Source organism: Oncorhynchus keta, chromosome 13 (genome assembly GCF_023373465.1).
Source record: "Oncorhynchus keta strain PuntledgeMale-10-30-2019 chromosome 13, Oket_V2, whole genome shotgun sequence".
NCBI classification, from domain to species: Eukaryota; Metazoa; Chordata; class Actinopteri; order Salmoniformes; family Salmonidae; genus Oncorhynchus; species Oncorhynchus keta.
Genome location: NC_068433.1, coordinates 47,681,821 through 47,810,318, shown reverse-complemented (window position 1 = coordinate 47,810,318; position 128,498 = coordinate 47,681,821). Strand labels below are relative to the sequence as shown.

Sequence of the window (128,498 nt, the reverse complement as noted above, 5' to 3'; positions counted from 1 at the left end):
GGCACAGGTGCAAATAATAATGGGGATCAAGGGAAAAGAAAAGGTCAAAAGGCACAATGGGGGCATCTAGTGACCAAAAACCGGAACAACCCTGGCCAAATCCTGACAGCGCCAACCAAATGGAGGTATTTTGGATATAAAAATAATCTTTATGGAACAAAAGGAACATTTATTGTGTAACTGGGAGTCTCATGAGTGCAAACATCCGAAGATCATCAAAGGTGAGCGATTCATTTTATTGTGTTCCTGACTTTAGTGACCAATCTACTTTGCTGCTTGCTGTTTGTAATGTTTTGTCTGCTGAGAGAGATGTCCTTACATAAACGCTTGGTATGCTTTCGCCGAAAAGCTTTTTTGAAATCTGACATGCCAGGTCGCTTAACAACAATCTAAGCTGTGTTTTGCTATATTGCACTTGTGATTTCATGAAAATTAAATATTTTTAGTAATTTAATTTGAATTTGGCACTCTGCAATTCAGCGGATGTTGACGAAAATGATCCCGCTAACGGGATGGGTGCGTCAATAAGTTTTAAGCTGCAGCTGGCCCAGTACAGAGCGGCATGTTTTGCTCTTAATTGTAATCAGAGGGCTAATATTGATACTATACCTGCCAGTCTCTCTTGGCTAAGAGTTGAGGAGAGACTGACTGCATCACTTCTTCTTTGTATAAGGTTTCTTATACAAAGAAGAAGTGATGCAGTCAGTCTCTCCTCAACTCTTAATGTTGAAAATCCCAAATTGTTTGCACAGTCAAGGTACACACAGTTCTGAGACACACACTTACCCCACCACACATGCCACCAGGGGTCTTTTCATAGTCCCCAAATACAGAACAAATTCAAGAAAACATACAGTTTATATAGAGCCCTCATTGCATGGAACTTCCTTCCATCTCATATTGCTCAAATAAACAGCAAACCTGGTTTCAAAAAACAGATAAAGCAACACCTCACGGCACAACGCCTCTCCCCTATTTGACCCAGATAGTTTGTATGTATACATTGATATGTAGGCTACGTGTGCCTTTTTAAAAATGTATGTATTTCTGTCCTTGAGCTGTTCTTGTCTAATGATGTTCTGTATTATGTCATTCTGTATTATATTTCATGTTCTGTGTGGACCCCAGGAAGAATAGCTGCTGCTTTTGCAACAGCTAATGGGGATCCTCATCAAATACCAAAATACCAAATACCTGTTGTATTAAAATAGTTATTCGGTACTATCAGTCCCTATTGTATTATACTAGTACAGTACTTCAGTGCTATCAGTCCCTATTGTATTGTACTAGTGCTTCAGAATTATCAGTCCCTGTATTATACTAGTACTTCAGTACAATCATGGTAATATGGTGTATTGTCTTTGGCATCTTTATCAAATAACTCTCTGTAATTATTATTATGCAATTAAACTGATTAATCATGTAACTGTAATTAACTAGGAAGTCGGGGCACCAAGGAAAATATTCAGATTACAAAGTTATAATTTTCCTAATATAACTTTTCAGATATTTTCATATCTGATCAATAGTCTTCTGAATTAATTAATTAATTATGTTACCTCACGTTAGTCTCATTGCAAACGTCATAAATGGTTGGTTATCTTCACTATGAGTCATCCATACATAAATTGTCTTAAATCATTTATTTATTAACTAACTAAACAATCACAATAGTGCACACTCAAACCAACAAAGTAAATATGGTTACAAGAAATGATAGGAGAATGTGCCCTAGTGGGCTAAACCGGCTTGGCGGCTTGTTAGACAAAAGGGGAGTGGGGGTCAGATGAGAAGTCACTACAGAGTTAATAATTATAACAATTGAAATGCTAATCCTTTGCACATGAACGCTCACTCATTCGGGAACAATTGCAATCAATATATATATTTACGCTCAGTTTATCGTCTTGATCGCTGTTGAAAAGTTTGTTTATTTTGTAGAACTGTTCGTCTCTCTCTCTCTGCAGGGGTCAGAATGGATACTTCAGAGTAACATTCAGCAATGTTGTTATAGGATAGATGTTTTGGTGGTTGTCGGTCTTCCCGTTCAATGATACCGAATTCCTAGCTGCAGACTAGTAATTAATATCAAAGACTTGTTCTTACTCTGTCGGTATCGATAGTCTAAGAGTTTAACCACGTGGGATGGTTAAAAGATTCAGCAGTCTGGTCTCAAACCTTGGCCCTCTCGTTATCGAGGTAAGCTGGTCTGCAACCTTTGTCCTCTCGTAATGGAGAGAAACATGATCTGTTGAGAAATTCTCAAGGTGGGGTTTTATTCGGAATTGCAGAAAAGGGCCTGTCCCAGGATGCCCGACCCTAACTGGGCTCATGGGCGGTCCTCTGATTTAGTTAAACTCTAAAGGGAATTGGAGTTTCCTTCATTAAAAAGTCCAAAATCACATTACACAATTTTACAAACAGTATCATCCTAATTCATCTTATACAACAATTAGATGTAAAACCTCATATCTGAGGCTATTATATAAACAGCGTTATGGTAATGTGGCCACACCATCTCCCATGAGCCCCACAAAATTGCACCAAACGGAACAGTTTGTAGCTGGATTCTTCACTGATCTTTTATGATCTTTTATACCTTCTCCGGAACATAAATGTTGTTCTGTGAGGTGGAATGTTTTCGATCTGCTTGATTTATAGATTTATAAAGACAGTAATATAATGTTATTGAACATTTGATGCACATAATAATACAAGTATCACAGCTTCAACATGGTCATTGAGTCTTCTCTACCTCCAACCCCTTGAGGACAGAGTGAACATCTGGTGACTGTGCTGCTCTATTCTGGGACAAGCAGAACCACTCAGCCCTGTCCATGCCAGTTGAGCAGTTTCATTGCCTGAAATACCTTGAACTGAGTGAGATGTGAGGTAATGGACTTGTTTTAACCTCGATGGAGGATTAATAACAGATCAAATTGATATGAATGTAGATATGTCTAATGCCTGAACCCAGCATCATGTATCATTCACAGATCTAACAGTCAGTAACCTGCTCATCAAAATAGTTAATATAATGCTAGATGATCACATCAATATTTGGTTGTGAAGTGTATATAGGGATTTGATGTAATGGGGCTGATGCTGATGTAACATCACCTCACTTGAATATGGACTGGTATTGTATATAATTCATAGCATCAAAAAAAAGTTTATAGGTGCACTTTCAGGCGGTGACAAATATAATGAGTCACAACCATGACATTACGATGATGCTGATGATGGTGATGATGATGACGATGATGGAGAACATGTGTTTTGAATGATGCTTTCTAACCATATTCAAAGTTGACCTCCTCTACTGATCAATCTTCCATGTCACTGTCTCTTCCCCCTCAGCACCTGCAGTAGGTCCCAGCTGTATCAGTACAGTCACTGTACAGTCTGACTGAGGGAGGTTTTTGAATGGCTCTGTATCACTGTGTGAACACCCAGACACTGTTGGGGTAGTGGAAACTCTGACAGTAGTAATCTCCTGCATCTTCAGCCTGGACTCCACTGATGGTCAGAGTGAAGTCACTCCCAGATCCACTGCCACTGAATCTAGATGGAGTCCCAGACTGAAGGGTTTTAGCATAGTAAATGGGGAGTTTAGGAGCTCCTCCGGGTTTCTGGTGGTACCAGGCTAGGATGGGATTGGAGCCTCCTGCACCATTCATATTACTGCTGGTTTTGCAGTTCAGAGAGACTGCCTGTCCTGGGAGAACAGCTTCCACTGCAGGAGTCTGAGTCACAGTGACCCGTCCTCTGGATTCTGAAAAATAGAATAGAAACATTTATATGAATGAAATATTACATATATTAATGAACAGTTCTTAATAGAAATAGTATTAATGATCACATTTCTGTTGTGTAGATGTAATAATTTTTCAACAACAAAATTCAGAAAACGTTAAGCAAGTGTCCAGATGAAGATGGTGATACAAGTCATTGTTGATGTGGGTTCTGTTGTCATGAAGGACAGCTCTCAGTCATAAAGTGTTCAACTCACAGGGCTATAAACACTCCCAGAGCGCTGAGCATGTGCTTGCAAATGCAAAGTGTCCACTCTGTGCAAATATGCCTCCTGGAGTATGCCTCATTTGGTAATATATGGGATATACATTGAGTGTACAAGACATTAGGAATGCCTTCCTAATATTGAGTTCCACCCCCTTGGATTTAACAAGTGACATCAATACGGGATCATAGCATTCACCTGGATTCACCTGGTCAGTCTGTCATGGAAGTTTCCTAGTGTTTTGTCCACTCAGTGTATATCATTCATTGAGTGACTGTTTTCAGTTTAAGATGTTGGTTTGTCAAATAATAAAGGGAACAAACCTATGATACTCTCTAGACTGTAGTCCTCAACACTATCACTGGTCTAGTCCTCAACACTATCACTGGTGTAGTCCTAAACACTATTACTGGTATAGTCCTCAACACTATTACTGGTCTAGTCCTCAACACCATCACTGGTCTAGTCCTCAACACTATCCCTGGTGTAGTCCTCAACACTATCACTGGTGTAGTCCTAAACACTATTACTGGTATAGTCCTCAACACTATCACTGGTCTAGTCCCCAACATTATCACTGGTCTAGTCCTCAACACCATCACTGGTCTAGTCCTCAACACCATCACTGGTCTAGTCCTCAACACCATCACTGGTATAGTCCTCAACACTATCACTGGTCTAGTCCTCTACACCATCACTGGTGTAGTCCTCAACACCATCACTGGTCTAGTCCTCAACACTGTCACTGGTCGAGTCCTCAACACTATCACTGGTCTAGTCCTCAACACTATCACTGGTCTAGTCCTCAACACCATCACTGGTCTAGTCCTCAACACCATCACTGGTCTAGTCCTCAACACCATCACTGGTCTAGTCCTCAACACTATCACTGGTCTAGTCCTCAACACTATCACTGGTGTAGTCCTAAACACTATTACTGGTATAGTCCTCAACACTATTACTGGTCTAGTCCCCAACATTATCACTGGTCTAGTCCTCAACACCATCACTGGTCTAGTCCTCAACACCATCACTGGTCTAGTCCTCAACACCATCACTGGTATAGTCCTCAACACTATCACTGGTCTAGTCCTCTACACCATCACTGGTGTAGTCCTCAACACCATCACTGGTCTAGTCCTCAACACTGTCACTGGTCGAGTCCTCAACACTATCACTGGTCTAGTCCTCAACACCATCACTGTGTCTAGTCCTCAACACTATCACTGTGTCTAGTCCGCAACATTATTACTGGTCGAGTCCTCAACATTATCACTGGTCGAGTCCTCAACACTATCACTGGTCTAGTCCTCAACACCATCACTGTGTCTAGTCCTCAACACTATCACTGGTCTAGTCCTCAACACCATCACTGTGTCTAGTCCTGAACACTATCACTGTGTCTAGTCCTGAACACTATCCCTGTGTCTAGTCCTCAACACTATCACTGGTCTAGTCCTCAACATTATCACTGGTGTAGTCCTCAACGCTATCACTGGTCTAGTCCACAACACCATCACTGTGTCTAGTCCTCAACACTATCACTGGTCTAGTCCTCAACACCATCACTGTGTCTAGTCCTCAACACTATCACTGGTCTAGTCCTGAACACTATCACTGTGTCTAGTCCTGAACACTATCCCTGTGTCTAGTCCTCAACATTATCACTGGTGTAGTCCTCAACGCTATCACTGGTCTAGTCCACAACACTATCACTGTGTCTAGTCCTAAACCCGATCACTGTGTCTAGTCCTCAACATTATCACTGGTCTAGTCCTCAACGCTATCACTGGTACAGTCCCTAACACTATCACTGGTCTAGTCCCTAACACTATCACTGGTCTAGTCCTAAACCCGATCACTGTGTCTAGTCCTCAACATTATCACTGGTCTAGTCCTCAACACCATCACTGGTACAGTCCCTAACACTATCACTGGTCTAGTCCCTAACACTATCACTGGTCTAGTCCTCAACACTATCACTGGTCAAGTCCTCCCCCTGAGCACCTGCAGCTAAGACTGTCTGAGAGTTGTCTGAGTGGGGGGGGCGAAAGCTGAAAACTATCTGCTATTGGCAGAGAGATTTGGAACTCTCTTTGTTACTGGTCTATTAACCCATTTGCCACATGGTAACGTCCCCATGGAAAGCCGAAACTCCCTCCAATGAAAACCTGCTAATTAGAAGTACTGTATTTACAGTACATCACATTTTCAACCAGGAACTATCAGGAAATAACACTGATCCATTTTTTTCACACTTTTACAATGTTAGTTTAATCAGCTGTTGTTCAATATGATATAAAACACAGGAAAAAACAGAATTTTGACTGCACAGGGCCTTAAATGGATTACGGCTGGTTTTACAGAAGTGGAGAATAACTACAGTATGCGACCTGAAAGGACAGCTTTCCCTGCAGGAGTCTGAGTCACAGTGATCTGCCCTCTGGATACTGAGAAAAGAATAACACATCGTCAAGATCAGATTCCATTTCAGTTCAGTTTTCTGAAATATCAGATGCTTTAGAATTCAACAGCAACTTTACCTTGAAATCAAACGGCAAGTATCAAGATGAAGGAATCTACTCAATCTGTATCGCGGGAGTTCAGCATTACAGCGTGATTGACATTTATAAAGCACTGTTCTTGCATTAGCGGAGACTGCTTTCACCGTAAAAGCTGCATGTGGGGCTGCAGGTAGCCTAGTGGTTAATAGGTTGCTGGTTCAAGTCCCTGACTTGACTTGGTGAAAAATCTGTCACCAAGGCACTTCACTCTAATTCCTCCTGTAAGACCCTCTGGATGGGAGCCTCTGCTAAGTGAAGTAAATGTAATATGTTGGATCAATTGAAAATGATCTTCACATTTCTATCGTGCAATCTGTAATGCTTCAGCGATACAAATTGAACAGAGCCCGAAAATGATGATAAAAGTCATGGTTGTTGTGGGTTCTGTTGTCATGACGGACAGCTCTCAGTCATGACGTGTTAAACCCAAATGTTTATACACTCTAGCGGGCATATGCATATTCATGTTTTAAATCTATTTCAGTTTCCAAGTAGACTCCTAACATTAAAACTGTATTTTATCCTGCACATGTTAGCTTTTATAAGAACAAACATCATGCGTTTTACTCTAATATATTGTATATGACAACTTTTCTATTCCATCCATATCGTTGAAGTTCACAGCTAAAACCCGATTAAAATGTAAAGGCTTCAGCGATACAGATTGAATACAGCCCTAACTGTCAGTTCACTCATGCTTGGACTCTTACATAAGTTCCTCAAATCAGTTTGTGAACCTTTCTCAATTCCTCTGGTAGTGGTGTCTGTTCTCTCTGACTTTACAACCGTAGATATATCTGAGATAAACAGGGAATATACACAACATGAATCAATATTACTGCTGTTACTTTTTCTCCTGGACAAAATGGAGGAACACAAATGCTGGATTTAATGTTGAACACTGACTGTTCTGTTCCTAAGAGGAAATCTGATACACAGAAGAAATACTAATGACAAATATCTAAATATGAGATACAACTTATATTTTTTATTAATTGTATAAACAGCCCATATGAAGTGTTTATTTTACCTCGAAAGATGTTAAATGGTATTTGTGTTTAGTGTGATTCTGTATGAGGGATTTTCACTGTTACAGCTGAAGCATCACAGCACAGAGAGGTTTTTGTACCAGCAGTAATAGGGATTGTATCACTGTGGTGGACTTTTGGTAGCGGCACCAGACTAGATGTTGGAAGTAAGTAAAACAACACAATTAACCACTTTTTTCACTTTTTGATATCACTGTAATTTCTCTGTCAACTGTATGACTTTAAGTTGAGCAATGTTTTTGTTTGTTTTACACCTTTATATTTTATAATAATACTGTAGTGTTTTTCACTTAATCAAAAAACTTTTTCAAATTAAGAATATAACATTATATTTGACCAGTATTCATATGAGTTCATGAATTAAACCACAGTCTGAAATATGTAAGTATTCAGCTTTCCCAATGAGTGTTAGGTTTCTGTATGAGCAGTAATAGGGGTTGTATCACTGTGGCACACTTTTGGTAGCGGTACCAGACTTGATGTTGGAAGTAAGTTTCTTGATGTTTGTCTGATTCCATTTTTTTCCTTAAACTCTTTATTTTCTATTAAAACATTTCCATTTGAGATATTTTACTCTCCAAAAATATTGTTATATATTGATTTTGACTGAGTCTTCTTTCAACAGCTGATTTAATCAAAATGTTAAATTGTAGGCATTTATTATTTTATTTGTATGATTGCAGACTATATAACTTTTATTCTGTTTCGATAACTATAATATTTGTTTTTGTAGTCATCAGTACATTGTGTTCATGATAGTCACATTGGTAATGTGAACATAAAAGGTCTCTGTTATGTTCATATCCAACCTCTTTGATTCTGCAAAATACTACAAATATGAGTATTCTGATCAGATACGTTCCTAAAAATATATCTGTATGACAAAGTAATACTAAAGTTAAACACGTCATACTTGTATACTTTATACTTGTAATCTACTTTATATCTTTTGACTGTTTGTGTTTTCTTCACGTCATTTAGCAATCTAACTTCCATATTAAGTCATTTCCAAAGTACTGTGTTTTGATATAGATGATGTGTTGTGTTTCTTTCAGGTAACAGTTCCCCCACCCTCACCGTCCTGCCCCCCTCTAGTGAGGAGCTGTCCAGTACAACAACAGCCACACTGACGTGTCTGGCCAACAAGGGCTTCCCCTCAGACTGGACCATAAGATGGAAAGTGGACGGGACCAGCCAGAAGCAGGAGGCCAGTCCCAGGGTCCAGGAGAAGGACGGTCTGTATAGCTGGAGCAGCACCCTGACCCTCACTTACCAGGAGTGGACCAAGGCAGGAGAGGTGACCTGTGAAGCCCAGCAGAATTCCCAGACTCCAGTCACCAAGACCCTGAAGAGGGCTGACTGTTCTGGGTAGAACCCCTCAGTCACACACCCATGTGGAGAGAGGACGCTGGTTCCTCGGCTTTGACTTGCTTTGTTCTAAGATCAGTTGTTCTCTGATTTAGTGATCACTCTCGTGTAGACTAACAGGGAGCTTGGCTTGAGTGTATGTGTCAATCTATTCTGTAGAATGAGATTTTGTTCGTTTTAGATTTGATGTGATCTGCTTTTATTCACTATCATGTTCGCTTTGATTCTTCAATTATGTAATAATGGATTAAAATAAAGTTTTCTTTTTGGAATGCATATTTGTGTTGTTTCTATGAATGAACTTGATAATATATATATTTGTAATATTGTGGAAAATAAATGTAATCAGCTAGGCTGGTTAATGGTGTATTTGAAAACTGTCAGGCCTAAACCTTATCTTCGCGTAACATCATCATTGACCAGTAATTAATATCATCACAATATAATATGTTATGGTCTGTGCTTTGAAGCTAAAAACACTACTTCAAAATATAAAATAGAGAGATAGTCTTCTCTACCTCCAACACCCTGGGAACAGAGTGAAAATCTGGTGACAGTGCTGCTCTATTCTGGGACAAGCAGAACCACTGAGCCCTGTCTATGTAAATCTGTTTCACTCCCACTGCTACCAGTCTAGTTTCAGTTTCACTGCCTGAACTGGGTCAGATGTGAGTGGGTGGACTAGTTTTACTGCAACTTCTATGGTGGATTCAAGGAGGGGGACATTCTTACAATGAATAAACCCCCATGTAATAGATTACATATTAAATGGGTATTACTAAAGACAGACATTGACAGTTAGTGACATCAAATTCTTATTCATAATTGGTTACGGACGTCTGTGTATTGTCTGAGCTCAACATCTTTTTCCTGAAAGCAGAGGGAAAGTGTTAAACTCACAGGGTTATAAACCCTCCCAGAGCACTGAAGCATGTGCTGGCAATGCAAAGGGTTCTCTCTATGCAACCAGACTTTCAAATCAAATCAAATCAAATGTTATTTGTCACATACACATGGTTAGCAGATGTTAATGCGAGTGTAGCGAAATGCTTGTGCTTCTAGTTCCGACAATGCAGTAATAACCAACAAGTAATCTAGCTAACAATTCCAAAACTACTACCTTATAGACACAAGTATAAGGGGGATAAAGAATATGTACATAAAGATATATGAGTGAGTGATGGTACAGAGCGGCTTAGGCAAGATACAGTAGATGGTATTGAGTGCAGTATATACATATGAGATGAGTATGTAAACAAAGTGGCATAGTTAAAGTGGCTAGTGATACATGTATTACATAAAGATGCAGTAGATGATATAGAGTACAGTATATACAGTGCCGTGCGAAAGTATTCGGCCCCCTTGAACTTTGCAACCTTTTGCCACATTTCAGGCTTCAAACATAAAGATATAAAACTCTATTTTTTTGTGAAGAATCAACAACAAGTGGGACACAATCATGAAGTGGAACGACATTTATTGGATATTTCAAACTTTTTTAACAAATCAAAAACTGAAAAATTGGGCGTGCAAAATTATTCAGCCCCCTTAAGTTAATACCTTGTAGCGTCACCTTTTGCTGCGATTACAGCTGTAAGTCGCTTGGGGTATGTCTCTATCAGTTTTGCACATCGAGAGACTGACATTTTTTCCCATTCCTCCTTGCAAAACAGCTTGAGCTCAGTGAGGTTGGATGGAGAGCATTTGTGAACAGCAGTTTTCAGTTCTTTCCACAGATTCTCGATTGGATTCAGGTCTGGACTTTGACTTGGCCATTCTAACACCTGGATATGCTTATTTTTTAACCATTCCATTGTAGATTTTGCTTTATGTTTTGGATCATTGTCTTGTTGGAAGACAAATCTCCGTCCCAGTGTCAGGTCTTTTGCAGACTCCATCAGGTTTTCTTCCAGAATGGTCCTGTATTTGGCTCCATCCATCTTCCCATCAATTTTAACCATCTTCCCTGTCCCTGCTGAAGAAAAGCAGGCCAAAACCATGATGCTGCCACCACCATGTTTGACAGTGGGGATGGTGTGTTCAGGGTGATGAGCTGTGTTGCTTTTACGCCAAACATAATGTTTTGCATTGTTGCCAAAAAGTTCAATTTTGGTTTCATCTGACCAGAGCACCTTCTTCCACATGTTTGGTGTATCTCCCAGGTGGCTTGTGGCAAACTTTAAACAACACTTGTTATGGATATCTTTAAGAAATGGCTTTCTTCTTGCCACTCTTCCATAAAGGCCAGATTTGTGCAATATACGACTGATTGTTGTCCTATGGACAGAGTCTCCCACCTCAGCTGTAGATCTCTGCAGTTCATCCAGAGTGATCATGGGCCTCTTGGCTGCATCTCTGATCAGTCTTCTCCTTGTATGAGCTGAAAGTTTAGAGGGACGGCCAGGTCTTGGTAGATTTGCAGTGGTCTGATACTCCTTCCATGTCAATATTATCGCTTGCACAGTGCTCCTTGGGATGTTTAAAGCTTGGGAAATCTTTTTGTATCCAAATCCGGCTTTAAACTTCTTCACAACAGTATCTCGGACCTGCCTGGTGTGTTCCTTGTTCTTCATGATGCTCTCTGCGCTTTTAACGGACCTCTGAGACTATCACAGTGCAGGTGCATTTATACGGAGAATTGATTACACACAGGTGGATTGTATTTATCATCATTAGTCATTTAGGTCAACATTGGATCATTCAGAGATCCTCACTGAACTTCTGGAGAGAGTTTGCTGCACTGAAAGTAAAGGGGCTGAATAATTTTGCACGCCCAATTTTTCAGTTTTTGATTTGTTAAAAAAGTTTGAAATATCCAATAAATGTTGTTCCACTTCATGATTGTGTCCCACTTGTTGTTGATTCTTCACAAAATATACAGTGCCTTGCGAAAGTATTCGGCCCCCTTGAACTTTGCGACCTTTTGCCACATTTCAGGCAAAAATAGAGTTTTATATCTTTATGTTTGAAGCCTGAAATGTGGCAAAAGGTCGCAAAGTTCAAGGGGGCCGAATACTTTCGCAAGGCACTGTATTTAGTTTCTGTCACACCCTGATCCGTTTCACCTGTCTTCATTATTGTCTCCACCCCCTCCAGGTGTCGATGGTTTTCCCCAGTGTATTCATTGTAACGGGGCGCATACTGGCAGCAGAGAAGTCAGGCGCAGGAGAGCAAAAACTGATTTACAACGGTGTTGTTTAATAAACATAACAAACCACAGCAAACAGAACAATCAAATCAATGGGTCAAACAAAACCCGGTATCCACCAGCATAACGTACACAAGCACTACAAGAAACAATTCCGGACAAGGACATGGGGGAAACACAGGGTTAAATACACAACATGTAATTGATGGAATTGAAACCAGTTGTGAGGGAAGACAAGACAAAACCAATGGAAAATGAAAGGTTGATCAGCGATGGCTAAAAGGCTGGTGATGTTGACCGCCGAACGCCGCCTGAACCAGGAGAGGGACGACTTCGGCGGAAATCGTGACATTATTCTTGTGTTTCCTGTCTCTCTGTGCCAGTTCGTCTTGTATCTTTCCAAGTCAACCAGCGTTTTTCCCATTCTCCTGCTTTTTGCATTCTCCTTTTTCTAGTCCTCCCGGTTTTGACCCTTGTCTGCTTCTGGACCCGCCTCTTTGACCATTCTACCTGCCTTGACCACGAGCCTGTCTGCCACTCTGTACCTTCTGGACTGATCTGGTTTTGACCTTTTCGCCTGTCCACAACCATTCTCTTGCCTACCCCTTTGGATTAATAAACATTGTAAGACTCCAACCATCTGCCTCCTGTGTCTGCATTTGGGTCTCGCCTTGTGCCGTGATAGTTTCTTGACACAAAAACAAGCCAGTTGATCAGAATATATCATGGGTTATCAGAAATTGATGTCTGTCTGCCATGGCCTGAGAGATCTCAGTGAAAATGTGTCTGTTTTTGGTGCAGCCCTTCAGATCCTCCTGGACCTCGTCACTCCCCCAGATACTGAGGAGGACCTGGGTCTCACTGTCGCTCCAGGAGAACTTGGAGCCATCAGTTAAAGGACGGCTAGCTGAAGACAAAGACACCCAATGAACACATTGTTTACAATGGGAAGGGGGTTAGATTAGTTGAAATAAGACAACTCATAGAACATTTGGTCAACCTCTAGTGTAGGCTCCCAGATAGCAGCTTCCTCATTGTCTAACGAATCTTCAGCCAAACTGTTGACGTTGAGCTCCCTTGAGAAATTCTCTTCCATCTGGTCATAGAACTTATTCCCTTCTGAGGAAATACTGTTAGACATACTGTTCAGAGGGAATTTCAGTTGGACAGTTGGACAACAGCGATGTCACGCCCTGGCCATAGAGAGGCTTTTTATTCTCTATTTTGGTTAGGCCAGGGTGTGACTAGGATGGGCATTCTATGTTCTTTTTTCTATGTTTTTGTATTTCTTTGTTTTTGGCCCGGTATGGTTCTCAATCAGGGACAGCTGTCTGTCGTTGTCTCTGATTGAGAACCATACTTAGGTAGCTCTTGCCCACATGGGTTTTGTGGGTAGTTGTTTTCTGTTTTGTGTCTGCATCAGACAGAACTGTTTCGGTTTCATTTCGTTCTCTTGTTGTTTGATGCGGGTGTTGCACTGCTCAGCCGTCCTTATGAACCCCTGGGCCCTCATAACTCCATGACATGTACTCAAACACATGTCTGTTTTTCAAGCAGCCGCGGAGGGAGAGTATATTAGGTGGCTACTAAGTACATTTTTAGGAGATTTATTATGACTAGGGTGCTGATTTGACCTGACAAGGACAAACAACTGTTGGAACTGACACAGGAAAAATACAGGGCCCTAATTACATTAGACTTCGAGGGTAAAGATTATGAGGCACCATACATGTTTCCTGATCTGCTTCCTCAGTGGGATCTGGATTAAAGTCACACATTAAACTTCTTATGGCTGCAATCCTGTTAATGGGATCGATATGACAACAGCTAGTGAAAGTGCAGGGCGCCAAATTCAAAACAGAAATCTCATAATTAAAATTCCTCAAACATACATGTATTTTATACCATTTTAAAGGCAATCTGGTTGATAATCCCACCACAGTGTTCAGATTTCAAACAGGCTTTACAGCGAAAGCACCAGAAACGATTGTTAGGTCACCACCAACTCACAGAAAAACAGCCATTTTTCCAGCCAAAGAGAGGAGTCACAAAAAGCAGAAATAGAGATAAAATAACCATGCAATAATCTGAGACGGTGCTCAGAAAACAAATAAATGTAACGGCTTTCTTCCGTCGAAAGAGAGTCGGACCAAAATGCAGCGTGGTGGTTACTCATGTTCTTTAATGAAAAGGAAGGATACATGAAATAACTATAAATATATACGAAACAACAAACGGAACGTGAAAACCTATACAGCCTGCCTGGTGAACAACTAACACAGAGACAGGAACAATCACCCACAAAATACACAGTGAAACCCAGGCTACCTAAATATGGTTCCCAATCAGAGACAACGAGAATCACCTGACTCTGATTGAGAACCGCCTCAGGCAGCCAAGCCTATGCTAGACACCCCTACTCAGCCGCAATCCCAATACCTACTAAACCCCAATACAAAAACACACCACAAAATAAACCCATGTCACACCCTGGCCTGACCAAATAAATAACGAAACCCAAAATATTAAGACCAAGGCGTGACAATAAAATTATCTGCCATGGAGTCAACAGAAATCAGAAATAACATTATAAATATTCCCTTACCTTTGATGATCTTCATCAGAATGCACTCCCAGGAATCCTAGTTCCACAATAAATGCTTGATTTGTTCGATAATGTCCAATATTTATGTCCAAGTAGCTACTTTTGTTAGGGCTTATTGAATTCACAGTGGGATATGGATGAAGTTACACTTTCTAGGGCTTCCACTAGATGTCAACCATCTTTTGAAACTTGAATGAGGCTTCTACTGTTTTGAAAATAACAATGTGAAATACCGAAACAAACGAAACAGTCCTGTGTGGCATTAACACAGAAAATAATCACCCACGAAACACAATAGAAAACAGGCTACCTAAATATGGTTCTCAATCAGGGATAACAATTGACAGCTGCCTCTGATTGAGAACCATACCAGGCCAAACACAGAAATAGCTAATCATAGAAAAACTAACATAGACAACCCACCCAACTCACGCCCTGACCATACTAAAACAAAGACATAACAAAAGAACTAAGGTCAGAACGTGACATTGATTTGCAACACCTGTCAGGTGGATGGATTATCTTGGCAGAGGAAAAATCCTCACCAACAGGGATAAAAACAAATCTGTGCACAAAATTTGAGAGAAATAAGCCTTTTGTGCATGTTACTGTAATTTAATTATACCAATGTGTTTTCATTAATTGAATTCCCTTAATCTATTTTATGAGAATTTGTAAGATTCTTGTTTGCATAAAATAGACGGAGACCAGTCTTATCAAACATAGGTAACAGAATTTATTCTCGGAGCGCGCTGCCACGTTACCACGAGCAACAGTTTATATACAATAACATAACGTCATTTCATTGCTTCTAGAATGAATCCCCTCCTCCCGACCTAGAATCAAGTGAGGTTAAAAGTTAATTCTAACTCACTAACACACTCACAGGTCACACAACATAACTTAATAAACTTTTGACCCCTCAACATTATCGATCACCACTTAACTGACAGTACTAATTTACAGAAAAGGAGGAATGCACTCACTGTCTTATCTAAAACACCCCAGAGCTAGGTTTCGTCGGTTCAACTATAGGTTAACTACCTTATCTGTTTACTTAATCCACAACCCATTTCTTTCTTCCTAGTTGGAATGGTGTTCATTAACTGTAATTACTCCTTGTCTGTGTCACACAATCCCTTCTTATGAACTCATATTGTTAATCAGATATAATAAAACAGAGTATAAGTTTACTTAGTCACAGTTCTATTTAAAATGAAGATATTGTTTATTCATTTATTCATAATATTTCTAACAGTGCATGTGGAAAATTGCTGTTATGTCAGCTCATGAAACATGGGACCAACATTTAAAATGTTGCGTTTATATTTTTGTTCAGTGTATATACTGTATTCTAGTCAAGACCCATAGTATTCAACTGTTGATGTACATACAGTACAGTGTATTCGTAAAGTATGAACTTTTTCCACATTTTAACAGCCTCATTCTAAAATGATTCAATATTTTTTTCCCCTCATCAATCTGCACACAATACCTCATAATGACAAAGCGAAAACACATTTATATAAATGTTTGCACATTTATAAAAAACGAAAAGAGAAATACCGTATTTAGATAGGTATTCAGACCCCTCTAAATTGAGCTCAGGTGCATCCTGTTTCCATTGATCACACTTGAGATCTTTCTACAACTTGATCGGAGTCCACCTGTGATATAGTCAATTGATTGGACATGATTTGGAAAGGCACATACCTGTCTATATAAGGTCCCACAGTTGACAGTGCATGTCAGAGCAAAAAACAAGCCATGAGGTCAAATGAATTGTCTGTAGAATTCTGAGACAGAATTGTGTCTAGACACAGATCTGGGTAAAGGTACCAAAACATTTCTGCAGCATTGAAAGTCCCCAAGAACACAGTAGCCTCCATCATTCTTAAATGGAAGAAGTTTGGAACCACCGAGACTCTTCCTACAGCTGGCTGCTCGGCCAAACTGAGCAATTGTGGGAGAAGGGCCTTGGTCAAGGAAGTGACCAAGAACCCAATTGTCACTGACAGAGTTCCTCTGTGGAGATGGGAGAACCTTCCAGAAGGACAAGCATCTCTGCAGCACTTCACCAATCAGGCCTTTATGGTAGAGTGGTCAGATGGAAGCCACTCTTCCGTAAAAGCCGCAAGGCAGCTCGCTTGGAATTTGCCAAAAGGCACCTAAAAGACTTTAAGACTATGAGAAACAAGATTCTCTGATCTGATGAAACCAAGATTGAACTCCTTGGCCTGAATGCCAAGCGTCACGTCTGGAGGAAACCTGGCACCATCCCTACGGTAAAACATGGTGGTGGCAGCATCATGCTGTGGGGATATGTTTCAAAGGCAGGGACTGGGAGACTAGTCAGGAAAGATAAACGGACCAAAGTACAGAGATATCCTTGATGAAAACCTGCTCCAGAGCTCCCAGGACCTCATACTGGAGCAAAGGTTAACCTTCCAACAGGACAATGACCCTAAGCACACAGCAAAGACAATGCAGGAGTGGCTTCGGAAGAAAGTTTCTGAATGTCTTGGAGTAGCCCCGGCCAGAGCCCAGACTTGAAACCAAAAATCTCTGGAGAGACCTGAAAATAGCTGTGCAGCAACGCTCGCTATCCAACTTGACAGAGCTTGAGAGTATCTTCAGAAAAGAAAGGGAGAAACTTCCCAAATACAGGTGTGCCAAGCTTGTAGCATCATACCCAAGAAGACTCGATTTTGTAATCACTGCCAAAGGTGCTTCAACAAATTACTGAGTAAAGGGTCTGAATACTTACAGCACAAGTCAAAGGTTTGAATACAACTACTCATTCAAAGGATTTTCTTAATTTTTACTATTTTATGCATTTTAGAATAATAGTGAAGACATCAAAGCTATGAAATAACACATATGGAATCATGTAGTAACCAAAAAGGTGTTAAGAAAATCTAACTATTTTATATTTGAGATTCTTCAAAATAGCCACCATTTGCCTACATGACAGCTTTACACACTCTTAGCATTCTCTCAACCAGCTACATTGACTGGAATGCGGTTCAATTAACAAGTCCAATACAGCAAATGAAAGATACACATCTTGTTAATCTACCCATCGTGTCCGATTAAAAAAAATGCTTTACAGCGAAAGCACTACATATGATTATGTTAGGTCATAGCCAAGTCGAAAAAACACAGCCATTTTTCCAGCCAAAGATAGGTGTCACAAAATGCAGATATATAGATAAAATGAATCACTAACCTTTGATGATCTTCATCATATGACACTCATAGGACATCATGTTACACAATACATGTATGTTTTGGTCGATAATGTGCATATTTATATCCAAAACTCTGTTTACATTGGCGCCTTACGCGCAGTAATGTTTTGATTCCAAAACATCCAGTGATTTTGCAGAAACACTCATAATAAACATTGATAAAAGATACAAGTGTTATTCCCAGAATTAAAGAGACTTCTCCTTAATGCAACCGATGTCTGATTTTAAAAAAACTTTACTGAAAAAGCATAATTTGAGAACGGTGCTCAGAACGCAAAACAGCCAGAGGAATATCCGCCATTTTGGAGTCAACAAAGTTAGAAACAAGACCATAAATATTCACTTACCTTTGATGATCTTCATCAGAAGGCACTCCCAGGAATCCCAGTTCAACAATAAATGACTGATTTGTTCCATAAAGTCCGTCATTTATGTCCAAATAGCCACTTGTTAGCGTGTTCAGCCCAGTAATCCATTTTCATGGGGCGCAGGCATTTCATCCAGACAAAAACTCAAAAAGTTCCGTTACAGTCCTTTAGAAACATGTCAAACGATGTATTGAATCAATCATTAGGATGTTTTTAACATAAAACATCAATAATGTTCCAACCGGAGAATCCCTTTGTCTTCAGAAAAGCACTGGAACGAGAGGTAACTATGTCGGGAGCGTGCGTCATGAGACCGAGGCTCTCTGCCAGACCACTGACTCAAAGAGGTGTCATGTGCCCCTCCTTTATAGTAGAATCCTCAAACCAGTTTATAAGACAATTGACATCTAGTGGAAGCCCTTAGGAAGTGCAACCTCATCAATATCTCAATGTGTATTCGGTAGGCCAAGCTTTGAAAAACTACAAACCTCAGATGTCCCACTTCCTGGTTTGATTTTTCTCAGGTTTTCGCCTGCCATTTGAGTTATGTTATACTCACAGACATCATTCAAACAGTTTTAGAAACTTCAGAGTGTTTTCTATCCAATACTAATAATAATATGCATATATTGGCATCTGGGACAGAGTAGGAGGCAGTTCACTCTGGGCACGCTATTCATCCAAAAGTGAAAATGCTGCCCCCTATCCCAAAAAGGTTAAATATTATTTTGAGGTAATTTTGTCTTGTCTCAGAGTAGATTTGACAAAATTGATATTGAGATTTACACTGTGAATAGTAAATCTGATTATTAATGTCTTTGTAGTTTCGGGGGTAGTTTGCAAAACACATTAAGCCTAGTCCTGGACTAAAAAGCAAGCTCAATGAATAATCTTCATTGAAAGTTATTTTAGGACTAGTCTTCAACCCCATCCTAGTGTTTGGTTGTTGGTGGTGTGTTAAACTTTAGAGCATGAATGTAACATACTGATGTATTGTTTTGACAAAAAATATTTTCATAGTTTATTTTTGCCTTTATCTTTATAGATTGTGTTTTGTTGTCGGTTGTTCTCAGTACTGTAGCTAGTTGTTTATCCTTTGTGTATTGCCTCTCCTCTCCTCTATTAAATTGTAGAGTATATTATATAGGATTATACAGTAGTGCTGTGTGCTAAATTAACCATTTTGAGAGTAAGTTGTGCATGTCTTCTTGACTCAGAGTTTAAATAATTTGTTTTGATTGGGGAAAAAATACAGAAAGAGTTAATTTAATCATGATTCCAGTCTTCACTATCTCATGAATATGCAGCACATTTCATACTAATTTACATCAATCAGCTTCATTATTTCATTATTGTAGCATATAGCTACTCTCATCATTTCAAACAGAATTTAAAGTGCATCAGATCCAACAAATACTATGCAATCATTTCTACAACGGAATGATCCTGTTATACTATAGCACCAATACCAGTAAGAAAAATTTGATATTTGGTAATAAACCTCTAAAATCCACTCTCAGAACTCACACTGCTAAAGAGTTACTTTCCAAAACATATATATTTCAAATGTTTAATTGCTAATATGGTGACAGTGCTGCTCTATTCTGGGACAAGCAGAACCACCCAGCCCTGTCAGTTTCACTCTGTGTCACGCCCTGATCTGTTTCACCTGTCCTTGTGATTGTCTTCACCCCCTACTACAGGTGTCGCTTATTTTCCCCGGTGTATTTATCCCTGTGTTTCCTGTCTCTCTGTGCCAGTTCGTCTTGTATGTTAAAGTCAACCAGAGTGGTTCCCTGTGCTCATTCTTTTTCTATTCTCTTTTTGCTAGTCCTCCCGGTTTTGACCCGTGCCGGTTTCTGGACTCCGTACCTGCCTGCCTGACCATTCTGTCTGCCTGGACCTCGAACCTGCCTGCCACTCTGTACCTCCTGGACTCTGAACTGGTTTTGACCTTTTGCCTGTCCACGACCATTCTCTTGCCTACCCTTTTGGATTAGAATAAAAAATGACTCAAACCATCTGCCTCCCGTGTCTGCATCTGGGTCTCATCTTGTGCCCTTATAGTCTGACAGCTATCAGTCTAGCAGTTGAACAGTTTCACTGCCTGAAATACCATAGACTGGGCCAGATGTGAGGGAGTGGACAGGTTTAACCTCTATGGTTGATTCAGGGAGGTAGACATAACAGATATGCCACCATATAATTAATGACAATGCTAAAATGTAAATTATACTTTATGTAGATAGTGTCTCATGTTTGAATCCAGCATCATGTCTCATTCACAGATCTAACAGTCAGGAACCTGCATATTGAAAATAGTTCATAATAATCCTGTAAAATCAAATCCATTTAAATCAGACATTTGGGGACTTGTTTTGGGGGCTTAAGTGATTGTAACGTTGAAGCAATGTTGAGGTCATGACACCTTTTCTTTTACTTCTTATTTTGTATTTGGCAGGTATTGTGTTTTCAAAACCTCATAACTTTTAGATGATCTTTCAGGTCATAACAAATATAATGAGTCGCAACCATGATGATGATGATGATGATGTGGGAGAACATGTGATTTGAATTACGCTTTCTACCCTTATTCAATGTTTCCTCGCTGCTCAGTCTTCCATGTCACTGTCCCTTCCCCCTCAGCACCTGCAGTAAGACCCAGCTGTATCAGTACAGTCACTGTGCAGTCTGACTGAAGGAGGTTTTTGTACGACTCTGTATCACTGTGTGAACACATTACCACTGTGGTAACTCTGACAGTAGTAATCTCCTGCATCTTCAGTCTGGACTCCACTGATGGTCAGAGTGAAGTCACTCCCAGATCCACTGCCACTGAATCTAGATGGAATCCCAGACTGAAGGGTTTTAGCATAGTAAATAAGGAGTTTAGGAGCTCCTCCAGGTTTCTGTTGATACCAGTGCAAATAGTGTCCATTGCTGTTAATGTGTACAGCACTGCTGGTCTTACAGCTGAGACTGACTGAGTGACCCACTGAAACAGCTTTCACTGCAGGAGTCTGGGTCACTGTGACCTGGCCTCTGGACTCTGAAACAGATGGCATGTATAATTATCATTACATTATTTGTTCATATAGCATATTCACTAAAACAGTAATAAGGTTATATAGCCTAATAATGCAATGGTCCGGAAAATGTTGTGTGAAATATATTACCTTGGAGACAGAGGGCAAGTATCCAGATGAAGATGGTGATAAAAGTCATTGTTGATGTGGGTTCTGTTGTCATGAAGGACAGCTCTCAGTCATGAAGTGTTAAACTCACAGGGTTATAAATACTCCCAGAGCACTGAAGCATGTGCTGCCAATGCAAAGTGTCATCTATGCAAATCACCCTCCTGGAGCAAGGCACTAGACAGGACAAGAAATTATATGGTGTAACTTCTGGATCACAACATTCCAATTGAATGCTTTTAGCCCTTACCATTCAATATTACACAAAACACACACACTCATAATATTAATTCATATGGAACTTGTTTCAGATAACGTATGCCTCATTTGGTAACTTATGGGATGTACAATGAGTATACAAAACATTAGGAGCACCTTCCTAATATTGAGTTGCACCCACCCTTTTGCCCTCAGAACAGCCAACGTTTTTTTTCGGGGCATGGACTCTACAAGTTGTCGAAAGCGTTCCACAGGGTTGCTTGCCCATGTTGTCTCCAATGCTTCCCACAGTTGTGTCAAATTGGCTGGTAGTGGATCTCTACTCTGAATAGCTTGTTCCGTCTCATCCCACAGATGGTCATTTGGATTGAGATCTTGTGACTGGGCAGGACACAGCAGTCAGCTGAATTCACTGTCATGTTCGTACAGTTGAACCATTCCTGGACAATCCTAGCCTTGTGGCATGGGGCATTATCCTGCTGAAAAAAAAAACATTTGCAGATGGATGCACTGCTGCCATGAAGGCATGCATCTGATTGGTAATGATGTTCAGATATCCTGTGGCATCATGGAGGGACCCAATATGTGTTTTGAAAAACACCCCACACCATCACCAACAGCCTGTAATGTTGACACACGGTATGATGGATCCATGTGCTTGTGGTTTTCTCCATACCCTAGTCCTCCCATCAGCGTGAAACAGCAGGAACCAGGATTCATGAGACCAGGCAATGTTTTTCCAATTCTCCAGTGTCCAGTGTATTTGTTCCTTAGGCCACTGCAACCACAGTTTCTTGTTTTTGCTGAAAGAAGTGGAACTCTGTAAGGTTGTCGGCTGCCATATCCCATTCATGTCAAGGTAAGACGAGTTACATAATTTTTTTATGGGTCTTTGGGCACCAATGTTGTACTAGTCTGTCAGTTAACTAACTGTAGCCCGACTGTTGCTCTGCACAATTCGTGTCAGCCTCCTTGGTCGTCTTGCATCAATGACCCATTTTCAACCACTTGCCTGTCGTTGGCTGGATGTGCTTTGGGAGGTGGACCATTCTTGAAACACACAGGAAACTGTTGAGCATGAAAAACCCAGCAGCATTGCAGTTCTTGACACACTCAAACTGGTGTGCCTGGCCCCTAGCGCCATGCCCCATTCAAAGGCACTTTGAACGGGGCAATATTTGCTCTTACCCATTCTCCATCTGAATGGGACACATACACAATCCATGTTTCCATTGTCTCAAGGCTTAAACATCCTTTTATAACCTGTCTCCTCCCGTTCACTTACCCTAATTGATGTGGATTTAACAAGTGACATCAATAAGGGATCATTGCTTTCACCTGGATTGACCTGGTCAGTCTGTCATGGAAGGTTCCTAATGTTTAGTCCTCTCAGTGTATATCATTCATTGAGTGACTGTTTTCAGTTTAAGATGTTGGTTGGTCAAATAATAAAGGGAACAAACCTATGATACTCTCTAGACTGTAGTCCTCAACACTATCACTGGTCTAGTCCTCAACATTATCACTGGTCTAGTCCTCAACACCATCACTGGCCTAGTCCTCAACACCATCACTGGTCTAGTCCTCAACACCATCACTGGTCTAGTCCTCAACACTATCACTGGTCTAGTCCTCAACACTATCACTGGTCTAGTCCTCAACACTATCACTGGTCTAGTCCTCAACACTATCACTGTGTCTAGTCCTCAACACTATCACTGGTCTAGTCCTCAACACTATCACTGGTCTAGTCCTCAACACTATCACTGGTCTAGTCCTCAACACTATCACTGGTCTAGTCCTCAACACTATCACTGTGTCTAGTCCTCAACACTATCACAGGTCTAGTCCTCAACACTATCACAGGTCTAGTCCTCACACTATCACTGGTGTAGTCCTCAACACTATCACTGGTGTAGTCCTCAACACTATCACTGGTGTAGTCCTCAACACTATCACTGGTCTAGTCCTCAACACTACCACTGGTCTAGTCCTCAACAATATCACTGGTGTAGTCCTCAACACTATCACTGTGTCTAGTCCTCAACACTATCACTGGTCTAGTCCTCAACACTATCACAGGTCTAGTCCTCAACACTATCACTGGTCTAGTCCTCAACACTATCACTGGTCTATTCCTCACACTATCACTGGTCTAGTCCTCAACACTATCACTGGTGTAGTCCTCAACACCATCACTGGTCTAGTCCTCAACACCATCACTGGTCTAGTCCCTCAACACCATCACTGGTCTAGTCCTCAACACCATCACTGGTCTAGTCCTCAACACTATCACTGGTCTAGTCCTCAACACTATCACGGGTCTATTCCTGAACACTATCACTTTGTCTAGTCCTCAACAGTATCACTGGTCTAGTACTGAACACTATAACACTGTGTCTAGTCCTCAACACTATCACTGGTCTAGTCCCTAACACTATCACTGGCCTATTCCTAAACACTGTCACTGGTCTAGTCCTGAACACTTTCACTGTGTCTAGTCCTGAACAATATCACTGGTGTAGTCCTCAACACTATCACGGGCATAGTACTGAACACTATCACTGGTCTAGTCCTCAACACTATCACTGGTCTAGTCCTCAACACTATCACTGGTCTAGTCCTCAACACTGTCACTGGTCTAGTCCTCAACACTGTCACTGGTCTAGTCCTCAACACCATCACTGGCCTAGTCCTCAACACCATCACTGGTCTAGTCCTCAACACCATCACTGGTCTAGTCCTCAACATTATCACTGGTCTAGTCCTCAACACCATCACTGGCCTAGTCCTCAACACCATCACTGGTCTAGTCCTCAACACCATCACTGGTCTAGTCCTCAACACCATCACTGGTCTAGTCCAGAACACTATCACTGGTCTAGTCCTCAACACTATCACTGGTCTAGTCCTCACACTATCACTGGTCTAGTCCTCAACACTATCACTGGTGCAGTCCTCAACACTATCACTGGTGTAGTCCTCAACAATATCACTGGTGTAGTCCTCAACACTATCACTGGTGTAGTCCTCAACACTATTTACATTTACATTTAAGTCATTTAGCAGACGCTCTTATCCAGAGCGACTTACAAATTGGTGCATTCACCTTATGACATCCAGTGGAACAGCCACTTTACAATAGTGCATCTAAATCTTTTAAGGGGGGTGAGAAGGATTACTTTATCCTATCCTAGGTATTCCTTAAAGAGGTGGGGTTTCAGGTGTCTCCGGAAGGTGGTGATTGACTCCGCTGTCCTGGCGTCGTGAGGGAGTTTGTTCCACCATTGGGGAGCCAAAGCAGCGAACAGTTTTGACTGGGCTGAGCGGGAACTGTACTTCCTCAGTGGTAGGGAGGCGAGCAGGCCAGAGGTGGATGAACGCAGTGCCCTTGTTTGGGTGTAGGGCCTGATCAGAGCCTGGAGGTACTGAGGTGCCGTTCCCCTCACAGCTCCGTAGGCAAGCACCATGGTCTTGTAGCGGATGCGAGCTTCAACTGGAAGCCAGTGGAGAGAGCGGAGGAGCGGGGTGACGTGAGAGAACTTGGGAAGGTTGAACACCAGACGGGCTGCGGCGTTCTGGATGAGTTGTAGGGGTTTAATGGCACAGGCAGGGAGCCCAGCCAACAGCGAGTTGCAGTAATCCAGACGGGAGATGACAAGTGCCTGGATTAGGACCTGCGCCGCTTCCTGTGTGAGGCAGGGTCGTACTCTGCGGATGTTGTAGAGCATGAACCTAGAGGAACGGGCCACCGCCTTGATGTTAGTTGAGAACGACAGGGTGTTGTCCAGGATCACGCCAAGGTTCTTAGCGCTCTGGGAGGAGGACACAATGGAGTTGTCAACCGTGATGGCGAGATCATGGAACGGGCAGTCCTTCCCCGGAAGTAAGAGCAGCTCCGTCTTGCCGAGGTTCAGCTTGAGGTTGACTATCACTGTGTCTAGTCCTCAACACTATCACTGGTCTAGTCCTCAACACTATCACAGGTCTAGTCCTCACACTATCACTGGTCTAGTCCTCAACACTATCACTGGTGTAGTCCTCAACACTATCACTGGTCTAGTCCTCAACACTATCACTGTGTCTAGTCCTCAACACTATCACTGGTCTCGTCCTCAACACTATCACAGGTCTAGTCCTCACACTATCACTGGTGTAGTCCTCAACACTATCACTGGTGTAGTCCTCAACACTATCACAGGTCTAGTCCTCAACACTATCACAGGTCTAGTCCTCACACTATCACTGGTGTAGTCCTCAACACTATCACTGGTGTAGTCCTCAACACTATCACAGGTCTAGTCCTCAACACTATCACTGGTCTAGTCCTCAACACTATCACTGGTCTAGTCCTCAACAATATCACTGGTGTAGTCCTCAACACTATCACTGTGTCTAGTCCTCAACACTATCACTGGTCTAGTCCTCAACACTATCACTGGTCTATTCCTCACTCTATCACTGGTCTAGTCCTCAACACCATCACTGGTCTAGTCCTCAACACTATCACTGGTCTAGTCCTCACACTATCACTGGTGCAGTCCTCAACACTATCACTGGTGCAGTCCTCAACACTATCACTGGTGTAGTCCTCAACAATATCACTGGTGTAGTCCTCAACACTATCACTGGTCTAGTCCTCAACACTATCACTGGTCTAGTCCTCAACACTATCACTGGTCTAGTCCTCAACACTATCACTGGTCTAGTCCCTAACACTATCACTGGCCTATTCCTAAACACTGTCACTGGTCTAGTCCTGAACACTTTCACTGTGTCTAGTCCTGAACAATATCACTGGTGTAGTCCTCAACACTATCACTGGTCTAGTCCTCAACACTATCACTGGTCTAGTCCTCAACACTATCACTGTGTCTAGTCCTCAACACTATCACTGGTGTAGTCCTCAACACTATCACTGGTCTAGTCCTCAACACTATCACTGGTCTATTCCTCACACTATCACTGGTCTAGTCCTCAACACTATCACTGGTGTAGTCCTCAACACTATCACAGGTCTAGTCCTCAACACTATCACTGGTCTAGTCCTCAACACTATCACTGGTCTAGTCCTCAACAATATCACTGGTGTAGTCCTCAACACTATCACTGTGTCTAGTCCTCAACACTATCACTGGTCTAGTCCTCAACACTATCACTGGTCTATTCCTCACTCTATCACTGGTCTAGTCCTCAACACCATCACTGGTCTAGTCCTCAACACTATCACTGGTCTAGTCCTCACACTATCACTGGTGCAGTCCTCAACACTATCACTGGTGCAGTCCTCAACACTATCACTGGTGTAGTCCTCAACAATATCACTGGTGTAGTCCTCAACACTATCACTGGTCTAGTCCTCAACACTATCACTGGTCTAGTCCTCAACACTATCACTGGTCTAGTCCTCAACACTATCACTGGTCTAGTCCCTAACACTATCACTGGCCTATTCCTAAACACTGTCACTGGTCTAGTCCTGAACACTTTCACTGTGTCTAGTCCTGAACAATATCACTGGTCTAGTCCTCAACACTATCACTGGTCTAGTCCTCAACACTGTCACTGTGTCTAGTCCTCAACACTATCACTGGTCTAGTCCTCAACACTATCACAGGTCTAGTCCTCACACTATCACTGGTGTAGTCCTCAACACTATCACTGGTGTAGTCCTCAACACTATCACTGGTGTAGTCCTCAACACTATCACTGGTCTAGTCCTCAACACTATCACTGGTCTATTCCTCACACTATCACTGGTCTAGTCCTCAACACTATCACTGGTGTAGTCCTCAACACCATCACTGGTCTAGTCCTCAACACCATCACTGGTCTAGTCCTCAACATTATCACTGGCCTAGTCCTCAACACCATCACTGGTCTAGTCCTCAACACCATCACTGGTCTAGTCCTCAACACCATCACTGGTCTAGTCCTCAACACTATCACTGGTCTAGTCCTCACACTATCACTGGTCTAGTCCTCAACACTATCACTGGTGCAGTCCTCAACACTATCACTGGTGTAGTCCTCAACAATATCACTGGTGTAGTCCTCAACACTATCACTGGTGTAGTCCTCAACACTATCACTGGTCTAGTCCTCAACACTATCACTGGTCTAGTCCTCAACACTATCACTGGTCTCGTCCTCAACACTATCACTGGTCTCGTCCTCAACACTATCACAGGTCTAGTCCTCAACACTATCACTGGTCTAGTCCTCAACACTATCACTGTGTCTAGTCCTCAACACTATCACTGGTCTCGTCCTCAACACTATCACAGGTCTAGTCCTCACACTATCACTGGTGTAGTCCTCAACACTATCACTGGTGTAGTCCTCAACACTATCACTGGTGTAGTCCTCAACACTATCACAGGTCTTGTCCTCAACACTATCACAGGTCTAGTCCTCACACTATCACTGGTGTAGTCCTCAACACTATCACTGGTGTAGTCCTCAACACTATCACTGGTCTAGTCCTCAACACTATCACTGGTCTAGTCCTCAACACTATCACTGGTCTAGTCCTCAACAATATCACTGGTGTAGTCCTCAACACTATCACTGTGTCTAGTCCTCAACACTATCACTGGTCTAGTCCTCAACACTATCACTGGTCTAGTCCTCACTCTATCACTGGTCTAGTCCTCAACACCATCACTGGTCTAGTCCTCAACACTATCACTGGTCTAGTCCTCACACTATCACTGGTGCAGTCCTCAACACTATCACTGGTGCAGTCCTCAACACTATCACTGGTGTAGTCCTCAACAATATCACTGGTGTAGTCCTCAACACTATCACTGGTCTAGTCCTCAACACTATCACTGGTCTAGTCCTCAACACTATCACTGGTCTAGTCCTCAACACTATCACTGGTCTAGTCCCTAACACTATCACTGGCCTATTCCTAAACACTGTCACTGGTCTAGTCCTGAACACTTTCACTGTGTCTAGTCCTGAAAAATATCACTGGTGTAGTCCTCAACACTATCACTGGTCTAGTCCTCAACACTATCACTGGTCTAGTCCTCAACACTATCACTGGTCTAGTCCTCAACACTATCACTGTGTCTAGTCCTCAACACTATCACTGGTCTAGTCCTCAACACTATCACAGGTCTAGTCCTCACACTATCACTGGTGTAGTCCTCAACACTATCACTGGTGTAGTCCTCAACACTATCACTGGTGTAGTCCTCAACACTATCACTGGTCTAGTCCTCAACACTATCACTGGTCTATTCCTCACACTATCACTGGTCTAGTCCTCAACACTATCACTGGTGTAGTCCTCAACACCATCACTGGTCTAGTCCTCAACACCATCACTGGTCTAGTCCTCAACATTATCACTGGCCTAGTCCTCAACACCATCACTGGTCTAGTCCTCAACACCATCACTGGTCTAGTCCTCAACACCATCACTGGTCTAGTCCTCAACACTATCACTGGTCTAGTCCTCACACTATCACTGGTCTAGTCCTCAACACTATCACTGGTGCAGTCCTCAACACTATCACTGGTGTAGTCCTCAACAATATCACTGGTGTAGTCCTCAACACTATCACTGGTGTAGTCCTCAACACTATCACTGGTCTAGTCCTCAACACTATCACTGGTCTAGTCCTCAACACTATCACTGGTGTAGTCCTCAACACTATCACAGGTCTTGTCCTCAACACTATCACAGGTCTAGTCCTCACACTATCACTGGTGTAGTCCTCAACACTATCACTGGTGTAGTCCTCAACACTATCACTGGTCTAGTCCTCAACACTATCACTGGTCTAGTCCTCAACAATATCACTGGTGTAGTCCTCAACACTATCACTGTGTCTAGTCCTCAACACTATCACTGGTCTAGTCCTCAACACTATCACTGGTCTAGTCCTCACTCTATCACTGGTCTAGTCCTCAACACCATCACTGGTCTAGTCCTCAACACTATCACTGGTCTAGTCCTCACACTATCACTGGTGCAGTCCTCAACACTATCACTGGTGCAGTCCTCAACACTATCACTGGTGTAGTCCTCAACAATATCACTGGTGTAGTCCTCAACACTATCACTGGTCTAGTCCTCAACACTATCACTGGTCTAGTCCTCAACACTATCACTGGTCTAGTCCTCAACACTATCACTGGTCTAGTCCCTAACACTATCACTGGCCTATTCCTAAACACTGTCACTGGTCTAGTCCTGAACACTTTCACTGTGTCTAGTCCTGAAAAATATCACTGGTGTAGTCCTCAACACTATCACTGGTCTAGTCCTCAACACTATCACTGGTCTAGTCCTCAACACTATCACTGGTCTAGTCCTCAACACTATCACTGTGTCTAGTCCTCAACACTATCACTGGTCTAGTCCTCAACACTATCACAGGTCTAGTCCTCACACTATCACTGGTGTAGTCCTCAACACTATCACTGGTGTAGTCCTCAACACTATCACTGGTGTAGTCCTCAACACTATCACTGGTCTAGTCCTCAACACTATCACTGGTCTATTCCTCACACTATCACTGGTCTAGTCCTCAACACTATCACTGGTGTAGTCCTCAACACCATCACTGGTCTAGTCCTCAACACCATCACTGGTCTAGTCCTCAACATTATCACTGGCCTAGTCCTCAACACCATCACTGGTCTAGTCCTCAACACCATCACTGGTCTAGTCCTCAACACCATCACTGGTCTAGTCCTCAACACTATCACTGGTCTAGTCCTCACACTATCACTGGTCTAGTCCTCAACACTATCACTGGTGCAGTCCTCAACACTATCACTGGTGTAGTCCTCAACAATATCACTGGTGTAGTCCTCAACACTATCACTGGTGTAGTCCTCAACACTATCACTGGTCTAGTCCTCAACACTATCACTGGTCTAGTCCTCAACACTATCACTGGTCTCGTCCTCAACACTATCACAGGTCTAGTCCTCACACTATCACTGGTGTAGTCCTCAACACTATCACTGGTGTAGTCCTCAACACTATCACTGGTCTAGTCCTCAACACTATCACTGGTCTATTCCTCACACTATCACTGGTCTAGTCCTCAACACTATCACTGGTGTAGTCCTCAACACCATCACTGGTCTAGTCCTCAACACCATCACTGGTCTAGTCCTCAACATTATCACTGGCCTAGTCCTCAACACCATCACTGGTCTAGTCCTCAACACCATCACTGGTCTAGTCCTCAACACCATCACTGGTCTAGTCCTCAACACTATCACTGGTCTAGTCCTCACACTATCACTGGTCTAGTCCTCAACACTATCACTGGTGCAGTCCTCAACAATATCACTGGTGTAGTCCTCAACACTATCACTGGTGTAGTCCTCAACACTATCACTGGTCTAGTCCTCAACACTATCACTGGTCTAGTCCTCAACACTATCACTGGTCTAGTCCTCAACACTATCACTGTGTCTAGTCCTCAACACTATCACTGGTCTCGTCCTCAACACTATCACAGGTCTAGTCCTCACACTATCACTGGTGTAGTCCTCAACACTATCACTGGTGTAGTCCTCAACACTATCACTGGTGTAGTCCTCAACACTATCACAGGTCTAGTCCTCAACACTGTCACTGGTCTAGTCCTCAACAATATCACTGGTGTAGTCCTCAACACTATCACTGTGTCTAGTCCTCAACACTATCACTGGTCTAGTCCTCAACACTATCACAGGTCTAGTCCTCACACTATCACTGGTCTAGTCCTCAACACTATCACTGTGTCTAGTCCTCAACACTATCACTGGTCTAGTCCTCAACACTATCACTGGTCTATTCTCACACTATCACTGGTCTAGTCCTCAACACCATCACTGGTCTAGTCCACAACACTATCACTGGTCTAGTCCTCAACACTATCACTGGTCTAGTCCTCACACTATCACTGGTCTAGTCCTCAACACTATCACTGGTGCAGTCCTCAACACTATCACTGGTGTAGTCCTCAACAATATCACTGGTGTAGTCCTCACCACTATCACTGGTGTAGTTCTCAACACTATCACTGGTCTAGTCCTCAACACTATCACTGGTCTAGTCCTCAACACTATCACTGGTCTAGTCCCTAACACTATCACTGGCCTATTCCTAAACACTGTCACTGGTCAAGTCCTGAACACTTTCACTGTGTCTAGTCCTGAACAATATCACTGGTGTAGTCCTCAACACTATCACTGGTCTAGTCCTCAACACTATCACTGGTCTAGTCCTCAACACTATCACTGGTCTAGTCCTCAACACTATCACTGTGTCTAGTCCTCAACACTATCACTGGTCTAGTCCTCAACACTATCACAGGTCTAGTCCTCACACTATCACTGGTGTAGTCCTCAACACTATCACTGGTGTAGTCCTCAACACTATCACATGTGTAGTCCTCAACACTATCACTGGTCTATTCCTCACACTATCACTGGTCTAGTCCTCAACACTATCACTGGTGTAGTCCTCAACACCATCACTGGTCTAGTCCTCAACACCATCACTGGTCTAGTCCTCAACACCATCACTGGTCTAGTCCTCAACACCATCACTGGTCTAGTCCTCAACACTATCACTGGTCTAGTCCTCAACACTATCACGGGTCTATTCCTGAACACTATCACTTTGTCTAGTCCTCAACAGTATCACTGGTCTAGTACTGAACACAATAATACTGTGTCTAGTCCTCAACACTATCACTGGTCTAGTCCCTAACACTATCACTGGCCTATTCCTAAACACTGTCACTGGTCTAGTCCTGAACACTTTCACTGTGTCTAGTCATGAACAATATCACTGGTGTAGTCCTCAACACTATCACGGGCATAGTACTGAACACTATCACTGGTCTAGTCCTCAACACTATCACTGGTCTAGTCCTCAACACTATCACGGGCATAGTACTGAACACTGTCACTGGTCTAGTCCTCAACACCATCACTGGCCTAGTCCTCAACACCATCACTGGTCTAGTCCTCAACACCATCACTGGTCTAGTCCTCAACACCATCACTGGTCTAGTCCACAACACTATCACTGGTCTAGTCCACAACACTATCACTGGTCTAGTCCTCAACACTATCACTGGTCTAGTCCTCAACACCATCACTGGCCTAGTCCTCAACACCATCACTGGTCTAGTCCTCAACACCATCACTGGTCTAGTCCTCAACACCATCACTGGTCTAGTCCACAACACCATCACTGGTCTAGTCCACAACACTATCACTGGTCTAGTCCACAACACTATCACTGGTCTAGTCCTCAACACTATCACTGGTCTAGTCCTCACACTATCACTGGTCTAGTCCTCAACACTATCACTGGTGCAGTCCTCAACACTATCACTGGTGTAGTCCTCAACACTATCACTGGTGTAGTCCTCAACACTATCACTGGTGTAGTCCTCAACACTATCACTGGTCTAGTCCTCAACACTATCACTTGTCTAGTCCTCAACACTATCACTGGTCTAGTCCTCAACACTATCACTGTGTCTAGTCCTCAACACTATCACTGTGTCTAGTCCTCAACACTATCACTGGTCTAGTCGGCAACACTATCACTGGTCTAGTCCTCAACACTATCACTGTGTCTAGTCCTCTACACTATCACTGTGTCTAGTCCTCAACACTATCACTGGTCTAGTCCTCAACACTATCACTGGTCTAGTCCGCAACACTATCACTGGTCTAGTCCGCAACACTATCACTGGTCTAGTCCGCAACACTATCACTGTGTCTAGTCCTCAACACTATCACAGGTCTAGTCCTCACACTATCACTGGTGTAGTCCTCAACACTATCACTGGTGTAGTCCTCAACACTATCACTGGTGTAGTCCCTAACACTATCACTGGCCTATTCCTAAACACTGTCACTGGTCTAGTCCTGAACACTTTCACTGTGTCTAGTCCTGAACAATATCACTGGTGTAGTCCTCAACACTATCACTGGTGTAGTCCTCAACACTATCACTGGTCTAGTCCTCAACACTATCACTGGTCTAGTCCTCAACACTATCACTGGTCTAGTCCTCAACACTATCACTGGTGTAGTCCTCAACACTATCACTGTGTCTAGTCCTCAACACTATCACTGGTCTAGTCCTCAACACTATCACTGGTCTAGTCCTCAACACTATCACTGGTCTAGTCCTCAACACTATCACGGGTCTATTCCTGAACACTATCACTTTGTCTAGTCCTCAACAGTATCACTGGTCTAGTACTGAACACTATAACACTGTGTCTAGTCCTCAACACTATCACTGGTCTAGTCCCTAACACTATCACTGGCCTATTCCTAAACACTGTCACTGGTCTAGTCCTGAACACTTTCACTGTTTCTAGTCCTGAACAATATCACTGGTGTAGTCCTCAACACTATCACGGGCATAGTACTGAACACTATCACATGTCTAGTCCTCAACACTATCACTGGTCTAGTCCTCAACACTATCACGGGCATAGTACTGAACACTGTCACTGGTCTAGTCCTCAACACTGTCACTGGTCTAGTCCTCAACACTGTCACTGGTCTAGTCCTCAACACCATCACTGGCCTAGTCCTCAACACCATCACTGGCCTAGTCCTCAACACCATCACTGGTCTAGTCCTCAACACCATCACTGGTCTAGTCCTCAACATTATCACTGGCCTAGTCCTCAACACCATCACTGGTCTAGTCCTCAACACCATCACTGGTCTAGTCCTCAACACCATCACTGGTCTAGTCCACAACACTATCACTGGTCTAGTCCTCAACACTATCACTGGTCTAGTCCTCACACTATCACTGGTCTAGTCCTCAACACTATCACTGGTGCAGTCCTCAACAATATCACTGGTGTAGTCCTCAACAGTATCACTGGTGTAGTCCTCAACACTATCACTGGTCTAGTCCTCAACACTATCACTGGTCTAGTCCTCAACACTATCACTGGTCTAGTCCTCAACACTATCACTGTGTCTAGTCCTCAACACTATCACTGGTCTCGTCCTCAACACTATCACAGGTCTAGTCCTCACACTATCACTGGTGTAGTCCTCAACACTATCACTGGTGTAGTCCTCAACACTATCACTGGTGTAGTCCTCAACACTATCACTGGTCTAGTCCTCAACACTATCACTGGTCTATTTCTCACACTATCACTGGTCTAGTCCTCAACACCATCACTGGTCTAGTCCACAACACTATCACTGGTCTAGTCCTCACACTATCACTGGTCAAGTCCTCAACACTATCACTGGTGCAGTCCTCAACACTATCACTGGTGTAGTCCTCAACAATATCACTGGTGTAGTCTTCAACACTATCACTGGTGTAGTCCTCAACACTATCACTGGTCTAGTCCTCACACTATCACTGGTCAAGTCCTCAACACTATCACTGGTGCAGTCCTCAACACTATCACTGGTGTAGTCCTCAACAATATCACTGGTGTAGTCCTCAACACTATCACTGGTCTAGTCCTCAACACTATCACTGGTCTAGTCCTCAACACTATCACTGTGTCTAGTCCTCAACACTATCACTGGTCTAGTCCTCAACACTATCACAGGTCTAGTCCTCACACTATCACTGGTGTAGTCCTCAACACTATAACTGGTGTAGTCCTCAACACTATCACTGGTGTAGTCCTCAACACTATCACTGGTCTAGTCCTCAACACTATCACTGGTCTATTCCTCACACTATCACTGGTCTAGTGAAACCACCGACAGTTTTATCACAGCTGTTGTAACGATTGTCGTCGGGAGAAGGAGAAGAGGACCAAAGTGCAGCGTGGTACGTGTCCATGATAACTTTAATAAACTGAACACTGAATATAAACGAACAAGAGAATAAAGGAAAACCGAAACAGTCCCGTATGGTGAAAACACTGAAACGGAAAATAACTACCCACAAATCATAGTGGGAAAACAGGCTGCCTAAGTATGGTTCTCAATCAAAGACAACGATCGACAGCTGCCTCTGATTGGGAACCATACCAGGCCAAACACAGAAATACAAAACCTTGACAACAAAATATAGAATGCCCACCCCAACTTACGCCCTGACCAAACTAAAACAGAGACATAAAAAAGGAACTAAGGTCAGGACGTGACAGCTGTTCACAAACTAACAGAACATTGTCAGTGTGGGGCGCTCAAGGAAGAGCTGATCCGAGATCGGATTGTAGTGGGAATAAGATATATATCACTTTCCCGAAAAGTTACAGTTGGATTCCCAGCTTACCTTGTCCAAAGCTGTAAACCAGGTTAGGCAGAGTGAGACAGTAAAATGACAGCAGACGATGCTGCACGACAGCAGCTCCTTGCAGAGCGAAGAGAGTGAGGAAATAAATGCATTTGCATACCGAGCTAAAGAAATGGAGGGGAACACAGAACAGAGACAGACGTGGAGAAAACAATCACAGACAGTACCCGTAGCTAGTTCAAATGTTTGTCTCAAATGTGGGAAATCCCCTTTCCACAGATGGAAAGATTGACCAGGAAACGATGCGGAATGCAGGAAATGTCACAGCAGAGGACACTTTCAGCTGTCTGTCGATTAAAGCAAATGCATGAGGTCATAGAGGAGGTACAGCAGGACAGCATCTTTCTGGGAGAAGTAAGGGAAAAGAAGGCTGGCATTCAGACATTAAACTCAATGGGGAGGTTGTGTCATTTAAACTAGACACTGGGGCAGCAGTGACAGCTATCCCAACTAGGCTGTATAGCTATAGCAGAGATGGCCCTTTGCTCTCTACAAACAAAAAACTGTACGGGTCCAGTAATAAGATTTTACCAGTTGTAGGGCAGTTGGAGATTAAACTGGAGAGTAAAGACAAAGTGCCATCCAGCCTGTCTTCGTCATTGACTCTCTAGCCAGACCGTTGCTGGGGCTACCAGCAATTGAAGCATTGCATCTCATTGAGAGAGTGAGCAAACTGGAGGACCCAGGTGAGGTTTTCAAAAATAAATTACCAAAAGTGTTGTCTGGTCTAGGAAGGATAGAAGGTGACTACAAAATCCGCCTGAAAGAGGATGTTGTCCCCTATGCCCTTACCACCCCCAGCCGGGTGCCTGTCCCTTTATTGGCCAGAGTAAAGGAAGAGTTGGGGAGGATGGAGGAAATTAGGCGTGTCTAAAATAGAGAGTCCCACGGACTGGTGTGCAGGGATTGTAGTGGTCCCAAAAGCCAATGGGGACATAAGGATCTGCGTGGACATGACTAACTTGAATGAGGCACTCTGCAGAGAGAGACACATCTTACCATCAGTGGAGCAGTCGCTGGCTCTGTTGGATGGCACACAAGTCTTCACAAAGCTGGATACCCACTCAGGTTTCTGGCAGATACCGCTGTCCTCAGAGAGTAGGGGACTCAGAACATTTACAACACCGTTTGGCCGTTACTATTTTAATGTTTTGTCATCGCTTCCTGTCACGTTCGTTGTAATGATGAGACCACGGCGCAGCGTGAGTAGAGTTCCACATAATTTGAATAAACTGAAACTCACTGAACAAAAACAACAAACAACCAAACGAACCGTGACGCTAATGTTGTGCACTCTGGCAACTAAATGTAGACAAGATCCCACAACACAAATGAGGAAAATGGCTACCTAAATATGATCCCCAATCAGAGACAACGATAAACAGCTGTCTCTGATTGGGAACCATATTAGGCCAACATATACATACAAAAACCCTAGACATACAAAAACTAGAGTACCCACCCTAGTCACACCCTGATCTAAGGTCAGGGCGTGACAGTACCCCCCAAAGGTGAACCTGAACCTATAGGGAGTGTCCGGGTGGGTATCTACCCTCAGTGGCGGCTCCGGTTCGGGCGTAGTCCCCGCTCCCTACGCTGATCCCTCCGCTTCTGTGGAACCAGACCGTGGATCATTGCCGGAGGCTCTGAACTGGGAACCACTGCTGGAGGCTCCGGACCGCAGCCCCCGCTGGAGACCCCGGACTGTGGATCATCGTTGGAGGTTCCGGACTGTGGACCGTCGTTGGAGGTTCTTATTTTCCACCATAATTCATTTGCAAATAAATTCATTAAAAATCCTACAATGTGATTTTCTGGATTTTTCTTTTTCTCATTTTGTCTGTCATAGTTGAAGTGTACCTATGATGAAAATTACAGGCCTCTCTCATCTTTTAAGTGGGAGAACTTGCACAATTGGTGGCTAACTAAATACTTTTTGCCCCACTGTACATACTGTACAAAATTGGGAACCATACCGAACCAAAATATATAGAAAAACATGGATATCTAAGGTCAGGGTGTGACACTTCCGGTCCTGAGCATTTCCAAAGACGCATGTCCCAGCTGTTGGATGGGCTGAGTGGCGTCATAGTCAACGTGGACAATGTGCTCGTATGCGGAAGGGACAGAGCAGAACATGATGTAAGGCTCACAGCAGTTCTGACCCGACTCCAGGAGACTGGCCTGACACTCAATGAAAAATGCACTTTCGCACAATCAGAGGTCTTGTTCTTGGGACACAAAATCAGTCCAGCTGGAATAGAGCCAGACCCGGAGAAGATCAGCGCCATCACATATATGTCCAGACCCCAGAATGTGGCTGAAGTCAGGACCTTCTTAGGCATGGCCACATATGTCAAATCAAATCAAATCAAGTGTATTTGTCACATACACATGGTTAGCAGATGTTAATGCGAGTGTAGCGAAATGCTTGTGCTTCTAGTTCCGACAATGCAGTAATAACCAACAAGTAATCTAACCTAACAATTCCAAAACTACTACGTACAAGTGTAAAGGTATAAAGAATATGTACATAAAGATATATGAATGAGTGATGGTACAGAACGGCATAGGCGAGATGCAGTAGATGGTATCTAGTACAGTATATACATATGAGATGAGTAATGTAGGGTATGTAAACAAAGTGGCATAGTTTAAAGTGGCTAGTGATACATGTATTACATAAAGATGCAGTAGATGATAGAGTACAGTATATACATATACATATGAGATTAATAATGTAGGGTATGTAAACATTATATTAAGTAGCATTGTTTAAAGTGGCAAGTGATATATTTTCCATCAATTTCCATCAATTCCCATTATTAAAGTGGCTGGAGTTGAGTCAGTGTATTGGCATGCAGCCACTCAATGTTAGTGGTGGCTGTTTAACAGTCTGATGGCCTTGAGATAGAAGCTGTTTTTCAGTCTCTCGGTCCCAGCTTTGATGCACCTGTACTGACCTCGCCTTCTGGATGATAGCAGGGTGAACAGGCAGTGGCTCGGGTGGTTGTTGTCCTTGATGATCTTTATGGCCTTCCTGTGACATCGGGTGATGTAGGTGTCCTGGAAGGCAGGTAGTTTGCCCCCGGTGATGCGTTGTGCAGACCTCACTACCCTCTGGAGAGCCTTACGGTTGTGGGCGGAGCAGTTGCCGTACCAGGCGGTGATACAGCCCGACAGGATGCTCTCGATTGTGCATCTGTAGAGGTTTGTGAGTGTTTTTGGTGACAAGCCGAATTTCTTCAGCCTCCTGATGTTGAAGAGGCGCTGCTGCGCCTTCTTCACGATGCTGTCTGTGTGGGTGGACCAATTCAGTTTGTCTGTGATGTGTACGCCGAGGAACTTAAAACTTACTACCCTCTCCACTACTGTCCCATCGATGTGGATAGGGGGTGCTCCCTCTGCTGTTTCCTAAAGTCCACAATCATCTCCTTAGTTTTGTTGACGTTGAGTGTGAGGTTATTTTCCTGACACCACACTCCGAGGGCCCTCACCTCCTCCCTGTAGGTCATCTCGTCATTGTTGGTAATCAAGCCTACCACTGTAGTGTCGTCCGCAAACTTGATGATTGAGTTGGAGGCGTGCGTGGCCACGCAGTCGTGGGTGAACAGAGAGTACAGGAGAGGGCTCAGAATGCACCCTTGTGGGGCCCCAGTGTTGAGGATCAGAGGGGTGGAGATGTTGTTACCTACCCTCACCACCTGGGGGCGGCCTGTCAGGAAGTCCAGTACCCAGTTGCACAGGGTGGGGTCGAGACCCAGGGTCTCGAGCTTGATGACGAGCTTGGTGGGTACTGTGGTGTTAAATGCTGAGCTGTAGTCGATGAACAGCATTCTCACGTAGGTATTCCTCTTGTCCAGATGGGTTAGGGCAGTGTGCAGTGTGGTTGAGATTGCATCGTATGTGGACCTATTTGGGCGGTAAGCAAATTGCAGTGGGTCTAGGGTGTCAGGTAGGGTGGAGGTGATATGGTCCTTGACTAGTCTCTCAAAGCACTTCATGATGACGGAAGTGAGTGCTACGGGCGGTAGTCGTTTAGCTCAGTTGCCTTCGCTTTCTTGGGAACAGGAACAATGGTGGCCCTCTTGAAGCATGTGGGAACAGCAGACTGGGATAAGGGTTGATTGAATATGTCCGTAAACACACGAGCCGCACCAGGGCACGGATATCTAAGGTCAGGGCGTGACACTTCCACACCAGGGCGCGGCTGGGGATGCCGTCTGGGCCTGCAGCCTTGCGAGGGTTCACATGTTTAAATGATTAAATGTTTTACTCACGTCGGCTGCAGTGAAGGAGAGTCCGCATGTTTTGGTTGCAGGCTGTGTCAGTGGCTCTGTATTGTCTTCAAAGCGGGCAAAAACGTTATTTAGTCTGCCTGGGAGCAACACATCCTGGTCCCCGACTGGGATGGTTTTCTTTTGTAATCTGTGATTGACTGTAGACCCTGCCACATACCTCTTGTGTCTGAGCCGTTGAATTGCGACTCTACTTTGTCTCTATACTGACGTTTATCTTGTTTGATTGCCTTGCGGAGGAATAGTGACACTGTTGGTATTCAGTCATGTTTTCGGTCACCTTGCCCTGATTAAAAGCAGTGGTTTGCGCTTTCAGTTTCATGCGAATGCTGCCATCAATCCACGGTTTCTGGTTTGGGAATGTTTTAATTTTTGCTATAGGAACGACATCTTCAATGCACGTTCTCATGAACTCGCATCAACGTATTCGAATCAGCGTATTCGTCAATGTTGTTGTTCGCCGCAATGCGGAACATATCCCAGTCCACGTGATGGAAGCAGTCTTGGAGCGTGGAATCAGATTGGTCGGACCAGCGTTGAACAGACCTCAGCGCGGGAGCTTCTTGTTTTCGCTTCTGTCTGTAGGCAGGTAGCAACAAAATGGAGTTGTGGTCAGCTTTTCCGAAAGGAGGGCGGGGGAGGGCTTTACATGCATCGCGGAAGTTAGAATAGCAATGATCCAAGGTTTTACCAGCCCTGGTTGCGCAATCGATATGCTGATACAATTTAGGGAGTCTTGTTTTCAGATTATCCTTGTTAAAATCCCCAGCTGCAATGAATGCAGCCTCAGGATATGTGGTTTCCAGTTTGCAAAGAGTCAAATAAATTTTGTTCAGAGCCATCGATGTGTCTGCTTGTGGGGGAATATATACGGCTGTGATTATAATCGAAGAGAATTCCCTTGGTAGATAATGCGGTCGACATTCGATTGTGAGGAATTCTAAATCAGGTGAACAGAAGGACTTGAGTTCCTGTATGTTGCTGTGACCACACCACGTCTCGTTAACCATAAGGCATACGCCCCCGCCTCTCTTCTTACCAGAAAGATGTTTGTTTCTGTCGGCGCGATGCGTGAAGAAACCAGCTGGCTGCACCGATTCCGTTAGCGTCTCTCGAGTGAGCCATGTTTCCGTGAAGCAAAGAACGTTACAGTCTCTGATGTCCCTCTGGAATGCTACCCTTGCTCGGATTTCATCAACCTTGTTGTCAAGAGACTGGACATTGGCGAGTAGTATGCTTTGGAGTCGTGCGCAATGTTCCTGTCTCCGGAGCCTGACCAGAAGACCGCTTCGTTTCCCTCTTTTACGACGTCGTTGTTTTGGGTCGCAGGCTGGGATCCATTCCGTTGTCCTGGGTGAAAGGCAGAACACAGGATCCGCTTCGGGAAAGTCATATTCCTGGTCGTACTGATGGTGAGTTGACGTTGCTCTTATATTCAGTAGTTCTTCCCAACTGTATGTAATGAAACCTAAGATGACCTGGGGTATCAATGTAAGAAATAACACGTAAAAAAACAAAAAGCTGCATAGTTTCCTAGGAACGCGAAGCGAGGCGGCCATCTCTGTCGGTGCTGGAAGATGAACCAAACCCCTGAGATACAACCAAACCACTGAGAGACTTACTAGCCAAAGAAAATGGCTGATCATGGGGTCACATGCAACAGGTGGCATTTGACAAAATCCAAAGGAGACCTGGCCTCACAGAGAGTGCTGGCCCAGTACTGTCCCCACGCTAAGACAACGGTAACAGCAGATGCATCATCCTTTGGGCTAGGGGCGATCCTCAGATAGATGCAGGACAACATGGAGTGGCGTCCAATAGCATACATCTCCCGAAGCTTATCCGACACAGAGCAAATGTATGCTCAAGTGGAGAAGGGGCGTTGGCTATCACATGGGCATGTGAAATGCTCAGGCAATACCTTATTGGCCTGCAGTTTACAGCAGAGACTGACCACAAACCACTGTTGGCTCTGTTAGGGACAAAAGCACTGGACGACTTACCTCCCAGGGTTCTGCGCTTCCGCCTCAGACTACTGAGGTTCACCTACAAGATGGTGTATGTGCCAGGAAGGTACTGATCACAGCAGATGCACTCTCCAGGGCCTCAATTAAACATCCATTATCAGAGGAGGAGCAATGTCTAGAGGGTGAGGTACAGGTGTCCATTAATGCAATAAGGGACAACCTACCTGCATCTCAGACCAAACTGCAGCAGAGGCTCAACAACGAGACCCCATCTGCCGACAGATAGTGCAGTACTGCAAAAAGGGATGGCCCAGGCAGGAGGAACTGCCTCAGCTGCTGAAGCCCTATTGGGTGCACCAAAGTGCGGAGACCTCATGAAAGGACAACATATAGTTATCCCAGAGACTCTACAACCAGAAATGCTAGACAGAGTGCATGAGGGACACATGGGGATAACCAAATGCAGACTGAGGGCTCAACAGTCGGTGTGGTGGCTTGGTCTGAGTACTCAGATTGCCAAGTTGGTGGCCCAGTGTGAGGTCTGTACAAAGTGTCAACCTTGACATCTCTGGCTGCTCCATGCAGACTGACAGCTCTGGCTGCTCCATGCAGACTGGCATCTCTGGCTGCTTCATGCAGACTGGCATCTCTGGCTGCTTCATGCAGACTGACAGCTCTGGCTGCTTCATGCAGACTGACATCTCTGGCTGCTCCATGCAGACTGACAGCTCTGGCTGCTCCATGCAGACTGGCATCTCTGGCTGCTTCATGCAGACTGGCATCTCTGGCTGCTTCATGCAGACTGACAGCTCTGGCTGCTCCATGCAGGCTGGCAGCTCTGGCTGCTTCATATAGGCTGGCAGCTCTGGCTGCGCTGAACAGGCAGGAGACTCCAGCAGCGCTGTAGAGGAGGAAGGCTCTGGCAGCGCTGAACAGGCGGGAGACTCCAGCAGCGCTGGAGAGGCGAAAGGCTCTGGCAGCGCTGGGCAGACTGGCGGCGCTGGGCAGACTGGCGACGCTGGGCAGACTGGCGGCACTTGTGGCACTGGGCAGACTGGCGGCGCTGGGCAGACTGGTGGCACTGGCGGCACTGGGCAGACTGGTGGCACTGGCGGCGCTGGGCAGACTGGCGGCACTGGCGGCGCTGGGCAGACTGGCGGCGCTGGGCAGACTGGCGGCACTGGCGGCGCTGGGCAGACTGAAAGCTCCGGCAACGCTGGAGAGGAAGGCTCTGGCAGCGCTGAACAGGCGGGACGCACTGTAGGCCTGATGCGTGGTGCTGGCACTGGTGGTACTGGGCAGAGGACACGCACAGGAAGCCTGGTGCGGGAGCTGGCACTAGTGGTACCGGGCCACGCACCTCCGGGTGAGTGCAAGGAACAGGACACACCGGGCTGTGAAGATGTACTGGAGACCTGGTGTGTAGAGCCGGCATCAAATCCCCGGAACTCCAACACATGTTTCAGGCTGAGTACGAGGAACTGACACGGGTGACATCGGACAGCTAACACGCTCCTCAGGGCAAATGCCGTACATACTATGCCAAACCAACAGCTTTCTTTCTACTCTGTCCAATACATCCTCAACGCTCTCAGACTCAGCACTCAGCTTCGCCAACAGCTCCAATTCCATCCATGGCTCCTTACAGTAAACAGGGGAGTTGGCTCAGGTCTGACTCCTGACTCTGCCACACTCTCCCTGTGCCCCCCACAATACATTTTTGGGGGTGCCTCTCGGGCTTCCAGCCGCTCTGCCGTGCTAGCTCCTCATAATGCCGCCTCTCTGCTTTCGCTGCCTCCAGCTCAGCTTTGGGGCGGCAATATTCCCTGGCTCTTGCCAGGGTCCTTTCCGTCAAGGATCTCCTCCCAAGTCCATTTATCCAAATAGTGCAGCCTCTCCCACTGCTGCTGCTGCTGCTGCCTCTGTTGCTTCTCCTGCTGCTGCCTTTGCTGCTGCTGCTGTTGCTCCTGCTGCACCTGTCGCTTCTCCTGCTGCTGCTGTTGCTGCTGCCTCTGTTTACCACGCCACTTGGTCCTTGGTTGGTGGGTGATTCTGTAACGGTTCTCAGCCATAGACTTAACTAGAACACAAGCTACAATCCCAATACATACACACCACATACAAAAAACCCATGCCACACCCTGGCCTGACCAAATAAATGAAGATAAACACAAAATACTTCGACCAGGGCGTGACAATGGGAGAGGGTAAGATGTAGTAGGATGTCCCTTGGGGGTATCCGTACCTATGTATGACATGCGAGGGTTAGGTTAGTAAACATACTGGAGCTAGAACCTTGTTGTTGTGTGTCCTTATTTTAGATAATACAGTCCAGTCGAACATATGTGTACAGGAGATCATATTTTCAACCAGGAACTATCAGGAAATGACACTGATCCATATTTTCACCCTTTTTACAAAGTAATGCTAACGTTAAACATGTCATACTGGTATGCTTTCTGCTTGTATACTTTATACTTGTAATCTGCTTCATACAAGTGCCACTTATTATATCATATTACTGTTTGTGTTTTCTTCAGGTCTTTTAGCAATCTAACTTCTATAGATTTTTTACATTTAATTTTAATTACATTTTTTATTTAACCTTTATTTAACAAGGCAAGTCAGTTAAGAACAAATTCTTATTTACAATAATATAATATTAATAATAATATTAATAATAATTAAATAAAGTTTTAGAAGTAATTTCCAAAGTACCTCGTTTTGATGTAGTTGTTTTGATGTAGTGCTGTGTTTCTGCCTGGTAACAGTTCCCTAACCTGACCGTCCTGCCCCCTCTAGTGAGGAGCTGTCCAGTATAACAACAGCCACACTGACCGTCCTGCCCCCTCTAGTGAGGAGCTGTCCAATATAACAACAGCCACACTGACCGTCCTGCCCCCTCTAGTGAGGAGCTGTCCAGTATAACAACAGCCACACTGACCGTCCTGCCCCCTCTAGTGAGGAGCTGTCCCGTATGACAATGGCCATGCTGACGTGTCTGGCCAACAAGGGCTTCCCCTCAGACTGGACCAGGAGCTGGAAGGTGGATGGCAACAGCAAGAAGCAGGGCGGCAAAGACGGCCTGTACAGCTGGAGCAGCACCCTGACTCTGTGAGGCCTACCAGAGTTCCCAGCCTCCGTTCACCCAGACCCTGGGGAGTGCTGACTGTTCTGGGTAGGACCCACCAGTCACACACCCCTGTGGAGAGAGGATGTTGGTTCCTCGGCTTTGACTTTCTTTGTTCTAAGATCAGTTGTTCTCTGATTTAGTGATCACTCTCGTGTAGACTAACATGGGGCTTAGATTGAGTTTATGTGTCAATCCATTCTGTAGACTGAAATTTTGTTTGATATAGATTTAATATGATCTGCGTTTATTCACTATCATGTTTGCTTTGATGCTTTGATCATGTAATAATGGATTAAAATAAAGATTTATTTTTGGAATGCAAATTTATGTTGTTTCTATTAATAAACTGGATCATATATACTAAACCTAATTTTCACTTAACATCATCGTTGACCAGTAATCACAATATAGCATGTTATAGTCTGTGATTTCAAGCTTAATACATGCAAAAAATAAAAAATATAAAAATTCTACAAGTGCCACTATTTCAAGAAATATAGAGCAGAGTGATAGTCTTCTCTACCTCCAACCCCTGTGCACAGGGTGAACATCTGGTGACAGTGCTGCTCTATTCTGGGACAAGCAGAACCACCCAGCTCTGTCTATGCAAATCTGTTTCACTCCCATAGTTTCAGTTTCACTGCCTGGATAGAGCCAGATGTGAGGGGTGGACTCATTTTACTGCAACCTCTATGGTGGATTCAAGGAGGGAGACATTCTTACAATGAATAAACCACCATTTAATAGATGACATATAAGATGGGTATGACTAAAGAAAGACATTGACAGTTACTGACATGTGTCTAATGTCTGAGTTCCACGTCGTTTTCCTGAAAGCAGAGGGCAAGCATCCAGATGAAGATGGTGGAAAAATGCATTGTTGATGTGGGTTCTGTTATCATGAAGGACAGCTCTCAGTCATGAAGTGTTAAACTCACAGGGTTATAAACACTCCCAGACCACTGAAGCATGTGCTGCCAATGCAAAGGGTTCTCTCTATGCAAACAGACTTTCATGGTCCCCCAGGGAAATTGTAGTTGAATAGAGCTGTGTGAGCAGCAGAACTTTGAAAGTGTTGAGAGCTGATTGTCCAGCCAATCATGGCCTTGATTGATAAACATGCCTCTGCTGGAATCAATTAAAGACTGGGAAGGTGCTGTAAGATTTAATCAGGTTGTAGCAGGAACAAGGTGTTGTTTTAAGGGTTTACAATCATCTTCTCAACATATATGGTTGAATTGTTAATCAAAACCTAGGAGAACCAAGGCACAATATAGTTAAAATGCCTTTATTATGATAGCATGTTCAATAAAACAAAATATTTTAAACTCTGATGTGTTTCGACATGGCCGTGAGGACATGGTGGTTGAATAGTCCTCAACACTATTCAACCACCCCCGAGACTGTTTTATTGATTTATTCTGAAATGATGTGAGACACTTATTCCACACAGATGGAGTCCATTCAAAATATTTTGTGACAATTTGAGGCAGTGTTTGCATATGAACTAATTAAGGTTTGCCATAACGAAGCGTAGGAAGACTTATGCAATCTAGAGACGCATGGTTGTTATCGCTTCAGGAACGCTTTAACGTGACGGTGCAGGAGTTGACATGTTATCATCATCACTGGTATACACTCAGTTTACTCTTTCCATGACAAAGACTGACCAGGTGAAAGCTACGATCCCTTATTAATATCACTTGTTAAATCCACTTCAATCAGTGGAGATGAAGGGGAAGAGACAGGTTAAAGAAGGATTTTTAAACCTTGAGACATGGATTGTGTGCTAACACTTCACTTGACACCTAGCATCATAATGCTATGACACGGTCATAACCATGTCATATGTCCTAACAGCTGACATATCTTGTTATAACCTGTCATAATGGGGTCATAACACATATATTTAGACCTATTGTGACATATATATTGCTTTATTTTATGGCTGGTTATGACACCTACATAAGAGTGACAAAACCCACACAACCTACCACACAAGGCAAAACATTCCATTACACCCTAGCCTACTTGTCAACAGTATGTGTATGTTATATAACATTTCCTGAAATGTACCTTATCAAGTACGGTAGTATGGGTTTTCGGACACGGCCACTGTCTCTTCCCACTCAGCACCTGGAGTCAAACCCAACTAGCGCAGTCACTGTGAAATCTGAGGGAGGTTTTTGTATGGCTCTGTATCACTGTGTGAACACCCAGACACTGTTGGGGTAGTGTAAACTCTGACAGTAGTAATCTCCTGCATCTTCAGCCTGGACTCCACTGATGGTCAGAGTGAAGTCACTCCCAGATCCACTGCCACTGAATCTAGATGGTATCCCAGAGTTAAGGGTACTAATGAAATATGTAAGGAGTTTAGGAGATTCTCCGAGTTTCTGTTGATACCAGGCCAACCTCTGTCCATGTGTATCACTGTATACTGCACTGCTGGTCTTACAGCTGAGACTGACTGTGTGACCCACTGAAACAGCTTTCACTGCAGGAGTCTGGATCACTGTGACCTGGCCTCTGGACTCTGAAAAATAAATGTAATTAACATTCAATCGTGCATTAATTTGCTCATTGCTTTACAAAAGAATGACTTTACAATAACATAATGGTATTTACTTTAATAAGGTAAAGTAACTACAGTCAGGGTAAATGTATGTAAAATATATTACCTTGAAAGCAGAGGGCAAATATCCAGATGAAGATGGTGATAAAAGTCATGGTTGTTGTGGGTTCTGTTGTCATGAAGGACAGCTCTCAGTCATGAAGTGTTAAACTCACAGGGTTATAAACACTCCCAGAGCACTGAAGCATGTGCTGCCAATGCAAACTGTCATATGTAAATAGTCTTACTGCTAGTACCTACATTCATAACTGTTAGCTATATAACTACATACAGATTATGCAGATACAGAATATTTTATCGTGTTATAAATAACTTATACTGTAAATCAGTGATCTAAAAGGAACATGTAATTATCTAAATGTGTCAGTGGATTATACTCATAACCCAGGATTATCAGTCCCTATTACGTTATTCCAGTACTTCAGTACTATCAGTCCCTATTGTATTATATTAGTAGTTCAGTAATGTCTGACTCTATTGTATTATACTCGTACTTCAGTACTATCAGTCCCTATTCTGCCCTGCAAAGGCAAAACTCAGTAACAACGAAACTGGTCAAAGATCTTTGATCTGTTGTAATGGCCAAGTATATTACCTGATTAACGTGGTATTTAGTTTCCTGACACAATAACAATAATAAAACAGTTGACAGTTGGTTATCAGAAATTGCTATCTGTCTATGCAGAAAAATACTTTTAAGTCAGATTTGGAAGATTTGCCATTGTTGGGTATTATACTAGCACTTCAGTATTCAGGGTGGGACTGAGAGTGCTCTGTGTGTTAAGGTGCCTGCCCACTCTTGTGTGATGGAGGTTTTTGTATGGCGACTTAACCATTATGAATCGTTGTGGTGGACTTTTGGAAGCGGAACAAAACTAGTGCTGAAAAGTAAGTACATTTTTGTCTTCTCTCATTAAAACAAAATGTAATCATACTATGAACAACATTATGAGATGTTATCATCTTCTCCAGAATAAATACTTCAAGGCTATAGAGATTTCTGGGGACAGATAGGTAGATTGGTAAATGGCAGAGTCACCAAAGTGAGAGAATTGTTCACGTACCACCAAGTTTATATTCTAACGTGATTTAAAAAGAGGACATTTTGATACACAGTATTGCACGTCAGCTCATTGTTCTGTCAATATCTAGCACCTACTTTTTCTATATTATAAGCAACACTTTGTATTGTATTCATCGTAGATGTTACCACTGGCATGGTTTAAAGGGGAACCTCCTCTATAGTTTGAAAAAGTACTTTGAGGTCATTTTGGCTTGTGTCTCAGGGTAGATTTGACAACATTTACATGTAGATTTACAATTTTAACAGTATATATGATTATTAAATCTGAATATGTAATATCTGTTTACTGCATGTCTTTGTAGACTATGGGATGGTTTGTCAGACACATTAAGCTTAGTCCTTAGTCCTAAATTTCTTCATTGAAAGTAGTTTTTAGTCTAGGACAAGGCTTCATCTGTGTCCAGGAAACCCCCTCCTAGTATTTTGTTGCTCTTGGTGGGCTATACTGTAGAGTATGAATGTAACATACATGTATGTATCTGATGGATTGCTTTGTCTAAAAATATTTTCAGAGTTTATTTTTGCCTTTATCTTTATAGATTAAGTGTTTTGTTATCCTTGGTACTGTAGCTAGTTGTTTATCCTGTGTGTATTGCCTCTCCTCTCCTCTCCTCTCCTCTCCTCTCCTCTCCTCTCCTCTCCTCTCCTCTCCTCTCCTCTCCTCTCCTCTCCTCTCCTCTCCTAATATATTCCATAATACAGTAGTAGCAGTAGTATCTGACCCTCCTCTCCCCTCTGTCCTCTCCTTCAGCTGGTCCCTCTACCAGACCCACAGTGTCTCTGCTCCCCCCATCCTCTGAGCAGCTCTTCGGGGGCTCGGCCACACTGGCCTGCCTGCTGAGTGGCTACTCCCCCCAGGGGGCGATGGTGAGCTGGGAGGTGGATGGGGAGGAGGTGAAGGATGGGGTCCTGACCTCCACAGAAGAAGAGAAGGGCGGCCACTACAGCCGCAGCAGCACCCTGACCCTGAGCAAGGCACGCTGGGAAGAGGGAGAGGTGTACACTTGCAGGGTCGCCCATGACGACACCAGTGATTCGGCCGCCTTCCGGAAAAGTCACTGTAGTGTCTAGAGACCGGAGAAGCCATTGTAGGGGGCTAGAGAGTCCCCACATATTTGTGTTTTAGAGCTGAATGTTACAGTATAGTAGTGAATCATTTCAGGTGTGATGTGTGCTAAATGAAGTATTTTGTGATTAAGTTGTAAAGGTCATCGTGCTTCTGAGATCAAATAAAGCTTGTTTTAATTTAAATATAACCACAAGAGTTACTTTAATGTTCATTCCAGTGATCACTATCTCATGAACAGGAAGCAGATTTGATACTAATTTATATAAAAGGGCATCTGATTCAACAAATACTCTGCAATCATTTCTACAAATGAATGATCCTGTTAAACTGCAGCACCAATAGCAGTGAGAATAATTAGTGATATTTGATAATAAACCTATAAGATCTGCTCTCAGAACTGTCACGAACCTGCTCAGAGCCCATAACAAAAAGGGAGACAACGTAGAAATAAGGAATAACAAAAATACATGTATTAACTAAAGTAAACTATTTACAATTAGCAATGGTGTGTGCAGTCAGTAATCAGTAGTGTAAGTGAGTGGTTGCATGCATAGATGGTGATAATGAGGGGTGTTGAAAGGTGCCAAAGCAAACAAACAAACAAAACGTCCACAAAAAGGCCACAACCAAATCCAACAGTGTGTCTGCATGGAGAGAGTCTCCTCAATGAATGGGGAAAAGGTGTATTTATCCCGGGACACACCCGGGCCCAGGTGTGTCCCATTTTGCTGACGACCCTCCCAGCTCCGCCCACCGACATCCTATTAAGGTAAACAAGAGCAAAGAATTCGACAGACAGAGTGGGAAGGTCGTCATAGAGCTCACACTGCTGAACAGTTACTTTCCATAACATATATACAGTGCATTCGGAAAGTATTCAGACTGCTTCCCTTTTTCCACATTTTGTTACATTAGAGACAGGATTGTGTCGAGGCACAGCTCTGGGGAAGGATACTAAAACATTTCTGCAGCATTGAAGGTCCACAAGAACACAGTGGCCTCCATCATTCTTAAATGGAAGAAGTTTGGAACCACCAAGACTCTTCCTAGAGCTCACTGCCCAGCCAAATTGAGCAATCTGGGGAGAAGGGCCTTGGTCAGGGAGGTGACCAAGAACCCGATGGTTACTCTGATAGAGCTCCAGAGTTCCTCTGTGGAGATGGGCGAACCTTACAGAAGGACAACCATCTCTGCAGCACTCCACCAATCAGGACTTTATCGTAGAGTGACCAGACGGAAGCCACTCCTCAGTAAAAGGCACAACAGCACACTTGGAGTTTGCCAAAAGGCACCATGAGCAACAAGATTCTCTGGTCTGATGATGCCAAGACTGAACTCTTTGGCCTGATTGCCATACGTCACGTCTGGAGGAAACCTGGCACCATCCTTACGGTGAAGCATGGTGGTGGCAGCATCATGATGTGGGGATGGTTTTCAGAGGCAGGGACTGGGAAAATAGTCAGGATCAAGGGAAAGATGAACGGAGCAAAGATCCAGAAATATCCTTGTTGAAAACCTTTGCCAGAGCATACAGGACCTCAGACTGAGTTTCACCTTTCAACAGGACAACGACCCTAAGCACACAGCTAAGACAATGCAGGAGTGGCTTCGGGACAAGTCTCTGAATGTCCTTGAGTGACCCAGCCAGAGCTTGAACCCAATCGAACATCTCTGGAGAGACCTGAAAATAGCTGTGCAGTGACGCTCCCCATCCAACCTGACAGAGCAGAGAACAATGGGAGAAATTCTCCAAATACAGGTGTGCCAAGCTTGTAGCGTCATACCTAAGAAGACTCGGAGCTGTAATCGCTGCCAAAGGTGCTTCAACAAAGTACAGAGTAAAGGGTTTGAATACTTACCGAATGCAATGTATCTATAATGTTTCATTCCTAATGTGATTTTATTATATTAGATGTTTTAGCAATTGTTTTCAATAATGTGTAGTCTACACTTTTCCATTATTTCCCCCCTGGTCTTCTCTACCTCCAACCCCCTGGGAACAGAGTGAACATCTGGTGACAGTGCTGCTCTATTCTGGGACAAGCAGAACCACCCAGCCCTGTCTATGCAAATCTGTTTCACTCTTACAGCTACCAGTCTAGCAGTTGACCTGTTTTACTGCCTAAAGGACCATGGACTGGGCCAGATGGGAGGGAGTGGACTGGTTTGAACCTTCATGGTGGATTCCGGGAGGGTACAGTAACAGATATTCCAACATGTAATCTATGACAGATAAAATGGATATTATACATTATGTAGATATATCTAATGCCTGAACCCAGCATCATGTCTTACCCACAGATCTAACCTTCAGTAACCTCCTCATCAAAATAGTTAATATAATGCTAGATGATCACATCAATATCTGGTTGTGAGGTCTGGTTGTGAGGTGAATATGGGGATTGTATCTAGGGGGTGATGCTGATGCCGATGTACCATCACCTTCTTTTTCTTTACTTCTGTGCACCACTCAGGCTCCCGAGTGGCGCAGTGGCCTAAGACACTGCATCTCAATGCAAGAGGTGTCATTGCAGTACATGGTTGAAATCCAGGCTGCATCTCATCTGGCCATGATTGGTAGTCCCATCAGGCGGTGCACAATTGGCCCAAATTGTCCAGGTTTAGCTGGGGTGATCTGAATGATGCTTTCTAAACATATTCAAAGTTGACTTTACTACACCAGTGGTCCATGTCACTGTCTCTTCTATGACAGAACCTCAGGTTGTTTTGATGGGTTATGATCATGTTATTTAATCTCAATAAATATGGTTGAATCTTTGCTAGAAACTCATTACCTGACTGGGGGACCTTACAGAGACTGGGATATTTATTCTGAAATAATGTGAGACATTCTTTCACATGGAGTCCATTCAACTTATTGCCTGAAACGTTAATTAAAGGTTTGTTTGCCATTGCAGAAGGGAAGGAATCTGTATGTAGTCTGGACCTATGGGTGTTTTCAGTTCAGAAATGCTTATAAGTTCTGTGTCTTTGTACTGGATCATCTCCTCCCCTCATCACCTGCAGTAGGTCCCAGCTGTATCAGTACTGTCACTGTGCAGTCTGACTGAGGGAGGGTTTTGTACGGCTCTATATTTTTTTTTAACCTTTATTTAACTAGGCAAGTCAGTTAAGAACACATTCTTATTTTCAATGACGGCCTGGGAACAGTGGGTTAACTGCCTGTTCAGGGGCAGAACGACAGATTTGTACCTTGTTAGCTCGGGGGTTTGAACTCGCAACCTTCCGGTTACTAGTCCAACACTCTAACCACTAGGCTACGCTGCCATATCACTGTGTGAACAATCCACTAATATGGTAATTCTGACAGTAGTAATCTCCTGCATCTTCAGCCTGGACTCCACTGATGGTCAGAGTGAAGTGACTCCCAGATCCACTGCCACTGAATCTAGATGTAGTCCCAGACGGAAGGGTTTTAGCAGAGTAAATAAGGAGTTTATGAGCTCCTCCAGATTTCTGTTGGTACCAGGCTACATAGTTCTACACATTACTGCTGGTTGTACAGTTCAGAGAGACTGTCTGTCCTGGGAGAACAGTTTCCACTGCAGGAATCTGGTGTCCCAGCGAGCTGTCCTCTGGATTCTGAAACAGAAATATTTAAGATCTCAGAGAACATTTGGGCATGTTGTCTAAATCTGTCCAAGTCTCATTTTCTCAATTTGAGACTAAATTAAGATGAAACAATTAAATAATATACTGATTTTAGACCAGCAAAATGTAAATCATACCTTGAATTAAAGACATCAATATCCACACAAAGCTCATAATAAAAGTCATTGTTGAAGTTCTGTTGTTATGTAGGGCAGCTCTCAGTTATGTGTTAAACTCATAGGGCTATGAACACTCCCAGAGCATTGAAGCATTTGCTGCCAATGCAAAGTTTCCTATGTAAATATTATTCCTGGTAAGGACCCACATCCAACTGTTAACTATGATTCAGATTACTTGATCATATTTTAAATAACTACTACTGGAAATTAGTCATTCAAAACGAACATTTAATTATCTGCATTCTTCAGTGGACTATATTCATAACCCAGAACTATTATTATAACCCAGAACTATTATTATAACCCAGAACTACTATCAGTCCCTATTGTATTATACTAGTACTTCAGTACTATCAGTCTGTTGTATTATGCTAGTACTTCAGTACTATCAGTCTCTGTTGTATTATGCTAGTACTTCAGTACTATCAGTCTCTGTTGTATTATGCTAGTACTTCAGGATTATCAGTCCCTATTGTACTATACTGGTACTTCAGGATTATCAGTCCCTATTGTACTATACTGGTACTTCAGGATTATCAGTCCCTATTGTACTATACTGGTACTTCAGGATTATCAGTCCCTATTGTACTATACTGGTACTTCAGGATTATCAGTCCCTATTGTACTATACTGGTACTTCAGGATTATCAGTCCCTATTGTACTATACTGGTACTTCAGGATTATCAGTCCCTATTGTACTATACTGGTACTTCAGGATTATCAGTCCCTATTGTATTATACTGATACCTCTGGATTATCAGTCCCTATTGTATCATACTGGTACCTCAGGATTATCAGTCCCTATTCTGCCCTACAAAGGCGAATTACATAAAACATCTTTGATCTGTTGTAGTGGCCAGGTATATTATCTGATTAATGTGATATTTAGTATCTTGACACAAAATCAAGCCAGTTGATCAGAATATATGATGGGTTATCAGAAATCTGTCTATACAGAATAATAATTTGAAGTCAGATTTTGCAGTAAAAAAAATGACATAGTTAATGTGTTTTGTTTTTATTTGGCAGTATTGTGTTATACTAGTAGTTCAGTACTATCAGTCCCTATTGTAGTGTACTAGTATTTCAGTACTATTAAGGTGGTACTGAGAGTGCTCTGTGTGTGAATGTGCTCACTCTCATCAAATCAAATGTATTTGTATAGCTCTTCGTACATCAGCTGATATCTCAAAGTGCTATACAGAAACCCAGCCTAAAACCCCAAACAGCAAGCAATGCAGGTGTAGAAGCAAGGTGGCTAGGAAAAAATCCCTAGAAAGGCCAAAACCTAGGAAGAAACTTAGAGAGGAACCAGGCTATGAGGGGTGGCCAGTCCTCTTCAGGCTGTGCCAGGTGGAGATTATAACAGAACAAGGCCAAGATGTTCAAATGTTCATAAATGACCAGCATGGTCAAATAATAATAATCACAGTAGTTGTCGAGGGTGCAGCAAGTCAGCACCTCAGGAGTAAATGTCAGATGGCTTTTCATAGCCGATCATTAAGAGTATCTATACCACTCCTGCTGTCTCTAGAGAGTTGAAAACAGCAGGTGTGGGACAGGTAGCATGTCCGGTGAACAGGTCAGGATTCCATAGCCACAGGCAGAACAGTTGAAACTGGAGCAGCAGCACGGCCAGGTGGACTGGGGACAGCAAGGAGTCATCATGCCAGGTAGTCCCGAGGCATGGTCCTAGGGCTCAGGTCCTCTGAGAAAGAAAGAGAGAATTAGAGAGAGCATACTTAAATTCACACAGGACACCGGATAAGACAGGAGAAGTACTCCAGATATAACAAACTGACCATAGCCCCCCGATACATAAACTACTTATGTGAAAGACTTCACCAGCGTGAATCACTGCGGTGGACTTTTGGAAGCGGCACAAAACTGGTGCTGTAAAGTAAGTCCATTGTTGTATTCTCTCTTTAAAATAAAATGTAACCATGCAATTGAACAACGTTATGAGATGTTATCTTCTCCACAGGAAAGACTTTCAGGCTGTTTCTTTTTAATAATGTCTGTGGACACATTGGTAGAGGGCAGAGTCACCGAAGTGAGAGAATTGTCCACATAACATCAACCTTATGTAGCAATAATAAAAAATAAACCTCTAAGATCTGCTCTCAGAACTCACACTGCTAAACAGTTGCTTTCCATAACATATACAGTTGAAATCGCAAGTTTACATACACTTATGTTGGAGTGATTAAAACTATTTTTTCAACCACTCCACACATTTCTTGTTAACAAACTATAGTTTTGGCAAGTCGGTTAGGACATCTATTCGGTGCATGACTATCACGTTCTGACCTTAGTTCTTTTGTTATGTCTTTGTTTTAGTATGGTCAGGGCGTGAGTTGGGTGGGTTGTCTATGTTAGTTTTTCTATGATTTGCTATTTCTGTGTTTGGCCTGGTATGGTTCTCAATCAGAGGCAGCTGTCAATCGTTGTCCCTGATTGAGAACCATATGTAGGTAGCCTGTTTTCTATTGTGTTTCATGGGTGATTATTTTCCGTGTTAGTGTTTGTAGCACACGGGACTGTTTCGTTTGTTTCATTTTGTATTTTGTAGTGTTCAGTTTGACTTATTAAAATGGACACTTACCACGCTGCAAATTGGTCCGATCTCTCTTACTCCTCATCAGAAGAAGAGGACGAGCGTTACAATGACATAAGTAATTTTTCCAACAATTGTTAACAGACAGATTATTTCACTTATAACTTACTATATCACAATTCCAGTGGATTAGAAGTGTACATACACTAAGTTGACTATGCCTTTAAACAGCTTGGAAAATTCCAGTAAATGATGTCATGGCTTTAGAAGCTTCTGGTAGGCTAATTGACATAATTTGTGTCAATAGGAGATGCACCTGTGGATGTATTTCAAGGGCTACCTTCAAACTCAGTGCCTCTTTGCTTGACATCATGGGAAAATCAAAATAAATCAGCCAACCATGCAGCCATCATACCGCTCAGGAAGGAGACGCGTTCTGTCTCTTAGAGATAACGATATCAACCTAACCTGAAAGGCCTCTCAGCAAGGAAGAAGCAACTGCTCCAAAACTGCCATAAAAAAGCCAGACGATGGTTTGCAACTGCACATGGGGACAAAAATCATACTTTTTGGAGAAATGTCCTCTTGTCTGATGAAACAAAAACAGAACTGTTTGGCCATAATGACCATTGTGGTGTTTGGAGGAAAAAGGGGAAGTCTTGCAAGCCGAAGAACATCATCCCAACCGTGAAGCACGGGGGTGGCAGCATCATATTCTGGGGGTGCTTTGCTGCAGGAGTGACTGGTGCACTTCACAAAATAGATGGCATCATGAGGGAGGAAAATTATGGGGATATATTGAAGCAACATCTCGACTTATCAGTCAAGGAAGTTAAATCTTGGTTGCAAAAGGGTCTTCCAAATGGACAATGTCCTCAAGCATACTTCCAAAGTGGTGTCAAAATGTCTTAAGGACAACAAAGTCAAGGTATTGAATTGGCCATCACAAAGCCCTGACCTCAATCCTATAGAAAATGTGTGGGCAGAACTGAAACAGCGTGTGCGAGCAAGGAAGCATACAAAATTGACTAAGTTACACCAGCTCTGTCAGGAGGAATGGGCCAAAATTCACCCAACTGATTGTGAGAAGCTTGTGGAAGACTACCCGAAACATTTGACGCAATGCTACTGTTGTGGTTTGTTTCCTTGTTCCTTGTCAATCATTGGCTCATTGGTGAAATTAGCATTATGACAATATCTTTAATTAAATAATTAAAAAACCTTTATTAATGCAATTACAGACAGAAGTTGACAACTGGAACATAAAGCATGTTTCCGGGTAAGTTCTGTATCAAATAAATGGTCCCAAGTTATTTTATTAAACCCAAAGTCCAGCCCGAGTGATGTCACTGCCTACATCATTATCTTTTACTGATGAGACCAAAACCATGCCTACTCAACACTAAAACTCTTGTTTATATAGCTATCTAAAAGCTTAACAGTAAATGTCCAAGTTGATGTATAGTGGAACGTCTAACTAATCTCTTCTCTTACACTCCCCTGCAGAGTTCTGTCTTCACAGTCACACATTTCTCAGAGAGGTCTCTTTATAAGAGGCAAAGAGACCAGAAAACAGTGGTGGAACAATTATAAACATCTATAATGAATATATATTGTTAATCTGTAGTCTAGAACCCTATAAATGTAAGGAGGGTGGGGTCTTATAACCCCTCCCCTTATATTAATACAACATAAGCATAATCAATTATTATAATACATCAAACATTTGGTAAGCCCCTATCATGACCCCTAGGTGAACCTCCTTCACTACCAAATACTAATGGGGTGTAAGTAAACTTCTGACCCACCGGGAATGTGATGAAAGAAATAAAAGCTGAAATAAATCATTCTCTCTACTTTTATTCTGACATTTGACATTCTTAAAATAGTGATGATCCTAACTGACCTAAGACAGTGAATTTTTACTAGGATTAAATGTCAGGAATTGTGAAAAATTGTGTTTAAATGTATTTGGCTAAGGTGTCTGTAAACTTCCGACGTCAACTGTATATTTGTAATGTTTAATTCCTAATATGATTTGATTAAATTAGATATTTTTTCAATGGTTTTCAACAATGTGTGGTCTACGCTTTTCCATTACATTTTCCCTGGTCTTCTCTACCTCCAACCCCTGGGGACAGAGTGAACATCTGGTGAGAGTTCTGCTCTATTCTGGGACAAGCAGAACCAACCAGCCATGTCTATGTAAATCTGTTTCACTCCCACAGCTACCAGTCTACCAGTTGACCTGTTTTACTGCCTGAAATACCTTGGACTGGGCCAGATGTGAGGGAGTGGACTGGTTTTAACCTCTATGGTGGATTCAGGGAGGTAGACATAACAGATATGCCACCATGTAATTAATGACAGATAAAATGGAATGATACTTTCTGATAATAGTGTGTAGTGTGTCTCTACATCAATGTGTCATGTTTGAGCCCAGCATCATGTCTCATTCACAGATCTATCAGCTCATGAAAAGAGTTAATACATGCTAGATGATCACATCAATAACTGATTGTGAAGTGCATGTAGGGAATTGGTTTGGGGGGCTGATACTTTTCCTCTTACTTCTGTACATCTTACTCTAATATGGACTGGTATTATCTTCCAAAACTACAAATAACTTTTACTGTATATACACTTTCAGTTCATGTCCAATATAACAAGTTACAACCATGATGATGACGTTGGGAGAACGTGTGATTTGCATGATACTTTCTAACCATTTTCAAAGTTGACCTCCTCTACTGATCAGTCTTCCATGTCACTGTCTCTTCCCCCTCAGCACCTGCAGTAGGTCCCAGCTGTATCAGTACAGTCACTGTGCAGTCTGACTGAGGGAGTTTTTGTACGGCTCTGTATCACTGTGTGAACACATTACCACTGTGGTAACTCTGACAGTAGTAATCTCCTGCATCTTCAGTCTGGACTCCACTGATGGTCAGAGTGAAGTCACTCCCAGATCCACTGCCACTGAATCTAGATGGTATCCCAGAGTTAAGGGTACTAATGAAATATGTAAGGAGTTTAGGAGATTCTCCGAGTTTCTGTTGATACCAGGCCAACCTCTGTCCATGTGTATCACTGTATACTGCACTGCTGGTCTTACAGCTGAGACTGACTGAGTGACCCACTGAAACAGCTTTCACTGCAGGAGTCTGGGTCACTGTGACCTGGCCTCTGGACTCTGAAAAATAAATGTAATTAACATTCAATCGTGCATTAATTTGCTCATTGCTTTACAAAAGAATGACTTTACAATAACATAATGGTATTTACTTTAATAAGGTTAAGTAACTACAGTCAGGGTAAATGTATGTAAAAATGTATTACCTTGAAAGCAGAGGGCAAATATCCAGATGAAGATGGTGATAAAAGTCATGGTTGTTTTGGGTTCTGTTGTCATGAAGGACAGCTCTCAGTCATGAAGTGTTAAACTCACAGGGTTATAAATACTCCCAGAGCACTGAAGCATGTGCTGCCAATGCAAACTGTCATATGTAAATAGTCTTACTGCTAGTACCTACATTCATAACTGTTAGCTATATAACTACATACAGATTATGCAGATACAGAATATTTTATCGTGTTATAAATAACTTATACTGTAAATTAGTGATCTAAGAGGAACATGTAATTATCTAAGTGTGTCAGTGGATTATACTCATAACCCAGGATTATCAGTCCCTATTACGTTATTCCAGTACTTCAGTACTATCAGTCCCTATTGTATTATATTAGTAGTTCAGTACTATCAGTCCCTATTGTATTATATTAGTAGTTCAGTACTCTCTGTCCCTATTGTATTATATTAGTAGTTCAGTACTCTCTGTCCCTATTGTGTTATATTTGTACTTCAGTACTATCAGTCCCTATTGTATTATATTAGTAGTTCAGTACTCTCTGTCCCTATTGTGTTATATTTGTACTTCAGTACTATCAGTCCCTATTGTATTATATTAGTAGTTCAGTACTATCAGTCCCTATTGTATTATATTAGTACTTCAGTACTATCAGTCCCTATTGTATTATATTAGTAGTTCAGTACTATCAGTCCCTATTGTACAGACAGAAGTTGACAACTGGAACATAAAGCATGTTTCCGGGTAAGTTCTGTATCAAAGAAATGGTCCCAAGTTATTTTATTAAACCCAAAGTCCAGCCCGAGTGATGTCACTAACCACATCATTATCTTCTACTGATGAGACCAAAACCATGCCAACTCAACACTAAAACTCTTGTTTATATAGCTATCTAAAAGCTTAGCAGTAAATGTCCAAGTTGATGTATAATGGAACGTCTGACTAATCTCTTCTCTTACACTCCCCTGCAGAGTTCTGTCTTCACAGTGACACATTTCTCAGAGAGGTCTCTTTATAAGAGGCAAAGAGACCAGAAAACAGTGGTGGAACAATTATAAACATCTATAATGAATATATATTGTTAATCTGTAGTCTAGAACCCTATAAATGTAAGGAGGGTGGGGTCTTATAACCCCTCCCCGTATATTAATACAACATAAGCATAATCAATTATTATAATACTTCAAACATTTGGTAAGCCCCTATCATGACCCCTAGGTGAACCTCCTTCACTACCAAATACTAATGGGGTGTAAGTAAACTTCTGACCCACCGGGAATGTGATGAAAGAAATAAAAGCTGAAATAAATCATTCTCTCTACTATTATTCTGACATTTGACATTCTTAAAATAGTGGTGATCCTAACTGACCTAAGACAGGGAATTATTACTAGGATTAAATGTCAGGAATTGTGAAAAACTGTATTTAAATATAGTTGGCTAAGGTGTCTGTATACTTCTGACGTCAACTGTATATTTGTAATGTTTAATTCCTAATATGATTTGATTAAATTAGATATTTTTCCAATGGTTTTCAACAATGTGTGGTCTACGCTTTTCCATTACATTTTCCCTGGTCTTCTCTACCTCCAACCCCCCTGGGCACAGGGTGAACATCTGGTGAGAGTTCTGCTCTATTCTGGGACAAGCAGAACCAACCAGCCATGTCTATGTAAATCTGTTTCACTCCCACAGCTACCAGTCTAACAGTTTTACTGCCTTAAATACCCTGGACTGGGCCAGATGTGAGGGAGTGACTGGTTTTAACCTCTATGGTGGATTCAGGGAGGGAGACATTACAAATATACCATCATGTAATTAATGACAGACACAACGGATATTATACTTTCTGATAATAGTGTGTAGTGTATGTCTCTACATCAATGTGTCATGTTTGAGCCCAGCTTCATGTCTCATTCACAGATCTATCAGCTCATGAAAAGGGTTAATACATGCCAGATGATCACATCATTAACTGGTCGTGAAGTGCATGTAGGGAAATGGTTTAGGGGGCTGATACTTTTCCTCTTACTTCTGTACATCTTACTCTACTATGGACTGCTATTATCTTCCAAAACTACAAATAACTTTTACTGTATATACACTTTCAGTTCATGTCCAATATAACAAGTTACAACCATGATGACGATGATGACGTTTGTGAGAACGTGTGATTTGTATGATACTTTCTAACCATTTTCAAAGTTGACCTCCTCTACTGATCAGTCTTCCATGTCACTGTCTCTTCCTCTTCAGCACCTGCAGTAGGTCCCAGCTGTATCAGTACAGTCACTGTGCAGTCTGACTGAGGGAGGTTTTTGTATGGCTCTGTATCACTGTGTGAACACCCAGACACTGTTGGGATTGTGGAAACTCTGACAGTAGTAATCTCCTGCATCTTCAGCCTGGACTCCACTGATGGTCAGAGTGAAGTCACTCCCAGATCCACTGCCACTGAATCTAGATGGAATCCCAGACTGAAGGGTTTTAGCATAGTAAATAAGGAGTTTAGGAGCTCCTCCAGGTTTCTGTTGATACCAGTGCAAATAGTGTCCATTGCTGTTAATGTGTACAGCACTGCTGGTCTTACAGCTGAGACTGACTGAGTGACCCACTGAAACAGCTTTCACTGCAGGAGTCTGGGTCACTGTGACCTGGCCTCTTGACTCTGAAACAGAAATGCAATGTATATTTATAATAATAATATATGCCATTTAGCAGACGCTTTTATCCAAAGCGACTTACAGTCATGTGTGCATACATTCTACGTATAATTTAATTGTCCATTCATTTGTCCAGTATAAAATAATTCCTTTATATTGTCAGGGTAATTTTCTGTAAATTATATTACCTTGGAGACAGAGGGCAAGTGTCCAGATGAAGATGGTGATAAAAGTCATGGTTGTTGTGGGTTCTGTTGTCATGAAGGACAGCTCTCGGTCATGAAGTGTTAAACTCACAAGGCTATAAACACTACCAGAGCACTGAAGCATGTGCTGGCTATGCAAAGTCTCCTCTCTATGCAAATGATGTTCCGAGGAACAGCTATCACCAACAATGAATGCTGAGAACAGGATTTGTTTTCGAAAGGCTATCTCACCGTGGTATCTAAAAATAACATGAGTAAGCAAAAAGTAGGTGCCTGTGCTTCTAGAATTCAAGTGGCTTCTTACTGTGAGGCTCTGCTACAGACAATCTGTTGAGGATAAAAAAAAGGATGTGGTCTCAATCTCTCCGCAGTGGTTAGAGCTGGTAACAACATAAACCTCAGTGTTTCAGTGAACCTAGATAGATGTTAAAACACACTGAGAGAAAAATATACCACAGAAACAGAAATGATATAGTAGCCAAACTCCACTCAAAGGAATTTAATCTAAATTGGTTCACTTGAAAAAAAGCCTTTTTTTAAAGAGTTTGCTAAAAACACAAATTTACATAAAATATATAAATATATAGCCTTTTGTTTGGCAAATAATAACAACAACAAAAAATCTAGAAGTTCAGAATGTCATGTGGTATTGACCAATTGTCGTTACAGGATTCCCTCAATCCAATCCCTTTAAAATATGTTGCTTCGTTAAGTTCAGGTCCTTATGTCACAACACATGTGCACCTACAGTGAAATACATGACAATAAACATCGATAGTCCTTTACACTTAGATTTAAGCACCGATACAAAGGTTAAATACGTGTCTGTTTTCCAAAAAAGAAAAGTGGGATGGATATTGAGTCTCTTCAGCAATATTCAACATAGCAACACTGCATCTTTTATAGAATACAGTACATCTCTGAAAACAACGCAGGAGACAGGAGACGCAGGTCATTGTAATTGTTTATACACCTCTTTTCCAGAAGTCATTGTTGAGTCATTGCATCTTTCCTGGGACGCTACAAAACTGTCTTCAGATGTTCACTAATGTTTCCTCGTCGTCAGATTGGAATAATACTCAGGTTCAGTTGCGTTGCCCTTGTCTGGCACTGCTCTGCTGTTTTCATGAAGCCCTGGTCAGCCATCATTTGAGAGATCTCTGTATAAATGTGTTCCATTTCAGTGTTTCCCCTCAGGTCCTCTTGGATTCTGACACTGCCCCATATGTCAAGGAGGGCTTCAGTCTCCTCAATGCTCCAGGGGAGATCTAGTTCCCACGGTGATGGACAGCTGCCTGATTCTGGAGAGACTGAAAAAAACGTTGAGGGTATAACGTAAAACAGCATCTATTGTACAGAGATTAGGAGATTGTTTCCCTTACCAGTTCCTTGGACGTGGCCACCTGGGACCTCTCCCATGTCTGTGGCGCCATTCGATTCCTCAGCCAGAGAGTCACAGGGTAGATACTTGTTCCCGAATATTTGCACAAACTGATCGTAGAATTTGCACTCAACTTTTTCCCCTCCAATCCTGGGAAAATAGAACATTTGTTGTTGACGCAATACTTATTCCTCATATCTGGTTGGTTAATGAGCTTTGCTTATCTAACATGAGCATGGCAAACCTCTGACCATGAATACACAACTATATGGAGTCTTCATAATCAATTCACAATTATAAATAGTGGTTATCAATTTCATATGCATATCTTTTCCCCCATGGCTTACTGTTTGCTCTCGCAGAACTGGCGGAAGTTGGCCTTTAGCCGCTTCACTCTAGACTGGCACTGTTCGGCTGTCCTCAGGTAGCCCTCGTTGGCCATGGCCTGAGAGATCTCAGTGAAAATGTGTCTGTTTTTGGTGCAGCCCTTCAGATCCTCCTGGACCTCGTCACTCCCCCAGATACTGAGGAGGACCTGGGTCTCACTGTCGCTCCAGGAGAACTTGGAGCCATCAGTTAAAGGACGGCTAGCTGAAGACAAAGACACCCAATGAACACATTGTTTACAATGTGAAGGGGGTTAGTTGAAATAAGACAACTCATAGAACATTTAAAGGTATGGTATGGCTTTGCTTTACCTTTCCTTTGGTCAACTTCAAGTGTAGGCTCCCAGACAGCAGCTTCCTCATTGTCTAACGAATCTTCGGCCAAACTGTCAACATTGAGCTCCCTCGAGAAAATCTCCTCCATCTGGTCGTAGAACTTGCATTCCATTCTGAGGAAAGGGAAGATTCGACTATTTAATTTCAGTTGAATCATCATATCCTCTGACCACATGTACTACGTAACAATAACAGTGATAAAAACAAGACTGCAATTACATTGTTTACTCATGTGGTGAAAATAAGTAAAGCATTGATTTGTTGACTTAAAGATATTGCGTCAATTTATATCCGATGATGTGGTGTGATTTTTAAAGTAAATAACTAGACATGTAATGGTAGTTATAAATCTTTTGCATTCACTTGTCATGGTGGAAGCTGGCCTTGAGTCGTTTGATGCGGGTGTGGCACTGCTCAGCTGTCCTGATGAACCCCTGGGCCGTCATCCTCCGTGAGATGTATTCAAACACATGTCTGTTCTTCAAGCAGCCGCGGAGGGAGAGCTGCACATGGTCCTCACCCCAGACCTCCAGCAGAGCCTGGGTCTCCCGATCGGACCAGGGCATCTTTCTGCTGGACTCCGCCACAGCGTAACTGACTGAGCCCTGGCCTTCAAAAAAATATGTTTTTGGGAGGCTTTAGGTGGCTACTAAGTACATTTTTGAAGATTGATTATGACTAAGGTCCTGATTTGACCTGACCAAGACAAACAACTGTTGGCACTGACACAGGAAAAACACAGGGCCCTAATTACATTAGACTTTGAGGGTAAGGATAATGAGGAGGCACCATACCCGTTTCCTGATCTGGTTCCTCAGTGGGATCTGGATTGAAGTCATCACACAAATCAACAATCTCTGCATCGAGGGAGAGCGTGTCGTTGCCTAGCACCGGCTCCAGGAACCTGTAGTATCTGAAGAGTAAGGGCTCCCCTCCGTTTCTGTAGGTACGACCAGAGGTAGAGGGAAGTGGAGGGTTCATTTGTAACAGGTACCAATTTAGGCACCATGACTCACCTTACTCACAAATAATCTGTGCTTTGCACTTACACCCTGCTGTGGAGACACCGTCGGTAGGTTTTCCTCAGCCGCTTAACCCTCGAGTGGCACTGCTCAGCTGTTTTGAAGTGCCCAATGGTGGCCAGCTTCTCCGCTATGTCGGCGAAAATGTGCCCGTTGCGGACGCAACCTCGTAGACTCGCCTGGACATCCTCGTTCCCCCACAGCTCAATTAGGGCCAGCGTCTCTGGCTCTGACCACGGGATGCATCTCATCCCATCAGCACCTGCTCCGGGAGACATATACATTGGAAACATCCAGTGTCTTCAGTGTAAACAGATAACTGTCTGTATTACCACCGTACCTGTGTCCTGGTCTACTGTTGGATCGTCTCTTTCATCATACTCATCAATGGACGCCGCTTCATGCCCAAGTATTCGCTCCAACTGATTGTAGAACTTGTATTCCACTCCCTTTCTTCCACATCTGAGAACAGCAGACAGAAAAGGAAGCCATTTAAAAAAATGAGATGCAGAATTGTGGCTACGGGTTAGATTAGAGTACACTTATTTGTATGCTTCTGCAAATGAAAATAAACATAAAGGGTCCAATTTAAACCTGTTTTGTACACATACTTTTTTCTGTCGTAGCACTGACGGAAGTTGTTCCTCATGGACTTGACTTTCCAACGACACTGCTCTGGGGTCTTGGAGTACCCTTGGTCATGCATCTTTTCTGATATGTCCATGTAGACAGGGCCGTTATAGACAAAGTCTCTCAGCACCCTCTGGACCTCGTCCTCCCCCCAGATGTCAATGAGGGCCAGGGTCTCAGGATCCAACCATGAGCCTGGTGTGATCCTCTCAGAAGTGGTGTAGTTGTCCACTTCTGTACACTCTAAATACAAAACAGCCCAATAACATGAAAGTGTCTCTGTTTAGACTTGGCAAAGGAACTTGTGTTGAGGGGACGGCACCTACAGTAGAACCAGTAGTTAAATACACTGCTCAAAAAAATAAAGGGAACACTAAAATAACACATCCTAGATCTGAACGAATGAAATATTCTTATTAAATACTGTTTTCTTTACATACTTGAATGTGCTGACAACAAAATCACACAAAAATTATCAATGGAAATCAAATTTATCAACCCATGGAGGTCTGGATTTGGAGTCACACTCAAAATTAAAGTGGGAAAACCACACAACAGGCTGATCCAACTTTGATGTAATGTTCTTAAAACAAGTCAAAATGAGGCTCAGTAATGTGTGTGGCCTCCACGTGCCTGTATGACCTCCCTAAATCAAATAAAATCTAAATCAAATCAAATTTATTTATATAGCCCTTCGTACATCAGCTGATATCTCAAAGTGCTGTACAGAAACCCAGCCTAAAACCCCAAACAGCAAGCAATGCAGGTGTAGAAGCACGGTGGCTAGGAAAAACTCCCTAGAAAGGCCAAAACCTAGGAAGAAACCTAGAGAGGAACCAGGCTATGTGGGGTGGCCAGTCCTCTTCTGGCTGTGCCGGGTGGAGATTATAACAGAACATAGCCAAGATGTTAAAATGTTCATAAATGACCAGCATGGTCGAATAATAATAAGGCAGAACAGTTGAAACTGGAGCAGCAGCATGGCCAGGTGGACTGGGGACAGCAAGGAGTCATCATGTCAGGTAGTCATCATGTCAGGTAGTCCTGGGGCATGGTCCTAGGGCTCAGGTCTTCCGAGAGAGAGAAAGAAAGAGAGAATTAGAGAGAGCATATGTGGGGTGGCCAGTCCTCTTCTGGCTGTGCCGGGTGGAGATTATAACAGAACATGGCCAAGATGTTCAAATGTTCATAAATGACCAGCATGGTCGAATAATAATAAGGCAGAACAGTTGAAACTGGAGCAGCAGCACGGCCAGGTGGACTGGGGACAGCAAGGAGTCATCATGTCAGGTAGTCCTGGGGCATGGTCCTATGGCTCAGGTCCTCCGAGAGAGAGAAAGAAAGAGAGAAGGAGAGAATTAGAGAACGCACACTTAGATTCACACAGGACACCGAATAGGACAGGAGAGGTACTCCAGATATAACAAACTGACCCTAGCCCCCCGACACATAAACTACTGCAGCATAAATACTGGAGGCTGAGACAGGAGGGGTCAGGAGACACTGTGGCCCCATCCGAGGACACCCCCGGACAGGGCCAAACAGGAAGGATATAACCCCACCCACAGCCCCCACACCACTAGAGGGATATTTTCAACCACCAACTTACCATCCTGAGACAAGGCTGAGTATAGCCCACAAAGATCTCCGCCATGGCACAACCCAAGGGGGGGGGGTGCCAACCCAGACAGGATGACCACATCAGTGAATCAACCCACTCAGGTGACGCACCCCTTCCAGGGACAGCATGAGAGAGCCCCAGTAAGCCAGTGACTCAGCCCCTGTAATAGGGTTAGAGGCAGAGAATCCCAGTGGAAAGAGGGGAACCGGCCAGGAAGAGACAGCAAGGGCGGTTCGTTGCTCCAGAGCCTTTCCGTTCACCTTCCCACTCCTGGGCCAGACTACACTCAAACATATGACCCACTGAAGAGATGAGTCTTCAGTAAAGACTTAAAGACTTCATTGTACATTTGGTTACCCGAGATGGCATAGCAGTTCAGACGTCTTTTGTCCTCGTCTTGTCGTGTCCTGTATATATATATATTTACAACTTTTTTTCACATACATTTTATTTTTATTTTCCATCAACTCATCTTCAAAACACTCTCCTGCAACCCGCCTCGCCAATTTATATTTATAAATAAGTATTATTTACCTCAAATCTGCAATCCTCCAAGAAGCTAGCCAGAAACTCCAAGAAGCTAGCCAGAAACTAACCAGAAGCAAGCCAGGAGCTAGCTAGAAGCTAATCAGAAGCTAGTTCCGAAGCTAGTTAGCTTCTTTACTGGCAAATCGTTAGTATTCAGCTAACCACGGTTTGTGGTCATCAGCTATCCTTTAGCTCGAAAATCTATCGCCAGTTTTTGTACGGCGCAGCTCGGAACGGAGCATACCGGACCAATTTTTCTCTCCATGTCCTTGGATTTCAACTGCTCTCTGGACATTCATTCCCGGATCTCACAGCTAGCTAGCTGCTATCCGTGTGTCTATCTGCTCTCGTCGATTCCGGAGCAAACATCAATTACTCCGGAGCTAGCCAGCTCCGTCAATCACTCCTGAGCTCCTGGAAGGATATTGATCTCATCCCGTCAGTAGAGGATGCCTGGATATTTTTTTTTAAATGCCTTCCTAACCATCTTAAATAAACATGCCCCATTCAAGAAATTTAGAACCAGGAACAGATATAGCCCTTGGTTCTCCCCAGACCTGACTGCCCTTAACCAACACAAAAACATCCTATGGCGTTCTGCATTAGCATCGAACAGCCCCCGTGATATGCAGCTGTTCAGGGAAGCTAGAAACCGTTATACACAGGCAGTTAGAAAAGCCAAGGCTAGCTTTTTCAAGCAGAAATTTGCTTCCTGCAACACTAACTCAAAAAAGTTCTGGGACACTGTAAAGTCCATGGAGAATAAGAACACCTCCTCCCAGCTGCCCACTGCACTGAAGATAGGAAACACTGTCACCACTGATAAATCCACCATAATTGAGAATTTCAATAATTCATTTTTCTACGGCTGGCCATGCTTTCCACCTGGCTACTCCTACCCCGGTCAACAGCACTGCACCCCCAACAGCAACTCGCCCAAGCCTTCCCCATTTCTCCTTCTCCCAAATCCATTTAGCTGATGTTCTGAAAGAGCTGAAAAATCTGGACCCCTACAAATCAGCCGGGCTAGACAATCTGGACCCTTTCTAAAATTATCTGCCGAAATTGTTGCCACCCCTATTACTAGCCTGTTCAACCTCTCTTTCGTGTCGTCTGAGATTCCCAAAGATTGGAAAGCAGCTGCGGTCATCCCCCTCTTCAAAGGGGGGGACACTCTTGACCCAAACTGCTACAGACCTATATCTATCCTACCATGCCTTTCTAAGGTCTTCGAAAGCCAAGTCAACAAACAGATTACTGACCATTTCGAATCTCACCATACCTTCTCTGCTATGCAATCTGGTTTCAGAGCTGGTCTTGGGTGCACCTCAGCCACGCTCAAGGTCCTAAACGATATCTTAACCGCCATCGATAAGAAACATTACTGTGCAGCCATATTCATTGATCTGGCCAAGGCTTTCGACTCTGTCAACCACCACATCCTCATCGGCAGACTCGACAGCCTTGGTTTCTCAAATGATTGCCTCGCCTGGTTCACCAACTACTTCTCTGATAGAGTTCAGTGTGTCAAATTGGAGGGTCTGCTGTCCGGAACTCTGGCAGTCTCTATGGGGGTGCCACAGGGTTCAATTCTTGGACCGACTCTCTTCTCTGTATACATCAATGAGGTTGCTCTTGCTGCTGGTGAGTCCCTGATCCACCTCTACGCAGACGACACCATTCTGTATACTTCCGGCCCTTCTTTGGACACTGTGTTAACAACCCTCCAGGCAAGCTTCAATGCCATACAACTCTCCTTCCGTGGCCTCCAATTGCTCTTAAATACAAGTAAAACTAAATGCATGCTCTTCAACCGATCGCTACCTGCACCTACCCGCCTGTCCAACATCACTACTCTGGACGGCTCTGACTTAGAATACGTGGAAAACTACAAATACTTAGGTGTCTGGTTAGACTGTAAACTCTCCTTCCAGACCCATATCAAACATCTCCAATCCAAAGTTAAATCTAGAATTGGCTTCCTATTTCGCAACAAAGCATCCTTCACTCATGCTGCCAAACATACCCTTGTAAAACTGACCATCCTACCAATCCTCGACTTTGGCGATGTCATTTACAAAATAGCCTTCAATACCCTACTCAACAAATTGGATGCAGTCTATCACAGAGCAATCTGTTTTGTCACCAAAGCCCCATATACTACCCACCATTGCGACTTGTACGCTCTCGTTGGCTGGCCCTCGCTTCATACTCGTCGCCAAACCCACTGGCTCCATGTCATCTACAAGACCCTGCTAGGTAAAGTCCCCCCTTATCTCAGCTCGCTGGTCACCATAGCATCTCCCACCTGTAGCACACGCTCCAGCAGGTATATCTCTCTAGTCACCCCCAAAACCAATTCTTTCTTTGGCCACCTCTCCTTCCAGTTCTCTGCTGCCAATGACTGGAACGAACTACAAAAATCTCTGAAACTGGAAACACTTATCTCCCTCACTAGCTTTAAGCACCAACTGTCAGAGCATCTTACAGATTACTGCACCTGTACATAGCCCACCTAAAATTTAGTGTATTTAAGTGTATTTAATTAATTAATTTATTTTGCTCCTTTGCACCCCATTATTTTTATTTCTACTTTGCACATTCTTCCATTGCAAAACTACCATTCCAGTGTTTTACTTGCTATATTGTATTTACTTTGCCACCATGGCCTTTTTTGCCTTTACCTCCCTTCTCACCTAATTTGCTCACATTGTATATAGACTTGTTTATACTGTATTATTGACTGTATGTTTGTTTTACTCCATGTGTAACTCTGTGTCGTTGTATCTGTCGAACTGCTTTGCTTTATCTTGGCCAGGTCGCAATTGTAAATGAGAACTTGTTCTCAACTTGCCTACCTGGTTAAATAAAGGTGAAATATATATATATATATTTTTTAAAAAAGGTTGAGACCGAGTTTGCTTCTCTGACATGGGTAGGCATAAAAATGGAGCTCTATAGGAGAAAGCCCTGCCTCCAGCTGTTTGCTTAGAAATTCTAGGGACAATTAGGAGGCCTGCGTCTTGTGACCGTAACGTACGTGTAGGTATGTACGGCAGGACAAAATCAGAGAGATAGGTAGGAGCAAGCCCATGTAATGCTTTGTAGGTTAGCAGTAAAACCTTGAAATCAGCCCTCGCTTTGACAGGAACCCAGTGTAGAGAGGCTAGCACTGGAGTAATATGATAATTATTTTTGGTTCTAGTCAGGATTCTAGCAGCCGTATTTAGCACCAACTGAAGTTTATTTAGTGTTTTATCCGGGTAGCCGGAAAGTAGAGCATTGCAGTAGTCTAACCTAGAAGTGACAAAAGCATGGACTAATTTTTGGACAGAAAGTTTCTGATTTTTGCAATGTTACGTAGAAAAATGCTGTCATTGAAATGGTCTTGATATGTTCTTCAAAAGAGAGATCAGGGTCCAGAGTAACGCCGAGGTCCTTCACAGTTTTATTTGAGACGACTGTACAACCATTAAGATATATTGTCAGATTCAACAGAAGATCTCTTTGTTTCTTGGGACCTAGAACAAGCATCTCTGTTTTGTCCGAGTTTAAAAGTAGAAAGTTTGCAGCCATCCACTTCCTTATGTCTGAAACACATGCTTCTAGCAAGGGCAATTTTGGGGCTTCACCATGTTTCATTGAAATGTACAGCTGTGTGTCATCCGCATAGCAGTGAAAGTTAACATTATGTTTTCGAATAACATCCCCAAGAGGTAAAATATATAGTGAAAACAATAGTGGTCCTAAAACGGAACCTTGAGGAACACCGAAATTTACAGTTGATTTGTCAGAGGACAAACCATTCACAGAGACAAACTGATATCTTTCCGACAGATAAGATCTAAACCAGGCCAGAACTTGTCCGTGTAGACCAATTTGGGTTTCCAATCTCTCCAAAAGAATGTGGTGATCGATGGTATCAACAGCAGCACTAAGGTCTAGGAGCACGAGGACAGATGCAGAGCCTCGGTCCGATGCCATTAAAATGTCATTTACCACCTTCACAAGTGCCGTCTCAGTGCTATGATGGGGTCTAAAACCAGACTGAAGCATTTCGTATACATTGTTTGTCTTCAGGAAGGCAGTAAGTTGTTGCGCAACAGCCTTTTCTCAAAATTTTGAGAGGAATGGAAGATTCAATATAGGCCGATAGTTTTTTATATTTTCTGGGTCAAGGTTTGACTTTTTCAAGAGAGGCTTTATTACTGCCACTTTGGATAGAGAGCCGTCTATTATGTTCAACATAGGAGGGCCAAGCACAGGAAGCAGCTCTTTCAGTAGTTTAGTTGGAATAGGGTCCAGTATGCAGCTTGAAGGTTTAGAGGCCATGATTATTTTCATCATTGTGTCAAGAGATATATTACTAAAACACTTGAGTGTCACTCTTGATCCTAGGTCCTGGGAGAGTTGTGCAGACTCAGGACAACTGAGCTTTGAAGGAAAACGCAGATTTAAAGAGGAGTCCGTAACTTGCTTTCTAATAATCATAATCTTTTCCTCAAAGAAGTTCATGAATTTTTCACTGCTAAAGTGAAAGTCATCCTCTCTTGGGGAATGCTGCTTTTTAGTTAGCTTTGCGACAGTATCAAAAAGGAATTTCGGATTGTTCTTATTTTCCTCAATTAAGTTAAAAAAAAATAGGATGATCGAGCAGCAGTAAGGGCTCTTCGGTACTGCACGGTACTGTCTTTCCAAGCTAGTCGGAAGACTTCCAGTTTGGTGTGGCGCCATTTCTGTTCCAATTTTCTGGAAGCTTGCTTCAGAGCTCGGGTATTTTCTGTGTACCAGGGAGCTAGTTTCTTATGAGAAATGTTTTAGTTTTTAGGGGTGCAACTGCATCTAGGGTATTGCGCAAGGTTAAATTGAGTTCCTCAGTTAGGTGGTTAACTGATTTTTGTCCTCTGGCGTCCTTGGGTAGACAGAGGGAATCTGGAAGGACATCAAGGAATCTTTGTGTTGTCTGTGAATTTATAGCACGGCTTTTGATGTTCCTTGGTTGGGGTCTGAGCAGATTATTTGTTGCAATTGCAAACGTAATAAAATAGTGGTCCGATAGTCCAGGATTATGAGGAAAAACATTAAGATCCAGACATTTATTCCATGGGGCAAAACTAGGTCCAGCGTATGACTGTGACAGTGAGTGGGTCCAGAGACATGTTGGACAAAACCCACTGAGTCGATGATGGCTCTGAAAGCCTTTTGGAGTGAGTCTTAACGTCATTTCCGGTTACAACTTGCAGACTTGTTTTCGAGTTGCTGTGCGTTTTGTTGCCAACCTATTTTGCTACCTGACAACTTTACTGTTTTTACTTTTTAATTACCGTTTATATATATATATATATATTTTTTTCCTCAACTTTTTCACTCCGGACGCTTTATCTGGACACGATTCGTCAGGACCTCTAACAGCCGAAGCTAAGTAGTAACATTAACATGATGCCTTCTAATTGCAGTCGCTGTACTCGCCTTACGGCGAGGATAGCTGTGCTACAAGCCCAGCTTCAGACGCAATCGTTAGGCAAGGGTAATTTCAGTGTAGGAAAGGATGAAACAGCGTCTGTGCCACCAGTAAGTATAGATAATAGTATAAATCCCCTGGCACAGTCCCCGCAGCCGGACAACTTTCTCACGGTTTCTGGAAGGAAATGCTGTAGGAACGCTCAACCGGTGTCGCTCATTCAGCCGATAGAAACTTTCAACCGGTTTTCCCCATTAAGCAGCGAGACGGAGCCAGAGGCCGAGTCTTCTCTGGTCTCTACTCCTCTCGTTACGGGGTCTGAGACGCCGAAGCTTCCCACCATTAGCTCTGACAAATTGAAAACTCTAGTCATTGGCGACTCCATTACCCGCAGTATTAGACTTAAAACGAATCATCCAGCGATCATACACTGTTTACCAGGGGGCAGGGCTACGACGTTAAGGCTAATCTGAAGATGGTGCTGGCTAAAGCTAAAACTGGCGAGTGTAGAGAGTATAGAGATATTGTTATCCACGTCGGCACCAACGATATTAGGATGAAACAGTCGGAGATCACCAAGCGCAACATAGCTTCTGCGTGTAAATCAGCTAGAAAGATGTGTCGGCATTGAGTAATTGTCTCTGGCCCCCTCCCAGTTAGGGGGAGTGATGAGCTCTACAGCAGAGTCTCATAACTCAATCGCTGGTTGAAAACTGTTTTCTGCCCCTCCCAAAAGATAGAATTTGTAGATAATTGGCCCTCTTTCTGGGACTGACCCACAAATAGGACCAAACCTGACCTGCAGAGGAGTGTCAGACTCCATCCTAGCTGGAGGGGTGCTCTCATCTTATCTACCAACATAGACAGGGCTCTAACTCCTCTAGCTCCACAATGAAATAGGGTGCAGGCCAGGCAGCAGGCTGTTAGCCAGCCTGCCAGCATAGTGGAGTCTGCCACTAGCAGTCAGTGTAGTCAGCTCAGCTATCACCATTGAGACCGTGTCTGTGCCTCGACCTAGGTTGGGCAAAACTAAACATGGCGGTGTTCGCCTTAGCAATCTCACTAGGATAAAGACCACCTCCATTCCTGTCATTATTGAAAGAGATCATGATACCTCACATCTCAAAATAGGGCTACTTAATGTTAGATCCCTTACTTCAAAGGCAATTATAGTCAATGAACTAATCACTGATCATAATCTTGATGTGATTGGCCTGACTGAAACATGGCTTAAGCCTGATGAATTTACTGTGTTAAATGAGGCCTCACCTCCTGGCTACACTAGTGACCATATCCCCCGTGCATCCCGCAAAGGCGGAGGTGTTGCCAACATTTACGATAGCAAATGTCAATTTACAACAACAAAAAAATGACGTTTTCGTCTTTTGAGCTTCTAGTCATGAAATCTATGCAGCCTACTCAATCACTTTTTCTAGCTACTGTTTACAGGCCTCCTGGCCTATATACAGCGTTCCTCACTGAGTTCCCTGAATTCCTATCGGACCTTGTATTCATAGCAGATAATATTCTAATCTTTGGTGACTTTAATATTTACATGGAAAAGTCCACCTCCCTACAACGCCTGGGCATGCTCCTGATGAGGTGGCGGATGGTCTCCTGAGGGATCTCCTCCCAGACCTGGACTAAAGCATCCGCCAACTCCTGGACAGTCTGTGGTGCAACGTGGCGTTGGTGGATGGAGCGAGACATGATGCCCCAGATGTGTTCAATTGGATTCAGGTCTGGGGAACGGGTGGGCCAGTCCATAGCATCAATGCCTTCCTCTTGCAGGAACTGCTGACACACTCCAGCCACATGAGGTCTATCATTGTCTTGCATTAGGAGGAACCCAGGGCCAACCGTACCAGCATATGGTCTCACAAGGGGTCTGAGGATCTCATCTCGGTACCTAATGGCAGTCAGGCTACCTCTGGCGAGAACATGGAGGGCTGTGCGGCCCCCCAAAGAAATGCCACCCCACACCACGACTGACTCACCGCCAAACCGGTCATGCTGGAGGATGTTGCAGGCAGCAGAACGTTCTCCACGGCGTCTCCAGACTCTGTCACATCTGTCACATGTGCTCAGTGTGAACCTGCTTTCATCTGTGAAGAGCACAGGGCGCCTGTGGCAAATTTGCCAATTTTGGTGTTCTCTGGCAAATGACAAACGTCCTGCAAGCCCAACTCCCACCTGTGGACGTCGGGCCCTCATACCACCCTCATGGAGTCTGTTTCTGACCGTTTGAGCAGACACATGCACATTTGTGGCCTGCTGGAGGTCATTTTGCAGGGCTCTGGCAGTGCTCCTCCTGCTCCTCCTTGCACAAAGGTGGAGGTAGCAGTCCTGCTGCTGGGTTGTTGCCCTCCTACGGCCTCCTCCACGTCTCCTGATGTACTGGCCTGTCTCCTGGTAGCACCTCCATGCTCTGGACACTACGCTGACAGACACAGCAAACCTTCTTGCCACAGCTCACATTGATGTGCCATCCCAGATGAGCTGCACTACCTGCGCCACTTGTGTGGGTTGTAGACTCCGTCTCATGCTACCACTAGAGTGAAAGCACCGCCAGCATTCAAAAGTGACCAAAACATCAGCCAGGAAGCATAGGAACTGAGAAGTGGTCTGTGGTCACCACCTGCAGAACCACTCCTTTATTGGGGGTGTCTTGCTAATTGCCTATAATTTCCACCTGTTGTCTATTCCATTTGCACAACAGCATGTGCAATTTATTGTCAATCGGTGTTGCTTCCTAAGTGGACAGTTTGATTTCACAGAAGTGTGATTGACTTGGAGTTACATTGTGATGTTTAAGTGTTCCCTTTATTTTTTTGAGCAGTGTATATAACAAACAGGGTTCAATCTGACATAGCCATGCTGGGTGTCAATAGAACGTTTGCATAGTTTGAAATGAGCTGAACTTTTTACCTTGAAGTGAGTCACTGTTTGATTCCTCTGATATGTCATTGGTCAAGTCTGTCACCACTGTGCTGGTAGAGGGAGGCTGCCTCTCAAGTATTTGATCTAAAATATTGTAGAACTTAAAATCAACCTGCTCAGATCCAGATGAACTAGGAAGAGCACAGGTAGAGAGAGATTGCAAAATTAGAATCAACTATGTAATCCAATTCACATTAGCAACATGACAAATGTATCAACAATAGAAGCTGAAATGCAATGGCCACCTGATGGTTTCCTGGCACTGCCGATAGCTGGCTTTCAAACGCTTTATCCTGGTGTGGCACTGCTCTGCAGTTCTGTGATAACCACGGATGTTGAGCTTTTCCGAAATCTCTGAGTATATGTGACCGTTGTGCGGGGAGCGCTTCAGGTTCTGCTGCACAGTGTCGTCTCCCCAGAGCTCCAGAAGGATCACCGTCTCGCCGTCCACCCAGGGGATCTTCTTCCTGTCCTCTGGCACACCCACCACAGCCTCTGGATGGATCAGAGTCAAAGGGAAAGAGTGTGTGAGAAGGATTGGCCCAATCCCAAACCATCCACTCACCCTTGTCCCTAAAACCTTGCTGAATTCGTCTCACAGATATCAAAGAATGAGTCAGATATGCTATGTTGAGTTTCTTCCCAGTCCTTCAAGTTGATCTTATTATAGTATACTAGTGAAAGAGGAACTGGTTAAGTAGAGAATGTGACCATACCCCTCTCCTGGGAAGAGTTAACAGAGCACTCGTTGTCTGCTGACCATGCTTCTCTAGACTCCATGTCAAGACAGTTTTCTGACACCTCCACGTATGAGGGAAGCTCATTCCCCAGTATTCTCTCCAGTAGGTCATAGAATTTGCATTCTACTTGTTCTCTGCCTTTCATGCTGTGTTTGGGGAAAGAAAACAAAGCACATTTTTAAAACAAATCATTTTTCTGGCTCAAATAGACCAAATGTAAGCCATCACAGGATATCAAACAAGAATGTAAAGGCAAGAGCATAGATCCCTGTGGGACTCCCAATGCACAAAGAAAATGATTGTTAAACTATAACTGACATACTTGTTCTCGTAGCACTGTCGGAAACTCCGTTTCAGTCTTTTAACCCTTGTCTGGCATTGCTCTGCAGTCCGGATAAAGCCCTGGGCAGACATCTTTTGGGATATCACAGCAAAAAGGTGCCCATTTCTATGCATACCCCTCAATTCCCTCTGCATTTTGTCATCTCCCCATATGTTGATTAGGGTGAGGGTCTCCAAGTCTGTCCAGGGAACACTTCTTGTTCCTTTAGTGGAAATAGAGACAAACACAAGAGCAGTGATCACTGATTATTAATCATTTGATTGATTTAGATGAATCACATTGCAAATTCCAAATGTAAAATCAGCTGTATTAACATTCAAGCAGTTTGACCTCTTTGTAAGGTGGTGGGCAACATGCTGCATGCAAACACACATTAGCCCCTTTCCCAAGAGACAATTTTATGTGATTTACCAAGAAAGGCACAATCGGACCATACCCATATCTTCTAGACCAGAGTGGCCAGGGAACTCCCAATCATCAGTGTCTTCTAGCTGGTCATCTGTCACCTCTTCAACATCATAGGTGACCTCAGGAACCGTTAAGGGGGACACATTCCCAAGTATTCGCTCTAGCTGGTCATAAAATTTACACTCCACTCTGTATATAGGGAATGGTTTCAGTGTGAGAATATAGACAAGCACATTCCAGTGATATTGTCCATAAGAAACAAAAATATATTATAATAATAAATTCTATATACATTGCAAATGTTCTTTAGTAGTGTACTCACTTCTGCTGGAGAGACTGACGAAAGCTGTTCTTCAATCGTTTGATCCTGGTCTGACACTGCTCTACAGTTCTCATGTAGCCTCTCTCAGACATGTTTTTGGAAATGAGAGTGAACACGTGGCGATTTTTGACACAGCCTTTCAGAACTCGCTGCACAGAGTCTTTTCCCCAAATGTCTATGAGGTTTAGAGTCTCATCATCCGACCAAGGGACTTTGATGTCAGTCGTCATGGGATAGGCAGCATCTTGGGGTTCTTGACACAAAAGGGTATGTAAAACTGTCATGCATTTTCTTTTACCATGTACTGTATTTCACATTTCATTCGGAACGAACAGAGATTCCACACCTGTGTATTCTCCCCATATCGAGATGAGAGGAGATTCACTAAAAGATTTGATATTCACTGGAGAATCCCTGTAAAAGAGGAAGACAGCAATGTATATAAAGCAGAATTAACCCCCCCCCCCCAAAGAAAAAAAAATGGAAGGACATCAAAGGCATGCTGGGAGACACACCAATATAAGCTACTTCAATATCAGTTCTTACTGAAACAGAGGTGAATCTGCTTGCCGTTTCCGGGGAACCTCCGAACTGTCGCTCATTTTCCTCTTCGAGGGCAGAGTCTGCCCTCGCCTACTCTCATTTGCTGAAAATGATGTTCCCTCCACAATTTCATCTGTTTCAATTCTGTCCCTCTGTTCATTTCGCTTCTGTCTCTTTCTCTCAGATATCCTCCTCTTGCCAGTCTCCAGATGTGATTGGTCAATGGGAATCTCAATAATCTCTTCTTTATTTGGATGGTTTGAATTTGGTGTGGCATCTTGCAGGTGTTTTTTAGTTTGTTTGTCAACAGTAGTCCCCAGTTTTGTGACTGGAGGGAGAGACAGAGAGGAGAGGATGAAGTCGTCCATAGGTAAAGAGCAAGTGTCTGAGAGAAATAGAGAATGAGAGGCTCAGTAAATCACTGCGAATTCTCACCCGTTTAGCTACAGTCAAATAATAAATGTATAATTCTAACAATCAAAGCAAAGTAATGCAGTAGCAAAGATCATGACTCATCAGTCATAATTATCTACTAAGCCAGCCTTACCTTTTACATCAACATGTCCAAGATTTCTGTGATGTTCAATTAAAGCCTTCATCTCCTCTGGCGGAGTCGCTGATTGCAAACACTCATCCAGAACTGAGGGGGCTCCATCAAGCCATGACACCATCTGAGAAAGAGCCCTTAGTCATTAGCAGTGGTAGGTTAAAGTTGAATATAATACATGCTGTATTTTGAAGGCAATAGTCAAGGTGCGTATGTGAAATATAATGTTGAGTTCAATGGTAGCACCTGTGCAAAGTCTGGTACAGGCAGCAGCTCCTCCAGTCTGGAGAGGAACTCCCAAAGGAGAATCTCCAGTGCTGTGTCATACTTCTGGCCGTACTGTACTGGGAACACCTCCTGGGGAGTTAGAAGACATAAAAATGGAACTGTGAGTGAGAGGGGGGAGGGAGAGAGAGGGGGGGAGAGAGAGAAAATTAGGGAGAGTGTCATCATCTCACCAGGAAGAAGTGCTCTTTCACACCTGGGTCTTGAAGAAGGGTTTGGACCAGCTCCAAGAAATTGGCCCCAGAATCTTCTACTTGTGCATCAGTCACCTTTAACATGCACACACACCGCGGTAGATGAATTACCCAAACTATGTGTGTATTTCTTCCTATTGATTAAATGTATTTTATGCACAGGAGGCTGCTGAGGGGAAAACGGATCATAATAATTGCTGGAATAGAGTGAATGGAATGATATAACACATGGAAACCATGTGTTTGATAACATTCAATTTATGCCATTGCAGACATTACTATGAGCCCGTTCTCCCGAAATGAAATATAAGGTGCCACCAGCCACCTGTGGGTTAATGTGCATAGTAAATCACCCACACAGTGGTCCCTGGGTGTAGTAATGGAAGCTTTGATTCTGTCCAGGTGGGGCTGGATGGTCTCAGGGTCGACTTGGTGATCACCACGACACAACTCCAGAACCGGCTATGGTCACAAAAAAAAGTATTTAAACGCTATCATCTGCGCTGTTGATATACTTTCACCAGTGCGCTACTGGTTTACTGGTTCAACTATCAACCACTGTACGACAGATTGGAGGGAACTAATACGGTTGTTAGCAATAGCTAAATGTACAAAAATAAAATACATTTCAGCCATTAAACAAATCCATCTGCAGACACACATGCACACACATGCTAACCCTGGCTCTCAGTCCCAGGATGAGTTGGGCCCTCTGCCGGTAACTCAGCAGCTCTGGAACCATCTCTGTCACCGAGGTGACAAACTCCTCCAGCATCCCATAATGCATGACAAGTCCTTTCTGCACAACTTGCCACATAGCAGCTGACAGAAGTTGCAGGGGTGGGGCCAAGAGCCGTAAATAAGAAATTGATAGAAGGGGATCTGTGAGAGAGAGAAATAATTATACTCGCACATTAAAAACACTACTAAGATCTACCAGCTCATTGGGTATTTGCTGTTTCAAAGACATTACGTCATAGGACTGACTGGCCAACATTAGTGTAAGGGAGCCCTCTACTGCCCCTTCAAGAAAAAAACAATGCCACATTATTTATTTAGCCACCCCATGCTTATACTGTAATTTGAGAATATTCATTAGCAGTGAGCCTCTGTGTTTATATGAGACACGTGATCTTAATTGTTGCCCTTAAAAATTGCACATAGCCTAAACTAAATATGAGCAGCAGGATAAACGTTCACGAGGATGGCACCAGCATGCAGATTCATTACAGACTTAACTATATAATGCTGCATTCAGGAAACTCGGAAAGTTCCACTATATACACGTTGTATGTAAAGCAATGATCGCAAACAGGTTTGTATAAGAAACGTAGGCCAAACACTGCCTAGGTGGTGAAAGAAAATCATTATTTCAATAGTCACGCACCTTTGTAATTTTCTGTACGGCTTCTTTCCATTGCTTGTTTCCAATTTTCAAAAAATATCCGACAGTGTCGCAAATATATCTAAATAACAATGTTATTTAGCGTGTGGTAGTAGTGTCAACGCAAACCAAAATGCTCTGACGCTATCTTGGTCAAATGTGGATGTATTTCTAATAAAAAACGTGCAGAATGATCATAATCATTCTGCAGGTCGAAGTAGATATCTTTGCGCGCATAAATCATTCAGAAATATTAGGAGAAACTGCTTCTCTCAGTTTGAACTTGGATGACCGAAAACCAAGATTCTGGTCTAATCCGCTTTGGTCCGGATCACATGAAGCCTGATTCCCCCATTGGTTGTGGAGAACTACAATAGCCGGGGCGGCAGGGTAGCCTAGTGGTTAGAGCATTGGACTAGTAACCGAAAGGTTGCAAGTTCAAATCCCCGAGCTGACAAGGTGCAAAATCTGTCGTTCTGCCCCTGAACAGTTACCCCACTGGCCGTCATTAAAAATAAGAATTTGTTCTTAACTGACTTGCCTCGTAAAATAAAAAAGCACGATTTTGCTAACGAAGTCCACTAGGCGGAGTCACCGCCACTTCCGGGTTGATTTTAAGGCCTATGGAGATAAAGGCCAAAACAGCCATATAATTATCCATATATCCATATAATGGATGTGTATATGACACGCATCCTGTAATACACATCCTTTAAACAATCAGTTGTGTGTGTGTGAATTACACCCATGACACGCGGGGGGGGTCTCCATTTACAAACTCTGTGGTACTGTATTTACTGTCTTTGCTTTGGCCTTTTCCATACATTTCGTTTTTCTTTCATCACAACTGAGGAGGAAGGGTGTAGCCACAGCAACATTGCCAGACTTCAGGGAACGCTTGCCAAACAGACCACGCCGAGGTTAGGGATTTAAGAAGTCAATGAGAGAAGTGAAAAATGATTCCTGAGTTGTTCATTTTCTCGAAATCTAAAGATACAACCTAGATCCGAACCAATGTCTTAAGTAGTTGAACATGTTATTAATCTAACCTCGTTAAATTGACAAACTGACACGTTTTAATTTTCGTCAAAAACGACTTTATATTAAAGAAATGCCTTTGATTTGACTGCCGCACCTGCGCAGTTTGGCACGAGTGGCCGTGACGTCATTCTACGCATGCGCTTTCCTAGCCACGTCGTCATGACATCGCCCAGTGCGATCAGGGAGTTCTATTGGAGAAGCAGTTTTGGCCTATCTTCATACTGTACTGTCTTTGTTGTAGCGGTAGCCTGTGGTCCACTGTCCTAAACCAGGAACAACAGTCGCGCAAGTTATTGCGAGATGGCTCAGCAATTGTTATTAAAATTAATTTGCGATCATCAGGGAACATTGGACTATGCACATCTGGCAGATGTTGGGGTTGGAGCAGATATTATCTGCGCTCTTGATAAACTTGTTGAAAACGATTTATTTTCTATAGCGCTGTGCAATGGAAACAAACGCATTATTGCGAAAACGAAAGTTAGACGCTGCAAAGCGCAGCAATGTGATGGCTGCAATGATTTACACTTATGTAAATTTTATCTATTTGGGGACTGCAAGAATAGTAGGGGAAGGTAAGCATAAAATGTGTTTTATATGACGTGCGCTAAATAGGATGCGTTTTATACAGGCATTCCAATTCGAAATTTATTTCCGATAATCTGATATTTTTTAGAGTTTCTGTGATTTTTTTCAGTGGACCAATTTTTTTATTTTTTATATCAGAATTGGACTGCCTTGTCGAAACGCAGCGATAGGCCTAGAGAAGTAAAGTAAGACAGATTGTTTTGCGTGGCCCGGTTAAAACTCTGCTCTTCCGGGGCACCAGGCCATGCAAAACGAACACGCCCATTTTTTGACTGTGTACATGTATCATTGCAACGGGTTATTATTATTACTATTTTTACATTTGAGGTATTTCAGCCCAAAACATGAAACTGCAACATTGTTGAAAAATTCTATGGGGTTTAGAAGTTTCATTAATTCAGCAAACTGCATTGTGCTTTGTATTTTTCTTGATACTTTTACTCCCAGACGGACATGCCGCTTTGGCCATGACCTTCACTCCGAACACAACTCCATAATTTTGAGAGAGCATAAACTTGAGACGCTGAGTAGACAGGAACTCCGGCAGCTATTATTACAGAATGACAACTCTCTCCTTCCACCGGTAAGAGCCAACCGTTTACCTCTAACTGCTTGTGTGTGTGTGTGTGTGTGTGTGTGTGTGTGTGTGTGTGTGTGTGTGTGTGTGTGTGTGTGTGTGTGTGTGTGTGTGTGTGTGTGTGTGTGTGTGTGCAGGGCCAGCTCCAGACATAAGCAAGGGGGTGGGGGAGTGGTGTCTCAACTTGTTGTTGAGCGTTAGAATAGTGTAATACACAACGGTGCAAGTTCGAAATGTGTTTGTGTGTCAGCAATTTATCTCTTATTAGGTCATTCACTGACAGTCACTCAATTAGTCATGTCAGCTAACCTTTTTTAGATTGGTCAATTAGTCTATCCAGCTATCTAAACTTATAGTAATCATGGCCAAATAACGACTAGGCATGCAGGGCACATGCCCAGGGCCACTGACCTCCAGAGGGCCCCTGTTGATTTTGTTAGTCACTCTCACTCAGACATCATTAACATGGCAAAATGTGTGAAGTGGGGGGGCTGCAATGTGTGTGTGTGTGTGTCTGTGAATGATGAAGAGGTACTGTCTGCACATATTAAAAGCCATTTGAATTCAATCACTTTTTGACAGCATCCCTTTTTATGTAAATAAAACTTTCCACATATTTGCCCATGGAAGAATTGGTCAGAAAGTGATCTTTTGGACTTGAAAAGTAGGCTACCTGTGCATGTTTGTCCACTCCAAAGTAATTCCAGCGTTAAAACTGCATGTATACTCGTGCCATTTGTTGCATCTTTACTATCATTCAATTGAAGACTTAGTTTTTATCAAAGATTCCTGTAATTAGTATTACGCGATTAAAATGAATAATCATGTAACTAATTAACTAGGAAGTCGGGGCATCAAGGAAAGTATTCAGATTACAAAGTTATAATTTCCCAATATAACCTTTCAGATATTTTCATATCTGATCAATAGTCTGATTCATGATTGATTTATTTTACCTCACGTTAGTCTCATTCCAAACGTCGTAAATTGTTGGTTATCTACACGAATCCAGTCTTCACTATGAGTCATCCATACATTTACATTTACATTTAAGTCATTTAGCAGACGCTCTTATCCAGAGCGACTTACAAATTGGTGCATTCACCTTATGACATCCAGTGGAACAGCCACTTTACAATAGTGCATCTAAATCTTTTAAGGGGGGGGTGAGAAGGATTACTTTATCCTATCCTAGGTATTCCTTAAAGAGGTGGGGTTTCAGGTGTCTCCGGAAGGTGGTTTTGACTGGGCTGAGCGGGAACTGTACTTCCTCAGTGGTAGGGAGGCGAGCAGGCCAGAGGTGGATGAACGCAGTGCCCTTGTTTGGGTGTAGGGCCTGATCAGAGCCTGGAGGTACTGAGGTGCCGTTCCCCTCACAGCTCCGTAGGCAAGCACCATGGTCTTGTAGCGGATGCGAGCTTCAACTGGAAGCCAGTGGAGAGAGCGGAGGAGCGGGGTGACGTGAGAGAACTTGGGAAGGTTGAACACCAGACGGGCTGCGGCGTTCTGGATGAGTTGTAGGGGTTTAATGGCACAGGCAGGGAGCCCAGCCAACAGCGAGTTGCAGTATCACGCCAAGGTTCTTAGCGCTCTGGGAGGAGGACACAATGGAGTTGTCAACCGTGATGGCGAGATCATGGAACGGGCAGTCCTTCCCCGGGAGGAAGAGCAGCTCCGTCTTGCCGAGGTTCAGCTTGAGGTGGTGATCCGTCATCCACACTGATATGTCTGCCAGACATGCAGAGATGCGATTCGCCACCTGGTCATCAGAAGGGGGAAAGGAGAAGATTAATTGTGTGTCGTCTGCATAGCAATGATAGGAGAAACCATGTGAGGTTATAACAGAGCCAAGTGACTTGGTGTATAGCGAGAATAGGAGAGGGCCTAGAACAGAGCCCTGGGGGACACCAGTGGTGAGAGCGCGTGGTGAGGAGACAGATTCTCGCCACGCCACCTGGTAGGAGCGACCTGTCAGGTAGGACGCAATCCAAGCGTGGGCCGCGCCGGAGATGCCCAACTCGGAGAGGGTGGAGAGGAGGATCTGATGGTTCACAGTATCGAAGGCAGCCGATAGGTCTAGAAGGATGAGAGCAGAGGAGAGAGAGTTAGCTTTAGCAGTGCGGAGCGCCTCCGTGATACAGAGAAGAGCAGTCTCAGTTGAATGACTAGTCTTGAAACCTGACTGATTTGGATCAAGAAGGTCATTCTGAGAGAGATAGCGGGAGAGCTGGCCAAGGACGACACGTTCAAGAGTTTTGGAGAGAAAAGAAAGAAGGGATACTGGTCTGTAGTTGATGACATCGGAGGGATCGAGTGTAGGTTTTTTCAGAAGGGGTGCAACTCTCGCTCTCTTGAAGACGGAAGGGACGTAGCCAGCGGTCAGGGATGAGTTGATGAGCGAGGTGAGGTAAGGGAGAAGGTCTCCGGAAATGGTCTGGAGAAGAGAGGAGGGGATAGGGTCAAGCGGGCAGGTTGTTGGGCGGCCGGCCGTCACAAGACGCGAGATTTCATCTGGAGAGAGAGGGGAGAAAGAGGTCACAGCATAGGGTAGGGCAGTGTGAGCAGAACCAGCGGTGTCGTTTGACTTAGCAAACGAGGATCGGATGTCGTCGACCTTCTTTTCAAAATGGTTGACGAAGTCATCTGCAGAGAGGGAGGAGGGGGGAGGAGGATTCAGGAGGGAGGAGAAGGTGGCAAAGAGCTTCCTAGGGTTAGAGGCAGATGCTTGGAATTTAGAATGGTAGAAAGTGGCTTTAGCAGCAGAGACAGAGGAGGAAAATGTAGAGAGGAGGGAGTGAAAGGATGCCAGGTCCGCAGGGAGGCGAGTTTTTTCTCCATTTCCGCTCGGCTGCCCGGAGCCCTGTTCTGTGAGCTCGCAATGAGTCGTCGAGCCACGGAGCGGGAGGGGAGGACCGAGCCGGCCTGGAGGATAGGGGACATAGAGAGTCAAAGGATGCAGAAAGGGAGGAGAGGAGGGTTGAGGAGGCAGAATCAGGAGATAGGTTGGAGAAAGTTTGAGCAGAGGGAAGAGATGATAGGATGGAAGAGGAGAGAGTAGCGGGGGAGAGAGAGCGAAGTTTGGGACGGCGCGATACCATCCAGTAGGGGCAGTGTGGGAAGTGTTGGATGAGAGCGAGAGGGAAAAGGATACAAGGTAGTGGTCGGAGACTTGGAGGGGAGTTGCAATGAGGTTAGTGGAAGAACAGCATCTAGTAAAGATGAGGTCAAGCGTATTGCCTGCCTTGTGAGTAGGGGGAAGGTGAGAGGGTGAGGTCAAAGAGGAGAGGAGTGGAAAGAAGGAGGCAGAGAGGAATGAGTCAAAGGTAGACGTGGGGAGGTTAAAGTCGCCCAGAACTGTGAGAGGTGAGCCGTCCTCAGGAAAGGAGCTTATCAAGGCATCAAGCTCATTGATGAACTCTCCAAGGGAACCTGGAGGGCGATAAATGATAAGGATGTTAAGCTTGAAAGGGCTGGTAACTGTGACGCTTCAGACAACCACGGTGAATGTGACTACAGTAAATTTTAGAAATGGTAAAACGTTTGATACAATTTTCACCTGACACGATCACTCTTAGTTCTTGCCTAATATGTTGGCATGCATAACTTTTTTTTTTTACAATTCCCATATTTTCAATAATGTGATAGTCGTTTTGCACTGATCCAAAAAGTATGTTTTAACTGTTTTGTATAATATTACCATTATATCTACGCATGACCAATTTGTGTCTTTATTAACAATGTCATATTCTGCTTGAAATAACATGTAGGTTAATGAAATAATCAAAAGAAAAATGTGATTTGATTATTAGCCTAATTGTAGGCATTATATCATGTGAATTAGGCCTTATGTGAAATCATTGTCAAAAGCGCAACAGGTACAGTTGCATGTAGGCCTAGATTATTTATGGGTTGATCATATAGAAATATCAAAACATTCTTTCAACTCCAAAGCAATTTCCTGTCTATGATGCCGGAACCACTTACTCGCTACCTTTTTCTATAATCAAGACACCTGCTGGTAACTCTTAAATGGTTAGGACAGCTCACAAGGTGTCCTAAATATCTGTCGACTAGGTGTGACTCTTACGACTAAAGAGGCTTCTTGCATAGCTTCTATTTTTACCCATAAGAGTAGGAGTAAAATATCTCTATGCTCAGCACTTATGCCCAATTGTCTACCCTGAGATGCTTTGTGGATACGGGCCCAGCTGTCAGATTCTCAAGGAACAGGTTGTTTCCCCTCATCGGTGAGATGCACGTAATCCCCAAGGTACTGCCCAGGGACACAGTGCTTTATGGCAGAATGGTGGATTGTGGGCATGCGCCTGTCACAGAGAAATGCAAACACCAGCTGGTTGACAGAGCACCGGGCCATCTCTTTGTGCTTGTTGCTGTTCTCCTCCCACTGGAATTTCCTACTCCTTTACTGTGTGATGTCAGAGTAGATCACCATTGTCCCGGGGAACAGTTGGATGGCAGCCTCCAAATCAGCTCACATCTGACGCACCTTTGTGTGTCCCAAGTCGTTTCCCAGGTGGATGACTATGATACATTCACGGTCGCACCTTGCCTTGGTGAGAGAGAATATTTCAGAACTTTTCCTTTGAGAACAGCTCATCCATATTTCACGCTCCTGTCGTCATCTAGCCAGATACATTGTGTAATCCCATTGTAAATATTTGCTCTGGCCAATTTGCTTTGAGCAATGATCAGTAGGATTATGAGCTGGGATCTTATCAATAAGTCAAAACGCACAACATTGTGAGGGTTCACAAGGATAGCATGTGTTAAGCTGTATTATAATGTTGCGTAATCATCTTCCGGTGTGAAACCATGGAAATGAAAAACAACTAGATTTGAAGTCAGAATAGGCATTGGTCTGAAGCCGAAAAAGAAAAGAAATTCACGAGTACCATAATGCTTATTCCACCAACGCTCTACCAAGGTTTTCCAGCACATAGCTTTGCCCTACTACAGTAGCTATGTTGGTATTGTAATTCAAACTGTGGTGGCTGGTTGCTTTGGATTCAAACCTTCTCAAATAGCCTAATTCATACTCTTCAGATGGATAATGGACTGCAATTACAATTATATATAACGGTATAGATATATACAGTACCAGTCAAAAGTTTGTAAACACCTACTCATTTCAGGGTTTTTCTTTATTTTTATTTTTTTCTACATTGAGGAATAATTGTGAAGACATCAACATCACAAAATAATACATATGTAATGTAGTAACCAAAAAAGTATGAAACAATGCAGAGATCATCCGTTCACCTACTCAACGTCTCACAAAGACACGGCGGTTGGAACTAAAAATGTCAAATTTGGACTCCTCAGAATAAAGGACAGATTTCCACCGTTGCTCGTGTTTTTTGTCCCAAGCAAGTCTCTTCTTCTTATTGGAGTCCTTTTAGTAGTGGTTTCTTTGTAGCAATTTGACCATGAAGGCCTGATTCACGCAGTCTCCTCTGAGCAGTTGATGTTGAGATGTGTCTGTTACTTGAACTCTGAAGGATTTATTTCGGCTGAAATCGGAAGTGCAGTTCATTTGTGGCAAACTTATCCTCTGCAGCAGAGGAAACTCTGTGTCTTCCATTTCTGTGGCGGTCCCCATGAGAGCCAGTTTCATCATAGCACTTGATGGTTTTTGCGACTGCACTTGAAGAAACTTGAAAAGTTCTTGAAATGTTCCGTATTGACTGACCTTCATGTCTTAAAGTAATGATGGACTGTCATTTCTCTTTGCTTATTTGAACTGTTCTTGCAATAATATGTACTTGGTCTTTTACCAAATAGGGATATCTTCTGTATACCACCCCTACCTTGTCACAACAACTGATTGGCTCAAACGCATTAAGAAGGAAAGAAATTCCACAAATTCACTTTTAACAAGGAACACTTGTTAATTGAAATGCATTCCAGGTGATTACTACATGAAGCTGGTTGAGAGAATGCCAAGAGTGTGCAAAGTTGTCATCGAGGCAATGGGTGGCTACTTTGAAGAATCTAAAATATATTTTGATTTGTTTAACACTTTTTTGGTTACTACATGATTCCACATGTGTTATTTCATAGTTTTGATTTCTTCACGATTATTCTACAATGTAGAAAAGAGTAAAAAATAAAGATAACCCCTTGAATAAGTAGGTGTCCAAACTTTTGACTAGTACTGTATATCATTTGTCTATGTATTTTTAGATAAGCCTATTGTAAATGTGTATTGTTGCATCAACATCTTTACTATAAACATAAATACAAGTACAATCAGAACTTTAGGCTACATATTATTTTGCACGAGGTAATGAACTGTCCATTGATCAGCCCAGCAATTGATCAAACAGGACCATGTTTGAAACACAAGTGCTTCTGCGCTGATGTCAATATTACGCAGGGAAGCTAACCGTTACTGAAATGAGGAATGCAGATAGGATGTATCTATCTGAGATACTGTGTCCAACACACCACCACCTGTTGGGCACATACAGACCAAAAAAGGATGTTCTTTTTTTCAATGACGTGTATTGTTAAAATAAAGGTTTAAGGAAATACAGGCAGACAACACATTACAAGACAAAACAGCTCAATCAAGCCTGATCGTCTGGTAAGTATAAAAGCAAAGCTTGCTGTAATTATTTTTTTTTCAAGCATGAAAAGGTACCGTAATGGTATGATGTCCTACTATGGTGTGAAGAATCCAATGTTTTACCTTGTATGCGGTACAAATCACATTATTTTGGAAGCACCCCCTCTAAGAGTCTGAATTAGGCTGTGTTATTCTCACTTAAAATAGTTTTTAATCTCTTGTATGTTTTGGCATTAAACTTCAAAAAGTGTAGCACTTGGAAGGGAAGGTTTTGTCAAAAAGGGATTGAATTCAAATGGATTTACCCAATAGCTCTGTGTGTTCATCTCATGCTTTCTTGCACATAGAGTATGGTAAACAAGTATTTTAAAAGCCTTGTCTCTCACTCTTTCAGGTGTGCTACTCTTATAACAAAGGCACCGGGCAATATGGCAACTGCCCTGATCAGGAGGGGTGCAGGAGACTTCACGTGTGTGACAGGTACATCAGAGGAACCTGTTCCTCGGGAGCCAACTGCAACAGGTGTCATGACTTCTTCGAGCCACACCCACGGAGGACCCTGCAGCAGAGGGGAGTGCCAAACGATCTAATGGCATCCATGTTGTCCACCTACCAGAACATCCAGGCCATGAAAAGTGAAGGTGCCGGCGGTGCTGCTTCCATCAACAGGCCCCAGAGCTGTCCTCAGAGAAATACAGGTAGACAGCTGCAGGAGCAAACAACAGGGTTGTGTTCAGTGGGGAATAATGTTTCAGAACAGTCGCTATAGTTACCTGCAAAAGTATTTCTCTATGGACTTGCTTGCCAGCCAGGGTTGGGGTCAATTCCATTTAAATTCCAGACCAGTTGTCACGCCCTGACGTTGGAGATCCTTTTCATGTCTCTATTTTGGTTTGGTCATGGCGCAAGTTAGGGTGGGCATTTCTATGTGTTGTGTTTATGATTTTCTATCTCTGTTCTGGCAGGGTATGGTTCTCAATCAGGGACAGCTGTCTGTCGTTGTCTCTGATTGGGAACCATACGTAGGTACCCTTTTTCCCACCTGTGTTTGTGGGAAGTTGACTTTCATTATGGCACTTAGCCTCAAGCTTCAGGGTTTTGTTTTGTCGTGTGTATCGTTTTGTTCGGCGTCTTTTCTTAATTAAAGAACATGTACGCTCACCACGCTGCACCTTGGTCCGCTCCTTTCATCAGCCATGACACCAGTCAATTCAATAAGTACACTGATATTCCAATTCTCTTCAATGCTTTTCAATAACCAGGTTTCCATCCAACCTTTTTATGCGAGTAAAGTACATGTTGCATGAAAATGAAAATTTCTTGGTAAACTTTCCAAATGTCGACAAAAAAATACGCTAGATATCGTGTGTTTTTTTTTTTGGGGGGTCGATAAAAGCGATTATGCAAGAAATGGCTGTGGAAATACTCATTCTCAAATATTGATGTAATAACAATAATATTTAAGTAAACTTGGAGTCACAGGGTGACATGTTGTGTGGTACAACTGGAGAAAGCATACAGTTTATTAGGCTACAGGTGAAATAAGTTATGAACTTCACAGGGGGGTGAAAGTGCACGGTGACACACTTGATGCTCCTTTCCAATAAACATCAAGGGTCTTATTCTGGTGACATGATCATCAATGCTTGGCTGCCATTTGACAAATAAAAATGATCTTGCTCTTTTGTCTATAATGTTTTACATTTATTTCACCTTTAGTTAACCAGGTCGGCCAGTTGAAAACAAGTTCTCATTTACAACTGCAACCTGGCCAAGATAAAGCAAAGCAGTACAACAAAAAAACAACAGAGTTAAACGTGGGATAAACAAAAGTACAGTCAATAACACAATAGAAAAATCTAGATACAGTGTGTGCAAATGGGTGTTCATGTAAGCTATACCTGCACTGTATCTGCGAGCTGGTGGCTAGAGCGCACGTGTCAATAAGAGTGGGTACATTCGCTATATAACGCAAAAACAATTATTCGGTACTTGGGAATTTAACCGCAAAAGTTATTTTTATGTGCGCTATGTCATCATGCACAGCCTTTTAATTTGATGGAAGCAGATCTCTGGTAGGAAAATGTGCATATAGTTTGGATGGAAACCTAGCTAGTGAGGAAAAGGTGGAATTGGAATTGGGTTTACTTTCTGAATTGACTGGAATTGAGATGGTATTGACCTCAACCTTGTTACCAACTTTGATTTCATGTAACTAAATGTTTGTTTATTTGTTCTTTATTTACAGTGAGGAATGAGATCTGCCTGTTCTTTGTCAAGGGGGACTGCAAACAAGGAGGTACATTTAACGAGGGAGATATTGTGTGTGGTGGCAGAGTGTCTGGAGGATAGCGTTCCCATGTTTGCTTTGACAGAACACCTTGCCTGATTTTTACTCAGGTAGAAGCTATGGCACCCGGCCGGATATGAGTTTATCTACAACTTTCAAGGTTGTCAGTAGAGACACAATACAAACCCTGTGAAACCACAATTTAGGGACAAATCAGGCTGTTACCCAGGTGCAACAGTGATACTCAGCAACATATCACATCTCACTAAAAATGTATGACTTTCAGAGAAATGCTGGAGAGTCCACTTCAAAATGCCCTACAAGTGGGAAGTGAACGATGGACAGACTTGGTCAGCTCTGCCAGCAAACGAAGAAATCGAGAGAGACTTCTGTGACCCTTCTAAGATACACAGGTACAGTATGTTATGACATACTTAAAGATAGACTCAGCGACTTCCTCAACAACTAAGGGAGTTGGAGCGCAAGACTCAACTTCCCCGCTGTTTTGGTACCACGCTGTAACAGCGAAGCGAACACGTGCACATGCTCAGATATAGTACTGTGTGTGACTGTCTTGCATCTCAATATCTGCGGTGCTGCTTGTGGCAATATCATTTTGCTGAGTCTACCTTTAACTAGAAAAACCGTCAAACTGTGAATAAGGTACAATATAGCCATTTGTGTTTTTTGTTACCATTTACATTTGTCATGCCTTCACAGTGAGGGATCTGAGCGTGTGCGTTTCGACTCCATGAGCCACGGGTTACAGGAAGTTCGCCGTCTCTCCACAGTTTCCTCTGTGACCCAGCCCACATATGTACTCACCACAGAGTGGGTGTGGTTCTGGGAAGACGAGTACGGCAAATGGGTCCAGTACGCATCCATCGTAAGTGGTGTGAAACACTCAAAACAGGCTGATGTGTTACGAGGACAATAATAGATATAGTAAACTGTTGTTCCCCTTGAATTTGAGTTTTTTCCTATAAATCACAGAAAGAGATGCACAGATTGTCGTCCATCACCAGTGAAGACCTCGAGAAAAGGTTCCAGGAGGATCAAAGTGCTGTGGTGAAGTTCACCGCAGGCCAGCAGTCTTATGAGCTGAGTTTCAGAGGTAACACATTTCAAACTCTTGAAAAACAGCTCTCATGTGCAACTTTCTGTTATAATAATACATTTTAGTTAAAGCGCTTAGCACAAGTTACAGTTAGTCTGAAAGGCAACTCTTATACACTACCAGTCAAAAGTTTTAGAACACCTATTCATTCAAGGGTTTTTCTTTATTTTTTTTACTATTTTCTACATTGTAGAATAATAGTGATGACATCAAAACAATGAAATCACATATATGGAATCATGTACTAACCAAAAAAAGTGTTAAATAAATCAAAATATATTTTATATTTGAGATTCTTCAAATAGCCATCCTTTGCCTTGATGACACCTTTCCACACTCTTGGCATTCTATCAACCAGCTTCAGCTGCAATGCGTTTCCAACCGTCTTGAAGGAGTTCCCATATATGCTGAGCACTTGTTGGCTGCTTTTCCTTCACTCTGAGGTACAACTCATCCCAAACCATCTCAATTTGGTTGAGGTCGGGGGATTGTGGAGGCCAGGTCATCTGATGCAGCACTCCATCACTCTTTCTTCGTAAAATAGCTGAAGCTGGTCCCATTAAGCCCAAACCAGATGGGATGGCGTATCGCTGCAGAATGTTGTTCGCCATGCAGGTTAAGTGTGCCTTGAATTCTAAATAAATCACAGACAGTGTCACCAGCAAAGCACCTCCACACCATAACACCTCCTCCTCCCCACACCATAACACCTCCTCCTCCATGCTTTACAGTGGGAAATACACATGCAGAAATCATCCGTTCACCCATTCTTTGTCTCACAAACCAACGACGGTTCGAACCAAATTGGTCTGGAGTCCAATTTGGACTCCAGACCACAGATTTCCACTGGTCAAATGTCCATTGCTCATGTTTCTTGGCCCAAGCAAGTCTCTTCTTATTATTGGTTACCTTTAGTAGTGGTTTCTTTGTTACAATTTGACCATGAAGGCCTGATTCACATATTCTCCTCTGAACAATTGATGCTGAGATGTCTGTTACTTGAACTCTGTGAAGCATTTATTTGGGCTGCAATTTCTGAGGCTGGTAACTAATGAACTTATCCTCTGCAGCAGAGGCGACTCTGGGTCTTCCATTTCTGTGGTGGTCCTCATGAGAGCCAGTTTCATCATAACGCTTGATGGTTTTTGCGACTGCACTTGAAGAAACTTTAAAAGTTCTTGAAATGTTCCGTATTGACTGACCTTCATGTCTTAAAGTAATAATGGACTGTTGTTTCTCTTTGCTTATTTGAGCTGTTCTTGCCATAGTATGGACTTGGTCTTTTACCAAACAGGGCTATTTTCTGTATACCACCACTACCTTGTCACAACACAACTGATTGGCTCAAATGCATTAAGTTGGAAAGAATTTGCACACATTAACCTTTAAGAAGGCACACCTGTTAATTCAAATGCATTCCATGTGACTACCTCATGAAGCTGGTTGAGAGAATGCCAAGAGTGTGCAAAAGCTGTCATCAAGACAAAGGGTGGCGATTTGACATATTTAGATTTTTAAAACTTTTTTGGTTACTACATGATTACATATGTGTTATTTCATAGTTTTGATGTGTTCACTATTATTCTACAACGTAGAAAAAAGTTTTAAAAAATAAAGCAAAACCCTTGAATGAGTAGGTACATTTACATTTAAGTCATTTAGCAGCCGCTCTTATCCAGAGCGACTTACAAATTGGTGCATTCACCTTATGACATCCAGTGGAACAGCCACTTTACAATAGTGCATCTAAATCTTTTAAGGGGGTGGGGGGTGAGAAGGATTACTTTATCCTATCCTAGGTATTGCTTAAAGAGGTGGGGTTTCAGGTGTCTCCGGAAGGTGGTGATTGACTCCGCTGTCCTGGCGTCGTGAGGGAGTTTGTTCCACCATTGGGGGGCCAGAGCAGCGAACAGTTTTGACTGGGCTGAGCGGGAACTGTACTTCCTCAGTGGTAGGGAGGCGAGCAGGCCAGAGGTGGATGAACGCAGTGCCCTTGTTTGGGTGTAGGGCCTGATCAGAGCCTGGAGGTACTGAGGTGCCGTTCCCCTCACAGCTCCGTGAGGGTGACGTGAGAGAACTTGGGAAGGTTGAACACCAGACGGGCTGCGGCGTTCTGGATGAGTTGTAGGGGTTTAATGGCACAGGCAGGGAGCCCAGCCAACAGCGAGTTGCAGTAATCCAGACGGGAGATGACAGGTGCCTGGATTAGGACCTGCGCCGCTTCCTGTGTGAGGCAGGGTCGTACTCTGCGGATGTTGTAGAGCATGAACCTACAGGAACGGGCCACCGCCTTGATGTTAGTTGAGAACGACAGGGTGTTGTCCAGGATCACGCCAAGGTTCTTAGCGCTCTGGGAGGAGGACACAATGGAGTTGTCAACCGTGATGGCGAGATCGTGGAACGGGCAGTCCTTCCCCGGGAGGAAGAGCAGCTCCGTCTTGCTGAGGTTCAGCTTGAGGTGGTGATCCGTCATCCACACTGATATGTCTGCCAGACATGCAGAGATGCGATTCGCCACCTGGTCATCAGAAGGGGGAAAGGAGAAGATTAATTGTGTGTCGTCTGCATAGCAATGATAGGAGAGACCATGTGAGGTTATGACAGATCCAAGTGACTTGGTGTATAGCGAGAATAGGAGAGGGCCTAGAACAGAGCCCTGGGGGACACCAGTGGTGAGAGCGCGTGGTGAGGAGACAGATTCTCGCCACGCCACCTGGTAGGAGCGACCTGTCAGGTAGGACGCAATCCAAGCGTGGGCCGCGCCGGAGATGCCCAACTCGGAGAGGGTGGAGAGGGGGATCTGATGGTTCACAGTATCGAAGGCAGCCGATAGGTCTAGAAGGATGAGAGCAGAGGAGAGAGAGTTAGCTTTAGCAGTGCAGAGCGCCTCCGTGATACAGAGAAGAGCAGTCTCAGTTGAATGACTAGTCTTGAAACCTGACTGATTTGGATCAAGAAGGTCATTCTGGGAGATAGCGGGAGAGCTGGCCAAGGACGGCACGTTCAAGAGTTTTGGAGAGAAAAGAAAGAAGGGATACTGGTCTGTAGTTGTTGACATCGGAGGGATCGAGTGTAGGTTTTTTTCAGAAGGGGTGCAACTCTCGCTCTCTTGAGGACGGAAGGGACGTAGCCAGCGGTCAGGGATGAGTTGATGAGCGAGGTGAGGTAAGGGAGAAGGTCTCCGGAAATGGTCTGGAGAAGAGAGGAGGGGATAGGGTCAAGCGGGCAGGTTGTTGGGCGGCCGGCCGTCACAAGACGCGAGATTTCATCTGGAGAGAAAGAGGTCAGAGCACAGGGTAGGGCAGTGTGAGCAGAACCAGCGGTGTCGTTTGACTTAGCAAACGAGGATCGGATGTCGTCGACCTTCTTTTCAAAATGGTTGACGAAGTCATCTGCAGAGAGGGAGGAGGGAGGGGAGGAGGATTCAGGAGGGGAGGAGAAGGTGGCAAAGAGCTTCCTAGGGTTAGAGGCAGATGCTTGGAATTTAGAGTGGTAGAAAGTGGCTTTAGCAGCAGAGACAGAGGAGGAAAATGTAGAGAGGAGGGAGTGAAAGGATGCCAGGTCCGCAGGGAGGCGAGTTTTCCTCCATTTCCGCTCGGCTGCCCGGAGCCCTGTTCTGTGAGCTCGCAATGAGTCGTCGAGCCACGGAGCGGGAGGGGAGGACCGAGCCGGCCTGGAGGATAGGGGACATAGAGAGTCAAAGGATGCAGAAAGGGAGGAGAGGAGGGTTGAGGAGGCAGAATCAGGAGATAGGTTGGAGAAGGTTTGAGCAGAGGGAAGAGATGATAGGATGGAAGAGGAGAGAGTAGCGGGGAGAGAGAGCGAAGGTTGGGACGGCGCGATACCATCCGAGTAGGGGCAGTGTGGGAAGTGTTGGATGAGAGCGAGAGGGAAAAGGATACAAGGTAGTGGTCGGAGACTTGGAGGGGAGTTGCAATGAGGTTAGTGGAAGAACAGCATCTAGTAAAGATGAGGTCGAGCGTATTGCCTGCCTTGTGAGTAGGGGGGGAAGGTGAGAGGGTGAGGTCAAAAGAGGAGAGGAGTGGAAAGAAGGAGGCAGAGAGGAATGAGTCAAAGGTAGACGTGGGGAGGTTAAAGTCGCCCAGAACTGTGAGAGGTGAGCCGTCCTCAGGAAAGGAGCTTATCAAGGCATCAAGCTCATTGATGAACTCTCCGAGGGGACCTGGAGGGCGATAAATGATAAGGATGTTAAGCTTGAAAGGGCTGGTAACTGTGACAGCATGAAATTCAAAGGAGGCGATAGACAGATGGGTAAGGGGAGAAAGAGAGAATGACCACTTGGGAGAGATGAGGATCCCGGTGCCACCACCCCGCTGACCAGAAGCTCTCGGGGTGTGCGAGAACACGTGGGCGGACGAAGAGAGAGCAGTAGGAGTAGCAGTGTTATCTGTGGTGATCCATGTTTCTGTCAGTGCCAAGAAGTCGAGGGACTGGAGGGAGGCATAGGCTGAGATGAACTCTGCAGTTCCAGAGGCTACCGGAGACCTGGAACTCCACGTGGGTCGTGCGCGCTGGGACCACCAGATTAGGGTGGCCGCGGCCACGCGGTGTGGAGCGTTTGTATGGTCTGTGCAGAGAGGAGAGAACAGGGATAGACAGACACATAGTTGACAGGCTACAGAAGAGGCTACGCTAATGCAAGGAGATTGGAATGACAAGTGGACTACACGTCTCGAATGTTCAGAAAGTTAAGCTTACGTAGCAAGAATCTTATTGACTAAAATGATTAAAATGATACAGTACTGCTGAAGTATGCTAGCTGGCAGTGGCTGCGTTGCTGGCAGTGGCTGCGTTGTTGACACTACACTAATCAAGTCGTTCTGTTGAGTGTAATAGTTTCTACAGTGCTGCTATTCGGGGGCTAGCTGGCTAGCTAGCAGTGTTGATTACGTTACGTTGCGTTAAAAGAACGACAATAGCTGGCTAGCTAACCTAGAAAATCGCTCTAGACTACACAATTATCTTTGATACACAGACGGCTATGTAGCTAGCTATGTAGCTAGCTACGATCAAACAAATCAAACCGTTGTGCTGTAATGAAATGAAATGAAAATGTGATACTACCTGTGGAGCGAAGCGGAATGCGACCGGGTTGTTGAGTGTGGAAGTTCTATTCAGTAGACGTTGGCTAGCTAGCAGTGTCTCCTACGTTAAGGACGACAAATAGCTGGCTAGCTAACCTCGGTAAATTAAGATAATCACTCCAAGACTACATTTACATTTAAGTCATTTAGCAGACGCTCTTATCCAGAGCGACTTACAAATTGGTGCATTCACCTTATGACATCTAGTGGAACAGCCACTTTACAATAGTGCATCTAAATCTTTTAAGGGGGGGGTGAGAAGGATTACTTTATCCTATCCTAGGTATTCCTTAAAGAGGTGGGGTTTCAGGTGTCTCCGGAAGGTGGTGATTGACTCCGCTGTCCTGGCGTCGTGAGGGAGTTTGTTCCACCATTGGGGAGCCAGAGCAGCGAACCGTTTTGACTGGGCTGAGCGGGAACTGTACTTCCTCAGTGGTAGGGAGGCGAGCAGGCCAGAGGTGGATGAACGCAGTGCCCTTGTTTGGGTGTAAGACTACACGCTCTAAACTACACAATTATCTTGGATACGAAGACAGCTATGTAGCTAGCTAACACTACACTAATCAAGTCGTTCAGTTGAGTGTAATAGTTTCTACAGTGCTGCTATTCGGTAGACGGTGGACGTTTGCTAGCTGGCTAGCTGCTGGGCAGATAGCAGTGTAGACTACGTTAGGACGACGAAATACGAAGTTGCAATAGAAGTGCTGACTGTTTCACTTTGTTGTCCTCTTTCTTTTCCTTTTTCTTCTGTCCTTATTTTGTCTTCCTTTCTTCTGTTAACTAGTTGTTGTTATTCTTTGTAAGCTAGCTAGCTTCTTCCAGGAGAGTCCCTAGCAACTGCTTAGCAACAAGTAAACAATTCTGCTAGCAATTCAGCTAGCTAAGATAACTGTACAATTTTATGAAAAATAGTTACTTTTCAAAAGCCTGTCTTTTTTGGTTTGTTCCTTGTTTTGTCTTCTATTGAGTCTTCTATTGAGTCTTGCAGTTTTCTCTTGATTTTTTTTCGATGTACTTCACTCTAAAAAAACATTTAAATCTCAATATATACAGGAGCTCATTTTTCAGCAGCTGCTCAATTAGGTGTTCTAAAACTTTTGACCGGTAGTGTACGCCCCTCAAATTCTATTACTAAAATGGGCAGCAGGTAGCCTAGATGTTAGAGATGTTGAACAGGAACTGTAAGGATGCTGGTTCAAATAGTTATCTTGTAATTACAGACATGACACAAAAAAACAAAGCATATGGTACTGTAAGGATGGTCAGACGACGTCCAGTCTTTGTTTCAACTGTGGACGCACAAGCTGCAAGGAGCAGGTAATTTATGAATGGAATTGGACTGAGAATGGGTCTATGTTCTGAATCGAACCATTTCTATATGTACCTAATAGATTACTTATAATCATAACTTTTTTCTTGTATATGAAGGTTATTTCTCATATGTCATTTCAGGAGAAATGGACCACGCAATTTCAGAGCTGTTCCTGGATCTTGGGACAAGTCTGCGATACCTGACATTGGATACAAGGTCACTTGTTTACATGTGATTCTCCGGCTTTGGAATTGCAGGGAAGTTTAGCATTAACATTGCCCTGTCAGCTGTGACAACCATTTTGTTTTTCCCCTCCTGCAGACAGTCACTCTTCTGAATTCTGACAGGGACTATCAAAAGGTCCAGGGACTTTTCAACAACACCATGAGGGGCTTCCAAATCACCAGCATCGAGAGGGTCCAAAACAGGGACCTCTGGGAAGTCTTCCAGTGGTATGTTTACATCAACTCTCACACACAATCCCAGCGTGTTACTTCCAAAATGCTATGTAAACCCTGGCTTGAATGTGATTATGGGGAAGTAGTGTTAGGAATTGAAAACCTGGTCAGGGTGTGTAGAAATGCGAGATACAACATATAAGGTGACCATCTCCTATATTTAAAGGTTTATTAGACAAAAAGAGACATATGCATAGGAGAAGACAGACATGTTCATGTAAGAGGTCTAGAGCAAATCTCACCCCCTCCCCTCTGACGAGAGGGCTGACCTAAACACTCTCGCCTATCTCTGTTCACTGCCAAAGCATTAAATCAAGGTGGAGACCTTGGGGTTGAATAGACTATACATTTGAAACATATTAATCGCTTAAAGACGCCCATAAACGATTTTGTGTCTCAGGGGCCCAGATACCAGTTACTGAGAGCTGCTTTAAGGTGACCTCTGGCCTTACAGAGGGTACCTAGAGGCCAAATTTCAATAGGGAATAACCATCTGAAAGTATCAATCTCAACAGCAGCTAATGGTGATTTCATACAGTAACAGCAGCTAATGGTCAATTCTTAATGGTCATTTATTCTTTCTCAGGAAGAGAGATTTAATGAAGAAAAACAATGGAGGTCAAAACAGCAAGGAGCTACATCTCTTCCACGGAACGGACCCAAAACACGTAGAGGCCATTTGCAGAGATAACTTCGACTGGAGGCTGTGTGGAACCAACGGAACTGTGTACGGCGAAGGTACCTCATGTTAACCATCTGTCAGAAGTGTAGTCAGATTTTAGAAGCAGTCATTATCTCACTATAGTCTGTCATTTTGTTTTACTGATGATCTTCTCTGTTTTAGGGAGTTACTTTGCCAGGGATGCCAAGTACTCACACAGCTACACCAGCCACTCAGGAGTGAGGTCCATGTTTGCTTGTCAGGTGCTTGTTGGCGACTACACACGGGGGAACTCGGGGCTCCGTCGCCCCCCTCCAAAAGGCGAGGGAAGCCCCACTCTCTATGACAGCTGTGTGGACAATGTCCTGAACCCATCCATATATGTGGTGTTTGAAAGGCACCAGGTTTACCCAGAGTTCCTCATCAAATATGATGATAGCGTCATGCAGTGGTCCACATCGGCTCCGGCTCCAGCTCCAGCTCCACCCAAAACTGTCTCTATCCAATCCACTTCGTTAACCCCAAAATCCAACCGGATTCAAGCCACAGCTGCTGCTATCCCATCGAAGAGAGTTCCATCCACTTTGAATCCATCTAAAACTGCAGCCACCACTTCCTCAAATCCAACCCATTCTCGTCCCACTTCACGTTTTTTCCATCAGTCGCTCCCAAAACCTGCCCAAGCCCCATTGATATTCATTCAATCTCCAGTCCTCATAAAGCCAGCCACAAGTTCTCAATTAGTGGATATCACCCGAGGCCCAGATTTCACTTCCTCATTTGCAAACCTCTCTCACACACTCACTACCCCAGCCAGTACACCCTCTCGTACACTCACTACCCCACCCAGTACACCCTCTCGTACACTCACTACCCCAGCCAGTACACCCTCTCGTACACTCACTACCCCAGCCAGTACACCCTCTCGTACGCCCACTACCCCAGCCAGTACACCCTCTCGTACGCCCACTACCCCAGCCAGTACACCCTCTCGTACGCTCACTACCCCTGCCAGTACACCCTCTCGTACACTCACTACCCCAGCCAGTACACCCTCTCGTACACTCACTACCCCAGCCAGTACACCCTCTCGTACGCTCCCTGCACCAGCCAGTACCCTCTCTTATACGCTCCCTGCACCAGCCAGTACCCTCTTTTATACACTCCCTGCACCAGCCAGTACCCTCTCTTATACACTCCCTGCCCCAGCCAGTACCCTCTCTTATACACTCCCTGCCCCAGCCAGTACCCTCTCTTATACGCTCCCTGCCCCAGCCAGTACACCCTTTCCTACACTCACTACCCCAGCCAGTACCCTCTCTTATACACTCCCTACCCCAGCCAGTACCCTCTCTTATACACATCCTACCCCAGCCAGTACCCTCTCTCCTACACTCACTACCCCAGCCAGTACCCTCTCTCCTACACTCACTACCCCAGCCAGTACCCTCTCTCCTACACTCACTACTCCAGCCAGTACAGCCTCTCGAAGACTGGCTCCCCAACCTCCCACCCCCTCTGCTACACTCACGCCCTCACCCAGTGCCCCCTCTCCTACACACACTACCCCAGCCAGTACCCCCTCTTATACACACACTACCCCAGCCAGTACCCCCTCTTATACACTCACTACCCCAGCCAGTACCCCCTCTTATACACTCACTACCCCAGCCAGTACCCCCTCTTATACACTCACTACCCCAGCCAGTACCCCCTCTTATACACTCACTGCCCCAGCCAGTACAGCCTCTCGTAGACTCGCTCCCCAACCCCCCACCCTCTCTCCTACACTCACTCCCCCAGCCAGTACCCCCTCTCGCACACTTTCCCCTTTAACTGGCACCCTATCTTGGGCTCACACCCGCTCAACAACCACTACTCGCACTCTCTCTGACAGTAGTTCTTCTTACCCACTATCCCCTTCATCCTCACTGAGCACACATTATCACACACTTTCTCACTCATCCTACTCCCCCACTTACACACAAACTCCCTCACGCACTTCCCCCTCCACGTCAAGCAATCCTTCTAGCACACTCTCCCCCTCAGATAGGTTGCTAGGTGCCTTCACTAGATCTCCTCCTGAATCACTGTACAGTGTTCCAACAGCTCATAGGAGGGACACCAAAGAAAAAAACAAGTGCCTTCTACAATAACTTGCCTTTGTCAGGGTGGAGCAGTAAGTTAATAGAAGGTTTTGATGGCGAACTTCACATTTTCTTAAACAGAACATTTATTGAAATGATATACTATATATGTTTTATAGCTGTGTATCTTTACCTTGTAGGGGCTTAATAATAGTAAAGCTGTTCACAACTAAGCAGACGTTGGTAATTTTGCACAAATATGAATTTGATGAGCATGTTTCCTTTACTCAGGTCTGCTGACACAGTCCATACTGTGTCAGCAGTGAAACAGGTTTGATTTCTCTGTTTTTAAACTGAATAAACTCAGAAAATAATTGATTGTGGATGTTTTAATTTGGACAATCCTACTCTTTTCTAAGAGATTTTGAAACACTTAAATGTCAAACATTTTTTGACAAATATCTTTATTGATTTTAAACTGAATCAATGATTAACTACTGCTGCTACTGTGTGTCTAACAGGCCTATTGTGATGTAAATGAATGTTCCACATGCCACTCGGCCAGAGTTCAATGTGACGAATTTAAAAGGCTGTGTACCATCATTAGTGTGTTCTGTTGCCTGTTTGTTATACTTGGCTACCTTCATAATAGGGGAGTGGTTAAATACACTAAGTTTCATTTAGTCAGAAATGGTTGTCGCATGCTGGTCATCTGTTTTGTAGTTAATGGAGAGCAGAGTTCGACTTCATATTTGATTATATATGTACAGTTCATGTAATTGCAAGGACCAACAGTCATGTGTTGTACGGTGACTGACATGGATCCAACGGCTCTGATCTACAAGGTCCTCTGTGCCCATAATGGGTCCTTTGAGCTGGGAGAATTGCGTGCCAACATTAGCACCACAGAAGATGACCTGGAAAGTGTGTTAGGGAATCAGGAGATGTTTAACAGGGCTGTCTCTAAGGGAAACAAACTGATAGTTGCCCAGACGAAGATGAGGTTATGCAGAGCTAAAGGATGTAGTGGCTGCAGCAATTTACACCTGTGTAAGTTCTACCTGTATGGAACATGTCCATCCAATGAGAGGTAAACCGTTTTTACTTTTCTGTTTTGTTTTTACTCTTGCAGTCATTTTACTTCTATTTTATGTCTTCCATTTTCTAAATTCACAAGGTCTTACAGAATGTGACAGAGGTAATGCACTACACTATGAATGTCAATTGCTACAAGTTCATGGCAGTTTGTAGATTTGACATTTAAGCGATTTAAAAACATTTTTTTTACAAAAATTAAGAGCTAAATAAGAAATCGGCTCTCGCTCTTCTTGTGATTTCCAGACAAGGATGCCGTCTCTGCCATGAGCTAACGTCAGAGTACAACATCAGAGTCCTGAGAGAGCACCACCTGGAAGAACTGGACAGGAAGGAGCTGTTTACATTACTGCTGCAGAATGACAATGCCCTTTTACCCCCAGTATGTGCGTTATAGGCATTCAGGAAGTATTCAGACCCCTTGACTTGATCAAAATGTTACGTCACAGCCTTATTCTAAAATGGATTAAATATTTTTTTCCCCTCATTAATCTGCACCCAATACCGCATAATGACAAAGCGAAAACAAGCTTTTAGAAATTTGTGCAAATGTATTCGACATAAAAACAAATACCTTTTTTACATAGGAATTCAGACCCTTTGCTATGAGACTCGAAATTGAGCTCCGGTGCATCCTGTTTCCGTTCATCATCATTGAGATGTTTCGACAACACGACTGTGGTAAATTCAATTGATTGGACATGATTTGGAAAGGCACACCTGTCTATATTTTTTTTTATCTTACCTTTATTTAACTAGGCAAGTCAGTTAAGAACAAATTCTTATTTTCAATGAGGAACAGTGGGTTAACTGCCTGTTCAGGGGCAGAACGACAGATTTGTACCTTGTCAGCTCTGGGATTTGAACTTGCAACCCTTTCGGTTACTAGTCCAACCCTCTAACCACTAGGCTATGCTGCCGCCCTGGTCACACAATTGACAGTGCATGTCAGAGCAAAAACCAAGCCATGAGGTGTAGGAAATTGTCCGTTGAGCTCCGAGACAGGATTGTGTCGAGGCACAAATCTGGGGAAGGGTACCAAAATATTTCTGCAGCATTGAAGGTCCCCAAGAACACAGTGGCCTCCATCATTCTTAAATGGAAGAAGTTTGGAACCATCAAGACTTTTCCTAAAGCTGTCCGCCCGGCCAAACTGAGCAATTGGGGGAGAAGGGCTATGGTCAGGGAAGTGACCAAGAACCCGATGGTCACTCTGGCAGAGCTCTAGAGTTTCTCTGTTGAGATGGGAGAACCTTACGGAAGGACAACCATCTCTGTAGCACTCCACCAATCAGACCTTTGTGGTAGGGTAGCCAGACGGAAGCCACTCCTCAGCAAAAGGCACATGACATCCCGCTTGGAGTTTGCCAAAAGGCACCTAAATACTCTCAGACCAAGAGAAACAAGATTATCTGGTCTGATGAAACCAAGATTGAGCTCTTTGGCCTGAATGCCAAGCGTCACGTCTAGAGGAAATCTGGCGCCAGCCCTACAGTGAAGCATGGTGGTGGCAGCATCATGCTGTGGGCATGTTTTTCAGGGGCTGGGAGACTAGTCAGGATCGAGGGAAAGTTTAATGGAGCAAAGTACAGAGAGATGCTTGATGACAATCTGCTCCAGAGCGCTCAGGACTTCAGACTGGACAAAGTTTCACCTTCCAACAGGACAACGACCCTAAGCACACAGCCAAGACAACGCAGGAGTGGCTTCGGGACAAGTCTCAATGTCCAATGATCGAACCTGATCTAAAATCTCTGGAGAGACCTGAAAATAGCTGCTCAGCGATGCTCCCGATCCAACCTGACCGAGCTTAAGAGGATCTACAGAGAAGAGTGGGAGAGACTCCCCAAATACAGGTGTGCCAAGCTTGTAGTGTCACGCCCAAGAAGAAGCCAGGCTGTAATCGCTGCCAAAGGTGCTTCAACAAAGTACTGAGTAAAGGGTCTGAATAATTATGGAAATGTTTTTGCTGTGTCATTATGGGGTATTGTGTGTAGATTGATGAGGGGGGAAAACATTATAATACATTCAATACATAAGGCTGTAACAAACTTTTTTTTTAAAGTCATACTTTCTGAATGCACTGTTTGTCAGCCTCTGTACAATTCAAGTTGAATACACGCATAGTGTCACGTCCGTCATAATGATTGGACCAAAGCGCAGCGTGCGTAGAGTTCCACATATTTTAATTACTCAAAACTCACCAAACAAACCGTGACGCTATTGGTGTGCACACAGGCAACTATTCGTAGACAAGATCCCACAAAGCACAATGAGGAAATGGCTGCCTAAATATGTACCCCATTCAGAGACAACGATAAACAGCTGTCTCTGATTGGGAACCATACCTGGCCAACATAAACCATTAATCACCTAGATGACCCACCCTAGTCACTATCACGCCCCAACCAACAGAGAATAAACAGCTCTCTATGGTCAGGGTGTGACATAAAGATGCAATGCCAGAAGGGAACACAAGCTGATTCTTACTTTTGATTCACAGGCATTGTATATTCAATGTTTATTTCCCCATGTCCAAAATGACTACTGATAAATGCACAGACTTGGGGCTGTCATCCAAGTGTGTGTACTAAACTGAGCATGCAGATATCTGTACAAATAATGAATTTGAATTGGGACTCTGATGCACTTAAACAGAGTTTGCACTTATCCAATGTCCTTATCAAGCCCTCATCAGGAGTGGTCTGTGTTTGTCTCCAGGTTTGCTTCACATACAACAAAGGTAGTGGAGAGTACGGATACTGTCCTGACAAGGAGAAATGCAGAAGACTCCACGTCTGTGAGCGCTACATTACAGGAACCTGTGCTGCAGAGGTGGACTGTGACAGGTCTCACGACTTCTACGAGCCCCACCCGCTCAACACCCTACAGCAGAGGGGACTACCTAATGAACTGGTGGCATCCATGTTGTCCACCTACCGCAACATCCAGGCAATCAGGGATACAATTGATGATAGTGACAACCCACGTTGGTAAGGGACCTTGTAGAGTAGCCTACACCATCCTCGTCTCCGGGCTCAATTGCTATTGGATATAAATTCGGAGAGAGAGAGCTGGCAGGTGGCTGAGATTATACTGTACTGACCTGTATTTTCTTATAATGCTGTCTAACTTTCTCTACTCCTCCTCAGCAAAAAAGACTCTGGCAACCGCCTGCAGAAATCCAAAGCTTTACCAAATCACTGGGATAAATCTTCAGTACCTGAAACTGGATTCAAGGTTCATAATAATGTTCTAACTCATAAGATCTTCCATCTGGTCAGAAGGCAGTGAAACATAAAGCTATAACATTGGTAAAAGGAGGTGTTCTTTTCAAACTAATTCTCTCTAGAGGGTTGCTGTGCAGAGTTCCTCAGCTGAGCACAAGAATATTCTGGATCTTTTCCATCAAACTATGACTGGCTTCAGTGTGACGACTATTGAGAGGGTGCAAAATCGGATCCTGTGGGAGGTCTTTTCGTGGTAAGAATCACAACTCCTCATGCCAAAAGAAATGTAAATCTACCCAAGAAATATATTCGCATTGTCTGCGTTAATCAAAGCAGTGACAACATACCATATGCAAACAGATGTAGCATGTTAATGGTAAATGGTCATTTCTAGTTTTCTAGCAGCAAACACATGCAAATGCTATGAGGTGACATGCCAATGAAGATACTGACAAATGCATCTGTTGTTCCTCTCCCAAGGCAAGGAGATGTGATGAGAAAGACAAACGCAGGGAAGGAGAATGAGAAGCAGCTCTTCCATGGAACAGACTCTAAACACGTGGACGCTATATGCCTGCAGAACATAGACTGGAGGATGGGTGGAACACAAGGAACGCCCTATGGGCAAGGTGAGTTCTGCATTTCACGTGATATCTAATAGATTTTTAAGTTTATATCAGAATGTATGTTACGTGGAAATGGCATTGGACCACATCTTTGTTTCTATGCTCTTTCACGTCACAATGTGAAAATACAGTGGAAAAGTTGACAAAACAAATGTATCTGTAATGTCACACTGTCACTGTGATTGTTCTAATTCTAACCCATCTCTTTCCAGGAAGCTACTTCTCCAAGGATGCCAAGTTCTCCCACAGCTACACCAGCCAGTCAGAAGTCAGGTCCATGTTTGTTTGTCGTGTGCTGGTGGGAAACTACACACAAGGACACTCCAGCTACCTCTGCCCCACCTCAAAAGATGGAAGTCACACCATATATTTACATTTACATTTAAGTCATTTAGCAGACGCTCTTATCCAGAGCGACTTACAAATTGGTGCATTCACCTTATGACATCCAGTGGAACAGCCACTTTACAATAGTGCATCTAAACCTTTTAAGGGGGGGGTGAGAAGGATTACTTTATCCTATCCTAGGTATTCCTTAAAGAGGTGGGGTTTCAGGTGTCTCCGGAAGGTGGTGATTGACTCCGCTGTCCTGGCGTCGTGAGGGAGTGTGTTCCACCATTGGGGAGCCAGAGCAGCGAACAGTTTTGACTGGGCTGAGCGGGAACTGTACTTCCTCAGTGGTAGGGAGGCGAGCAGGCCAGAGGTGGATGAACGCAGTGCCCTTGTTTGGGTGTAGGGCCTGATCAGAGCCTGGAGGTACTGAGGTGCCGTTCCCCTCACAGCTCCGTAGGCAAGCACCATGGTCTTGTAGCGGATGCGAGCTTCAACTGGAAGCCAGTGGAGAGAGCGGAGGAGCGGGGTGACGTGAGAGAACTTGGGAAGGTTGAACACCAGACGGGCTGCGGCGTTCTGGATGAGTTGTAGGGGTTTAATGGCACAGGCAGGGAGCCCAGCCAACAGCGAGTTGCAGTAATCCAGACGGGAGATGACAAGTGCCTGGATTAGGACCTGCGCCGCTTCCTGTGTGAGGCAGGGTCGTACTCTGCGGATGTTGTAGAGCATGAACCTACAGGAACGGGCCACCGCCTTGATGTTAGTTGAGAACGACAGGGTGTTGTCCAGGATCACGCCAAGGTTCTTAGCGCTCTGGGAGGAGGACACAATGGAGTTGTCAACCGTGATGGCGAGATCATGGAACGGGCAGTCCTTCCCCGGGAGGAAGAGCAGCTCCGTCTTGCCGAGGTTCAGCTTGAGGTGGTGATCCGTCATCCACACTGATATGTCTGCCAGACATGCAGAGATGCGATTCGCCACTTGGTCATCAGAAGGGGGAAAGGAGAAGATTAATTGTGTATCTCCATCTCCTATGACAGCTGTGTGGATGATATCTACAACCCCTCTGTATTTGTGGTGGTCGGGAAGCATCAGGTTTACCCAGAGTACCTTATTCAGTACAGGGAAGGGTCCAGGCCTGGGACCTATGTTCCACCACCTAACTTTGTCCAGAACCAGAGCCACCACAACATGCACTGGACATCTATTCCAGTCAAGCTACGCTCACCAGCCACCCCTGTGCTGCCCAACAATGCAAGGTTCAGATCTCCTTGCCCAACAGGACCTGCCTTTGCCCAGCCCACACTCAGTACCCAGCCACTATTTTCACACTACTCAAACCCACCCAGGCCTCCCTCCAATCCCTCTGTTTCAAACCCTTCAAGACAGAGAACCCCCAGACCTACCTTGACACATGCTTCTGCACAGTTTGGCTCCCTTAACTTCTTGACACATCCATCGTTTCAGCCAGGCCTGATGACTTACGTCCCTCATCCACCACCCTGGGTCGGCTCTATGACCTCCATTCCACGCGCACCTCCACCCAGGACAAGATCACAGTTTGCTAAAATGAAAGCAAAAAGTACATCAATGGCATCACTAGATAATCTATAATCCTTGGTAGTCTAATTGTATTTATTTAGAGGGAAATTACCTTATATGTAAATAAATTGTATTTATGGATTACATTTTGAAATGTGTCCTTTTTAGCTCAATTGGTAGAGCATGGTGCTTGTAATGCCATTGTAGTGGGTTTGATTCTCAGGACCACCCATACGTTAAGGGAATGCACGCATGACTGTAAGTCACTTTGGATAAAAGTGTCTGCTAAATGGCATTTATTATATAATGTGTAGTTCAGTGTTGACAAAATAATCCGAATTGGGCTGCCTGTGTAAACGCAGTCATAATAGTTTCGGAATGCACCACTGCATAAAATAAAACGTTCATGTTTTGTCTACTTTTTAAGGCGTTTGCTTCCCCCTAGGGGCGAAGTTGCTGAGATGCACCCTACTTATTCTGCATTACTCCTCACATCTAGTCAATTACTTTCTATTGGTCATAGAGTTTATTTAATTAAACACAGAAATCCAACTACTTTACTAAATGTGTCAGCAGACCATAGGAAACGTGCTCATCATATTCCCTGTTACTAGTTGAACATCACAGGAGGCTGCTGAGGCGAGAATGGTTCATAATGACCGAAACGGAGCAAATGGAATGGCATCAAACCCCTGGAAACCATGTTTGATGTATTTATCATTCCACCAATTCCTCTCCAGTCATTACCACAAGCCCGTTCTCCCCAATTAAGGTGCCACCAACCTCCTGTGTTGAACATCATTCTTGCTTGTTGCAAGGGTTTAACACACCAACGATGCATATTTGACATGAAAATGGAATTATCATTCAGAAACACTACAAATTGACCAGCAAAATGTTTAACTCCTGCACTCCAGATGATGTGATAGTAGCAGAAGATGTGTCAGAAGTAGTGCTCGATGTGGAGTGGTGAGACCCCGAGAGTGTGGAAGAGTCTGTGTAAGCCCTCATCATGACTTAAATGACTTAAATGTAAGTGGGGGACTATGATGAGTGAGAAAGTGTGTGGTAAGGTGTGCTCAATGAGGATGAAGGGGATAGTGGGTGAGAGGTACTGCTGGCAGAGGGAATGCGAGTAGCTCTTGCTGAGAGGGTGTGTCAGTTGAACGGAAAGTGTGCGAGAAGGGGTGCTGGCAGGGGTAGTGAGTGTGCAAGTTTAAAAAATATATATATTTTTTTAAATTTGACCTTTAACTCGGCAAGTCAGTTAAGAACAAATTCTTATTTTCAATGACGGCCTAGGAACTGTGGGTTAACTGCCTTGTCCAGGGGCAGAACGACAGTTTTGTACCTTGTCAGTTTGGGGAATTGAACTTGCAAACTTTCGGTTACTAGTCCAACGCTCTAACCACTAGGCTACCCTGCCGCCCCAAAACAGCAAGGTGTGGGCAGAGGGGGCACTGTTTGAGAGAGAGAGTGTGTAAGAGGGGGCACTGGCTGAAGGAGTTAGTGTGTGAGAGGGAGCACTGGGTGAGGGCGTGAGTGTGCGAGAGGGGATGCTGGGTGGCCAAGTGAGTGTATAAAATGGGGTACTGGCTGTACGAGAGGGGGTACTGGCTGGGGGAGGGAGTGTAGGAGAGGGGGTACTGGCTGGGGTAGTGACTGTATAAGAGAGGCTGCTGGGTGGGGTAGTAAGTGTACGAGAGGGGGTGATGGTTTGGATAATGAGTTTTTGAGGGAGTTTGCAGAATAAGGGAGTGTAAGACCAATTAGCTTAGCCTAGGGTGGTATCCAACAACTGAGAACTTGGGGCTGGCTTCATGAGGACTACAGATTGACTGAATCCCAATGGAGTTCAGGCAGGTTTTGGGAGACGTGAAGGGGGAAGAGAATCGCTTGGATTAGAGGAAGTGGTGGCAGGTTGAGATGGACTCAAAGTGTAGGAGCAGCTGTTGCTTGAATCCGGTTGGATGTTGGTTATTGGACTATGTAAGTGGATTGGATAGAGACAGTTTTGGGGGGAGCTGGAGCCGAAGAGGACGAGTGCATGACGCCATCATCATACTTAATGGGGAACTCGGGGGACACCTGGTTCGTTTTAAACACCACATATATGGTTCCAGGACATTTCCACACAGCTGTCATAGAAAGTGGGGGTTCCCTCACCTTTTTTTTGGGGGGTGATGGAGGTTCCCTCTTGTGTAGTCGCCAACAACCACCCGAAAACAAACATGGACCTCACTCACTTGGCATCCCTGGCAAAGTAACTCCCTAACATTAACAGAGAAGATCATCAGTAAAGTAAAATGACAAGACTATAGTGAGATAATGACTGTTTCTAAAATCTGAATACACTTCTGACAGAAGGTTAACATGAGGTACCTTTGCCATACACAGTTCCGTCGGTTCCACACAGCCTCCAGTCGAAGTTATCTCTGCAAATGGCCTCTACGTGTTTTGGGTCCGTTCCGTGGAAGAGATGTAGCTCCTTGCTGTTTTGACCTCCATTGTTTTTTACTTCACCAAATCTCTTTTCTTAAAGAAAGAGGGATAAAAACAGCTGCTTCCCCATAATCTTGTTCAAGCCAGGGTTTATATAACATTTTGGAAGTAACACGCTGGGATTGTGTGTGAGAGTTGATGTAAACATACCACTGGAAGACTACCCAGAGGTCCTTGTTTTGGACCCTCTCGATGCTGGTGATTTGGAAGCCCCTCATTGTTGAAAAGTCTCTGGACCTTCTGATAGTCCCTGTCAGAACTCAGAAGATGTGACTGTCTGCAGGAGGGGGAAACAAAATGATTGTCACTGCTGAAACAAAAATCTGAACATTAACCTTCCTGTAAACCTAAACAGAACAACCACATGTAAACAAGTGACCCTGATTCCAGTATCAGTAATGGCAGACCACAGGGGGAAGTGTGGATGGAAGGTGGAAGGGGATCTTCACTGAATCCGTGGCTCATGACTTCAAAATGTACACACTTGGATCCCTCACTGTGAAGCCATAAGAAAATGTAAATGGTAAAGCAATCAATCCCCATGACAAGAATGTACTTCATTCACACTGCAAATTATTTGTATCTAGTTTAATATGACATAACATACTGCACCTTTGTATCTTAGAAGGGTCACAGAAGTCTCTCTGGATTGCTTCGTTTTTTCTGGCAGGGCAAACGAAGTCTGACCATTCTTCACTTCCCAATTGTAGGGCCTTTTATAGTGGATGCTCCAGCATTAATCTGAACAGACGTTAGGTTTATATAACAGACATTACATTTATGTAACAGTCTGTCATGAGAGACTTGTGTTAGCCAGAAGGACAAAATCATATCCTGCCATGGCCTCCATTCACAAAATTGATGCTAGGCTTCTAGTGTTGCTTTCAAAGGTTTATCAAATGGAGCACAACATAGTGCATTATTGTGGATGTACAGTCTATGGTTGATGTTGTCCTATGAGGAGGATATGGTATTGTGTATCTACTGACAACCTTTAGATCTAGATAAACTCATATCCAGCCAGCTATCCTGGATTCTTTTGGAGTAAGAAAAGGGACAAAAAGTTCCCCTGATCTCAGGTGTTCTGCCAAAGCAAATGTGGGAAAATTACACCTCCCAGCAACGCTCTCCCTCTTAAACTTGACCTCCTTGTTTGCAGTGCCCCTTGACAAAGAACAGCCAGATCTCATTCCTCACTGTCAACAAACAACTGATGTGTCATAAAAGAAATGCACCATCCTCCACAATGTTAATATTTTCAATCGACCCTCCCCTTGTACTGCAAAAAAAAAAACGAACAAGGGGGGGAGGGGGGTGAGAAGGATTACTTTATCCTATCCTAGGTATACCTCTTTAAGGAATACCTAGGATAGGATAAAGTAATCCTTCTCACCCCCCCTTAAAAGATTTAGATGCACTATTGTAAAGTGGCTGTTCCACTCGATGTCATAAGGTGAATGCACCAATTTGTAAGTCGCTCTGGATAAGAGCGTCTGCTAAATGACTTAAATGTAAATGTAAATGTCCCCTTATAAACTCAGCAAAAAAAAGAAACGCCCCTTTTTCAGGACCCCGTCTTTCAAAGATCATTTGTAGAAATCCAAATAACTTCACAGAGCTTCATGGCAAAGTGCTTAAACACTGTTTCCCATGCTTGTTCAATGAACCATAAACAATTAATGAACCTGCACCTGTGGAACGGTCGTTAAGACACTAATAGCTTACAGACGGTAGGCAATTAAGGTCACAGTTATGAAAACTGAGGACACTAAAGAGGCCTTTCTACTGACTATGAAAAACACCAGAAGAAACATGTCCAGGTGTGAACCTCCACAATTCTGGTTCATCCTTGGGAGCAATTTCCAAACGCCTGAAGGTACCACGTTTAGCTGTACAAACAATAGTACGCAAGTATAAACACCATGGGACCACGCAGCAGTCATACCACTCAGGAAGGAGACGTGTTCTGTCTCCTGGAGATGAACATACTTTCGTGTGAAAAGTGCAACTCAATCCCAAAACAACAGCAAAGGACTTTGTGAAGATGCTGGAGGAAACAGGTACAAAAGTATCTATATCCACAGTTAAACGAGTCCTATATCGACATAACCTGAAAGGCCGCTCAGCAATGAAGAAGCCACTACTCCAAAACTGCCATAAAAAAGCCAGACTACGGTTTGCAACTGCACATGGGGACAAAGATGGTACTTTGAGGAAAAATGTCCTCTGGTCTGATAAAACAAAAATAGAACTGTTCGGCCATAATGTAGGGAGGAAAAAGGGGGAGGTTTGCAAGCCGAAGAATGCCATCGCAACCGTGAAGCACAGGGGTGGCAGCATTATGTTCTAGGTGTGCTTTGCTGCGGTAGGGACTGGTGCATGTGGCATCATGTGGAATGAAAAATATGTGGATATATTGAAGCAACATCTCAAGACATTGTCAGGATTTGGCCAGGATTGTTCCGGTTTTGGCCACTAGATGCCCCCATTGTGCTTTTTTGACCCTTTGGTTTTCCCCTGTTTCCAGATTATTATTTGCACCTGTGCCTCATTTCCCTTGAATGTATTTAAACCCTTAGTTTTCCTCAGTTCTTTGCTCTGTGTTTGAATGTTAGTACCCAGCCCCAGTGATGCTGTGAACAGTTGTTACTCCAGTTGGACTCTCTTGTGGTACTGTTTTTATTCTCATTTATTTTTGATTATCTTGAGGCTTTTTCCCTGCTGTACCTACCAACTTGTGGATTTACCTTTTCAATTTTTGACGTTGTGGATTTATATTTTTGCCTGAAGTACTTTCCTTTTTACTTTATTAAAACACCGTCTCAAGTACTGCTGTGTCTGCCTCATCTTCTGGGTTCTGCCGACTATTAGTGGCTCAGTTTGCTAAGTGACTGTTTCTCACACCGGAGACCCGAGCTCGTAACCAGGTCCTGGCAGACATCAATCAGGAAGTTAAAGCTTGGTCAAATGGGTCTTCCAAATGGACAATGACTCCAAGCACACTTCCAAAGTTGTGGCAAAATGGCTAACAAAGTGAAGGTATTGGAGTGCCCATCACAAAGCCCTCCCTCAATCCTATAGAACATTTGTGAGCAGAACTGAAAAAGCATGAGCAAGCAAGGAGGACTACAAACCTGACTCAGTTACACCAGCTCTGTCAGGAGGAATGGGCCATTATTCACCCAACTGATTGTGGGAAGCTTGTGGAAGGCTACTCGAAACGTTAGACCGAAGTTAAACAATAGAAGGCAATGCTACCAAATACTAATTGAGTATGTAAACTTCTGACCCACTGAGAATGTCATGAAATAAATCACTGTTATTCTGACACTTCACATTCTTAAAATAAAGTAGTGATCTTAACTGACCTAAAACAGGGATTTTTTACTAGGATTAAATGTCAGGAATGGTGAAAAACTGAGTTTAAATGTATTTGGCTAAGGTGTATGTAAACTTCCAACTTCAACTGTATATCCACACAAACACATTTTTCTAAGTGTGTGATTTATTACTCCTGTCGACAGCACTGTATGAGCAGAGAAAAATACTTCCATGCCCCTGTCAACAGCACCCCCAACCTAAAACATCTTCCCCCCGTCAACAGCACCCCCCACCTAAAACATCTTCCCCGCCCGTCAACAGCACCCCCAACCTAAAACATCTTCCCCCCCTGTCAACAGCATCCCCAACCTAAAACATCTTCCCCGCCCCTGTCAACAGCACCCCCGCCCCGGTCAACAGCACCCCCAACCTAAAACATCTTCCCCGCCCCTGTCAACAGCACCCCCGCCCCGGTCAACAGCACCCCCAACCTAAAACATCTCCACCCTGTAAACAGCACCCCCAACCTAAAACATCTTCCCCCCCGCCCCTGTCAACAGCACCCACAACCTAAAACATCTCCCCGCAGCCATGAACCTACGCAGAACATATTGACAAACAGATTGAAAGGTTAGTAACGTCAACTTCTGTGCAGAGCCCTCGCTCCTTGCATCATCATCTCTGGTAGATAAAGTATAATTGATGACCGGATCAAGAGATCAGTTCAGGGTAGAAATACTCTGTTGAATCTTCATAGGATAAGATGAGAAGAGCTCTATGATAAAGGACTCAGTTTCTAGAAAAGGAAGATTTATTTTTGTTCTCGTTTTAAAAACTGTGTTTTGGAAAACCACAACTAGATTAAAACCAACAATGTGCAATGCTACTCCGAGGGGATAACATACCGGAATCTAGACACCGGAATTATTGTCCCTGGGCTGTGAATCTGGGATATGGCTCTCTCTCCAGACACAGAGACAGGGAATAGATAGATTTGGGATAGAGCCGGAACTCTGTGTAAATATCAATGGTTCAGGACATGACATACTATATTACTCAAGGTGCCAACCAGCCACATAGAACCAACCCACATTTGGCTTTTTAAAAGAGGCAGAGACCAAAGCACAGAAAATATCAGGTTTAACACAGAAGCTGCATTGAAAAGGCAATTAGGCCTGGCCCACATCATCATCATCACAGTGATAAGTAGCTTACAGGGGTATCGTCCAATCAGACGATAGCATCAAAGGCATTTAGAATGTTCATTTTGTTCTCATTGTAAAAAGGCTCAACAATATTAAACATTTCAGAGAAAATAAATAAAATGTGTTCAAATCTGTCTGAACCATTTGGTAGAAGTCAAATCCTTTGTTCAGCCCATTCTGAACAGAGCTTAATTCCTATTTCACAACAATGACATTATCATCAATATTAAAGGAGGAATCAGAAATGAGGTTTGTGTGTCAGGTCAGAGGTTACCTCCCCCCAGATTCATCAAAGACTAGCAGAGGATATCACTCATACAGTTAGCATGTTAGCGGCTAAAGGGTCAGTCTATGCATTTCCTTTGGGAGAGAGAACACATAACTCTTGGGGTGAATTCACCCCTTATAGACTAGACCTGTGGCAGTTCCACTGCATCTGTTAATAGACTATAGAGTACATAAGACACCATTTATCCACAAACCCGCATACCAGTACACAGAAACAAGAGGCAGTCCTGCAGTTCATTACCATTCCTTTGTAAAAAATTAACCACTCTTCACGGACACTCAGACAAATATTACACTTTAAAAAAGAAACATTGTCCTTTGTCTCTTTTTTTTCAATTATAAAACATTTCATCACTTGACAGTACAGGTACACACAGACAAAGCTCTCTCACATGGAGAACACCCCCACCCCCTGTACATACACTGACACACAAGTCTCATTCCTGTCAGTGTGAGTGTGGGTGAATGTGTATCATAGTGGCTTGGGGGGGTGGGAGTGAGACTGTGTGTGGATCAGAGCCAGAGGTCTTTAATACTGTCAGTGTGTTAGTGTAATTAAGGTGACGTAAGTACGACTCCGCAAAAGACAGGGAACCAATCGAGGGACCCCTTGTTTCCCCTATAAAGGTTATACGTAAAGCTTACCACCTGTATAGTGCAGTTCAATGTCCTATTGAGATTGACAACCACACAAAGACCAGTGTCCGCAATAATACTGTATGTGACTGGTCCTGCTTCCTCTGTAGCCACCATCTGATTGGTCAGTCTTGCTTTCCTGTAATTTGTACTGTAGTGGCACACTGGCACCGTTTGGAAACAATTTCCCTCAAGGAGTTCTGCCCAAACTCCAAAAGACAGAGAGGGGGAGAGACACAAGGGTGGTGGGGTGTAAGGCTACATTGTAAACACCGCCCCATTTAATCTATCACTATGACAACGTCACAGAGTTCCAAAGTCGCAAGCTCGGTATGGGTGGTGCCAAACCCACAGTGTGAGGGGGACAAAATCAGACTGGGTGGAGACTAGCTTAACATGGGAGGAGTCTAGCTCAGTGTGGGAGGAGCATGCGTTCCAGGGCACACTGCAGGTGCTCCCAGTTCTTCCAGATGACCACCAGTAGGGACAAACCCATGCAGGTGAAAGCCAGGTGCATGCGGCTCCGCAGGAGGGGCGCGGTGAACTTGGCCGCCGTGGAAACGCACACCAGGATCACCGTGACGATGGCCAGCATGATGTTGATGCATTTCCCCAGCAGCACCTTGGCGTCTGTGTTCTCCACCTGTACCGTCTGCTGCTGCTGCTGCTGGAGCTCCAGCTTAGAGACACGCGTCTGACACGACTCCAGAGCCTCCTGTAAACACAGAAAAACACAAGCGTTCAGTTAACATTTGACACACAGGCTTAGATAAAGTTACTGACCATATACAGCTAAGATAGATTTGCAGAGGGCATGTTTGTAGGTATGTGTGTGTGTGTGTGTGTGTATATACCTGGATGTCCCTAGCTCTCTCGTAGGCCTGGTAAGCCACCTTCTCCTCGATGCTGGCCAGCTCCTGCTTCAGGTTACTGGTCTCATGCTGGTGCAACTCTGTCAGGTCATTTAACTGGTCCTCTAACCGCTCAAACCTATTAGGGAGAGGGAGAAAGGGAGGGGGGATAGAGAGAGAAAGAAAGGGAGAGAGAGAGAGAGAGGATAGAGAGAGGATAGATAGAGAGAGAGAGAGAGAGAGAGAGAGAGAGAATAGAGAGAGAATAGAGAGAGAGAGAGAGAGAAGGGGGGAGAGAATGAGGAGTCGTATTATTGAATGCACAGCTTTAAATCCAAACCTGTGTGTCCATCTCTTCCTTCACCAATGTGTGTGTGTGTGTGTGTGTGTGTGTGTGTGTGTGTGTGTGTGCTCTCTGTTTGTGGTGTGTGAAGCATTATCTACATCAGCCCCAAGTTGACAGTATCAACAGCCAACAATATTAAAAACAAGATTACGATTGTGGGAAATAGTAAAGCAGGCCTAGATAATCATAAAGTGAAACCGCTAGAACGATAGTGGAGGTTGTTTTTGGTGCGTCTGCATGGAGGATGTTGTTGTTGGTGCGTCTGCGTGGAGGATGTTGTTGTTGGTGCGTCTGGGTGGAGGATGTTGTTGTTGGTGCGTCTGCGTGGAGGATGTTGTTGTTGGTGGTGCGTCTGCGTGGAGGATGTTGTTGTTGGTGGTGCGTCTGCGTGGAGGATGTTGTTGTTGGTGCGTCTGCGTGGAGGATGTTGTTGTTGGTGCGTCTGCGTGGAGGATGTTGTTGTTGGTGCGTCTGCGTGGAGGATGTTGTTGGTGCGTCTGCGTGGAGGATGTTGTTGTTGGTGCGTCTGCGTGGAGGATGTTGTTGTTGGTGCGTCTGCATGGAGGATGTTGTTGTTGGTGCGTCTGCGTGGAGGATGTTGTTGTTGGTGCGTCTGCGTGGATGTTGTTGTTGGTGCGTCTGCATGGAGGATGTTGTTGGTGCGTCTGCGTGGAGGATGTTGTTGTTGGTGCGTCTGCGTGGAGGATGTTGTTGTTGGTGCGTCTGCGTGGAGGATGTTGTTGTTGGTGCGTCTGCGTGGAGGATGTTGTTGTTGGTGCGTCTGCGTGGAGGATGTTGTTGTTGGTGCGTCTGCGTGGAGGATGTTGTTGTTGGTGCGTCTGCGTGGAGGATGTTGTTGTTGGTGCGTCTGCGTGGAGGATGTTGTTGTTGGTGCGTCTGCGTGGAGGATGTTGTTGTTGGTGCGTCTGCGTGGAGGATGTTGTTGTTGGTGCGTCTGCGTGGAGGATGTTGTTGTTGGTGCGTCTGCGTGGAGGATGTTGTTGTTGGTGCGTCTGCGTGGAGGATGTTGTTGTTGGTGCGTCTGCGTGGAGGATGTTGTTGTTGATGCGTCTGCGTGGAGGATGTTGTTGTTTGTGCGTCTGCGTGGAGGATGTTGTTGTTTGTGCGTCTGCGTGGAGGATGTTGTTGTTTGTGCGCCTGCGTGGAGGATGTTGTTGTTTGTGCGTCTGCGTGGAGGATGTTGTTGTTTGTGCGTCTGCGTGGAGGATGTTGTTGTTGATGCGTCTGCGTGGAGGATGTTGTTGTTGGTGCGTCTGCGTGGAGGATGTTGTTGTTGGTGCGTCTGCGTGGAGGATGTTGTTGTTGGTGCGTCTGCGTGGAGGATGTTGTTGTTGGTGCGTCTGCGTGGAGGATGTTGTTGTTGGTGCGTCTGCGTGGAGGATGTTGTTGTTGATGCGTCTGCGTGGAGGATGTTGTTGGTGCGTCTGCGTGGAGGATGTTGTTGGTGCGTCTGCGTGGAGGATGTTGTTGGTGCGTCTGCGTGGAGGATGTTGTTGGTGCGTCTGCGTGGAGGATGTTGTTGGTGCGTCTGCGTGGAGGATGTTGTTGGTGCGTCTGCGTGGAGGATGTTGTTGGTGCGTCTGCGTGGAGGATGTTGTTGGTGCGTCTGCGTGGAGGATGTTGTTGGTGCGTCTGCATGGAGGATGTTGTTGGTGCGTCTGCATGGAGGATGTTGTTGGTGCGTCTGCATGGAGGATGTTGTTGGTGCGTCTGCATGGAGGATGTTGTTGGTGCGTCTGCATGGAGGATGTTGTTGGTGCGTCTGCATGGAGGATGTTGTTGGTGCGTCTGCATGGAGGATGTTGTTGGTGCGTCTGCATGGAGGATGTTGTTGGTGCGTCTGCATGGAGGATGTTGTTGGTGCGTCTGCATGGAGGATGTTGTTGGTGCGTCTGCATGGAGGATGTTGTTGGTGCGTCTGCATGGAGGATGTTGTTGGTGCGTCTGCATGGAGGATGTTGTTGGTGCGTCTGCATGGAGGATGTTGTTGGTGCGTCTGCATGGAGGATGTTGTTGGTGCGTCTGCATGGAGGATGTTGTTGGTGCGTCTGCATGGAGGATGTTGTTGGTGCTTCTGCATGGAGGATGTTGTTGGTGCGTCTGCATGGAGGATGTTGTTGGTGCGTCTGCATGGAGGATGTTGTTGGTGCGTCTGCATGGAGGATGTTGTTGGTGCGTCTGCATGGAGGATGTTGTGGGTGCGTCTGCATGGAGGATGTTGTGGGTGCGTCTGCATGGAGGATGTTGTGGGTGCGTCTGCATGGAGGAAGACTCATGGGGAGAAGTGTCTGAAAGATTAGGTTCTTTTATACCCAGAAATGAGGGTGTGTTTGTGCTTGCTTGCTGTGTTGATTTGTGTGTGTAGGTCTGTGTGTGTGTATGTGTGTGTGTGTTCTTCATTGTGTCTGCACCAACCTGTATCTCTCCTCCTGCAGTGTCTGTGTGATGAAGCTGTAGTCACTCTTGAACTGGCTTTTCAGTGACTCCATGTCCTCGGCCAGCTGTGCCTGGGCCTCCCTAATCTCCCTGACCTCCTCCAGCACCTCCCCCAGCCTCGCTTGAGAGTCTGACCTCCCCGGCCCACCCCCTGACCCTAACCCCGACCCCCCCGCCGGGTTCCCGTTGGAGTCTGCCGACACAGAGGTCCCCGTGGAACATTCGTCGTCGCTGGGGTACTTGGCCTTGGCAATCGTGGTGGCGCTGCCGCTCAGCGCCCGGGCCCCGCCTTCTGCCTGGAGCCCCGCCCCCGTCTCCATGGAGCTCTTCATGTGGGCGATGTTGTCGGCGCTGCCAAACTTGTTGCGGATGAGGTTGGCGAACTCCCGCGACTTGTTGAAGAAGAAGGGGGGCGAGAGGGAGACCCCGGGGCCGATGGTTTTGACCTTGTCCATTGCCGGGTTGCGCGCGCTGGCCATGCTGACGTCCCGCAGGCTGCCGTCCTTTTGGCCCTCCTTGCCCCCCTCCCCCCGGGCATCCCTGGGCGGGTGCTTGGCCCCGTTGGCCTCCTCCTTCATACGACGGTGGTACTGCTCCAGCTTCCTCTGAAGCTGGGCGATGCTGTGGGCAGACTTCTGGTTCTTCTTCTCAAACACCTGGCAGACCCACAGGAGAGGCAAAGGGTCAAATTAAAGATACTGCTAGAATTGCTGCATTTTCTTTAAAAAAAGAGGCTTGTAAACATTCAGCGCACTTGGCAGATGCAGTTATGTAGCATCATAAAAGGAGAAATCAGTGGGATGTAATTGGACTGACCTGGCGTATGCGTGCCACCTGCTGCTTGTCAGCGTTGTTGACCAGTTTGAGGTACTCTGCCACGTTCTGGTCCCTGGCTGTCTGTTCCACCTTGATCTGCTCCGTCACCTTGGGGGAGATCAACGAGTCAACACAGAGACTAACACACAGGTGGGCCCATGCAGTTGTTCTCTCTTTCTCCATCTCTCACACACACACACACACACACACACCTTGAGTATCTTCTGCTGCAGGCTGTCGATGGCCAGACGGCCCTTAGTGAAGTCCAGGCCCACGCCCCCCTCGCCCCCGTCAGACACCAGGTTGGACTCAGAGCCCCCCCGCCGCATCGGTACCGGGAGGCTGAGGATGTTGTTACCATCGCTGCCACGCTCCGCCTAGACACACACACACACACACACAGAGACAGACACACACACACACACAGAGAGAGACACACACACACACAGAGAGAGAGACACACAGAGAGAGAGAGAGGGACACACACACAGACATGTAAGATATTGAGAATGTCACTTCAAAGAGAATGTTGTCAATTCAATGTACACTACAGTAAATGACTCATGCATGTATGATAGGACAGTATGAGCTCAGCCAAGTTTATGGTAAATCTCATAGCAAAGTATAGTTAGTAAGACAGATATTGATCATGTTATTGAGTGGTAATTGATTTATCAGACTGTAATACACTGTCATCATATTCTAATCTCTTGTAATGTAAACATAAGCTCCATTTCTAGGACTGACTGACTGTGCACTTGTGTCAGTCTGTGCGCCCTCTAACCCATTCCCCAGTCTGTGCGCCCTCTAACCCATTCCTCAGTCTGTGCGCCCTCTAACCCATTCCCCAGTCTGTGCGCCCTCTAACCCATTCCCCAGTCTGTGCGCCCTCTAACCCATTCCCCAGTCTGTGCGCCCTCTAACCCATTCCCCAGTCTGTGCGCCCTCTAACCCATTCCCCAGTCTGTGCGCCTCTAACCCATTCCCCAGTCTGTGCGCCTCTAACCCATTCCCCAGTCTGTGCGCCCTCTAACCCATTCCCCAGTCTGTGCGCCCTCTAACCCATTCCCCAGTCTGTGCGCCCTCTAACCCATTCCCCAGTCTGTGCGCCCTCTAACCCATTCCCCAGTCTGTGCGCCCTCTAACCCATTCCCCAGTCTGTGCGCCCTCTAACCCATTCCCCAGTCTGTGCGCCCTCTAACCCATTCCCCAGTCTGTGCGCCCTCTAACCCATTCCCCAGTCTGTGCGCCCTCTAACCCATTCCCCAGTCTGTGCGCCCTCTAACCCATTCCCCAGTCTGTGCGCCCTCTAACCCATTCCCCAGTCTGTGCGCCCTCTAACCCATTCCCCAGTCTGTGCGCCCTCTAACCCATTCCCCAGTCTGTGCGCCCTCTAACCCATTCCGGCCTTGAGAAAAATAACTGAATAGGAGGATAGAGGACACAAGATGCATGAAACAGAGAGCTCTAAGTCTCCTCTCTTTGCCGACTTTGATGGCTCTACTGAGTGGCTAGAGAAGTTCGTAGCCTCTGGGTTTACAGGCGCAGCCTCTGATGCAGAAACGGCTTTAACTGTTAACTACAGGCACAGAGGATGATTGCGTAATAAACCAACTGGACTTCAGTACAACTGGACTGTCTGTAACCTGACTATATAACTACACTGTTACCTTGGCAGCCGGCAAACAAAGCCAACACACACACACAGACAGATAACCACACACACACACACACACACACACACACACAAGGCATAGCCAGCTTGTCCTCATCTATATTTTACAGGGCCTTCTCATGTCCAACAGTAACTGATGAGATTAACACATACAGTCTCTCTCTCAGATTCCCAACACCTCTCCCTCCCTCCCTCCCTCCATCCTCAGATACCCCACACCTCTCCCTCCCTCCCTCCATCCTCAGATACCCCCACACCTCTCCCTCCCTCCCTCCATCCTCAGATTCCCCACACCTCTCCCTCCCTCCCTCCATCCTCAGATTCCCCACACTTCTCCCTCCCTCCCTCCATCCTCAGATTCCCCACACTTCTCCCTCCCTCCCTCCCTCCATCCTCAGATTCCCCACACTTCTCCCTCCCTCCCTCCCTCCATCCTCAGATTCCCCACACCTCTCCCACCCTCCCTCCATCCATCCTCAGATTCTCCACACAACTCTCTCTCTCTGTCAGTACCAGTTAACTAGGTCACAAACACTATCCTGTAGCACTCGGGCCCAGGGCACAGATGGCCCCACCAGTTCGTAACCAAGCTATTCTGCCTGGGTTAGAACCTACACCCACACACACATTATTGACTCAGTGTGGCCAGAGAATTACCTGACCCTTTTTATTTTTTATTTTACTAGGCAAGGCAGTTAAATAAGAACAAATTCTTATTTACAATGAAGGCCTAGGAACAGTGGGTTAACTGCCTTGTTCAGGGGCAGAAGGACAGATTTTTACCTTGTCAGCTCGGGGGTTCGATCAAGCAACCTTTCGGTTACTGGCACAACTCTCTAACCACTAGGCTATCTGCCGCCCCGACAGGCTACCCTTACATGACCCCAACAAGCCGGAGGGATGAGGAACAGCAAGCGCTGACATGTCGTCTGTCCCGTCTATCACACAGACACAGTACACGCCACTTCCTGCCCACCTCATCAAATCTGGGAGAAGGGGGAGATTCAAGTATGGTAACTAACATTTCTGTGGTGTCTCAGTCAGTATTCCAAAAAAAGAACAGGGTGGAAACTGAGTCTGAGAAAGGGAAGAGACACACACCATACGTTACAAATCTACATATGGGGTGTGTTGTGTTGACTGTCCCCGGGCCAGTGCTGAACTCAGGTCAGTATTTGTCCTCCAAACAGGGCTGGTATGGGCGCGCGCACACACACACACACACACACACACACACACACACACACACACACACACACAAGCCTGTGTCCTCTTCCTCTCTACTCTGTCTAAACACCCAACTGAAAAAGAACACAACACACACTGCAACACAACAAAACATGAGGCAGACACACTGCCTGGTGAGAGATATTTGTTAGTTGTAGCGTTGTGTGTTCTATGTAGGCCAGAGCTGCTCAGCGTGTTTCACACAGGTCACACACACACACATCTGAACAACGTCTCGGTACAGGAAATCACAGTATGACCTCGCCTGAGGTACAATACACACTGGCATCGATGTACTAGATTTTCTCATAAAAACTAACACAAATCAGAACAGAAGAAAAGCCAGAAACAAAGTCATTGTCTGGAGATGAACAGTTCTAGAAGAGGCTTCAGTTGGTGTGAAATTCATGACCAAGAGGTGGTGATAGGACGTAGGCTACTTGAGATTGTCAAACCCATTTGATAAGCCCTAGCTAGCATGGATCTGTCCTATCAGTGGATCTGTCCTAAGGGCGATTTCCACGCCAACGGGAGCAGAGTATTTCCTGTAGATCGTTGACAAAAAAAAATACAATTAAATCTAGTTTTATCTCACCTTGTAACACATCAAAATGTGGAAAAAAAGTCAAACAGTGTGAATACTTTCTGAAGGCACTGGATAGGTCTAAAAAGGCACGCGTGTGCGTGTGCGTGTGTGTGTGTGTACTCATGCGCGTGAGAGAGAGCCTGTGAGGGAGACCGAGATTCAAATAAAGGGAATTGGTTTAAAGAGATGAGATGAGACGTCACAAACTATCCCCCCGGGCAGTCACTCACAGGAAGTGACCTCACAGTGGACCCGTCATGACCCCACCAGCCATTCTACAACAGCATTACCCAACAGCCGAATCACTACGATCTAGGACATCACAGGTGCTCTGTGAGTTAAGTAGCACTGTTGTGGTACCACACCTCTGGTTCTTACACAACCTGCCCACCAGCCACCTACAGTATCCATACTTGAATCTGACACTGAGAAATCCACATAGCAGGTCAGAGGGTGGAGATACTACCATATTGCTTACTGTAGTGTATAGCAGAACTTCACAACTCTTTCCAATCTACATGAAGTGTAATGGACTGCTATGGGTATAGGGGTTGTCTGTGGACTACAGGGCCAGACAGGGTTTATACCCTCCACAGTGTTGAGCGTGATACAGACTAGCCTATCCTTGATGATTTGTAGCACAGCCTCCTCAAACACTGGAGAGGCCAGACTCACTGCATCATTCTGGCAACTCATGGCCTTGCAAAGCACAGCACAGAATAAATGTGTTGCAAACCTACTCAACCTGCATAACAATATATCGACCATTTAGCAGTTCCGTTCAGAACACTGCTCCCTCCATCTGCTCCCAAAAACACCTGAAATATAGGACTCCTAAATGTTTTGATGTCTATATTTTTTTTAAGCGCTGAATCATTGACGGTCCGAGACGGTCTGGTGATTGTTCTGGTTGGGTGTATATATAAAATCATTGATTCCTGTCGTGTATTTATCCCCCTCTGGGCTACTAGTCTTCCTCTTCTCTGCTCCCACTTCCCACCTGTTCCAACTCCACTGTCTACTAGCCTACTGTTTGTCTGGTCATTGTTTTGAACTGTCCTGCCTGCTGTGCTGCCTCTTAGCCTGGCTAGCACTGTGAATGAAAAGAGGTCCCCGGACCGATGCTTGACATGGGCAGGAGCTCAGCGGAGCCGAGTACCAGTACTTTAAAATGTTCTACTGCTTGAGCTCGTGTTCCTCTTATAGAATATTAGCGAAAAAGTATTGTGGAGCTCCTGCGCCTAAATATAAACAGTACCAGCACACAAAATGAGTACCGGGGAACCTATTTCAGTCCAAGTCAAGCAATGCCACAGACTCGCCTGATATGATTAAATAACCGATTTTAAGGGCTGGAAATATTTAGTTGGTTGCTGGTCTGAGTGTGTGTGATGTGAAATTGAAGTGAAGTGTTTGAAGTGCAGCCAGCCAAAGCTCCAGGCTCTATGGGGGAAAGGGGAGCAGTAGGGACTGTGTACCCAGGGAGGGTAGCCTACTCTGGGGCAGACGAGCTATCAGGCCCCCTGGAGCTCCTCCGCAGAAGGTTATGCCATTTCCACTGAGATGGATGCAACATTAAACATAAAACACACACTGCGCAAAGAAACGCGCACACACACACAGACAGTAGCCACACCCCCAAGCGTATATCTGCATAACATAATCCAGTTTAGTGTGAAATGGTAGTTGATGAGTCGATTTGAGCAGAACCGGGTTTTGACCAGATCCCAGACCCAACCAAACGGATTCGCTCTGCAGTCCGCAAACCAGCACACATACACACACACACACACACACACTTCAGCAAGAAAGAAAACCTGTGTTCTGTCAACTCAGCCCTACTCTCAGAGACAGGCGAAACAGAACACTCTCTCTCTATGAGTGTGTGTGTGTGCAGCAGTGGCAGCTTTACCTTTGGTTTTACACTCAAAGAGCACTCACACACACTTACTAGTAAATCAGGTCAACCCCTGGGCTGGGCTAATATAGGGCTGGGCTCTGGCAGTTAAACATACCTGGGTTACTGCTA

General features: G+C 44.3%; 4 protein-coding genes, 1 pseudogene and 6 gene segments (V, D, J or C); 4 read left to right on the top strand and 7 right to left on the bottom strand.

Annotated features, from left to right (window-relative positions):
- The window catches only part of LOC127906872 (synaptotagmin-1-like), a 31,278-nt pseudogene extending 28,004 nt beyond the window's left edge, over nt 1-3,274 (bottom strand).
- A 152-nt stretch (nt 3,275-3,426) lies between these two features.
- On the bottom strand, nt 3,427-3,976 carry LOC127906827 (Ig kappa chain V region 3381-like). The segment is given in 2 exon segments: nt 3,427-3,789; nt 3,918-3,976. Coding segments are annotated over 2 exon segments (411 nt in total).
- A 3,647-nt stretch (nt 3,977-7,623) lies between these two features.
- On the top strand, nt 7,624-9,278 carry LOC118392583 (Ig kappa-b4 chain C region-like). The segment is given in 3 exon segments: nt 7,624-7,633; nt 8,063-8,122; nt 8,690-9,278. Coding segments are annotated over 3 exon segments (387 nt in total).
- An 11,789-nt stretch (nt 9,279-21,067) lies between these two features.
- Nucleotides 21,068-22,098, bottom strand: LOC127906826 (immunoglobulin kappa variable 4-1-like). The segment is given in 2 exon segments: nt 21,068-21,423; nt 21,551-22,098. Coding segments are annotated over 2 exon segments (399 nt in total).
- Nucleotides 22,099-46,617: 24,519 nt separating this feature from the next.
- Nucleotides 46,618-48,290, bottom strand: LOC127906825 (Ig kappa chain V region K29-213-like). The segment is given in 2 exon segments: nt 46,618-48,002; nt 48,148-48,290. Coding segments are annotated over 2 exon segments (408 nt in total).
- Nucleotides 48,291-48,444: 154 nt separating this feature from the next.
- On the top strand, nt 48,445-50,441 carry LOC118392492 (Ig kappa chain C region, B allele-like). The segment is given in 2 exon segments: nt 48,445-48,989; nt 49,937-50,441. Coding segments are annotated over 2 exon segments (402 nt in total).
- Nucleotides 50,442-60,733: 10,292 nt separating this feature from the next.
- LOC118392493 (immunoglobulin kappa variable 4-1-like) lies at nt 60,734-63,140 on the bottom strand. The segment is given in 2 exon segments: nt 60,734-62,636; nt 62,820-63,140. Coding segments are annotated over 2 exon segments (477 nt in total).
- Nucleotides 63,141-63,321: 181 nt separating this feature from the next.
- On the bottom strand, nt 63,322-82,468 carry zgc:113263 (uncharacterized protein LOC503753 homolog). Of its 3 annotated transcripts, none has more exons than XM_035784518.2 (23): nt 81,912-82,468; nt 81,204-81,406; nt 80,882-80,986; nt 80,504-80,599; nt 80,292-80,402; nt 80,046-80,169; nt 79,502-79,883; nt 79,302-79,369; nt 78,956-79,208; nt 78,662-78,822; nt 78,205-78,427; nt 77,859-78,028; nt 77,388-77,637; nt 77,131-77,273; nt 66,574-66,835; nt 66,303-66,424; nt 65,990-66,224; nt 65,735-65,880; nt 65,304-65,550; nt 64,917-65,053; nt 64,566-64,809; nt 64,220-64,368; nt 63,322-64,147 (listed from the first exon to the last, which is right to left on the bottom strand). In XM_035784518.2, exons 1-23 carry the CDS (start codon nt 81,940-81,942, stop codon nt 63,900-63,902), a joined length of 4,110 nt encoding a protein of 1,369 aa, XP_035640411.1. In that variant the 5' UTR covers nt 81,943-82,468; the 3' UTR covers nt 63,322-63,899. The 3 variants fall into 3 exon arrangements, with proteins under 3 accessions (XP_035640411.1, XP_035640412.1, XP_052316347.1); XM_035784519.2 differs by having other exon boundaries at nt 79,502-79,826; XM_052460387.1 differs by lacking the exons at nt 80,882-80,986; nt 81,204-81,406; nt 81,912-82,468 and having other exon boundaries at nt 80,527-80,584.
- LOC118392582 (protein mono-ADP-ribosyltransferase PARP12-like) lies at nt 81,729-104,111 on the top strand. Of its 4 annotated transcripts, none has more exons than XM_052460391.1 (12): nt 81,729-81,839; nt 83,985-84,120; nt 91,098-91,401; nt 92,952-93,002; nt 93,280-93,406; nt 93,714-93,879; nt 93,987-94,107; nt 100,436-100,532; nt 100,668-100,743; nt 100,849-100,979; nt 101,572-101,723; nt 101,830-104,111. In XM_052460391.1, exons 1-12 carry the CDS (start codon nt 81,826-81,828, stop codon nt 103,800-103,802), a joined length of 3,348 nt encoding a protein of 1,115 aa, XP_052316351.1. In that variant the 5' UTR covers nt 81,729-81,825; the 3' UTR covers nt 103,803-104,111. The 4 variants fall into 4 exon arrangements, with proteins under 4 accessions (XP_052316351.1, XP_052316348.1, XP_052316349.1 ...); XM_052460388.1 differs by lacking the exon at nt 81,729-81,839 and adding an exon at nt 83,139-83,524; XM_052460389.1 differs by lacking the exon at nt 81,729-81,839 and adding an exon at nt 83,704-83,864.
- A 268-nt stretch (nt 104,112-104,379) lies between these two features.
- Nucleotides 104,380-110,980, top strand: LOC118392490 (protein mono-ADP-ribosyltransferase PARP12-like). The gene is made up of 7 exons (XM_052460392.1): nt 104,380-104,823; nt 105,075-105,210; nt 107,550-107,821; nt 107,981-108,068; nt 108,181-108,311; nt 108,539-108,687; nt 108,897-110,980. Exons 1-7 carry the CDS (start codon nt 104,531-104,533, stop codon nt 109,127-109,129), a joined length of 1,302 nt encoding a protein of 433 aa, XP_052316352.1. The 5' UTR covers nt 104,380-104,530; the 3' UTR covers nt 109,130-110,980.
- Nucleotides 110,981-117,175: 6,195 nt separating this feature from the next.
- Nucleotides 117,176-128,498, bottom strand: part of LOC118392489 (transmembrane and coiled-coil domain protein 3-like) — a 40,201-nt gene continuing 28,878 nt past the window's right edge. For all 3 annotated transcript variants that reach the window (XM_052460384.1, XM_052460385.1, XM_052460383.1), the window contains exons 2-6: nt 123,194-123,358; nt 122,982-123,089; nt 122,145-122,821; nt 119,366-119,501; nt 117,176-119,226 (exon numbers count right to left, since the gene is read on the bottom strand). In XM_052460384.1, coding sequence (XP_052316344.1) covers nt 118,924-119,226; nt 119,366-119,501; nt 122,145-122,821; nt 122,982-123,089; nt 123,194-123,358 — 1,389 coding nt within the window. In that variant the 3' untranslated portion in view covers nt 117,176-118,923. The remainder of the gene's footprint in view (nt 119,227-119,365; nt 119,502-122,144; nt 122,822-122,981; nt 123,090-123,193; nt 123,359-128,498) is intronic.

What these genes read in the sequence shown, in the direction of transcription:
- zgc:113263 (XM_035784518.2), bottom strand. Translation starts at nt 81,942, where the DNA reads ATGGAAAGAAGCCGTACAGAAAATTACAAAG. An exon ending in GGAACCAGATCAGGAAACGG is followed by an intron (nt 65,551 to 65,734) that starts GTATGGTGCCTC and finishes ATTTTTTTGAAG; the next exon opens with GCCAGGGCTCAGTCAGTTAC. An exon ending in GCCAGCTTCCACCATGACAA is followed by an intron (nt 65,054 to 65,303) that starts GTGAATGCAAAA and finishes CCCTTTCCTCAG; the next exon opens with AATGGAATGCAAGTTCTACG.
- LOC118392582 (XM_052460388.1), top strand. Translation starts at nt 83,250, where the DNA reads ATGGCTCAGCAATTGTTATTAAAATTAATTTGCGATCATCAGGGAACA. An exon ending in GACCCTTCTAAGATACACAG is followed by an intron (nt 93,407 to 93,713) that starts GTACAGTATGTT and finishes ATGCCTTCACAG; the next exon opens with TGAGGGATCTGAGCGTGTGC. An exon ending in TTATGAGCTGAGTTTCAGAG is followed by an intron (nt 94,108 to 100,435) that starts GTAACACATTTC and finishes TTGTAATTACAG; the next exon opens with ACATGACACAAAAAAACAAA.
- LOC118392490 (XM_052460392.1), top strand. Translation starts at nt 104,531, where the DNA reads ATGTGTTGTACGGTGACTGACATGGATCCAACGGCTCTGATCTACAAG. An exon ending in TACCTGAAACTGGATTCAAG is followed by an intron (nt 108,069 to 108,180) that starts GTTCATAATAAT and finishes AATTCTCTCTAG; the next exon opens with AGGGTTGCTGTGCAGAGTTC. An exon ending in CTGTGGGAGGTCTTTTCGTG is followed by an intron (nt 108,312 to 108,538) that starts GTAAGAATCACA and finishes TCCTCTCCCAAG; the next exon opens with GCAAGGAGATGTGATGAGAA.